The sequence below is a fragment of the Silurus meridionalis genome, chromosome 18, assembly GCF_014805685.1.
Source record: "Silurus meridionalis isolate SWU-2019-XX chromosome 18, ASM1480568v1, whole genome shotgun sequence".
Taxonomy (NCBI): Eukaryota; Metazoa; Chordata; class Actinopteri; order Siluriformes; family Siluridae; genus Silurus; species Silurus meridionalis.
The window spans coordinates 6,459,857-6,604,035 of record NC_060901.1 but is presented as its reverse complement, the minus strand read 5'-3'; the positions used below and the strand labels follow the sequence as shown (position 1 = coordinate 6,604,035).

General features: G+C 37.5%; 2 protein-coding genes and 1 long non-coding RNA gene across 23 annotated transcripts in view; 1 reads left to right on the top strand and 2 right to left on the bottom strand.

Moving 5' to 3' along the window:
- Positions 1-32,364: 32,364 nt before the first annotated feature.
- Positions 32,365-58,696, top strand: LOC124400845. 3 transcript variants are annotated; one of them, XR_006928452.1, is made up of 3 exons: positions 32,365-32,649; positions 45,983-46,106; positions 58,566-58,696. It is a non-coding gene; the product is annotated as an uncharacterized LOC124400845 (long non-coding RNA). The 3 variants fall into 3 exon arrangements; XR_006928451.1 differs by lacking the exon at positions 58,566-58,696 and adding an exon at positions 50,011-50,808; XR_006928453.1 differs by lacking the exon at positions 58,566-58,696 and adding an exon at positions 46,558-46,593.
- Positions 55,548-125,432, bottom strand: flncb (filamin C, gamma b (actin binding protein 280)). Of its 11 annotated transcripts, XM_046872638.1 has the most exons (50): positions 124,483-125,432; positions 98,404-98,652; positions 92,201-92,298; positions 87,336-87,486; positions 87,126-87,244; positions 86,914-86,991; positions 85,827-85,989; positions 85,534-85,734; positions 84,962-85,084; positions 82,684-82,821; positions 82,459-82,585; positions 82,158-82,294; positions 81,775-81,968; positions 81,504-81,617; positions 81,185-81,328; positions 80,275-80,398; positions 79,358-79,518; positions 79,188-79,278; positions 78,930-79,099; positions 77,308-77,425; positions 76,932-77,194; positions 74,731-75,328; positions 74,442-74,615; positions 73,320-73,482; positions 72,679-72,839; positions 72,276-72,443; positions 71,626-71,749; positions 71,324-71,480; positions 71,109-71,225; positions 68,818-69,007; positions 68,142-68,165; positions 67,760-68,007; positions 66,954-67,046; positions 66,477-66,576; positions 64,738-64,878; positions 64,482-64,610; positions 64,193-64,366; positions 63,862-64,023; positions 63,022-63,225; positions 62,138-62,290; positions 61,452-61,574; positions 60,881-61,111; positions 60,387-60,656; positions 60,124-60,261; positions 59,320-59,435; positions 58,840-58,972; positions 58,547-58,723; positions 57,901-58,119; positions 56,747-56,953; positions 55,548-56,519 (listed from the first exon to the last, which is right to left on the bottom strand). In XM_046872638.1, exons 1-50 carry the CDS (start codon positions 124,886-124,888, stop codon positions 56,332-56,334), a joined length of 8,451 nt encoding a protein of 2,816 aa, XP_046728594.1. In that variant the 5' UTR covers positions 124,889-125,432; the 3' UTR covers positions 55,548-56,331. The 11 variants fall into 11 exon arrangements, with proteins under 11 accessions (XP_046728594.1, XP_046728595.1, XP_046728600.1 ...); XM_046872639.1 differs by lacking the exon at positions 66,954-67,046; XM_046872644.1 differs by lacking the exon at positions 60,881-61,111 and having other exon boundaries at positions 124,483-125,431.
- Positions 125,433-136,170: 10,738 nt separating this feature from the next.
- LOC124401779 (coiled-coil domain-containing protein 136) overlaps positions 136,171-144,179 on the bottom strand; it is a 39,534-nt gene continuing 31,525 nt past the window's right edge. For 6 of the 9 annotated variants that reach the window (XM_046874238.1, XM_046874235.1, XM_046874236.1 and 3 more), the window contains 2 exons: positions 142,772-142,886; positions 137,612-138,227 (listed from right to left, as the gene is read on the bottom strand). In XM_046874238.1, the coding sequence (XP_046730194.1) occupies positions 142,782-142,886 (105 nt within the window). In that variant the 3' untranslated portion in view covers positions 137,612-138,227; positions 142,772-142,781. Of the gene's footprint in view, positions 136,822-137,611; positions 138,228-142,771; positions 142,887-144,179 lie in introns of those variants that run through there. The other 3 variants (XR_006928611.1, XM_046874239.1, XR_006928612.1) reach the window with 3 other exon arrangements.

The window sequence follows — 144,179 nt, the reverse complement described above, 5'->3', positions numbered from 1 at the left end:
AAAAGCCACACACTGCAGTGGAGCTGTTTTTATCTTTTATTATGCCCCAACTAAATTAGGAATACACCTGGATTATAGCAGTACTGCAACGGTTGAAGTTGCAATTGACAGAAATAAAACCCAATATGCCATTTAGTGTGTGTGTGTGTGTGTGTGTGTGTGTGTGTGTGTGTGTGTTTTCTCTGCAGTGATTAGAAGGTGGTTTTATTGGCATTACATGATATACCATTGCACCCAGGAGACTGCAGGATCCTCACACAAGCCTAATTAGCCCACGCTTACTGCAGCAAGCAGAAAAAAAAGAGAGAGAGAGAGAGAGAGAGAGAGAGAGAGAGAGAGAGAGAGAGATATTGATGATGATGATGATTTCTACATTTCTCTGAAGCAACACTAGTCTGACGAGTCTATGCTGTATTAAACTTGAGACATTGTGTGTATGCTATAAGTATGTTCATCTCTGCGGGGAAAAAAAAGTTATTTATAAAACAAACTATAATATATATTGGTTTTAAGAATTGTAATGGGAATTGTGTTAGTTTTTAATGGAAACTGTAATGTTCCCTTTGGCTTGATACCCCTGTGGGCGACATAGTGGTTTAAGGACCAACTGATCACATTTGACAACTTGTAGATCATACAGCACCTTTAGGTCCCATTACAACATCATTAAAGCATCCACATTCCAAAATGTTTTTCCAATACAATGCAACCTCGATTCTCGCGGGGGTTACGTTTTATGACCCCTCGCGAGTAAAAAAAAAAAAAATTGCAAGGTTTTGACTCTCCTTTTAATGGTTCCTTTCTCAAAGGGTTTTGTACATTTGCTGTAGTGTAAACTCAAGAAAAATGGTAAATTACTTGTCATAAATGTTTTATTTAATACTTTAAATGAATAATACAATAATAAAATAGTTTTTTTAAACATTCTTATGTAATTTATTAGTACAAACTTAGTAGTTTTAAAATGTTACTCAAAAATTTTGAGCCACTCACATTTTTTCACGAGTTACTCTTAGTCCGGTTCCAATTTAAAAGTCACGAGTGTCAACGTATCGAGTTTCCACAGGCCAGTGGACAATTGCAAAGTAAATGTAATTTGTTACTGTACTTAAGTAGCTTTTTGTGTATTTGTACTTTATCTAAGTATTTCCATTTGGGGAGACTTTTACTTTAAATTCACTACAAGTCAAATATTTTACTTTTTACTCAACTACATTTTGTGAAATCAGTCATTCCTTTTTATTTACAAGTTTTGAAATTGATTTGGTTGCCTCTTGGTGTTATCTACTTATCACTAACATACAGTTGAGCATCAGTTTAATAGCAAGCAGAACATTGTGAGACTAATAATAATGATGGAAGAGTCATATTTTACCTGCTGTATCTTTTACTAAACTACATGGCTTGTGTTATTTGTCCACTGACATGAACACACTACTTAAAACTGTAATGGTGTTAATGATTTATCAGCTGAAGGTATTTGTAGTGGAGTTTGTTTTTGTTTCGTTTTTTGGTCTTCGCATAGAAGAAACAATCTCTTGTATATAGGGTTCAGTGCAAACCTTTGGATGCCCACTTGCGAAAAAGGCTTTGTGAAACCAATCCAAGATTAAAAACTGCTTTGCTGAATCTTGTCTCAATTGCACACCGATTTGGACAAAAGTGTCACCTAAAAGAGCTAACGTAAATGCATTAATGGAATGGAAGCATTTAAAATGTCAACCCTTTATTGCGCTGTTTATCTGCAAAACCGCATTCTGCCAAAAACCCATTAAACTCAAACCGCCAAAATATTACAGCAATCGACTCCGCCGGCATTTATCTTTATTAGCTCGGCGGAACGCCTGCCCCGTGTTTGCACGCGATAGTTAATACAATGTTACGAGACTAATTAAACAAAAACGCGTTATAGTGAAATGTTTGTGATGTGTTTAATAGTTTGTGCTAATTTGTTGGTTGGGGTTGCGTTTGTGGTATTCTTGTGACATCACTAGAGGAAGTTGCTAAGGCAACAATCTCAAATTTAAGGGGTGACTGTCAGGGTTTGATGCTAACACCTGAAAAAACAAGAGCTTCTTTTCTATCTATACTATTTTCCAACGATTTTCATTATCACATCATTGAGAAATCCAATATTGAACTCATTTACATGTAATGGTATAATGCCTAAAATTAGATTGAAAGCTATAAGGCTTAACCATAATGGTTTCATTACAGTAACACCTATCCAGAAAAGCCATAGAATTAGTTTTATCACTCTACACACACACACACACACACACACACACACACACACACACACACACACACACACACACACAATCCTCACTAATGTCCTAAAATAGCACAGTACTGTATAATCAAAGTATACAGTAGGTTTACTGGTCGGCGCTATCTCGGGTTTTGTGTCTTGTCTTGTCTTGTGTTGTCTTGTTTTGTCTGTCTGCACTGTCTGTCTGTACTGTTTTTTGTCTGCACTGTTTGCACTAGGTTGCACTCAATGCACTTTATGTAGCTTGTGTTGTGTAGTAGCTCTGTGTTGTTGTTTAGTGTAGCACCAGGGTTACGGAGGAACATTGTCTCGTTTTTACTTAAATGATAATACAAGCCTCTTGACTTGACTTGACTTGAAAATACTCTATATGGACAAAAGTATTGGGACACCTGACTTTTCTATCCAAAAGCTGTTCCTATACTATTTCCACAAAGTTAAAGAGACACAATTGTCTTTTAAGCCTTTGGATGCTAGGAGTTTCCAGCATGACAAACCCCAAAGCAACTCCATGAAGATGTGGTTTCCATTATTTGGAGGGGAAGATTTTGAGTAGGCTGCTATAGAGATCTGACCTTAACCGTATTGAGCACCTTTGGGATGAATTAAAATGTTAACTGCATTTCTCACACTGAATCAGTAGCTGATTTAATAACATCCTAGTGGCTAAATGAGGACAAATCTGCACAAGCACACTCCAAGATCTAGTTAAACATCGTGGAAAAGTAGAGACAGCAGACAGGGACTGCATATGGAATGGGATGTTCAGAAATGACATATAAATCTTATGGACAGGAGCCTACAAACTTATATACATGTAGAGTACATTGTTTGCTACCTGCAATAATGAAGAAATGGCTATAAAACCTGTCTCTGATGTCAATTACATCATTTTAACCTAAAAGATTGCAAACATTTGCACCATACACATTGGAGCATATTTACAAAATGAGAACCATGATTTAACTTTGAGATTGACAGAGCAAGTCTAAGCTAGGCAAGCCTTTAACTAGATTTGTGCATTGTTTGTGTGTCCATACCCTGCCCACATGCTATACCATTAGTCCTGGGGAACATTAGTTGCTAGACGGACTGGCAGTCTAATGGACTCGATGGAGATTTCTGGTGTCAAAGCAAATCTACAGCGCACGGCCCCACATCATTAGAACCCAGCTGTGTTTCTTAAACAGCCTGTCATGCTGGAACATTCACTGATGAGAGTATAATGGGGAAAGCGTGTATTCATGAATTTCGCCCCGAACGCTGGTTCTCGTACACGTGACAAGATAAAAATGGATTTTTTTTTCTGCGGTGAGGTGCAGATCATTCCTCTGCCAGTCTTAAGGATTTAGCGACAATTCATAGAAATGTTGGTAGCTGGAATTGCAGAAAACTCGAATGAGACTGTTTTTTTTTTATGCAGACATGCTGGATTTTCCATCCTCAACCATCGATTTATTTAATGGTCCCTGATTACTTTTGTAAACAGGGAACAAAATAAACTGTTTCTACTTCCCTGTGCATTATTGTTTGCTTCATCATTTTATCCCAACAATGTACTAAAGTCTATAGACCATCATTTAGACATTTTGCAGCACAAACCCAACTTCCCCTGAGATTGGCAATGAAATGTGTACCGGAGAGTCTATAATTTTCATCATCATTGCGGAATGCAATATCTCAGCAAAACAAATGATCAGATATCTCAGTGTAGTATCATGCTGTTCATTTATTTACCTCATACTGTTATTTTCCCCTGACACAGCAATACTAGACCCTCAGATAAACCAGGCATCTTGGGGTGCCTATGACAGATTCACACATTGTGTTTTAATAGGATGAATAATCAATGCTGATTGGACAACACATGATGTTAAGCCCTTACGAGCTGTGAAGGATGAATGGTGAGTATATGTGAGTGGGTTTTGCATGGAAAAAACAAGTTTATTGGCCAGTGTGTTGGTTTGTCCCTCTGAGGTGTCTCCAAAGGGCAAAACCTTGTAGAAAAGTGCCTTTCACTGAAACAGAAATGAACATCTAAGAATCAATTTGTGCCTGCATTTTAAAGAATTGTAAGCATTGTAAATAAACTATAACTTTACCTTAATGCTCTGTTTGATTATTTGCAAAGATTTTTATATGTTGTTATAATACATTAAGCTAAATAGCTAACATTTCATGTCTTTCTTCTTCTGCCTTCTAATATCGAATGACAGAAAGTATTCATTTTGACTCATTCTTTTGATGCTCGTATTTAGGTTGAGATGTTTTTTTATTAGGTTTAGATTGTATAAAGTGTCGGCAATACAAATATTAAGAATGAGGTGATAATGTGTTAGAAACACACTATATAGCCAAACTAAAGATCCCTGACCATCACACTCATAATGCCACAAACTTTCCTTTTACTATAATAGGCCTAAACCTGACATTGACAATTCCCCTGAGCTCGATGAAAACATGGTGTGCCAAGTTTTGAGGAAAATAATTCGATTGTCCTTTACAGAGCCCTGACCTTAACCTCAATATACACCTTTGGGATAAACTGAAACACAGACTGCACCAACAGCAGACTGATCTTACTAAGGCTACGTCTACTCTTATCTGGATACACATAAAACAGAGTTTTCCGTGTCCAAACTTTCGTTTTCAATAGTTTCCCAAAAGTTGCTTATCCACACTGAAACGTGTTACTTCCCTGTACTGTGCACACAACACATTTCAATTTCGTCAATTCCGACTAGCATTTATTTGATTTCCAGCTCTTTAAAACATTGCAATGCTGAATCGGCATTTTTACAAGTATATCCACTTTGTAGAGCGTTTTTGATAATCTGTTGAATAAAAAAAAGACGTCAGTGTGTCTCAGCCATATCAAAAGGCCAAAAGGGAGTGAAAACTTGCATTTTCAAATGAAAACTCAGTGTGGAAAACTTTGCTTTATGGACACAAAGCCCCTCTAAATAGAAAAAATGAGCTCTTTATAACAGCAAAGGTGGGAGTAAATCTGGAACGGTACGGTTAAAAAGGGCAAGTACTGTATGTGTGATGGTCAGGTGTCTATATTGTACATATTCTTTAAAATGCACTGATAAACAGTGAAACAACACAGTAGTTCATGTGTTTTTTTGTTTGTTTGTTTTTTCTTGTGTGTGAAAATGTTTCGTACACCTCAATTTTTTTTTAGATGCCATTAATCTGTACATTTAATAGGACATAATTGAGATCTGGGAATCCTACAGAGCTGAGCAGACTCTGGTTAATTTCTTGTTAGGGAATGTATTGCTAAAGACATTTATCGATTATAGTCACTCATTTAAGCAGGGAGGTCAAATTAATTCGCACAAAGCTGTGCTGGTAATGAGGTTTCAATCTTCTTTCCGAGACTTAGACTATGGTGTAGTTATGTATATTCAATAAGTTTTTTGTTTTTTGCCTTGCCACACTGTGGCATTCAGTATTCAGGATTAAATCTGCAGCACATATATTATAGGCTGTTTTCAGTACTGTTGAAATGTTTTGCATTACACACATACTGTAGAATCTCTTAGAACAAATAATTGAGATTGTAATTTCGGATATTTATTGAGATGAGAGAGCCAGAGTATGAGAGAGTAATTGGACTTTCCCAGCACGTTCACGGCATGATGCATTTGTCAAGTCTCCTGTGCTAAATTGTTCTCCTGTCCTGTTTTAAACAAATCGCCAAAGCAAAGCAAGCCCATTTTGCCTGGCGGCCACACACACACACACACACACACACACACACACACACACACACATATACAGTATGTATCTGTATATGTATATATACTGTGTGTACTGAAGAATACACAACGTACAGAAGAGATCCTGAACTATGACTAAAATACAACAAAATCAAATGTTCATCTTCTCTAAAAATGAAATATATGAGAACTATAACAAAAGAGAAACCGCTATAGGGGACGAGTATTTTTTTTGCTGGCATGGCTGGTCTTTTTGTTTCCCCTTAGAGGGAAGCATCAGTGCAAATCAATACAAAGTTATTCTGACTGATAACCTTTATCATTTGATGAAACATTTCTATCCTGAAGGGAATGGACTCTCCAGAATCACTCCCCTTCCCATGCATGTTGTGCAAGGTCTTAGTGGACAGTCTGATAAAGATAAAAATAATGGATATCATATGCCGTGGCCCCCACAGTCATCTGAGCTGTTCAATTAATACCTTTTGGTGTTAGATGCTAGAATTAGCCCAGACTTTTCTGGGAAGGTGTTCCACTAGATTTTGTTGTGTTGAGGTCAAAGCTCTATAGCATCTCATTTGAGATCTTCTCCTCCAACTCCATTAAGCATATCTTAATGGAGTTTGCTTTCTGCACAGGGGCACTGTCATGCTGGAACACATTTGGGTCTCCTAGTTTAAGCGGTAGGAAATGTTCAAGCCACTGGAGACAACTGTGTGTCTCCACCTTTGTGGGGACCAGTTTGGGGAAGAACTACATATTTGAATATATTCAATATATTTACACAACCAAATATTTTTGTACTAAATGCATTTAGATGTAACCTGAACATTTTTATATTCTATATTTTATTTATTTTTATCCATTATATTTTTATTACCCTATATAAATGTTAATAGTTTCTTATTATCTCCTTTTTTCTCCCACATGATTAAGCACCCCTCAATTTAAATCCAATTTGTCAATTTTTTTTCCCTTGCTAGTCAACTCTCATCTATTCATCCATGGATTTTCTGTGATTGTTTATCCCCGAGACGGTGGCCTTAAAATAAAAAAACATGGCCTGCAGCTGTGTACTTCATTCCATCTGTAAACCTTTAATATACAAGCATGAGCCAGAAGAGGTCTTTCCTTGCCTGTGGCACTGTGCATAGTGTACATACACACACTTACACACAAGCATACACACTAGAAACAAAATCATGGGTTAAAAAAAACAAAATGGCTGGCTGGACAGCATTGAACTAGTGTATGCTGAACTATTACACTGCATATCCTATGGAAAATCCTTCATGGTGGTTTTTATAGTGGTATTTGTTTATCAATTGGTACGCAAACACTTTACAACTAAAATACGTTTTTATTTTAATTATAAACTCTGGTAAAGCAGAAAAACTCAGTTATGAACAATTGAATTCATCCTGAGCAAAATCTGATGTTTTTTCCAGACCAACTCACATTAGGGGTGTAACTTAATAGCACCTTCTTTATACACATATTTAAGGCGTTTCAGGGAATTTGCCAGTACATCCTACCGGCCTCACAACTGCAGACCACGTGTAACCACACCAGCCCAGGACCTCCACATCCAGCATCTTTACCCCCAAGATTGTCTGAGACCAGCCACCCGGACAGCTGCTGCAACAATCGGTTTGCATAACCAAAGACCAATTTCTGCTCACACTGTCAGAAAGTGTCTCAGGGAAGCTCATCTGCATGCTCGTTGTCCTCATCTGTGTATACGACTGCGTGATCCAGTACCTGCCAATTTCCAGCAACTTCCAGAGCCATTGAAGAGGAGTGGACCAACCTTCCACAGGCCACAATCAACAACCTGATCAACTCTTTCTGCACAAGCAGTGATGGTCCCAATTGTTATTCATTGCAATGACTTCTGGTCTTCCACTGTTAATAAGCTATGAGTCCAGAACGTGCTTGGTTTCATTGAAACACTTATATTTGCTTTCGGATTTGTGCTCATATCTGACGTTATATATAAATAACATTTTTGCATAATAATTCTGTATGGTTACCCACCCAATGGCCCAAAAGTGGAATCCACTGGTGTGGGTGAAGGTATGCTGTGTGTTATTCTTTAAGTCACTTGATCTGCTAAGTCAGTCATAGCCACTACACATGCTCACAGACACAAACTCGCCAGTTTGTATCATGCATAAAGAAAAATGTTTTTAGCCACTTAGTTATAACTTGCTAAGTCAGTGATAGTCAGAAATCAGAATGTCCCAGACGTTGTGCTCTTTGCTCCATCCGTTCATGAGCCTTCAGTTTGTACTATCCTGGTCATAGATTTGCGGTAACACCAGACTACATAATCAACACGATATAAATGATTTAAAAAAATTACAGAGATAATCAAGAATTTTACATGTATTTGCCAGGCAATAAAAAAGAAACAAATGTCAAATCTAAAACAAATTAAAGTTAAAGAAAGTTACACAACATGATTAGCATAAAACCAAATAGTTTAGCAATGCAGTTTACACAAAAATTGTTAAAGAGTCACTGTACCTGGAAATAGAGACACACTGAGACAGTGTGGGAAGTTCCTTTCTTGGGACAGGAGGTGACCTAAAAACCGAATGTCACCTGGCGCAAAACCAACACCTGGTAAGGATCTTCTCAGGGGCAACCCTTACGTCAGTGGGACATAATTCTCAAACCTGAGATCTTTATTTTTGGTTTGTTTTACTGATATGGGACTGAGATCATATTTCCAATTACACTGAGACCTTTAAAATTATACCAAACATGTCAAGGTAAAATGCATACATTCCTAAAATGTAATTGATACAGTAGGCAAGGGTAATAGCTTGAATTCTGGGAGCTTCTAAGTCACCCTTCCATGACCCGGCCATATCCCCAGAAAGGAAAGAGGGGGCTCAAGGATGGGTGAAAGGGCAGCTGAACAAATGGCTTTCTCTCCTTAGATTAAAGAGATCCTCTCCTCAGATTAGAAAGTTTATTGTTTTGTCTGGCCTCATAAATTTGCACGGCAGTTCTCAGGGTCTGACCTCATGAAGAGATCTGACTATCATTACAATTCCAAGTTTCTCTCTAAGGGTAGTTCACCTACTCTGGAATTATGTTTTGCATCTAGTCGGAACACAGCCAGGGAAACAGCATAAATGTGTATAAGCAGCTTATTTTCTTACCAAGTCATATGCGTGCATAAAAAGTGGATTTGTCTGAGACTTTTGCGCTTCTTCTAGATCTCTATCAGGTCACCCATGTCATAGCTCCGTTGTCAGTGTAAAATATTTTTACCTGCTGAGCCTGTTTTGTGCTCAAGGTGAGATTTATAGTCCACCAGGGGTAAAACAAATCCCAGTGTCATTTAGTTATAAAGAGTAAAACCTGCTGCTTTCCATGGATTTTAATTCCAAAAGGTAACCAAGATTGGTTTCTTGCTCATTAGTCAAATGGAAATCTATAACATACTGTATTCCTTTAAGCAAAACAGCACAGAGCTTTCAAATTTAACCTATATGTTGTGATTGTTATTGAAGATGGTAGGTTATGGCACAACAGGACACAAACCCATAGGAATGCATTCACATTAAACTCCAGAAGTGAATTTAGTTTTGTAACACAGGCCTTAATATCATGATATGAAGAGGCTACGAAGGGCTGAGATTAACATTCCTACTTTTCTTGTGATGTGATTTCGTTAAAACAGCATCTTTTTCACTTGTTCATACTGTTCATACTGTATTATTACAAATTAATTATAAGATTATACTGGCTACTTAATTCTGTTCACATTTCTATCAAGGGGGAATACTTAATTCTTTTTTGATTGTCATTAAAACATTATCCAACAACTCAGTTACAACAGGCAATCACAAGCAAAAGGGTCAATCCAAAGATGACAAATATCATCGATACTAGAGATGTGCATCTCCATAACTGAGGCCGATGCGATTCGCATCTCGATGCATAGCCAACAATACGATACAATAAAAATGCATATATACGGCTGCCACCGATGAAAAACGATTCACCCCTATTACGATGAGATGCATTACGATTCACCGCATTAAGATGCAGTGCAATCCGATTTAAATCAACAGAATATGATACAGAAAAAATATGATGCTATGCAATTCATTATGGTACAGATAGTTCCATTTTATTTCTTTGGTTTAGACAGACAGCAAATCATAAATTTACCTAAGTGCTTCCTGACTTCTAATGCATGTTATTTTCACAAACAGGTCACTGTATTGCAAAACAAAAAACATTTTAATAGTTTAAATAACACCAGATGTTCTTTTTCTGTTCTGTGTCCAGAAACATGCAGCTCTACCTCTGCCATGTTAATCTATATTCTATGTGACTCTCAGAACACGCTTCTGTCTCTGTAGTGCTGTGATACGTCATATTCACGATGCAGCAGGGATGCTGAGAAAACACACTTGAGAAACTGTTTAGAGAGGAGAAATCAATCTACATATAAAATATTGGGCACAAATTATTGGTCACTTTCTAAATAATAAAAGTATAGTGCATATACTTATCATTATATATAAATAGTTTTTTACACATGCAAATATGTTTCAATGACGCATCACAATAGAAAATGGCAACTTCAATCCGATGCACACTTTTATAAACCGATGCAAATCTGTAAAATCTTACCATCCCTTATAGAGAAAATAAAGCCATGAGGATTAGTAACCCTGAGAACTTATTTAGTACAGAATGGATGTCAAGACATCGCACTTCGCAAAGAGAAGTCTATAGAGTGTGTATTTTTCTTGGAGTGGGAAGTTATGAATACTAATTAAAGTAAATCAGAAGTAAGAAACCAAAAATTGCTTTCCAAGGAGCAATGGTATAATATAAAATGAATAATTAACTCAAAATCCAGTAACTAAAGAAACAAAATAAAAAAACTGAGAAGAAAAAAAAACAAAGAAACTTACACTGTTGCATTAAGTTGAAAAGTTCTGTTCTTTTCATGACTCTGAATGAACGCACGTATGAGTGCACAGGGCATACTGCAGCAGAACTGGCTTCCAGTGTTCATTCAAAAAAAAAATAATAATAATAAATTGTAATGTCCAGCACCCATGACAACACTTTAGAAGTACAAACATGTCAATAAGCATTTCTTCAGTGTCTAATTTATCTGAGGTAATTTGCAGTTAATGTTGAACATAGCCTCCTTACCCGTAGGGAGGCGATGTTTTGCCAGCTTGTGTGCTCCAGTGGGACTATTAGAGAGTAAATATTATAATTCAGTTCATTGCAGGCTGTAATTACCATCATTATATCAGTAATGTGGAAAATGTGATTGAGGGGTAGCAGTGGAGCGCTCATTTGTGCAATGACGTGTTTGCATAATTAAAGGCAAACATTTTTATACAGAATGCGTGCTTATTGAAAGCTCTCCAGCAAATGCCATTTTTGACCTTATAAGTGACGCAAGGTGCTATTAGACGGACAGATTAATAATAGGACAAGTTCTACGCAGCCGAAAGCAGACGAATGCAATTTGCTTGGCGGAAATTAACTTAAATAGCTACAGCCTATGTTTGATTCGAGTCTATTCGGTGTGAGGTGCTTTTGACAAGTGTTTGAGGTATGTTTAATGTATAGAAGCCGTGAAGGCTGTTTCAGTGCATTTTGTCTACACGCTTAAAGGCTCTCCAAAGAGTTTGCATAAAAAACTATCTTTTTAAAAGACCATATAAACTGCCCTTCAACTCAACTAGCTCGTGCTAAATTAATTCCTAGCATTAATTACTGATAGGTATAGGAAATATTTTCCTAACGGCAAAGCATTTATTTTGTAGCTATATCATTAAATTTAATGTTTTCTAAAAAAAAGATGGTGCTTTGATGAACAGAACTGGAGCATGCTGGGGTTGTGTGGAATTACTGATTTGTTTGAAGTGTGTAGTATGATGGCAGTTAACTCCATATCCAGCTTAGTCAGCACTAAATCAGACCTTCTTTCACAGCATGATGTCTGTAGAAGAGCTTCATACCAGGCTACTTAGCCATGCTGGAACATTTATAGTGGTAAAATAATAACAATTATTTACTTTATAGTAAAAACTGTTAACTGTTAGGAAGCAGACGAAAAATAAATATGCCTAATGGTCAGATTTCATAGCGGCTAAATTTTGGCACACGGGGGGAAAAAATCAATTTTTGGCCTAAAGTGATCATTTTCTGCTTATAACATATTCATACAAAAAAAAAAAAACTAGAAACATCTTTCACCAAAACAATTTATTTGCATATTATTTTTGTTATTTTACATTTTTCTGCATAAATGCTTACATTGTGTAAGGATAAGTCACTTCGCCCGTAGATGCCTAAAGATAATTTATACCTTGTATTTGATTTCCTCACACAGTAAATGTCATGATTTGATTAAACTGTTGAATACCTGCCTATTCAAATATATCATTTTTTCTAAAGTAACAGTTCATTGTCATAAACCTGTATGACAGATTTTTTTTTAAATTAAAACTTAATAATAAATATATCAAAGTTAGAAATGTAAAGGGTTTTTATTTAAAGGAAAATGAATAATCGTTCATATTGTTTTTCTGTAAGCAAAGATTTATTTGACATTTATTTATTTTACATTTTTCGACATTTTCCACCATGACAGAGTCTTCAGGAAAGAGGATTGATTGATTGTTCACACATTAGCTGAATTCGCAATAAAGCTGCTATGATGCTTCTTTGGGACAATTTTGGGTCAAAGGGCTATATAAAATAGAATTTAAATTCTATTTCTGCTATTGTAGAATTGCAAAATTCTGTTTACATTTTCTGTTTACATTTTTTTACTACTGTGCACCTTATTCTGTCACGACAGGTTTTACTGGCGGAGCTATTGCTGTTTTTATTTTTATATTTTGTGTATTGTGTATTGTCCTGCACTGTCTTGTGTTGTCTTTTGCACTGTTTGCACCAGTTGCACACATGCACTTTATGTGGCGAGGATCTTAGTTCCTGGCCCTGTGTTCTTCTGTTCTGTGACTGTTGTTTTATGTTGTTTTATGTAGCACCTGGGTTCAGGAGGAACGTTGTTTCATTTCACTGTGTACTGCATCAGCTATATATGGTTGAAATGACAATAAAAGCTTCTTGACTTGACTTGACTCTTGACCTGACTCTTGACTTAAATAAGTGAAATTGGTTCATGTACATATCACAATATTGTAACCATGCACACTTAACTACAAACTGTTGAAAGCACAATGTTTTGTTCACTAATTTGTCAATCATTCAAATAATCAGTTCAATAATTCATAGTTTTATTATTAAAAAAATAACGCACGTGAGCATAAATTTTCACATAATCTCCTAAAATTCCCGTTTATTCAAATTTTATTTAAATATATCTGACTGATATATATCTGATTCTACACAGAAAAAGAAATGCTTCAGTAATTATAACAAAAACAAAATTGTAATTTCTTTTTCATAAACTAGGCAAATTATCCAGCGTAAAACATGTGCCAAATCAAAACGTGCGGGGGATCCGCTGTTGCGACCCCTAACGGGAGAAGCCGAAAGAAAGTTTATTAGTATTTCCTAAATGATTTAATTTCTGCTATAAGTGAATGCATGTAAAAATGTGGCTAAAACCAAACGTGTGTATTTTACTTGCAGCACTGCAAAAAATAACAAAAGTCATATTTGCCTGAACTGATGAATACATTTTTTTTGTTTGTTTTTTTTTACTTGATTTGCATCAGCATGTAGACTACTTTAATTTGATTTAATTTTGAGTGTTATGGATGGGTTGTTTTTCATATTTGTTTCGTATTGGACTTAAAGCTATTATGAAATGCTTTGAAAGATTAAATGTTTCTGTACAATTTCTCTACTGATTAGCAAGCTTATATATTCAGCGTTACTTGGATGAGGATGGGTTCCCTTTCAGGACCCAGACCGAGTATTTTCCTAATGTGCCCTCGGCTTCCCCATGACCCGTCATACTACAGGCATTCTATCCTTCTCTTTTTCAGGCCCCTGACCAGGAGAAGCTTAACTGGCTGTGTGCACTGGACTCCCTGGGCTCCCTGCAAACACTAGACACATACATGCTGTGGAGAATGTCGGCACCTTCCCGCACCTTTCGGGGGCAGAGCTCACTCCACTCGGGGTGTGGCAGCCTCTAAGGCCTGGTCCTCTGGAGCTCGAGTTCCTGAAAGGGAACATCTCTAGGTTATGTACAGTACATTATGTAACCCTGGTTCAATGAGGGAACCAGATGCTGCATCTCCAGGCCACACTCCCTGCATCCCTGCAGCGCTTCCTTCCAGTACAGAAGCTAGAGTTATAGAGGGTTACATACGTAAACTAGAAACGTTCCATTTTGAGTCTAGTTCCTTTCAAGGTTTTTTTCCTCATATCATCTCTGTGAGTTTTTCCTTGCCACTGTCACCACCATCCTTCCAGTCCAAAGTATCAATCACAGATCTACCACTGAGTACAAATCTTAGCAGCAGGAAGCTAACACTGTTAAGCTGTTGAGCAAGGCCTTTAACCTTCAACTGCTCAGAAAATGAGAGAATTGGCAACTGTTAAATGCCATAAATCTAAATATCAAAGCAAACATACACAGGTCATGTTGTATTTAGGCCAAAATAATATCTAAACACACATACAGTATGCACACAAAACAGATATACAGAACACAAATCAGCCAAAAGTAACAGCTATTTAGCATTTTCTTAGAACTAGTTGAGAGAGATTTCATTAGCAAAAATAAATCATTCTTGTGAAAGAATCAGTCTGCGCCATTCATTTAGTTTTGTTGTTTTTTGCATTCACGCAAACACTAAAGAAATAAAAAAGAGCTTATGTCTTCATTGTCAAAATGTTTTTGGTTTTAGGGGCTTCAACTACAAAAAACATGTAGCTACAAAATACAAAAAGATTCAATTTTACTAATTATATTTCATCCCTGAAAGATTCTCTCATGGGAGTGTAAGAGTTGGTGTGAGAATGCAGGCCGGTAGCCCTAAGTGTCCTCTGAGAGTTGAGTTAAATAAAAAAAGTTCCACTTCGTCTGCTTCTTGCTCTTCTACTCTAGTAATGCAGGGAATAGGACGAGGAGTAAACCTCATCCATAATTCATTCCTTTACACACAATTATGCCACTGTAGTAATGTAATGAAATATGAATTGCTGAGGCATTCATCGTAATGGTGGTTTAATAATTCAGGCATATAGAATCGAAAAGTGTTTTCCTTCTGTGCTGAAAGCTGCTTGTGGCACACGGGCCAACTTATTCAATTCAATAGGTTCCTTTACTGACTGTGAAGAGGTTTCATAGCTTAGTGCAATTATATCATCTAAAACTTCCTATATCATCTAAAACTTCCTAACTACCTCCTTTGTTATATCTGAAAATCTCCATCTTGGGCGAGGTGTGAGTTTGTGAAAAACCCTAGATCTGTTCAATTCAATTTTACAAAGCAGCTTTGCAGAAATCCAGATGTTGACTCAGATCCCTGATGAGCCAGAGGAAAGTGTGGCAAGGAAAATCCTTGTAATAAGAAATAAAGAAACCACAATCCTAAATACTACACTACACTATACTATACTATACTATACTGTACTATACTATACTGTACTGTACTATACTATACTATACTATACTATACTATTATGTCAAAATGTGCTATGTTTGTTGAAAGTACGTTCTGATCCTTATGAGTTCTTGGGTTGGGTGCAAATCTGGCAGGGATTGAAAGCAAGGCTCATGGCAGTGGCTGATGCTTGCTGATCGTGCCTGAGTTTCTAGCTGGAAACTTGGCAAGGCTGTCAGCAGCTTGGCTACACTTGAGCGGATGGCTTAGATTCAAAGGCACGTAAGCTCCGTGCAAAGTAGTGTGTTGAAATGGCAGATAAAAGGTCCACCACTAGAGCAAGTGGTTTGCGTTTATAAGCTCGGAAGTTTCGTGCACACAAATAGAGATTTGAAAAACACAGCAATACCATTTGGGGTTTTTATAAACGAGCTAGGATTCCGTGTTTCACAGATGCTGGTGCATCTTTGTACGAACTTTGTGTTCTTTCATTTTTTATTTGATTAATATTGTGGTTGTAATTGAAATTCTCTCTGTTTTATTATTTCCTCCTGGTATCAAGGACACACACCGTGCTTATCCTGAGTCTCTTTTCCAAATTCACACTGTACTGTGAAACTTATTTTCAAGCGTAAACTTAAGCAGTAATTCCATCTCATTGTTGATGCACACAAACACTATTTGGACAAAATTTTTTTGTGGACACCTGACCAGAAGATTTGTATGTGCTTTTGGAACCTTAAATCCCACATATAGTTGCGACCTGCTACTACAATAACCTTCACTCTTCTGGGAAGATGTTCCCCTAGATTTATGCTCGTTCAACCACAAAGCTATTAGTAAAATCAGGTATTAATATAGCCTTAGGAGGCCTGAGGTGCAGGTACAGGTACCATTCCAGATCATTCCAAAGGTTCATTAGGTTTAAGGCCAGGGCTGTCATTGCTAAAACAGATTTGGGTCTTCTGGTTAATTTGAAGGGAACATAATTCTATTGCATGCAAAGGCATCCTATACAATTGTGCGATTCAGTTTGAGGAGGAATTGCGGCACTTAAACAAAGTAAAAATATTCCCTCACTGTTCACCATCTCCAAACAAAAACATAAAAGCTTATAACATGTCTCACTACTGACCTGCCATGCTCATGTACAATTTTATTTTTTATTTTTTTTGTGGACTGATCAACACTTTGTTTGAACTGGAATTTTTAGATAAATTCATTTAGAAAAACTGTAGGCATGTGTTTAAGAATAGAAGAATAAGTAGACTAACATAAAGAGGCACAGAGGAAATTAATGCAAAGGCAATGAAAAGCAAAGATGTCAGAATTTTGAATGTCAAGGCAAGCAAAAGAATAGACCAAAGAGTGGCAATATAAGTCAAGGAAACTGGAAACAACATCCACACTTGTCCCAGATAAACAATCTGTGCTGTCATCTCTGATGCACATAACAGAGGACAGTGAGCATAAGCGCATGAGTCAGTAGAAAATGTCAGGCCCATCTAATCACGCGTTGAAGACGGAGTAGGTGCTGTATTGGGGAGAGAGGTGAGGGCAATGATGTTAGCAGAGGCTGAGTTGTTCTGTCAATTTAAGTTAGCTCCATGGTGCTATCCTTCCAGTGCATTGGGTGGAAGAGGATAATTGGATTGCAATGGCAACTGGCATTACTGTTTTGCCAGGAAAAGCAAAAACATTCCCTAATAGTGGATTAATTTGCACAATAGATTGTGCAAATGAGTCTTTATCTTTGACTCTTTACATATATTTAAATGAAGTTACAATTATTTGTTTACTTCTGTATTTAAAAACTTTAAAATTATATAATGTGACATCTATCTGTTTTTATACCTTAAACATTCTTCACTGTAGTTGTTCTCCAAAAATCCTTAGAGAGTTGGAGTGTCATGTAAGTTGGTAGTAAGCCCAGCCTTTTATGGAAATGGTAGCTGTGTATTTAAAAGGGTGAATTTCTGATAAGATGTTGTAAGTCGAGTGGACGTATGTCGGGGTCTGGCTGTATATCAGTGGCGGGCGGTCAGGGCCAGCAAAGCCTTCTCTGCTGGCCTAAACACTATCAGAAGCATTGACCTACATTTTCACCCTCCATATGTGAAATGCCTCTCTGTCTGTAATGCCACACGTTGATATATTGCATTTTTGTATTGTAATGATGGTTTCTATAATTGTGATGTGATAGTGGTGGTATTAAGAGGTGGATTAAGTTGGGTAAATCCCCACTAAAGGCCCAGGAACCAAATGCATGGCCCGCTACTGCTGTATATACAAAATATACTATTCAACATAAAATTGTCAACAGTAGTATTAAAATTGTCAATAGTAGTAATACAGACGTATATTTGGAAATTTGGACAAAATAATTATTTTGCAATCGATGATAATGTCCAGCATGAATTTCATAATTTCCTATATAATAACGCTAACCCTTTAAAAAACTATGAAGGTTAGGTTCTAATTTTAAGTTTTAAGGCTGAATTTATTATAAATCAAGCTTTTTACAGTACCCTTGGTCTGAATATGTTTGAATGTGGATACCTAGTGAGTTTAATGGCAACTTCTAGCAACACAACTTCATCAGATCAAATCAACAGTAATGTAATGAAATGTAATGAAATATGAACTGCTGAGGCATTAGTTGTAAAGGTGGTTTAATAATTCAGTCATATAGAATAAAAAATGTTCTCCTTCTGTGCTGAAAGCCTCTAATGGCACATGAAATATTAAATTGAATAGATTCCTTTACCAACTGTGGACAGGTTTTATAAGGCTTAGAAAGAGGACATTTGTTCAAGCCTAAAGTCCTGCAGGTAATCTTCTCAATGGACATTTTTGGCAGAAATATACAGTACAGACCAAAAGTTTGGACACACATTGTGTGTCCAAACTTTTGGTCTGTACTGTATATATATTATATATACAGTACAGACCAAAAGTTTATATATATTATATATACAGTACAGACCAAAAGTTTGGACACACCTTCTCATTCAAAGAGTTTTCTTTATTTTCATAACACATGTGGAATTATATACATAACAAAAAAGTGAACTGAAAATATGTCATATTGTAGGTTCTTCAAAGTAGGCATCAAGAGAATGCCAAGAGTGTGCAAAGCAATAATCTAAGCAAAAGGTGGCTACTTTGAAGAACCTACAATATGACATATTTTCAGTTGTTTCACACTTTTTTGTTATGTATATAATTCCACACGTGTTAATTCATAGTTTTGATGCCTTCAGTGTGACTCTACAATTTTCATAGTCATGAAAATAAAGAGAACTCTTTGAATGAAAAGGTGTGTCCAAACTTTTGGTCTGTACTGTATGTACGAATTAAGATCACTTTTAGTTACACTTGATAGTAAAATGTTGCAGCTCTTGCAATAGTATAATCAAATTGTCAAATTTAGTAAAACAAAATACAAAATTGTTTCAGTCTTTCATATACTGTATACTTGCTCTTTTTCACAATTTATTTTGAGGTTCTCCGCTGGTTAAATGTAATTTAGTACAAAATTACAAAAAGAGAACATAATCAATTAAAGCATATATTGTACATGATAGAAATTCACATAATACAATCTACAAATTAGCTTAATTCTAGTGATAAGCAGCAGCCAAAACCTCCCTGGTCTGCTTGCCTGTCTCATGCTGTTCAAGACCTTGTTTAATCAACCTGCAGTCAGATGCACCATCTAAACTAGCCTTCACAAACTATTGAAGTCATCTGCATCTTTAACTCAATGCATTGGTGGAATGTTCAATTTTACAGTACAGATTAGGACTTAAAAGTTAAGGGTTTTCAACTTTCAAAAAGAAAATGGTTAAAACTTCAAAATGCATTGTGGTGCTTGTAGTTCATACATTTTGTTCTTGTCTGTGTGGCAAAATTCAGCTACATTTAGCCAGAGCTGGAGTCCAATGAGCACTTGATGAGAGGTAGGAATACACCATTAATACCATGCACACACCTATTCACACACTCATTTTAACCTTAAGGCAGTATAAGGTTATAAAAAAGTCACAAATCTGCTACCTGCGTGTTTTTGTGCTGTAGGAGGAAACTGAAAAGCCCTGAAAGAACACGAATAAAGAATGCTAAACTTATTCATCTGTTTAATGAGTATATAAATAATTTAATAAGGTGATACTACAATGCTGGATGCAAATGCATTTTATGTTGAAATTAAGGTTCACATGAGCACTGTTGTTTTTAGTTTTTTTACCAGTTGCTAAAAATTTTCAGTCTAGCTTCAATTTAAATCCCTGAACGTTGATCGGCTTAAGTTTAGCTAGTGAAACTGGACGGTTGTATAAGCTGGGTGGAGAAAAATAAAAATATTTCTTCAACGTTAAAACCCTTGAGCAAGCTAAAGAGAGTGTAATTGCTGCTTGATGCTGGGAGTAAACCAATAGGACATTTTGATATAAAAAGTCATAAATTTTAAAAAGCAATAAAACAAAAGCGATATGGGAAAAACTATGAGTTCAGGTGTTGGGCTAGTGATCAGAAGATTGGGGTTCAAGCCAAAACTGTATATTAATTTGATGATTAAGGTTTAAAAGGAAGCCATGTTGGTTCATTAGGTACAGTGACTGCTTATTCTGGGGTGGACTGGTAGCTCAGTGGTTAAGGTGTTGGGCTTTTTTTTTAGAAGATCTGGGTTCAAGCCCTGGTCTTGCCAGCCTGAGCCTCTTAATTGCTTTATTTTTATTTGTCTATTGAATACTAATAGTTTGTCTACTTTGTGACATTAAACTGTACATTCATTTAATAATTAAGTTTTGAAAGGAGGCCATATTGGTTCATTAGGTCTGTTGGACTGCTTACTCAGGGGTGGAGTGGTAGCTAAGTGGTTAAGGTGTTGCGCTAGTGATCAGATGATCAGTGTTCCAGACCCTTTCTTGCCAGCCTGAGCCCATTAGTTGCTACATTTTTATTTGTCTATTGAATAATAATAGTTTTTCTACTTTGTGACATTAAACTGTAAATTTAATTCGATAATTATTTTGAAATGAAGCCATGTTGGTTCATTAGGTCAAGTGACTGCTTATTCAGGGGTGGAATGGTAGCTCAGTGGTTAAGGTGTTGGGCTACTGTTCCAAAAATTGTGGGTAAGCACCAGTATCGCAAGCCTGAGCCCATTAGTTAATTTGTTTTTATTTGTCTATTGAATACTAATAGTTTGTCTACTTTGTGACATTAAACTGTACATTCATTTGATAATTGAGTTTTGGAAGGATCCATGTTGGGTCATTAGGTCCATTGACTGCTTATGCCAGAGTGAGCTGGTAACTCAGTAGTTAAGGTGTTGGGCTAGTGATTGGACAATCGGGGTTCAAGTACCAGTTTTGTCAGCTTGAGCCCATTAGTTGCTTTATTTGTATTTGTTTATTGAATACTAATAGTTTGTCTACTTTGTGACATTAAACTGTACATTCATTTCATAATTAAGTTTTGAAAGGAAACCATGTTGGTTCATTAGGTCCAGTGACTGCTTATGCAAGAGTGGAGTGGAGCTCAGTGGTTAAGGTAGTTCGGTTAGTGATTAGAAGATCAGGGTTCATGCACTGGTATTGTCAGCTTGAGCCCATTAAATGCTTTATTTTTATTTGTCTATTGAATACTAATATTTTGTCTACTTTGTGACATTAAACTGTACATTCATTTATTAATTAAATATACCGTACCTGTTTGAAAGATTGCTTTATCACTTTGTCTTTTTTGAAAGACTTGTTTGGCCTATACAGGGATACGGAGTACTATTATATGACTTATACTGAAGAAAGCAGAGAAGCAAGAATAAAAGCAGGGCCTAGCAGAGGGTTTATTAACATACCAAAAATGAAACAACTTCCTCTCACACTATCATTCAAAGTTACAAGGTGAGAGGAGGTGCACTATCTAAGGAGCACAATCAGCGAGGACATACCAAAATGTCACTTTCCAGTCCAGTACCGAACAAAGAGAAAGTAAAGCGGGAAATAAATAACGGGAAAGAACAATAAATAGCCAGTTGAAGAGATGAGGAAAAAGCAGGGGAAAGAAAAAAGTGAAAGGCTGCAAGATAAAAGAAGTGTAAGAAAGGAAAGGTCAAAGATGGGCTGAGACTGAGGGGAATATGCAGAGAAAAATGGGAAGGGAGGTAGTGAGACTCTGAGAAGCATCCCTTGATCATCAATCACTCTCTGGCAATTTTCTTGCGGGTATTATGGAATTGTTATTTCTGACGCTTTTACTTATGTTTTGAAAAGGGCATGCTGCTTCATAATGAATATGAAACCCTCCTGTCATAGTCTGATCTGCTTATGTGCTATTTGGGCTGTGACATGCAATTCAGAAATATTTATTCTTTCACATCAGGAGAAAGACAACTTGTGACACAGCTATTTTTGGTGAGAGATGTAATATAGTCTTCGATGGCCTATCTTTCAGGGTGTCTAACAACAGACGTTGTTAGTACGTTCCTGCAGATACTTTAATGGGCCATAGAGGTGCCACCATTGATAATAAGAAAAGTGTAGCAGGTGAAGACAAGCAGCCTGTTCCACACAAATACTGTGTCCCATCATATCATGGGAAGTGGTTGCTTAGTGGTTCCTAACCCCTCAACTGCTAAGTTAGATAAAATGCAATGAAAATCAAAGTTGAGATGTTTATAGTTTTCTATTGATGTCTATGGACAGTTTCTATTGGCCCAAAAGTTAAAAGTAACTGCTACCAGATGTGATTCTCAGCACTTTTCTTCGTCACAGCATGCATGTTGTAAAAGACTCCATAAGAGCATCGACTACATGCCAAAAAACTAATGCACACACAAGCGTACAAGGCTCCAATCTCCTGGTATTTTCCCACTTTACTGGTATCATCATTGCACGGTCCTGTATGTGATGAAACATCTAGCGAGTTTAGCAAAACCTATTAAAACCTGTCAACTTGCATCATCACAGCAGAGAAAAGCACTGTAGTTTACAGTGAAAAGTTTAAGATTTAGATCAACCTTTTTTTCCCTGCTATTAAAAATTCATAGTGCAGAGGCCGGAGGGACACTAAGGGATGGTTCGCCTGCATTACACTCATATGTTAGAGTTAGAAGTGTCATTCCTCTTAAATCACTTCTCTCTCATTTGGGCACCCAAAGGACACTTGGGGAAGAGGCCAGATGTGTTTGAAGCTTAACTGTTCTGAAGTGTGGGATCTTTGTGGCTACTACTGAGCTGATAAATGATTTAACATCTGACTGGCTCTCTCAGCAAGCCTACATGTCCATGAGAGCAGAATGGGTTTTAGATGATAATGAGTGGACAGAACACAATGAATGCATGCTGCTAGTCCTCATGGAAATCTTCTCATGTATATAATGAATTATATAACTGGTAAATGTTCAGATTGACACCAGTACTAATATACCGTATTTTTCGGACTATAAGCCGCTACTTTTTTCCCACATTTTGAACCCCGTGGCTTAAACAACGAAGCGGCTAATTTATGAATTTTTACTGGGTTTCTCCCGGTTTCACAAACTTTAAGCCAAAAAACTGAACCACATAATATTAGACCAATGAAATTTCCGAACGGAAACGAAAAAACGCACCTTACATGTGTTCTGAGCTGCACGTCTTTGGGATGCAGTGGCATTCTATTCCCAAAATACCACTATGCTCCTAAAGTAAGCGCAACATATTTCACCCGTTACACCGTGTGTAAAGTGTCTTTCGTTAAAGCCTGTGTAAAGTTCATTATAGACAGGTGCGGCTTATTTATGTTAAAAATAAAAATATTTGTAAAATTCAGTGGGTGCAGCTTATATATGGGTGCGCTTTATAGTCCGGGAATTACGGTACTACTAAATACTAATTGATTCATGAAGAATGTATATGAATTAATCTTAACTAATACAAAAACAGGACGGATATGGAAAAAAAACTAAATACAAAAAAATTCATCATTTTACATGTCCAAACCGTGTCTAAAGAATATCCTGCAACAGATGGTATGGCCCTCCACAGAGCCTGATTTTACCATCATTAAGAGTGTGTGGGCTTTTACCTGCCGTGAGATCTCCACTAAACTTGAAACAACCTACCAGCTAATTTCTTTCTAAAACAGAACTGGTATAATATTGAAGGCAAAGGATACATTAGACCAAATATTAATTTATTGCACTTTATACTTAATCTTCTTAAACTTTCTGTCACAAGAAACCCATTGTTTGTTTTTTTTATGAATGTCAGAATTTTACAGTACAGAATTACATATATTTCATAAAAGCTAAACATTAAATTTTATCATTCACTCAATAAAGTCTTCTTTAGCACATCCCAAAGGCTTTTAATGGGGTTAAGGTCAGGACTCTGTGGTGGTCAATTCATGCGTAAAAATGCGATTCAGAGATCCACTCTTTCCCAATTTGAGCGTGATGAATATTGGCATTGTCATCATTCAATATCTGTATGCCATCAGGGAGGAAAAACTTCATCAATTCAATAACATGGCCCTTCTCTAACTACATTTTATTGTAGTATAATGTTGCTAAGCCTAGAGTTGACAATTTGAGGTAAACGCAGTACACACTATGCATGATGGGTTATTGCTTCATGTGCTTCCCTTTTTACTTCGACACATTCCATTGTTTTGAAATAGGCTAAATGTGCACTCATCTGAACACATGACCTTTTTCCTTTGCTTCACAGACCAATTTTTTTTATGTTCACTAGCAAATTGAAGTAATTATTTTTTCTCAAAAACAAGTGGCTTTCTTGTAGCCCAATCTAATTAGGGCTTGCTCAAATTATCTGGCTAGTTCACTTTCTGTGTTAGTCTGTCTGGCTGTGTTTTTGGCTGTCTGGCTGCCGGCTGTAAGTGTATCACAGAGCCAGTTGTGTTTGGTGCGTGCATTCTGTTTTCCGCTTCATTTTATTCATACTACTGACTCTGTGTATACGTCTTTCATTGAGCAGCAGGTTCCACTGTGCCCTGTTTCTTCAGTGCACTTTAGATGTTTTGTCCATTGGCCTCCCAGCTCCTTGTGTCACACTTTACTTGTGATTGATTAATGCTGTTCCATGTTGCTTAAAAATATGCCTGATATCGCATGCCAATATGAATACATTTTATGTTTATTTTCTAGGATGTACGTTCAAAATTTTTCAAAAAAGAGTTTTTTTTTGTAATATATATATATTTAATCTTTCAATGCTTATGATTATATTGCTATATTGTACTGCATGTATATATATATATATATATATATATATATATATATATATATATATATATATATATATATATATATATATATATATATATATATATATATATATATATATATATATATATATATATATATATATATATATGACATAAAGTGTCTGGTAAATGTAATGCTTTCATCCTGACACACACACACACACACACACACACACACACACACACACACACACACACATCGATCAGAATGAATGAAGCATGAATGATAAATGAAGTAGAAAAGTCATTCAAAGCCGTCAAAAAGATAGAGCAGGTAAAAGCTGCAGTGGGAGAGGGAGAGACAGACAGGGCCAAAAGGCGACAGATTAAAGTGAGTATGATGCAAATGCATTACAGCAATTTGGAAACTGTTTTAATTTATGATATGTAGTGTGATATTTGCTCAGCAATTCTGATTTAATTGAATCAGACTTGACTACCAAATCATCAGCCACGAATCATCAGGCAGCTGAAAATGGAATATTAATGCAGTACCTGACTTCAGAGATCAAGAAGAAGAAGGGAAGCGGAAGAGATTGATGTGGCTGGAGCTTGTGGTGTTGAAGATCAGTTAGTTACTGAACTGGACGATATTCTATCTGTCTGTCTGTCTGTCAGTGTGTGTGTGTGTGTGTGTGTGTGTGTGTGTGTGTGTGTGTGTGTGTGTGTGTGTATATTGGAGCTGTCAATCAAGTAAAATATTTAATGGCATGATTGTCACAAGTTGTAACTTGTAATTAATCGCAACTTAATTACACATTTTAATCTGTTCTAAATGTACCTTAAATCAATACTTTTTAAGTTTTTAATACTCTAATCAACAGGAAAAATATATTGATGCTTTATGCAAATGTATGTTTATTATTAGTGAAACCAAACAAAACATAGAGCATGAAGATAAAATATTCTTGTAAATGTTTTAAAGTATTTATGGTGTTTTAAATTATGTAAATCTTCAGGACACCAAACTGCCGTTTCCACAGGGATGGTTTTAATTTCCAGATGCGTGCTTATTTTGAGATTTCAATAAAACGAATCAATAAAAGAAATGTTTAGTGATTAAAAATTATGTTTCGGTGTAGTTTTTATTTTATATATATATATATATATATATATATATATATATATATATATATATATATATATATATATATATATATACATCGCAAATAAATGTGTGTTGCATTAAAGGTTTTAATCTCGCCTTTTCTATATTTATTTATATATATATATATATATATATATATATATATATATATATATATATATATATATATATATATATATATATATTTTTTTTTTTTTTTTTTTATAAAACATAACAAAAATCCCCAAACAGAAATTTGTTCAGGAACTAGTATTTTCTCACTGAACATCAATGAATCCTTTGTGGAGTTCGTCAAGAGCACCAAACTCCTTGGTATTTACCTGGTGGAGAACTTCACCTGGTCACTCAACACCAGCTCTATTAGTAAAAAAAGCCCAGTAGCATCTCTACTTCCTGAGAAGGCTGAGGAAAGCTCCCTCCCCCCATCCTAACCATGTTCAACAGAGGAACCATCGAGAGCATACTGAGCAGTTGCATCACTGCCTGGTTTGGGAACTGCACCGTCTCGGATCGCAGGACCCTGCAGAGGATAGTGAGGACGGCTGAGAAGATCATTCGACATTTACATCACATCCAGACTGTGCAACAGATTTTTTTCCTTTAAGCCATCATGCTCCTCAACACACAGGGGAAACTCACACTCACTCAACTGTGTGTTACTGAACTGTTACAACCTGAACTCAAACACACACTCAATACTCATTTCAGTTTATACACATCCATGTCTTCAGCACCACCTATATTATATTAGAATCATATTATAACTGTTTACATGCTGATTTGCACCTTTCGATTGCTGCTCTTGCTGTATTGCACAACATTGTGTGTATGTGTACAAAAACACTCGTGTATACAGTTCTCTTTTGCACAATATTACATTATACAGCAGGTTTACTGGTCGGTGCTATTATGTGTTTTGTGTCTCTGCTCCACACTTTATTGTGTTGTTTGTTGCACTTGTCTTTTGTCTGCACTGTTTGCACTCGGGTGCACATGATGCACTTTATGTAGCGAGGAGACTTTCTTTAGTCCTTAGTTGTGTGTTCTGTTATGTAGCTCTATGGTGTTTAATGTAGCACCAGGGTTCTTGGGAAACATTGTCTCATTTCACTGAGTTCACCTTCAGCTTGAAATGGTTAAAATGACAATAAAAACATCCTGACTTGACTCAAATTATTAGAAAAATAGCATATAAGTACCTAATGGTGCAACTGTAGTCACCCATATCATGTGAACCTCAAATAATCCAAAACAATTTGAAAAAGATTAAATTCTGCCAGTTACATTACATATTATACAAAAAAAAAGGTTTTACTTATGCTCATGCAGGTTAAAAGCACAGGGCAGACCCTTACAGACAGAACCTTAAATGACGTCTTCATTGTTGGGATTCAATCTACTGATGATATGACAAATGCCTTTCTGTTGTAGGACCAGTAAGCATGGTGCATTAAATGTTGATGCTAATTTATTCAAGATTTGTAATCACATGGCAATGGTCAAGCTTGCTATATTTTCAGGTTTCTAGTGCAATATACAATACAACAGTACTGTTCACACAACTTCATAAAAAACAATTGCACAGCATTGTTAGATGAATGGAAAAAATGTATAATAGGCTAACTAGATTTAATTAGTTTTATGTTAAATTGGCCTGCATTTAATCTAATCTATTATCTTGGCTTTTTTTTATATTTTTTATTCAACTTAAAAACAGCTGAAAAATATGTCAAAGACAAAAATCTGTAGTTTCTTTCAAAGACGGTCATTTGAACAACCTTTTGAAGAACATGCTTTTTATCACTACAATTTCACAAGCCCATTATGTCTCTTGATTTAAGCCCATGTTTTGGTTTTGTTATTTTTCTCTTTCCTTTATTCTGTTCTACATTAGAGGTAGAAAAAAATGCCGTTCTCAATATTCAGGTATCTAGAGCAAGCAACTAAACTGTAGCAATGGCCATCTTTACTTTTTACCAGCAGTGTGTAAATGCACTCACGGCTCAGCGCATCGGCTCCGCTTCGTCAGCTGTGACCTTCCAGTGAGGATGATAAACACCCTTGCATATTGCGTCAGAGCACCAGCTGGTCATCGTAATGCTCATCTTAATATTTTCAGTATCCTCAAATTTGATTGTGTCATAGGACCAGCTGGTCGTAGTAATGCCCTTCTCACTACCAAATGCTTTACAGCAGGGCTTGGAGGAATAAATTATTTCAGCTGGCAAAGCCGAAGAAGTCTAAACAAGAATTCATTTTCAGGTGTCAAAGCAACCTTTATATTTCAATGTGCTGTCAAGGTAGATTTTATAAGGAACATGTATATCATGAAACTATGGATTATTCCTGAAACAATCAGCTGTGGCCACTGAACTGCCTCTTTCCATGATAATAACGATAATGATGATGATTAAGATGGTTTTCTGTTTCCACCAAACTGTTTTGAAGGATGTGTATAGTCATGACCCCCGCCCCACCCCACCCCACCCCCGATTATATTAGATTCCCATGAGACCTTTGTGAAACATTTTGATGGTTGCTATAGAGTTGGTAGCTTGGTGTAAAGGTGTGGTGGTTGCCTTGAGCAAAATTTGAGAATGTAGATATTATTAGGTGTGCAGACTGTTAGGACTTGCTGCCATGCAGTTTTGCTGTGTTTTGGATTTCCCACCATGTTTTTTGTTTGGCTGCCATGTTTTATGTTTGCTGCCATTTTTGTTTTGTTGTACTTTTTGTTTTGTTGCATTTTTGTTTTTGCTTCATCATATTTATTTTGTTTTTGTGAGGGTTTTTTGTTTTGTTTTTGCTATTCGTTATAGTTATGTATAGTCTCTACTTAACGTCAACAGTCTGCTACAATGACTCAGGACTACAGGTTGCATTTGATTACACGTTTAACTGTAAAAAATTGACATAAATCTGGTTCCTCTCATGGTTGTTTCCTTATTCCATTTTAGGGAGTTTTTCCTTGCCACAGTCGCCACCAGCTTGCTTACTGGGGACAAACTTAAAGCTATAAAGAACAATCTTATACATTCTTCATTACCCCCTTATCTATGTTGCAGTTGCAGTACGTTTCGTTTAGTTGTATTTTTGTATAATTGTTGTGTTTTTAGTTTTGCTATGATGATTTTTTTCTAATTATGCTGCCATGTTGTAGGTGAGCTGCTTTTTAATTTTGTTTTACTACTTTTACTACTGTTTGTTTGTGTTTTTTGTTTTGTTGCCTCGTATTTCTTTTGTTTTGTGTTTTTTGTTTTTGCTGTAGTCTTTTTTGTTTTACTGCCATGCCTTTGTTTTGTTTTAGTGCTTTTACTTTAGCTGTCATATGTTTGTTTCATTGTTATTTGTTTTATTTTGTCTGTTTACCTGTTTATTTGCAGTCATTTTTTGTTTTGCTTATTTGGTCCGATGTGTTTTTGTTTTGCTGTTGATTACAATCTTTGCTGTTTTTGTGATGTTTTTGAATAACTGGTGCAATTTGTTTTGAAGTGTATTTTATTTACAATTGTATTTTCACTGTGTTTTATTTATGGCTTTTTTTTGTTTTGCATTAACAGGTCACCGTACATATCAACCCCTCTTCTGTTTAGTAAATACAAAATTTCTTGTGAAAGAAAGGGGTGATAGTGATTAAAATATAAAACATTTAGCAAAAACAGAAACATCTTAAAACAACATATGCACATATTATTGGGAAGCAGCTATTTTCAGATAGATCTTCTGAATCTGTTCCAGATCATGATCACGCTTCCCTGCAACTAGTCATGTCTTAAATCTTTTTATATGTTGGCACAAACCTTTTTTCTCTTTCTCTCTCTTTTAAGTTGATGCCATTCCCTTATACCTGTGTTGGATAGGTTGTCAGCCTACATCTTCCAAACAGATGGTGTGACTTGCAAAAACACACTCCAAAACTACTTGCATTTCCAAATAGTAAGTTATGCATTCTGGTCGTGTGTAACTCCAGTTATGCTGCCACTGCTCCCACATTTGATAAACCATATGGACCATTAGTATATCAACAAGCTTTCCTTATTCATTTAGAAAGATTTGTCTGTAAGAACACTTGACTTAGTGGTAGCACTCCAGATTGCCTTTTGATGAGGTACCTTGTCTGCGGTGTGTTCTAGATCACATTTGGTTTAAAATGAAATAATACAGAACGTGAGATGGATACTGCTCTTAAACTGTGTAACTTATGAAATTTTGAGTCATCTGATGTCATCTATGGGTTTTTTTCCCCCTCATCTTTCATTCCCTTACTCTTGCTGTTCTGGGTTATAATTCATCCCTTCCTCTGGTAATGAAAAACATTATTCAGCTGACCATAGGCACCGTAGTGTGATAGTATAGCTGATGTGTGCTTCAGCAGGAATAGTATACATAACCGTCTGCCACCCACCTAAAAACACCTGACCTAGGGTCTCTGAAACACAACGGGTGGCAGAGTCTAAAAAATTGAGTCCAACAAGCTTTGACTCATTTTGGCCCAACACAGAAGGCACAGATATGCTCTGGGGGTTTTCAATTCATCTCTCAAAAATAGGTTTTTGCTCTGGTCCAACTAGAAAAGTCTGTCTACTAATAAAGTAGAGATCTTTGAAAAGACATAAATGACATTTAATGTTGCATCTAAACATAAACATGGCCAATAAGTACCCTACTGCGCTGTTTGGACGAATAAAGAAACAGGCTTTTTATCTAGTCTTAAGTTTTCTCAGATTGTATGGAATTTTTTCTCAAGTTAAAGTAAAACCTTTGGGCTCTGACATGTACCTAAGTAAAAAGTAGCCATTCCTACTACCTGTTTTAGTGTCCTGCTAGTAACTGGACGCCACGTCATATTAATATTAGGCCTGTCAATCGTTTAAAATATTTGTATTCCATGTGAATTAATTTTTTTTTATATCTGAGCAAAGAAAAGACATCAGGAATAAATGTGTGTTGAAGCTAACAACACACGTAGGTGAAGGTTTTAATTTCGCCTTTTATATGTATTTATTTATTTATTTATTTATTTATATTTTCATTAAAAATGGTCCAACAGCGCTGCATTAATCGCGCGTTAATAAAACCAGTGCCGTTTAAATTAATTTGCATTTTGACAGCCTTAATTGATATATTAAAACAAAACAAATTTTAAAAAGTGTTTACCTACTAAATGTATCCAGGCTGAATATCCACCACATAGAACACAAGCAGAGAAAATATGATGATCAGGTGATCAGGAATGTCTCTGTTCTCAGTCATGTTTATCCACATTAACCCCAGACTTCTTGTTGCCTGTTAATTGTGACCTTCATAAACTAGTGTACATCTGTGGTGTGAGAGAGCCAGGAAATGATACACCACCCAGTCAGCAAACAAATCTGGCCCAGATTTGGCATTCATCTGGCACAGCTGGCATTCATCCGGCACTGGCATACAGCATGTGGGCCAAACATGGCCCGGTAGTATTCGGCCCAGATGTCAAGTATACATATGTGGGCCACATACGTATGGCCGAACCTAACCCATATTTAAAATCCATTTCAAATACCTTTGAGTAAAATCCCAATGTTTTAATTCACAAAGATATTTCCATCTTTCTGTGTCTAATGCCTTCAAGTTAATCCAGGCAACAATAAGGTACATTGAAAAAGCCGTGCAATGACAGCAAATAAGTTGACGGACTGAAAACGCCGCAATGAGAAGAAAAAAAAATGTACATTTCACGAAATTGGTTAAACTACAGTGACAAGCTTGTTTCGAAAATGTAAGAAGTAAAAATTACAGATATGTGTGTAATAATGTATTGAGTAAAAGTAAAAAATAAATAGTGAAGTAAAGTACTGACACAAGAGAAATCTGCTTCATTACATTACTTGGCAACACTGTACAGCTGTTATCACTTAGAGTAGATGATAGATAGATAGATAGATAGATAGATAGATAGATAGATAGATAGATAGATAGATAGATAGATAGATAGATAGATAGATAGATAGATAGATAGATAGATAGATCTAATAGCAAGTTGAAGTCTTCAATGTTACCAAAGTAGAGAAAGTAAAAGAATTATAGATAAAAAGTTTATAATAAGAGATTCACAAATAGAAAGTGGCCTGTATCAAGCCCAGGGGAAGGTCCATGGTTTAATGCGCTCTTACACAATTGGTAGACTTCTTAGCTGTAATCTGGAGGAAAAGGCTGAAATATATATATATATATATATATATATATATATATATATATATATATATATATATATATATATATATATAGTATATAATTTTGCACTTATATATGACGTTACAATCACCTATTTTGCTCAATTCCCCTCCGGACCACCAGGGGACACTATTATGCACTTTTAAAATTTCTTCCATTGTTGTCTGCTTCATTTCCTTTTTTGATTTTGCACAACACATTTGAAATTACCAATTAGTCTTGTTATTTAAGATTTGTGTTTTGCCTTTGTTGGAACTTGGTCTGTGGATGCATGTATGGTCTCTCTTTGCTTCTTAGTTGTTGTTTTTTTAGTTAAGAATTCCTGCAATTGACATCCTTGATTCTTAGATCTACCTTGTAACAGAATAAAGCAGAACCTTCCCCACTGAGAACATCGCTCCACCTCCAAACTCTCCTGAGGACATTGCTTCACCTAGGATGCTTGGCTATGGACATCAATAACTAACGGTAATAAAAGCTAATGATTCAGATAATTGTTTAAAAAACTTTGAATATTTTGCAGACAATTTGAAGTATTTAAAATTGTACTTAATAGCATTTGGCAGATGCCCTTATACCGAGCAAATTACCACATCTATGGGAGCTTGGTGGTGCTAGGATTTGAACTCATGATCTTCTGGTCAGAAGTACAACATCTTAATCGCTGAGCTACACCTTAAAATTCAATGTCAATGTTGGTTTGACTTTGATTTGTGCCATGATTTGATGTTGACGTATATAATGCTGCTTGAATAGTTTGTAGTAGGTTTTTGTAGGATGGGGTAAATTCTTGCCAAAATCCAAGATGATGGGCAGAACATTTTAATTGTAGATATTGATGTGTGGTTAGCATGCTCTAAAGAATTCCATGAAAAAAAAAATGTTTTGTTTTCCCAACAAAACTTTTTGGGAATATCGGGAAAACAAAACTTCTTGGGAACATTAACAAATGTTTTAATGGCACGATAGATTGCTGAGATATCCTTTACATCCTACATTACGTGGATTTTACTTGCCGATAATCGATTAATCAATCGATATTTTATAAAGTAAAATACTGAAAATAAAAATAATAAAACCAAATGAAAACGGTACTTAATCATAAAAATGTGCTAAATATGAATATAACAATTATATGAATAAATATTAAGAAAATTAAGACATTAATTCAAACTGAAACAAAATGTAACATTCATAATAAAAATTACAAAATGCATTTGAAGTGTCATCACTTTCATCGCATTTTCGTCATCGTGTCTCACATAGTCTCACGTGTCAAAAACAGCACATGGTGTCAGTAATTCGCTTCTAGAGGCCGCTCTCATACTATATAATGACAGTGGATTTTCTGAGCCACACCACCAACAGACGCAACCCGGAAAAACTATCATTATGGATGTTGGCAGATAGCCGATAGTTTCAGCAATCATTAATTAATCCACAAAACTGATAAATCAGTCAACCTCTAGTTGTGACTACACCAGAGTGCAAATTGGTCCCCTTTTTAACTTCCACACACAGTCTCACCCTTACTCTGAAATAGACAATATGTGTATCATTTAATCTTTTTAGCCACAAATGTTTGTTAGAAATACAAACAAATGTTTAGCATTATCAAGACCACTGCTTAACTGTATCTTACTGTATCTACTGATTAATAAGAATACGCACATGGCATACAAGGGTTGTGCCAACAAATTATCAAAACGATCACTCTCTCTGACTCAGACACTCATTGAGGTTTTACACAGGCGACAGGGGGTTATTGCACACCAGCTATATTCCCTTGTGAGTAGGCAAGATTAATTGCATAGTTAGGAGTCAGATCTGTTAGCGGGGTATAATTAACCTTTAATATATTCATGCGTGAAAAAAAAATAGTCCAAGCTTTTTTTAAATTTTTTATATGAGTATTTAAGATATGAGCTTGAACTACATTTCTATGGATGATATTTATGTTCCCTATTTGATGAAGTCATTAAGTGTTGTGCAATTTTTTTTTTGGAAGCTAGCAAAGTATATTTAGCACCAAACTTGTCCCTGATGACACTATCTGTAGTCTGCTATGAAAGGCGCTAACAAAGTCAAAGAGAATAATTTACATGAATTTACATTTATAGTATTAACAACTTATCAGAGTGACTGTGCCAATCGGAAATGGAATAATACACATAAGAAACGAACTATATGACCATGATACGCTTGAGTGCGGTGACATAAAGCGTCAGTAGCTAATGCAGTCCAAGTGAAGTTGACCATAATGCATTTCTCCCGCGCTGTTCTATCCATCTCATAAATGCGTTCTCGGCAGGAAGCGTGTGGGCGAGCATCAATTGAGCACGCTGGTATTGTGACGAATGGAGTTATATCTGCGCATACTGCAGCCAAACGAATGGTTTATAAGTTGCATCTGAACCATCATGAATTCATCAGCTGTCGAGCGTGCTCATTGCTCTGCCCTTAGGGTGAACCCGGAATCTTGTAAAGACTCGTCATGGATACTGAGTGACAGAAAGCAAGATGGAGATGGAATCAAAGCTGGACAAATGCTTGCGTTTATCTAGTTAGATTTTTTTTATTATCATTTTTTTATTTAATTAATATAATTTCTGTACTTTCTGAAATTCTTTATTAATCTGACAAATCTTGTAAGATCTAGGATACGATACAGTTAGCAAGATAGTACACACTAGGACTTTAATTTCATCAATCATCCTGCTTTTATAAGTATTAAAGACACACACATTCGGGTAACTTTGTTTATATCTGCAGGCAATTTGCACTCGTTTATTTATGACTGCAGCTAAATAATTCAAAATGCCCAAACCAAATCTACGCATAAACTCAACCTGGTAAAACTTAAGCTCAGTGTTTAAGGCTCTGGGTTACTGATCAGAAGGTCAGGGGTGGGCACCAACCTGCCTCTCTTTGGGCCCCTGAGCATATGCAAAGAAAGAATTTCACTGTGCTGTAAAGTACATGACAAGTATAAAGCACCTTTCCTTATTTATTTCTTTTTCTTTCTTTACCATGTTTACAATTAAAATACATTGCTAGGTTTTTTTAGAAAAAGGTGTCATTTACCCTGATGAATAGATCCATGTATAGCATCAAGATTATATTTGAAATATGGAATATTTGCATTAAGTACAATGTCTAGTGATCAGAAACACTAATGCACTAATGCGTGTAAATACATCCATAACCTCAAGCCACCTGGTGGAAAAGTAAAATCAAATTGTATTGTATAATTTGTATGTCACACACAGTCCAAATTACTAAAGACACCCAGAGTGTTGTTCTTGGTTAAAGTAAGATAAAAAAAAAAAAAAAAAGACATTTTAGCCAAATCTGGACTATATGAAGAATGAACAAATTCTAAGCAAGGTCTTCTATAATTACTCTATAGTTAGAGATTATCCACTTTGTCTGATGGAGTACAATATATATAGCCACATTGCTCCGATACATGACGGAGCATATAGATGGAATTCAAATGATAAATACATTTCAGATCTACAACCCCATGTGAAAGTAGCCAGTATCAGATGTGGAAAAGAATTGGGTGTGTTTACATGCATGCACCAATATCCAGTCTGTGCCAGATGGCAATGAAAATGTAGTCTCTGCTTTCCAGCCCTCTGATTCCTGTTAGATGAAAGTAGTAGGGGTTTGGATTTTCTGCTGCCTTTCCGTTGTGCCATTTTCAAAGCAGTCCAATCTATCTTTCCATAGCCAGTTCTCACATGCCCTCTGGCTGCCTGTGCCAAACTCAGCACTGATTTATCACTGACCCTGGGGGCCAAGGCTCTGGACCAAGTGTGGATTTGGCTTGGTGAGGTAGCACATTCTTAATCTCTCTAATGAGGTGAAAAGGCCATGGGATTGCAGGCAGTCTGCTGCCTCCCCAGGCCAAGGAGAAGCTAACTGAAGACGATCTGTAGAAGGCTGTTATCACAATCAGTCTTCCAGACACTGTGTTGCAAACTCCACAATACCTGTTTTTCTAACTTCCACAAGTGCACATACTCACAAGCTTAAACATGTGACCGAAGGACAAAGCGTAAAAATGAGTAACTGGTGTGGAAACATCAGGGGGACAAATGTATTATATTTATTATGTAGCTTTAATAATTAATTGAGTCCAGTTATAAGATTGATGTCAGTGGTCTATAGTTATTGAATACCTTCATAGCCTTTGTTTCTTGTAATTTGCAGTACCATGTTACTTGTCTTTCAAATCATTCTAAGCAGATATTTTTACCTCATCTCACTGCACAATGTGTCTCTACATTTGAACATGTGTCATTTCCACTTAGCTGGCATCCACTTACTACCTTATACATGCCCTTTTCATTGAACACAATATTCTATGTATACATGTACGTACAGTATATATTATATATAGAGATATTGCTATTTGCATTTCTGGTTACTTGTACTCTGCACAATGACAAAGTTTAATTTAATCTAATCAGATTTATATAGTATATTATTTTAACAGGACCAAATTCACATGCTGATGCTCCTACAATAATGGAAAACTAAACAGCTCCCAGCAGAAAGCGTTTACAGATTATGCTTTTGTTTGTTATTTAATGCCAATTTTAAACCTGTTTAATATTTGACTTGGATTATTATTATATGGAGCAATTAAATAAAGTGAAGCCATATTTCTATGAGACAGTAAATATAAACCATTAACAATAAATACAATGTATTTATAAATGTAAATATTAATAAGTGTTGATTCAAGAATTCAGAATGGCTGTGGTATAAATCTCATAGTCAACACATAATCTCTGTTAAAAGCAAAATGATTAACAATACAATGCTTAAAATTTCAGCACTCTAAATGTTAAATGGCTTCACATATACCTGTTTGAAAAACAGATTGTCTAAAAGAAGATTGTCTTAAGATTGTCTCAAAGAAGATTTTTCTTCATGCTTTCTAAACCTAGAGACAGCAGCAAGACTGGGGTGGAGAGCAGTTGGTTGTGAAAATAAAGAGAGAGCCGGGTTTGGGGTGGATTGAGAGAGGAAGCTGCAGATGTAATGGAGCATGATGTCATTTCCTCCAGCATACAGATCAGCCACAGATGGACTGGCAAATTAGTGCTGAAATGAGTTCCCCTTTTTATTCAAAGCGGCTCAGTGTCTCCAATTTGTCAGCAAAGATCCGGTCCTAGCTGTACAGGGACATGTAGGATAGGACATTGAAATGTAAAAGCTGCAGAGACTCAAGCTGATGCAGTAGTTACAGCGTACCCTACTCTGATATGGAAAAAGGCAACTTCAACAACTAAGGAAGTGGTAAAGCAATGCATGTCAGCTCAGAGGAAAAACAACAGTTATTATTATAATATATATTCTTCACTAGGCTAACTATTGACCTATTGACACCTACACTGTCTCAATTAGTTTTTTGTTTTTAATTACCTTTAATGCTAAAAGTCAGCAGAACAGGTTAGTTTCTCTCTTTCTTGAACTTAATGAGACAGAAAATCTAGCTTGCCATGTTAAACCAGAAAGCACAAAGACTTTTTTGACATGATATAAAAGTGGACAGTCACTTTCTTGTATTGATTTTGGAAGAGAATTCCGGAGATATGGGGCAGCCCAGTTAAATGCCCTAAAATCCAAAGTAACTAAATAAACAGAAGGTACAGAGAGGGAAACAGATGAGGAAGATCTGAGAGAGTGTGCTTTGGGGTGTAGGTATGAAGCAAGTCAGAGAGGTATGAGGGTGCAAGATTATGATAAGCTTTGAAAGTGAGAAGCAGACTCTTGTACTCTATTTGACATTTGATAGGAAGCCAGAGTAGATGATAAAAAAACTGGAGAGAGAATATGCTCGATGGAGGAGGTTCTAGTAATTAAAAATGCAGCTGAGTTCTGGACCGGTTAAAGTTTATGAAGGAGTTTGTGAGGTAACCCAAAAGAATAGCTGTGGAATTGGATGTGAGGAATGGATGAAGATCCATTCACGTCCCACCTCATGAAGATTGTGGACCTTTAAAGAAGTAGATGCCTGCAAACATCCCGAACCATCTAGAGACGTACCAGCACCATTTGGATCCTACTTCATGTGGAGTTTGGACATTGGAACTCTTTGAAGGTTTAAAAGCTCTGACATGGAGAAGCTGGTGTTGGATTTATGATGATCTCAAATGTTGAGCCATTGTATGAGTTGCTCAGTAGCTCCTGGTTCTATAATCTCAAATGACTGTAAAAGACTGTAGAAAGGACATTACTTATAATCTTACACTCCAGTGCTCATTTTAGTTTTTACTGTCCAGTGTTCTGTATTGTTTAAAGACTATAATCACTCTTGATGTCACCCAAATGAGGATGGGTTCCCCTTTTGAGTCTGGTTCCTCTCAATGTTTCTTCCTCATAACATCTAAGAGAGCTTTTCCTTGCCACATTCGCCACGGCTGCTCATTAGGGATAAATACACATCATTCACTTTAACTCTTAAATTCTGTAAAGCTGCTTTGAGACAATGTCTGTTTTGAAAAGCGCTATAGAAATAAACTTGACTTGACTAGAAGATAATAGTGTTCTCAATAGAAAGTGAGAGATTTTGACAAATTGGACCTGGTGCCAAACAGAACCTGTTATTTAAAAGTTAAATCAGATAATTGTGAATTGTTTTAGATATGGTTGTCCGCCAAATGCTATAAATGTAAATGCCTATTCCACATACATGGACATATGGTTGGTTGTGTTTTTATTAAATGATAGGAGAGGGAATATGCCATCTCTCAAACCCATCTCTCAAACCCAGAAAGGATAGTCAGTTTTGCACCCTTAGACCTTAGTGTTGCTGGGATTTAAACTCTTAATCTCCAAATGATAAAGCAATAGGGCAAATATATAGTACCAAAAGCTTGTTATATTCCAAAACTCATCTCACACAACAAAGTGATGGTCATCTTAACATTTGTGACATGGCTGTGTTCTATTCCCAATTCACGTCACCAAGTCTCCCAATGGGTGCCTGCTTTCCCATTCAGGACTTAGTGCTCCAAACGTTCCCAGCACCATGGAAGTCTTTTGCTTCTGATGCTTGCAAAAAGAGTGCAGCATGCACCCATCTGTTTTCCGCAGCTTCTCCTTAGCAGTATGTTGTGTGGTGGTTTGATATTAGTCTAATTCTTTCAAAAACTCCTTTCAAATGGTGATCTAAATGCTGTGTAATTTGCAGAGGTAAAAAAAAGCTGTGTTTTTTTTCCCCCTATGTGTCAGGTCTCTGTAAGCAGAACACGCTAATTACAGGCACAGAGTGGGCTGCCAGGACCGGCTGTCTCCTGCTTCGACTTGTTACTTATTTTGGTGAAGTGATGCCATCGAGATAATAGTAGCTATAGCACGCACTGACTGGAGCCTTGCAGCTGTGGTCTTTCTTACCAAAAGTATACACAAGGGGAAGTATACACCATATAAAAGTATACACCATGGTTATATGTGTACATAAATATGGACATATTTACTATAGTGAAGTACATAGTCTCACCAATAAATGAGCCAGTATACGCACACACACACAAGCAAATTTACTTCAATTCATAATCCATACCATTTCACCTTCACACACAAACAGACACACCAAGTTCCTGGTGCTTCAGATTTTCATCAGACCGTTTTTATCACTGTGCCCTGTATGTTAATTGCAAACAAACAATACCAGCTGCACATGGCCTGCTTGCAAAGCACTGATTAATACAGCATTGCACACACACACACACACACACACACTCATACACACCTTGACCACAAGCCATTGCACAGCAAAATGACTATTTCTCTTGTGTCACACAGTGACAAGCAGGTTCTGACATTGACAGTGTGTGGCAGGAAGGAAATAAATTGTACTTTCTTTTGTTGGTTGCTTGCTTATGTAAGCTCAGCTCTAACACTAAATCACCAGTGGATAAACGATGTCAAAGTGCGGGGAAGCTTGAATTTAAAAATACACACACACACACACACACACACACACACACACACACACAAGAAGGACCCTGTCAAAAAAATTACTCCTCAGGTGGGGTCACAGTATTCCCTCAATTGTCAAGGTTCTGACTTTTCGTACACTTCAGAACCAGGGCACCTCGATCTGTCCTCTACATTACATTCGAAGGCTGTGTTTAATGATCGAGCAGACTCACACACTGGGCGATGGTCCCTGCTAGTGAATTAGGCAACCCAGTAAAATGAGCCAAGCCGAAATGGATTATGCCTTCGAGAGTTTAATCAACGCTTTCCCATTGAATTAAAGCATCCTTAATGGTTTATGTAATTAAGGTGTTAGCCTGGATGAGACTACCAACTAAGATAGCGTTGTTTAAAAATTACACTGTGAGGAAAATGAACACAGCCGGGCACTTTGGATGTCCTCTGATTAAAATCTCAGCTTATTAGAGGAGTATTTAAAACATCTGTGAACAGGCATGGCAATAGAACTGTCATGGACTCGACAGCTGCAGATTTATCCGGCGACCAAGAGCCGCGAAAGAAGCAACACGACTTGTGAAAAAACGAATGACGTGAAAATATGCGAATGGTAAGCGAGGTGATGAGCACCATCGACTCAGGAGCATCTGCTCATTCGAAACCCCTCGCACATGAAACGCGTACAGAAGCCCTTTTAACCTTGCGCATGAAAAGCATACGGTCTCGTCGACGAACAACTGGAGCCGATTTGATTTTCTTCAACTCTAATTGGCTTTTTTTTTCCATGAGCAATTAAAAAAAAAATTCCTGTAAGGCCTGTACGATCGATCGACTCGAAGCTAATTTGGTGGACTGATTCAAATCGTAATGTGATTGACCTCGGCTTCATCATTCCTGAAGGTTTTTTACTGGCTCTCAAAAGGGAGGAGGCTGATCAAAAAACAAGCACGTCTCATTACTGCTCTCATTATCATTCTGTACAATCGACAGAGCACAAAAAAAAGCTTGGGGGAAGTTTGTGAGTTCAGTTTTGGAAAGATACAACTTTTGGAAGGCAAGGAGGCAAGATAATTATTTAGTTTTTGATGTTATTGGTGGTGGTGGTGTTATTGATAGTGTTGGTGGAGTGTCATTGATGTTATTGGTGGTGGTGTCAGTGTCATTGATGTTAGTAGTGGTGGTGGAGTGTCATTGATGTTAGTGATGATGGTGGTGGTGTCACTGATGTTATTGGTGGTGTTGATGGAGTGTCATTGATGTTAGTGGTGGTGGCATTGCTGATGGGGGTGGTGTCACTGATGTTGGTGGTGGTGTCACTGATGTTAGTGGTGGTGGTTGTAGTGAAGTTGCTATTGGTGTTGTATTTGATTTTTTTTTTTATTACTCATGTTTTGTCTGATGTGTCTAAGTCAGGAGAGTAATCGCTTTAATCGAAACCTGTTTTTCAGTTCCTGTATGTGTTTAAGAGGACAAAGACAGCAAGGTCACTCCGCCACTGGTTTCAGACATAAAACTCTCTACATTTAAATCAAGTCAAAATACCAAATAAAATAAAAAAAATGCTGAGCAGATTAACTACTCTTTTCTACCAACAATACTATGTGCCAACTTTACAACACAAGCTTCCAGGTTAATTCAAGTTATTTACTCAGCCTTGAGAAAGAAAAAAAATGGCACTTCCTTCTCACACCTGGTTGTTGCTAAAAAGAAACACACCCTCCACAAAGACATGATTTTCGCAGCTCTAGAAATAGTACACTGTGCAATCTGGAGGCCAATAGCTTTCTTTGGATGACTCTATAAGTAAAAGACGAGATGAGGAACCTAGTATCAAGATGGGTCGATAATATAATAGAAGACTGTAAGAGAAGGACAGGGGAAGGTTGAGAGGAGTTGAGGGAAAGCAGAAACAGATGCGCATGACTGGAAAAAAACATTTCCACATGAGAAACAGCTACTCAAAGGCCACCTGATGGGTCATTAATGCACCCAATCGCATGTAACAAAGTACAACTAGGCCAAAAGGTTGTTTACAAGTCATGGAGATGGGTGAAAACAGTGCTTTCCTACTCAGCCATTTAAATGGATTCAGATGGAATCTACTTTTTTCAATGACTTTATAAATGTATGCATTCTATATATTTTCACTTTAGCTGACTTCACTGCTCCAGTAAAGCCAGCAAGCATTATACAAACCTGGTGCTCTGTTGCCATGACAACCAGGCATATATATTGATGCAGGTAAAGCTCAAAGCCTCATCTTCGTTTCATTCCTCGAATCGTTGGTCAGATCAGAGAGACGCACATTTGGATGTTAGAGTTTGAACAGGTGTGTAGTATTTAATTAGCTGACACTTGAATTCATCTTAAGACTGAAATATAAATGCTTTATGGAATCACTGAGTGAGTAAGTGGCACACCTAAACAATTTAATTAGGAAGTTTTCGTTGGGGACGATGTGCTCTGTGAATCTTCTGTTTATGCATGCATTGCATTTTAAATGCTAGTGTGTGTTAATAGTGATTTGGATGCTGATGCAAGAATGCCACATTGTATGTGTCCTAGCATTGTGAGTCACATGGCTAATATTTTCATGCTAGTCGAACTTTTCAGGTCAGCTGGATTAACATGCATATTGATTTTAAATAACTCAAATATGTTAAGTATTTTTGTACATATGTAAATTCTGAAATGGGTTTGTGTAAAATGATGCACAGAGATTGGGCAACCAGTGTCAAGTCAAGTGGCAAGTGGCTTTTATTGTCATTTCAACATATATTTCAACGTATACAGTGGGAGTAAATTGAAAAAACCTTCCTCCAGGACCAAGGTGCTACAAAGGACAACATAAATTTACACTAGACAACAAAAACACATGCCTACCACAGTGTGTGTATACTGATGTTCATCCCAGGTGATTTATTTTAACGTCGAGATCTCTGATCTCACTTTAAGTCATTGTCATTGGTTACCTCAAGGTTGTGTGCAAAGATAACACATCCATGTTGATTTCTCCTTTACAACATCAGGAGAATGTTTTCATTTCTGTCCACACAGGCCATTTAGGTGCATATTCAGTCTCAGACTAATGCAACTTCCTCCTGGCAAGTCTGCCTCTGAAAGGCATTTGACCTGAGCGGCATGTTTTTAACCTTCTTAGGTTTTCCCACACCACCCTACGGCTATGTTCCCTCAAATGGCTTCTTGTAGCTACTGTAGAACCCTTCTATAAAGTTAGAAATGGACCAGCTCCTCTCTACTTTTCAGCGCTTATCTCACTGCACCAGCTCCATCTGAACCTCAACCGCTGCCCGTTGTGTCCCACCATCTCTCAGGGTATAAGGAAGATATGCTTCTAGACTCTTCTCTGTTCTAGCATTGAGGTGGTGGAATTAACTTTTACTTGGTGTCCAAACATCTGAGTCTCTACCAGTTCTCAAATGACTTTTAAAGACATACTTGCTTTTTGGAGGTTCTTAAATTGGCTTTAATTAGCATTTCAAGATAAAAGCAGTAGACCAATAAACACAATTTACAACAAACATGGTGTTCTTTTTGTTTTTGACTTGTTCAACGTTCTTGCCTAATACAGTTGCCCTTTTTTGCACAGATTGCAAGGTGACAGTGAGACAAGGTGATAACAAACTGCCCATTTATTTTCTCTATTTTTGTACTTGATGCTATTTCACGTTATTGATTCAAAACTAGATATTTCATTAAATATGGCATTTTTAGACTTGAAGTATTTCATTTTTTGGGGTGATGCAGCGAAGGTGGGACTTGAAAATCAACCACAGTAAAATGTGCAGAATGTAAAATATTGGAGATTTACTGGTCTGGATAAGGGCATCTACCGAGTTTGACACAGTCTACAGACGCATGTTAACTATACATTATGACATTCAAAGCATATTATTTAAGGGGTTTCAAGTCTTATTGTTAGCAACATTATACAATATGTCATGTATTTGTCTTTAAGAATTTCTATTGTCGTATTAAAGATCATTCTGTTCGATTTTTTTTCTTACTTTGGAAACCGGAGGACATTGTGCCTTTATATTTTGTTTATATTTTACTGATCTTCCTTTCACCTATAGGGTTAAAAATGACCCCAAATTTTTTGTCATGTGTGTATTTATCCCAGTGCCACAAACCGAAGTGTGTGTACATACCGGCACTTGTACATTGACCATAAAAGTAAGCATGTTCAAATGTCTTGCATTCCATTAACCTCACTAAAAATAATTTGTCATTTTTTTTCTTACTCACCTCTTTTTTTACCGACCCTTTTACATATGTTACACAGCAGCACTGTGAGTAACCTCTCAATAAATATCCATGCAATACTCCTAAAAATCCATGCAACACCTTATTTAACAGATCCATGACAGAACAGCCTCCACAAGAACAACTGCGGTTTTAAAACCCAAAATGTCTGGTTGAAACTTTTTCCATCTGTTATGCTTCTCAGTGGGTTTTTTTTTTTTCACACTATACACACTAAAAGTTTTTCTGCATTGCATGGCTCAAGAATGGTGACATCAGGAGCATGGAGGTGATGCCACATTCATGTTTCAAACAGCCAGTGATTTTCATAACTATCATAAAAATACAACATGAAATTGAACTTTTTTTGAGTTGCATATTAGTCATGTATTATTAGTGAGTAAGTGGTGGCTCAGTGGATGTAGATGTGGATAGAGGTACCTTGTTTGAAGGTCATAAGTTAAAATCCTAGAGTTGGCAAAGTGCAACAAGCTTAATGAGAACCACTTTGCTAAAGTTTCTGCTAAAGTATAACATAACATTATATAACATTATATAATATTATATAGTATATTATATTGACAAATGTTTGTGGACACCTGACCAAATGATTCATATGCGCTTTTTGAACACCTTATTCTACATTTAGTCCTCATTTAATATTTTAAGAAACTTCACTCTTCTGGGAAGATGTTCCACCAGAGTTTGGAGTGTGGATGCGAATGTTTGTGCTGCTTCAGCCACATTAGCGTTAGTAAAGTCAGGAACTGATGTAGGTTGAGATAGCCTGTGGTGCAGTCAGTGATCCAATTCAGCCAAAAGATGGTTCATAGGGTTGCGGTAAAAGCTCTATAGCAGAACACAATTTTGAGTCTCCTAAGTGAAGTGAAATTTCGATGCTAACACATCTGAAGATATTGTATGCAATTGTGTGACTCTGAGGTAACTATGACGTAACAGTTTAGAGAAGAAGCAAATACTGATGGAAAAGTCAGTTATCCTAATATTATTTTCCATTTATTGTAGTTTATTTTGACTGCCTACAAACACACACACACACACACACACACACACACACACACACACGCAGGTTAAAAAAAAAAAGGACAGATTAAGACATGGACAGATTGAGAGTTCTATATTAGCTCAGACATGCTGGGAGCATCGGTCACCTCCCAAAAAGTGCTCCTTCTTGCCCTACTTTTAGCTTTCTTCATACTGAGCTTAGCCTCACAAGCACCTGTTCAATATGGATATCGGCTGGCCTACACACCCACACACACACCACACACACACACACACAACACAACCAGTCCCACAGAGTCATATAAACACTTACAGGGCTAATGGAACAGTATTTACCTGAGGAAAAAGTAGAAGTGAGGTAATAATGATATAACAGATATTACCTGTTAATTGAATGTCAAATGATTTTGAGGAGTGAAAAAATAATGGCACCCATACAGACCCATTAACCCTAAGAAGAGCATCATGTCACTGTGTTAAACATGAAAATACTGTATACTAATGAGTAATTTTATTGTGTGTGTGTGTGTGTGTGTGTCTGTGTGTGTAGTGGGTGTGCATGAGTCAGAGACCAAGGTGATAAAGTAGGGTGACAAAGACAGATAGTTCGATGTCCTGCCCCCTTCCCTTCTGCCCCATCTTCTTTCGCCTGATTCAGTCTGCCTCCAATTATGGTAGGTGTGCATGCACATTTGTCAGTGTGTGTGTGTGTGTGTGTGTGTGTGTGTGTGTGTTACATGAGAGGTTAGCCCCCATTTCTGCTATACTTGTCCTGGCATTGGGAAACTGTCAGACAAAATAACAATTTCAAAAAACATTTGGAGTAATGAAGCAAATGTCCATCACCCAGGCAATTATATCCCATGCTGGTACAGTCAAACACACACACACACACACACACACACACACACACACGTCAACTTCATACCTTTTGCCTCCAATAAAGACTAAAGGATTCACATGGTCATAATGAGAAACGTAATAGCTTTCTATTCCATAGAGTAAAAAAGAAAGTAAAGAACAAAAAAAAGTCAGAAAAGAATTAAGCGCCCTTTCAGCAAACTGTCAATCCCATCAGCTACAACTAAACCCATAGAATCTACAACTACTGTATGATGTCTTCAGTTCCTAGGGACCGAGAATTTCCTCAAGGACACTTTCAGGAAAAAGACTGTACCATTCAACAGGATACAAACACTCTTTAAAGATGTATATGCAATGTGTATGTGTATGTAGTTAATGACCACAAATATCGGCTGTTTATTTCTTCCCTAATGCATTCTTGACATGAGACAATGAGGTTAGAAATTGCACAGAACCAGCATTCCCATACTTGAAAAGAATAAAAAAAGGTAAAAAAAAACACTTTCTACAAAGTTATAGCTTTACCTCTAGTTAGAGAAAATTCCACTATATTAATGTTTATACAGATGTTTTTTTTTTTTAATAGCACCAATGTTTTATTTGCTTCAATATTATGTACAGTGTATACTTTACAATCGTGGTAAACATTGTTACAACCGAAACAAATGCATCCTGCATTCAAACAAGTGCATGAAATAAACATATTAATAACCTGTGCTATTTATAATTCTAACCCTTTGACCAATCAGAATTGAGTCTGTAACAGCACTGTGAAGGACTAAACCCTTGCAAGCCTTTCTCTTCACCCCAAATATCCTATCATATACATATGATCAAATAACATTTCATCATGAAGCTGGCTTTGTGCGCAGGGACATTGACATGCCGGAACAGTTTTGTGTCTCTTAGATTGAGTGACGAACCAATGTGATGCTAGCACATCCAAGGACATTTTATACAATTCCAATTTTCTAGTAACAGTTTGCGGAAGAAACACACATGGTTGGAAAACATGGGTGTCCCAATACTTTTGAGCGTATAGTGCAATAACTGGAGGATTTTACATACTGCATCCTGTGTGTAAAAATACTAGCTGTTTATTTTTAAAACACAAAATGCATCCATGTATTTTCTCTCTCTCTCTCTCTCTCTCTCTCTCTCTCTCTCTCTCTCTCTCTCTCTCTCTCTTTCTCTTTCTTTCTTTCTCTATCTCTTGTGTATGAGTGTTATGCATGCATGAGTAAATAGGTCTGGAATGAAGTCAGTGATTCAGGTGGAAAGCTGCAGGTCCCAAAGCGGGTCGCTTCTATTTTCCTCAACACAAATGCTACAACTGCTGTGGAAAGAGTAAAGGAGGGGATGGAGGGAGAGGAATAGAGAGAGGGATGGGAGAAAAACTCTAGTGTATAAAGATACAAAAGACAGAGCAGAATGTGAGGGAGAATGAAACATTGAAAGCAAAGAGTAAGAGAAGTGAAGGGGGTTATTTACTGTTTGGCTCATTGTTTACTGTAAAAGTTTTTTCAGCTCTTGCATATCTAGCTCTCTGGGGCAAAAACACATCATATCTATAAACATACCCTAGAGAGCTCTTTCTTGTACATAGTAAGAATGCCCAGAGGGCACGTCATCTCATTTCCTTGCACTGAGGGCAGCCTATAGGGCACTGCATCTCATTTCCTTCACCAAGAGCATGCCAACATGTAGCAGCACCCAAGTGGGCTTTTCATCACATTCCTTCCATTTGAAGAGAAGCCATTAGAACACTTCATCACGTTTTCACCACTGTGAGGGAACCCTCGAGGGCTTTACATCACATTTTATTTGCTGAACAGGAGCCTAGAGGGCAATTCCAAACAGTATTTCCTTCCATCAGGGCTGCCCCGGGCCGCCCTGAGTTCACCATTTTTCAGGCTGACAATTGTTTTCCTAAGAAAATTTCCAGGGAAATTTTTGTGGAAAAATGTGCGATTATTTTCCAGCTGTGACCAGATTGTACTCTTCTAAATGTTAGAATATGGTGGTTTTTTTTGTCTTTACCTGCCAGAAACTCATTTGACATTGAATGAAAGTAGTTCAGCATCCATACTTGAGTCTAACTGACATCATATATGTGCACATCACAGGCATCTGGCCGCCCAAAATGCCCTTAATAGCCACACCTGCAGGACTTTCCCCATTGTGACTGCCAAATTGACAGCCCCCACGACCACAGCAGCAGTGTCAGTGTGTGTGAAAAGGCCTGTCGTATCACACAGAGCTGATAACCAGTAAGAGTAACAAAGACAGGTAAGAGAAAGAGAAGAAAGTCAGTGGAATCTGGCATCGCTCCAGATGAAACAGGCTCTCCATTACACCAATTAGACCCGGAGAACTCTAAGGGTTTTGGAGGAGCTGCTTCACTGATTAAGCCAGTGAATGACTGACGAATTAAGGCAAATTAACCATCAGATGTTTCATCTACCTAAGACGGAGAGGTAATTAAGGGTAACGGCGTTTTTCATCTGTGTGGTGAGGTATAGCAGGCTGAACAAGCAGCAACACACAAAAAAGATTAGACAAAGTGGCTAATTGGAGAAGCCTGTTATCTGCTTCAGTCACATGTCTTTTAAACTGTTCATTGGGGTGAAAGTAAACTTTTATAATGTGTATTGAAGAATTCAAACAGTAAACACTGTAACCAAGCAGGCAGGTGGTAGTTTACTGGTTAAGGCATTGGATTTTGGCTCCTAATGTCATAAGTTCAAATCCCAGCTACACCAAGCCGTCACTTTGGGACACTGTACAAGGCTCTTAACCCCAAAGCAGCTCAGTTGTATGAATAAGATATATGTAAGTCAATCAGGATAAAGGTGTCAGTCAAAATAAATGAAAAATGTGTAAAAACAAATTGTAAATGCATCACATACTGTTTGAAAGCAAAACTCCAAGCACAAAAATATGTTTATTTATGAATATTTGAAGTGTTGAATGCTAATTTGTTGAGTCTTGAGACTTGGTGCATGATTAAAACAAATGTATTAATAATGATTTTATTTTCACAGATATATATATATAATATTGTAAATGGTTCGTGTTCTGTACACAGCCTTGTCTGTAGCTGCCATTCCTGCATTGAAGTTTATATATATATATATATATATATATATATATATATATATATATATATATATATATATATATATATATAATTATTCAATGCAGGAATAGCAGCTACAGACAGGGCTGTGTACAGAACACGAACCATTTACAATAGAAACTGTAAAAACTGTTAGCCTTGTTGGAAACTACAAGATGAACATTCATCTGCAAAATCATTCCAACACAATGCATGCATCTACACAAATTAGTGCAAGAGTGTCAGATTGAGCACAGGTTCTGTGAGCAGAGAAGGACAAACTACAATGTTTTGAATTTGAAGTCTATGGTAACTCAAAGGACTGAAAAGCTTATGAAGACACACAACATATCGAACAAATCGGACACATTTCCAACAATTTGCATGGACCAGAATCTCAAGTGTTTCCAAAACCCTGTAAAACTGGCGGTACAGAAGATGAAGGTGTTCTGAGATCATATAATGTGTGTGTGTGTGTGTGTGTGTGTGTGTGTGTGTGTGTATATAGGCTAAAAAAGACCTATGGAGGACGTGATGAGAGAGGAGGTTGAAGTCAGCACACTTTCTAAAATTAAAATCACTATCATTTCTGGCAGGTTCCACACGAGATCCTGATGGAGTCATGAACAGGTGAAAAGACGAAAGAAGAAACACGAGGGATGAGAGGAGGAGGGAAGCAACGCTTTGGATCTTGCGCTCTGTAATGGAGCCGTCCTGTGCGTCATCCCGCCTGGATTAGAATTCCGGCTCGTATAAATAGGAGGGATATTTTTAGTCCTTTGGAGTCTGTCCTCTTCTTCCCAGCCCTGCCTCCCTTCCCTGAAGAGTATTAATTACCAACCATCCATTCAGACTAATAATATGCTTATTAATGCTCGAACCCAAGCGAAAAGGAAGCATTGTATGTGAATCCACAGCATCTTAATGAGTCAGGCCATTAAAAGGACAGCAGAAGGACACAAACAATTATAGCGGCATCAACCGGGAGATTCCCAGAGGCTTTTCATTTTATTTTTGGACAGCATGTAAAACGATTAAGCTATTAGCATGTTTTACAATAATGATCAACTAGACCAAAGAGCGAGAGAACATGGAAGAATATGAGAGGGAGAGAGCGAGAGAGTATTCATTCACTGTCATCCAGATGGTCTGAGCGCAAGCAAAAATCTGACCACTTTCTTATCATCCAAAAGAGCAACCAGAAACCAAAACTTCTGAAAGGAAGAATATAGTAATTTATTCACTCTTACACTTCCTGTATCTCTCTGTATTTCTCTTTCACATACAAAGCAGTATCACACATTAGCTATCCTGACAGCAGCCCAATGCGCAGAAACTGGTGTTTAATAATGCACTCAATATGTTTTATTGAAACTAAAAGTAGAAAATGACTACTAACTGACTCGATCTGAACATTTCTTTTGTATCACATTTTGTGCAAACGAGCAAATGGGAATAGACATTTGTATAGTCCCTGCTGCCATCAAGTGGAGGAAAATCGAAACTGCACAAATCAAAGGTCACTAGACATCAAGTGTAGCATTGAAACTACATGCTACTGTATTTACCTGGCTACCTGTCTGTCCTTCTCTCTTTCTCTCTCTCTCTCTCTCTCTCTCTCTCTCTCTATCTATCTATCTATCTTCTCTCACTGGTTGTAATTCCATTTCCTGACTCAAAGTCATAGCAAAATTTATGTTTTGTCCATTGCCTACTTGGTGAAATGCTGCACATAATTTTGACCTTAGGAAAAAGAAAGAATGATTTGTGTGTAGAAATCACAAAACTCGCACTGATAAACATGAAATCAGTATCTGCACTAACAAAATTATTAGGAAAAAAAATATATATATATATATATATTTATTTATTTATTTATTTATTATACATGGTACATTTAGTTTACATCCTGCTCTCAGGTCAGTTCAGACGATCCCTTTAAGATCATTAGAGTTCAAATTGAGTCACAGAGAGTCCACCTTTATCATTTTTTTTAAATCTGTTCCTGGCCAAAGAACAAAAAACACCAGAATTCAATTAAAATAGACTAAACACTGCATATGTGAAAGCTCTTATTTGCTACTATTTCATTCATTTAAGCCTCTTTTTTTAATAGACAATTTGTATTGGTTCAGTTATGACCACCACATGCTGTTTTACTTCACCTGCTCCACACAGTATACCTCTGGGCCTCTTTACCACACACACACACACACACTCACACACACACACTGAGATAGAGACTCTTAAATATACTGTGGTTATTGTCATACCTGATGTGGTAAAACGTATTCATACCAACCAACAATTCTTTGCTAATTGGGTTCTTCTCTCACAGCAGAATTTACGCCATAGTCTTTGTTCAATAAAGCATTTATTAAAGCAATGTCACTTTTGATGATTTGTTGCCTGGCTGCACTTCTGCTGATTTCATGATGATCCTATTTGAACCATAGTTGTAATCACAGAATATTAGGTGTTATTAGCGAGTAAACACAAAGTCCTCAGAAACCTTTTGTTTTCTTTAGAATTTTTTTTCTTCTTTTCCTTGTTTGAACAATTCTGGGTCTTTTTTTTCCTTCAGTTTGCTGCTGGGTCAAGTGATAGCAGTCCAATCATGCTGAACAATTATTCAATTGAAGACAAGTCTTTCGTCTCTGATTTACATTTTAGTCTTTACTTTGAATTTTGGTGTTCCGGATCATTTGCTAATGTAGATTTCTATTGATGACTTTAACAACATGGCTGCTCTTAGTTTTCTGTATGAATTTCAGAGGATAGACAATACATTCATCTGTGGCTAGTGGTAACTCCATGCTGAAGACGTTGGATTTCTGATCAGAAGGTCATGAGTTTAAACCCGAGCACCACCATGCAGTCACTGCTGGTAGTTGTATAAAACACTCTGGATAAAGGTGTCTCTCAACTGACATAAAAATGCAAATACATCTACAATCTGTGCTTTCTATAACCTGGAAAGAACAAGCAACAGAGGACTCTACTTGCTTGAACAAGCTTGTGACTATACAGCTAGTCCCTGAGTTACGAAGGTTCGACTTACGTTTTTTCAGTGACGATAGTGACATGAAAAAACGTTTTGCTTGACATTTTATTTTTATACTATATGTTGGGAAACTACTAGAACGTGCACATCTCCCACCCTGTAAGATGCATTACTCTCGACAGCGGTCGACAGAGTTCAGTTGTCTCAGTGTAAGAGTGCGTTTTTTTGTGTGTTTTTGCTGGGTCAGTACACAATTTTAGCTCCCGTCTCTCTTCCTTTTTATCGAAGTTGTGGGGTCCTAAAACAGAGCGTGTCTGGCTCCATCCTTCAAATGCCCACTGCCACATACATATTTAGACATTATGGTAATGTAAATGGCTCTGTTTTGCAAAATGATGTACTGTTATTTGTTAAATTATCAGATTATAAACTGCCCAATACTGATTACCATTATTTAAGACTTCTGGGTAGGCTAGGCCATGCCTCAACTTACGTTATTTTCAAAATGGGGTCATTCTCTATTTAATTTTGTATTGGTATTGTATATTACTTTCTATTTATTTTGTTGTACATTTTCTATCTTATTGTTAGCGTTACATTATCCCTACTATAATAAAAAATACTAGATGTTTCCTTCCCAGTCTTTTAACTGAATATATACCACTTATATATTCTTCAAAATGTCACGTTTGTTTGCACCATCAAAGATCGTGGACTTTTCTAGACTTCAGTGGCTGAAAGGATCTTCATGGTGATCCAGGAGGCATTAACTAGAGTAGGGAAAAGCCCTTGTAGTATAGCTATTAACCTGTTGTGTATTATATATAAAATGTGACCTGATTTATAATATAAAACCATCTTAGAAATGTTCAAGCAGCAGAGAGGATCTGATGCCATACAGCAGGCCGCTCTACAGGCTTTGGATCCCAACCACCAGAAACAGGCTGCTAGGTGTATTAGCTAAACTAAGATGTAAATTATATGTGTATGTGAGTGCATGTTGTTCTGAGATTGACTGCCAGCTCATTCACATGTACTCCTAGTGTGCTCTCTCCTGGTGATCTCATGATGGATGCCTAGATGCACCTTAAATTGAATGTATGTGTATTGTAGTAAATAGTAGTGAATATACTGTAATGACAGGTCATATATCGCATTCTACAGTGAATATGGTGTTGCTTTGGACATACAGATATATGATTTTCGTGTGTGTGTGTGTTATAATTATGTACCATCACCTAGCTGTTGAACCGAGCTTGTATTTATAAACAGTATGAATTAGCGACACATGCTGAACACATGATCACTCATTAGCATCTGTTATGCTGCTCATGCTCATTGCTGCTGTTTCTACATAAACATTGTGTGTCTATTGTGTATTTTTGCAGTATGCCGTAACTGCCAGAATAGAGTTATTTGTCATCGATATCGCAGCCACAATCTGTCCTCAGATTGTCTTGTTCCCAGATGTAGCCGATTGCATTTTCTGATAAGACGACCAGTCACCTCCATTAACCCCAGACCCCCCAGATGGAGGGTGTGAAGCTTAAAATACAGACAATTCTGACAGACTAAACAGCAAACAATCTCCATTGTAGTTAAGAACCTTACATAGAAAGATATGAGTTGGAAAATAGACACATTCTCTTTTCTGTTTTTTTTTTTTGCCCAGGTCAGTGTCTAATTTAGCTCCTGAAGAATTCAGACATGCCTCAGGTTGTGAGGCCATTTTGTGTTACAGGATGTGCTTCTCAAATCTCACATCTAATTATCTCTTCCCTCGCTGGCTTTAAAATGACAAGGAAACAATTCACGGCAGGAATGTGTGAGTTTAATTTACCAGGATGCAATGCCTTTGCAATTTACACCCTCATCACAAAGCACCACTTTATCCATGAGGCATTTATCACTGGCTCTTTTTTTATTAAACCTCCATATAAGCAGAGCAGGGCAATATGTTATAAAGTATCACAGTGTAAATTAATATCACCTCGTTATCATATTGAAATCCCAGTGACTAGAGAACGTTTGTAGAATGTTTAATAAGTATTCAACAGGTCCAAAGATGGGAAGGTTATAAGTTGTGAGAAATTAAACATTGTGGAATGTGCTGTTATTGGAAATGACTACAGCACAGAGTCGTGTAATGAGGACAGACTTAGACTTACCACTACAAAATGGATTACTTGCCAATAACAACACATTATTAAGTATTTTGCTTCCTTTATACCTCAGATTGAAACAAAAAAAAAGATTGAAACAAAATACTTTATTTCTTAATATAGTTATATCTAATATAGCAAAGCGTGTTTTTATAATAATCATATTTTAAGTCGTCATTCCCTTATTAGGCTTGATTTTTTTTATATACTGTAGGTAAAAATACCAAGACAAGAAACATAAACCTCCCTCTGTCCTGTACATTTTACATACCCAGTGTTGTATCCTTCAGTTACGGCTTTGAATGTTTAAAAAATCTTACCCATCAAATAGCTTCCTTCAGAAATGCCTAATAAATCTTTACCCAACCAGCAATTTTTCCTGATATTTTGCAACCTAATATTCATATAAAGATTAATTTCACCCTCATATTGAAACTTAATAAAAGCATAGTGTTGAACAGTATCTTTGAAGCTTTTCAGACTGATATAGGTTCCCTGGTAGTCTAGTGGTTAGGATGCGGTGCTCTCACCGCTGTGGCCTGGGTTTGATCCCCAGTCAGGGAACCAACCCCAGCCACTCTTAGTGCCGGTCCCAAGCCCGGATAAATGGGATGGTTGCTTTAGGAAGGGCATCCATTGTAAAAACGTGTGCCAAATCAAACATGCGGATGAGCCACTGTGGCGCCCCCTAACGGAAGAAGCCGAAAGAAAGTTTTATACTTTATAACCTTTCACTGACCTTTCCTTTGGACAGAAAGGAACTGCTAGGCCCTTGAGCAAAGGACCAAAGTGCGTTAAATGTATAAATGACATCATTCTATGTTGGTTCTGGATAATTGTGTGGAAATTCTTGACGGTGAACACTTATGCAAGGCTTTATATTAATCTATTATTTACACTTGCAATGCAGATGCCCTTGAGAAGATCAGCAGGAGTCGTCTTATTTCAAAACAAAAGCTTTCAACGATCCAGTGCACATTTTTTTTTTAATGGCAAAATAGCAAATAAAACTTTAATATGCCTGCACAGAATCAACAAACATTAGATTACGTTGTTTTCATACACAATTGTTTCATTCATATAAAATCACTATAAAATGGCACTCTGTAATACTGCTCTGCTTACACGTCTATGGGTTTTCAAACATTCTCAATGAAAAGTGATACAAAAGTCTTTCTCCCCAGATCATGCAATGCTGTCAGGAGGCACAGCGGGAAAAATCAGGAAGAGTAAACATGCTTCTCATTAGCCTTTCTCCACTTACGGTTTATCAACAAGAAAAAAAGCCTTAAAACTGTGGCGGCCATAGTTCTTTCTCTGGAAAATAAGACAAGTATTGTCAAGGAAAAAAGAGAATATTGACTAAATAAATAAAAGCTGAAGTTGCTTCAGATGTTTTAGGGCTGTATAAGAATATATTTATATTTTTTAAAGATCATAATCAATTTGGCTGTTTTGACATTCTCTTTCATACATTCTCTACAATAACAAAAAGTACAAAAAATACTATTAGCAGAAATAAAAGAGCCACGAAAATAACACTAGTGAATCAATTATTTTATAAAAAAAAAAAAAGAAAAGAAAAAGGCAGGTGAATAGTATTCAAACATAGTGCACAGTTGGCACAGAAACTAAGCAATACTGTGATGTGATGTGAAACCATTTGGCACTTTTAGTGAGTGCTGTCTTTCCTCCAGAACAGACAGCCAAGTCTCTTAGTTTAGAAAAAGGAGTATGGTGTAAGGTCCATATTAAGGCACTGTGACGTGGAAGGGGCTGCCGGGCACCATCTCATCACCCCATTTGACAATAAGGATGTAGTCGCCTTTTTCCTTGACCGTGTATGTGACATTGTACATCCTGTTACCCATGTGCTTGACATAGACCTCTTCACATGGAGTCTTTGGACCGTGCACACCCACCATCAGCATGTTCGTCCCTTCGGAAATAAAATGCGCATATTAATACAATTTTATAGTTAGTCAGTCATGTTTTTTGCTCAATATTTGACCACTCCTTGAGGTGTGCAAACCTTTGCACTCAACTGTAAGAGCATAGCTGGGGAAAGCTGTATAAATGGTACAAAACAATTCTATAAAAAAATAGCTGTTCACTATTGGTTTCTGTAGGTTAGGAATACAGTAAGGAATGAGTTGGTTTTCTCACCAGCTTTACTGCAGTCTACTGTGAAGGTGTTCTTCTGGCTGATGAAGGCTTTCGAGAGACCTGACCCCCGTGACACCACTTTGCTGGCATCAGATGAAAATTTGGGCAAAGAGGCAAAAGAGCCGGCCACGGTGGAAGACTTGGTCACTGTTTCCACAAGTACTGATGAGGTCTCGTGAAGACTGTGTCCTCCAGACAGACGTGGACCTACAAAAAAAAAACAATATTAACACTTTGCTACTTTAAATATGGGCGTGAGCTATATATAATTTAATTTAATTATAGTACTCTTTATACTAACTAGCTAGCTATCTTACAGACCTGCATAAATGTTATCCAGAGAAGCTTTATAAGATTTAGTAATAAACAGCTTTGTTTTATTTACCTACAAGTCTACAGCTACAAGCCAGCTCCTGTCGAGTTTAACTAGCTAGTACTGAACTAAAAATTAGCCAGTCTTACTCGCATCTATTTATAATTAGCCTGTTATTTCAATAGCAAGCAAGTTGCTTTTATGTAAACTAGTAAACTGTGGGAACTAGTATTTTGTACGATGCAAAACCATTAGCTAGCTACACTACCAACATTAGGTTAATAAACCAGTGTGTAAACCAGTAATCAAGTTTGCTAGCAAGCCTGATACACTTCAGCTAACTACGGTGTTCTTAAAACCATTACAAGTTTTGCTAACTTAACTTAAGATAATTTTGGAAGCTGTACTGTGTACAGTACATAATTTCTGTTTCACTCCCACAAATAGGTGACTACTGAGGTATTGAAGAACAAGCTACAAGTGATTGTAACAAAATTAGCTGTAAAATCCAAATCATACATTGCTGTTGTCTGTCTACTTTCATTTTCACTCCGTTTCTGAGGTAACTTTTTCAAAAGGCATAAATAACAGTATCATTTAATCATTCACAGTGTTTCTGATGATGATTTCTATCATTGAAGTGTTATTAGTAATATAAAGCTATAATTTTATAATGATAATAATATCCTTCAGCAACCCGTGTATCATCTGTCTGCCACATCCGACACAGACTACACATCCTCCACAGCCATCCAAAAAAAACTCCCTGTTGTCTTCCTTATACTGAACATACACCAGATTGATCTGAAAATATCACTGTGTAGTCTAACAATAGTCTTACCGGAGACTTTAGCTTTGAACGGGCTGCCGACGATATGCTGCGGTCCTCCGTATTTGATGGAGATGAGGTAGCTGCCAGGGGCCATGGGTGTGTACGTCACCTTGTAACCCTCGGGACATTCTTGGCAGTCCATCTTCACTTTGGAGGGTCCGTCGATGGTGACGGAGAGCGCTCCGGTTCCAGCGTTGACTGTGTTTACGATGAATTCAGAGGGCACACCTTTGAGACATAGACAGGGAAACTTTTTAGTTTTAAACAACAGAGAAAATGTTGTATTTCTCAGTATTCCACTGACCCATGCTGTCTCTTTTGTTTATTTTACTGTATAGCAAAATAGGTTGACTTTTAAAAATAGCTAATATGCCATAACATGCTTCGTTGAGCGGCAGAAAGAATTACAGAGGGAGAGATGAGAGCCTCCAGAGAGAGTGTGTGCTTACTTTGAGCAATTCTCTAGTACCTCTATCCTAAACCGTCGATGACATTAAACACATGCATTCAATGTTTAATGTCTACCATGAGATTATTGTCTTATTAGGGGGATGTAAACTTATGCACTCGACTGTATTTCGACGCACTGCTCCAGATACACTTGATTTCAAGTTGAGTTTGTTTTGCATGTGTTTGTTAAGTGAGTCAAACTTACCTGTGGTTCCTCCCTCCAGGCCAGGCCCAAAAGCAGACACCATGCCAGGGTCTCCAACTTGACCCGGTTCTCCCACACGGATCTTAAAGGGGCTGCCAGGAATATGGCTTCCGTTGAAGCGTACGTCGATGGAGTGGACTCCGTTTTCACGCGGGATGAAGCGAATGGCATGCTTGTCTGTGAAGAGGAAACACAAAAATATAGACGGATGCTCTCAGAAACCGTAAAATAAACAGCTATTTTAATGGGACTTGTAAATGGATATGTGTGTGGGTTTGTGAATGTGCACTCACCGTTGTCTAGTTCTGTAATGTAGCACTCCTCCACTGCACCGGAGGGTGTGTGAACCTTGGCGTCGATCATACCCCTTGCGCCATTCAGCTGCACTGCAAAAGAAGCTTCCTGGTTCACTTTCAGACCCGTTTCCTGTGAAAAAACACTACTGTAAATATATTTTATTGCTGTATTTATGTTTAACACAACTTTCATTTGTATGGTACTGATATATAAGTTACATTCACACACATGTTAGTACCACGATTTGGTTGCATGGGGAAGAGCAAGTTTTTTTTCCTTGTAAATGTCACATTTAAATGAGAAGTGGCTACATGGATAGCACAGTTTGTCAGCTACCGGCCTTGAAATTTGTCATGTCAACCTCTAACCTCAGTTATTCTCTGAGTGGTTTATTACTCTTGTGAAGTCATGAGTCATGTGTATGTGTGTGAGAGAAAGATAAAGCGAACGAACAAAAGAGGAAGAGAGAAACAAACCTGCAGGCTAGTAACAGTAAGTCTTCGAGCGTCGTCAGACAGTGTCGCTATGGGAACGATGAACGGACTGTCTGGGATGTGTTCATCGTTGAATTTGATTGACACCTCATAGTCACCTGGCAATCATTGACATACAGCCTCTTTAACAACCTTATTAACATATTTATCACTCTTATCAAGACATATGTATATGCATATGAATAGATTAGCAAAAAAAATTCAAAGGTTATTTCTCTACACTGGTTAAGAGCCTGCATTGTATTACCAAAAGTTTGCAGACACCTGGCCATAAGTATAGTATGTGTATTTTGAGCATCGCATTCCACATTTAGTCCCAATTGGCTCTTATAAGTCCTTTCGCTGTCCTGGAAAGATGTTTCGACTAGATTTTGGAGTGTCTTTGTGGAGATTTGTGCTCAAGGGTGTTAGTAAATCAGGTACTGATGCAGATGGGGCAAAGAGGCCTGGGGTGCAGTCAGTGTTCCAATTCATCCCAAAGGTGTTCTGTACGGTTGAGGTCAGAGCTCTATAGCAGTAGATCTTCCACTCCTACCAATGCAAAGCATATCTTCATAGAGTTTGTTTTGTGCACAAGGGCACTATCATGCTGGAACAGGTTTGGGTCTCCTAGTTCACTTGAAGAGAGAATGTCATGCAACTGCATCCAAAGATTATGCTACTGCATCCTATACAAGTGGGTGCTTCAGCTTCACGATAACAAAAGAACCACATGTGGTTTGGGATAGTCAGGTGTCCCAATACTTTTAGTCCATATTATGAACACGTGTACCTAAAACATCTTACCAGGTTCTTGGACCACATAGGCCACTCCACAGGAGCCGTCCTTCCTGTCTTCAAAGGAGATTTCAGCTTTACTGGGTCCCTCAACTGCGATGGACAATCCACCAGCACCTGCCTCACGCGTCCAGATACTGAACTCGGCTACAACACGCAAAGCCAACACACTCTTACTCATACTATTTTCAAAATCTTGAATAGAGGTTTCATGTTTCATGTGTTTCATACACTGTATTTGACACTGTACACTGAAAATCACTACAGCTTACCTGGCACTCCTGCAACCCCTCTGTCGAGACCGGTACCACCTGCACGTACTTTATGAGCTCCTCCTTCTCCGAGCGGCCCCACGGTAAACTGAAAGGGGCTTCCGGGAACATGCTGGCCCCGGTATTTCACATTAACTGTGTGAGGGCCCATCTCATGGGGCACAAAGCGCACACTGTAGGTGCTGTTTTCGCCCTCGATGATCTCAGCATCATCCATTTTGCCACTAGGACTCGTCACCTGAGCCGTCATTTCTTGAGTACCAGTCTCACCTAAAAGAATGCGAGAAAAGGGGAAAAAATGGAGCAACTGGAAGCTGCATAACGGGATACAGAGGTGCAGGAAAGTTTTTAATTCGCAGGAAAATAATATAAATACTAAAATGCAACTAAAACACTACTTTGATAGGTTTACTTTTACATATACTCATTTCATTTCCGGTTAAATAAACTGAAACACAAATGTCAGACAACCTGAGCACCCAACACACACACACCCTCAGATTGACGGGACTGGATGCCACTGAAGGGCCCCATAAATCCTCCGAACACATCTCTGAAGGGGTCTCCCCCAAGCTGCGTGCTCTCCTCGACACGCACTTCGCGCTTGGTTTCCCCTGCCCGCGTCTTGCTGATCTCGGTGCGCTCGGTGCGTGTATATGTGTGGCTGCTGCGAGTGAAGGTGCGCGTTAGCCTTTCTTGCGCCGACACCATCTGAAACCAGTTCCCTGCAGGACGCATGGGTCCAGAAAGGGGGAGGAAAGCCATAGCGAAAGAAAAGGAGGAAAGACAAAGCAGTAAGATCTGGGAAATCAGCGAGACGGCGAGAAAAAAAACTTGCACGCTTCATCTATTTTTGTTCATAATGCGATAATGATTTTTTTTTTAAATCATGCTAGCTCTCTTTAAAACAATAAGCAGGTGAAAAGGTTGGAACAAAGCACAGGTGGTGTGACAGATGGAATAAGGTGCGGAAAGGAAAAAAGTGCCTATACTTCTTTTTTTTCTCCGTCCATTAACCTCTTTATGATACCGAAACGGATAGGTTAAGCTGTAAATTCTCCTCACCTGGGATTTTGAGGTTGAGGTCGCAGGTGCTGCCTACAGTAGCTATTGAGGGAGCCTGCCTTCGTCTGGTGATGCTTTCCTTCATCCTGCCCTCCCCAAGCACCTTTACTGTGAAGGGACTTCCTGCAAAGAGGCACACAATACAGAAATATCACAAATGTCCCTGAGCTCAGAAAAAGGCACAACTTCTAGTCATGTTCCAAGCATGAGGTTGAAAAAGCCTCAGAGTAACAATATGCCTTATTTCTGGCAGTGTTTTAAATGAATTGCAGTTAGCGAAGAGCTAATGTTATAGAACAGGACAGTTTAAAGTTGCATTTTAGTGTGGCCTGACTGCAAAGCACTGATAGCAGTGAAATGAAATACAACAACAACAATCCCCTGTTGAGTTCAAGCAGCAAAAATGCAGTGCACTGAATGTTTTGCTTTTCAGTGTGGTATGTTTTCTCTGTCTCTGATGAAAAGCAATACTCCTTGTGCATTGTACTCTATTTTAATGATCTGGTTAATTTTTTTAAGGCAACATGGATTGCATTCACCTTCTGCTTTTCAGTGTGTTGTGTTTTCCGTATTTCCGTATAAAGCAAACATGTGTGTTTATTTCTTTTTACTTATGATCTACAGCATTTGAAAAACAATATACTGAAATTGCCCTAAAGGCTAATATGTATTTTTAAGCCCTGTACCTGGCACATGCTGGTCTGCAAACTTGATGTTGATTATATAGGTGCCCGGCTCCGTGGGGCAGTAGGTTACTTTGCATGTGCCATCCTCGATGTCTTCACAGTTAATGTCCACTTTGCTGGGACCTTCGATGGACAGACCCAGACCACCATAACCTAACAAGGAGATATTTGCTATTATCATGAGATAATACATAGATAATGTAATATATGTGTGTTAGGATTGATTAAATTGCATCAGCTAATAAAATGAATTATGGTGTCCCACAAGGGTCTGTTTTAGGACCCTTAGTATTTTCTTAAGATATGCAATATAATGTGGGCTTTACACGATATCCTGATGGAACTTTACTTTGGCCATGTTTAGCATGATATACAGTTTAAGACTGTGTTGGGATACATGAATATCAATTAATGTTAAATCTAATGCTACACGTTTAATGCAGTGCCAGTGATGGTTTGATCATAAAAGGGGTTTCTGAGTTCATCCTGAAAATAAACAAAAAGTTCAAAGCGTATTTATTCAGACTTATCCAAGTGAAACCGTCTCATTAACTGAAAGATTTAGCCCTGACTTATAGTTCTGATTTCCTGAAGCAGTATAGCTCAACCCAAACACTTCTTTCAGTTGAAGCACAGTTGCTAAGAATGCTAAATATATATTTTCTTGTTATTTCATCATACATAATGTCCAGGGAATAATTTAACCTGGCATATTTAAAATTCTTGAATGTTTTATTCTATTACTGGTATACCAAATCCCTTTGTGATTTGGATTAAAATGAAAAAATATAAATCCTGATTATTCTTAATTGTACTCAAACATTGTTTTTGAGAATATAAATAGTTCCCTTAGATTCAATTTGTTTAAACTCCTCAACTCTTACCTGCATTTCTCGTGTCCACGATGAACTCTGCCACCTCAAAGGTGTGTCCCTCCACCAGGCCTTTGCCAAACACTTTCACTTTGCTGGCGTCTCCGATTTCTGACTGACCAACGATGATTTTGAATGGGCTGTTGGTCACATGTTTGCCGTTCTTCTTCACACTCACCACATGCTCACCCACTTCCTTAGGAGTAAAGGAGATCCCTAAGGAGAAAACAGAGAAAAGATGAGTTCTCCATAAGCTGGTCACCAGTAAAGCATCAAATTTTAATAACTAGTGGAGTAAAGTACTATGAAATGTGTGCTGAGGCTTCCAAGTTGTTTTCTTTCTACAGTGTTGTTCATGAACACTGTTAAAAAAAAATCTCATCTTATAGTTTCCAGGAAATTCTCATCTAATAATTACTCAGCATAGTCCAATGTGATAAGTGGACACCACAAAAACAGCTTCTTTCCATCCAAAACTGACTCATCTCTGGCTCTGGTTTATCTTTATTTATGATTTTATGATTTAAATTTCCTAGTTGTTATAGTTTTTCATATTTTTATAGCACCAGGACACCATGACGAATTCCTTGTATATGCAACCCATGATACTTGGCAATAAAGATGATTCTGATTCTGATATTTTGAGCATCATTAAAGTCTGTCTAAGACCTTTAAGACCTTTAAATAAAGACATTTGCCTTTATTTACAAAGGCTGAGTCCTATAAATGAAGTAACACTCGAAATGTCCCTCAGAAGGTACATTAAAAGACACTAAAAGATCCCTATAAATTCAACTGTCTAGGTGAGATATGAAGTAAAGCATGAAATACCACTGTTGGTATTCTGCTCACCGATATGGCGGTTAGGCAGTCTTTTGAGCAGACACGGCTCCTCGTTACCAGATGGAGCTCGGATGCTTGCTGTGAGGGAACTTAGGTCTGTCTCTGTTATCTTCAGAGACACATCAGACGCTGTGCCTACGTTTAACTGGGAAGTTCTCATGGAGTCATCTCCTTCACAAGAGAAAGAGCAGGATAGTGAATATTTGGAGGGTTGACAGTACTATTATGGCATTCATGCAATAAATAAAGAGTAAAAACACAACAGTTTTTGATTGTTTCATTCTTTCTTATATTTAACACTGACAAACCCTCACACACACACTGACCTATACACACTCACCTGTAATCTTGGCTGTAAATGGGCTGCCAGAGATGTGCTTGTCATCAAATTTGACAATGATATTATAATCTCCTGGTGCAGTAGGTAGGTAGGAGACGGTGCAGGTGCCATCTTTGTTGTCTTTACAGCTGATCTCCGCTTTAGACGGACCTTCGACGGCTAGAGAAAGGCCACCTAAGAAAAGAAAGAGCAAAACAGCACCTGAATAATAATGCACAGGACAAGTCTTAATTCTATTATGCAACAAAAGTTTAATAAATAAGGCTTTTATAATATTATTATTAAATACCTTCTCCTGCATCTTTTGTGACAATCGTGAAGATCGAGGGTTTGTTGACCATGCCGTGACTCAGGCCAGGACCGTAAGCAGTTACATGACCACTGTTTATGGCATCGACGTAGAACTGCAGTGGACTCCCTGTCCAAGAAAGCAAACCGAACAAACACGAGGGGCTTCAATTCTGGTACACAGTTTTGACAAAACAAAATCCTAATAAAAGTTCTTAGATACATAATTAGTCATGGATAAAGAAGTGGTTTATTACCTGGTATGTGGTTGCCATCGTACTTGATGTCCATCTCATGCAGACCTTTCTCAGTAGGGGCATATTTCACTGTTACCGTGCCGTCTTTATTGTCAGTGATGTGAGGCCGAGCTGTCTTGCCAGAAGGCATTCGTACCTCACCTAAAAAAAATACACAATTATGCCATCATTCCTCTGCTGCTACATGAACTGAGATGATCATCATTTTTGTACATTACTAAATTTGACTCCAGAATTATTGGCACCCATCAAGAGAACATGGAAAATGATTGTATAAAATTGTTTACTCATGAATAAACATTTTTACTTACAATTGTTTCCTTTAATTAAAATATATTCTAATAACCTATATATTTATTTGAGAATGTATTTTTTCTGAAGTGGGTAGCTTTTCTGGTTGCTGGTTTGCTCCTGGGCTAAGGCTACAGTCTTTTTTCCATTTGTACATGGATTTCCTCCAAGTTCTCTGGTTTCCTCCTACCTCCTGAAACTATGAATGCGACTCCTCTAAATTACCCTAAGTCAGGCATGTGCACATATAGACAACAAAGTCTTCGTTTCCTTTGTTGTTGCCTGTTCTTGTGATAAAATGAGTGAATGATAAAGAAGACCATGGTCTCTATAGAAAACTGATTATATAGTTGAAATGAAAAATTAAACCACATGAAACAATTGGGTGAGTGTGAGGGAATTAAAATAAATTGGTAAGTAAGTCAGAGTTGTGTTAATATATTTAACATTGTCTTTAGAAGAAAAATGTATATAAATATGAGAAGTCAGGAATATGAGTTATCCACTGCCCCTTAAAATGTCTATGCATGTCCCTGCCCCTAAGGGTACATAATTGGTAAAATAAGATAAAGTAATGGTGCTCCATACTTCAGAGAGCAAAGTCAGCAATGATACAGGGCCCCTGGAGCACAGAGGATTAAAGGTCTTGCTTAAAGGCCCAAGAGTGACAGCTTGATAATAATAGGGCTTGAACCCCCAAACATGTAACCCAGAGATTTAAGCACTGAGCTACCACATATTTAATGATAAGTGTTAATGAGTAAATGTGTGTATGTGTGTGCACTGCAATGGACCTGGCGTCCTGTACCAAGTGTACTGGCACGCAGTGTTCCCGAGATAAGCTCCATCGTGTTCCTGACCTGGATAAAGTGCTTCCTGAAAACGAGTAAGTATTTCCTCTCTATAACATATTTATCTAAATTATCTACAGTAAGTTGAAACTTTAGAAAAAAAATCTGTTTTTTCTGCCATCATTTTAATGCACATTATTCCTAAATTTGCATCCAAATCAAAATGGCTTTCAGAAATACAAAATCAGTGTTTAAAACTGGTTTCCTTAGACTCTGGATTTGAATTCTTATGGAGCCTGATGCACAAATATGTGGAATACAAATATTGATAATTTAAACAAAATGTAAATGAGAACATTATGAAAAAAAGAATGCAAATATCCCATTTGAGAATTATTAGAAAGAATGAGGTTCTGTGGGTTATTACTAAATATTACATAAAAATATAAATTATTGGTTTTATGAATTTTTATGTCTTTATGCTGAAGTTAAAAAAATATTACTTATTGCATGTGTTGTTCAGTTAACACTACAGGATATTCCTCATTTTAATGAAGGATGCCTGAAATTCTAAAGCTAATAACAGCATGATATCTACTAGCAGTATGTCAAGTTTAGTGTTTTTATACAATTTATACAAATGTGCTTGAATCAAACCTGTGATCTCTCCTTTCTGCACTGTAAACGGAATGACCAAACTGAATGGACGAAGCATGGGCTCCATGCCATTGATGGCTGTAACAGGTTCCTCAGTAGCCTGGAACAGAAACAGATTCATGTAAGCGCTATTTGCTAGTGAGAACTTTGTGTTCAGAACCATCTAAGAGGATCCTAGCCAAGAGAAGTGAGCAAGCCATGCACAAAAAGAAGACAAGTCAAAGAAGGTTTCAGTTGAAGTGCTGACTTGGGTAGTCGAAACTGTAGTTAAAATGTTATGGATGAAATAATTGTGTAGAGAAGATGGATGGATGGATGGATGGATGGATAGATGGATGGATGAATGGATGGATGGATGGATGGATGGATGGATGGATGGATGGATGGAGAGAATGGCTGAGGGGTTGAAAAAAATGCATGAATGGGATGGAGATTGTATAAGGGAAGCTGTGGAGAGGCAAGGGCTTAAATGAGTACCCAGTGAGGGGAGTAACCCTGGTAAGGCGAGTAGGGCTGCTGTAACTGCACTTTATCACACGGCTCCTCTATTATAGGAACGGTATCACACGCCTGGGGATGGAGGAAGTCACATGGTTAGTTTGGCTGAAAACCACACTCATGCATTTGAACATTTGGTCATTGTTGCCGGTACTCAGCCTAATCCTAGAACAGATATAAAGCTTCTGAAGATACAGTTATCTCCTAAAATTACAAAATGCATACTGTAATTTTAGCGTTATGCCACAGAAATGTTTAATTCTGATTGATCAAAATGTGTTGATTAATACAGCTGCTCTGACAGACGCTCAACAACTCTCAAATAAGGTAACAATGCCTTTATGTTTTCTCATTAAATAAAATAAATTTACAAAATATTTGCATGCATTTAAAGTGTTTGTGTGCTGCAAATTTCAATGTGCTGTATAACAAAATATAAATGCTATATTCAAAAAAATATTGAGGACTATTTCCAGAGCTCTGGAAATGTACATTTACAGCATTTGGGGCCCAGGAATTGCAGGTTGGTGTAGCTTGGATTTAAACTCACAACCTTTGGATCCAAAGTCCAATGCCTTACCCACAAAGCAATGACCATGTCCCACTGCTAATCCATCTTTTTCTATTCCTGACCCCAGCACATTAAAATTTTTATGTCATTTCAGCAATACCGATCACATCCTGTTTTCAGATGATCTGAAAACGGTTTGTTCTCATGAACTTGCTGATCTACTATTTTACCTTCTGACACATTATGGACTCTTCATAATGCAGAAAGCACTTACCACCACATGGAAGGGGCTGTTAGGGATGTGCTCTCCACCGAAGCGGATGGTGATGATGTATTTCCCTGGCTCTGGAGCTGTGTAGTAGATATCGAATGTTCCATCCGAGTTCTCAACAACATCCACGTCCAGTTCCGCTCCGTCAGGGGTGGAAACTTTGCATGTGACTTTTCCTTTACCGGCAGCCTTTGCATCCACAGTGATGACGGTTTCCTCGCCAATCTGAATAGTGGGTCCGAGTCCAGAGCCTAGTCAGGGAATTTGGTATATATGGTTAATAACACAAGGCTGGCTTTGTGGCCAGAAACTGGCTAACTGGCTATGTGCAATATAAAGTCTATAGTTAGTCTATAGTTAGGGGGTTTAGTATTAGACTACTTACCCAGGCCGTGTCCACCAATGGAAACTGCAGGTAAATATTATGATAGACACAGTTAATACACAAAACATATGTGAACAGTAGCATTTGTATTATAATTATCTATTTACACCTACCAGGCATAACTTTATAGCCGTAACATTGTATTTTCAGACATAACATTATGACCACCTGCCTAATATTGTGTTGGTCTGCCAAAAGTCAAGTCAAGTCAAGTCAAGTTTATTTCTATAGCGCTTTTCACAACAGACATTGTTTTTCACAACAGACATTGTCTCAAAGCAGCTTTACAGAAATTAACAGTCAAGGTGAATGGTGTGCTTTTAAAAACAGTCCTGACCAAATGAACATTAACGGCATTAAATTCTTTAGCAATTTTAACTACAGGAGCTCGTCTTTTGGATCTGACTACATGTACCAGCCTTTACTCCCCACCTGCATCATTGAGCCTTGGCCACCCATGTCCCTGTTGCCGGTTAGAGGACAAAATGTTCACTTGCTGCCTAATAAATCCCACGCTATAACAGGTGCCATGATAATGAGATTATCAGTGTTATTCACTTTATCGGTCATAATGTTATAATGTCATAATGTTATGCCAGATCGGTGTATATTGACTGGGTGAAGGTAATGCCATAATTAAAAGAAGTCGAGATTTTCCATTTAATCATTTGCGTACCTGTGACCAAACACTTGCTGGCATCTCCAGTGGGCAGCGCATGGATGCGGTATGGAGAGAACGGAATCTCGTCTCCGCCGTATTTGATAGTGATTGTGTAGCGCCCTGTCATATCTGGCACATAGGACACTGTGTATGTTCCATCTCTGTTGTCCCTGATGTTTGCTTTCTTTGGCTTTCCTTCTGGATCCTATTTAAAACACGTCTCGGTTTAACAAGCAAATACGTCATACACGTCCCTATGTGAATCATCCAACTCAAACATGATTTTTTTCATAAATACATAAATCTATAGCTGATATAACAACTCGCTTCAATAAGCAAAATATTTTGTATAAAAAAGTGTTAACTGTTTTAGGCAACAATTAGTAAGTTATGTAATGGAACCACATTGAATAATTAGATCAAACTCAATGGAGTGTCAGTGCACAGAGACCAGATTTTTACCTATGATATATGTAAATAAATGTAAACACAAAGAATCTGCAGTTAAGATGTAAATAATTAGCACCATGTCAGTCAGTGGAGAAAAAAACCCTAAAGCATAGGGTCTTTGAGCTGCTGCAAGTAAAGATTTTCACAAACCAATACTAGCACTGCATAGTGGTCCCCTGGAACTCGCGGGGGTTACGTTCTAAGAGTAAGATTCCAAATTTTGGACGCACTCCTGCACCTTCTATGGTACCTTAGTGAATTCATCTAGACATTATGTCACTTTATAAACATAATAGTGAACAGTATTTGACCAAATACATAATTTAAAATGTTATTCCTAACGTTCCTGAACATTCCGTCCCCCTGCGGAATTGTAAAGATAATCCGCAACTTGATGTTTTTTAGGTTCCAAATGAGAACCCGTAAATTTTCCGAGCTGCGAGTTCTGAACCGCCAATTATCGGGGGTTGACTGTATTTCAAACATATATCACATTGTAATAAGCAAAAAATATATATTAACTTTCTTTCAGCTTCTCCCATTAGGGGTTGCCACAGCGGATCATCCGTATTCGTGATCCGCATGTTCGATTTGGCACATGTTTTTACGCTGGATGCCCTTCCTAACACAACCCTCCCCATTTATCATTTAGAGAAAAAAATTATCAGAAACCATGGCTCTATTGAATACTCGCCTGTAAATGGGTTTTAAATCCACAAATAATGAATGATATTGTACGATTTTTTTAAAGAACTCTCTAATGACAACACTTCGGAAACATTCAAGTCACAGTGTAACCAAGTTTCTGATACAGGAAAGTCTTTACAACAGACAGCTTTTGTCTTTTTTTTTAAAAAAAGAGGGTTTGATTGAGGGAACGATAATAGCAAGAGCATATTGTTCTGTGGACATTAAACATAAAATAACAGCATGAATGAATATAGCATCATTAATTATTAGATAAAAAGTTGGGCCCCTGAATTGTGCAACAGAAAAGGTGATTGCCTCATTGTTAAATAGCAATGATGGGAGGGAGGAATGTTTCTTCTTATAAATCACAACAATACTAAAATATCATCAGCATTTTAGAGTTTCGGGCAGATAGACCTTTTCTCCAAAGAGCTGCTGCCCTGTAATGCAGCATTAGCATTGGTTCAAAAAGATGAGGATCGCTGGCTTAATGCATCACAGAGCAAGCACATGTTAGCCCTCATTCTCCTCTGTCTGAAGTTGTTGGTGATGTCAGAGAAATCGTGGCTGATGGGTGGGAAATGGCCAGTGGTCAACTTTGTGTTTTATTCTTAAATTAATTCATCCCTTTAAGATTCTATCAATCAGAATTTTGTCAGACACACTTATCCAGAGCATTTTACAACTGAACAGTTGAGGGTTAAGGGCCTTGCTCAAAGACCCAGCATTGGCAGCGCTGGGATTTGAACTAATGACCGTCCGATTCAGAGTCAACAACATAACCACTGAGCTACCACATTGTACATATTTACAGAAGAGCATCCGAGCCCTTTAGCCCTTTTACATGAACTCTAACATTAAATATCCATCTAACTTTCTGCACCACCTGTTGAGCTAAAGACTAAATGTTCTATTTAGAGATTTGAGGTATGCAGACAAAAATAAAAGATCACAGACCTAATAGTGGCAACAGAGCACCGGATACACCTAGTATCTTCTACTATTTAAAAAGGCTGCTATACCCTATAAATGGGTAAATATATATATAGATCTGGGTGCAAGAGGGTATGGAGGCTCAAAAAGCAGGGAGATGAGGGAAGGGAAGGAGGAGGGGAGACGTCAGACACGGTGAATGGGACAGAAAAAAGGCCAAAAGGACGCCTTACACAGCCTTTCTTAAGAATATAGAAGGGGATGGTGCCCTTTACAATATGGCTGTCCCACACCCTCCTTCCCCAGTCCTCCACATACACAGAGACCTCACGCCTGCACCCATCCGGATCCTGTATTTGGAGGTCAAAGATCAAGATGTGCACCAGGTGTAATAATATCTGGTCTACAAATAAAGATTTGTCCAAAAAGAACAAATCATCTGACTCACCAGGATCTGGACAGTAAGAAGTCCTTCACCAGCATCACGGGCATCAATGGTGAATTCCACTGGAAGGCTAGCAGGGACTCCAGCGGCATTAAGACCAGGGCCGCTGGCACGAACCTTACTGGCATCATGAGCAGGCAAGGCTTTTACTTTAAAGGGACTGGTAAAAAAAACAAAGAATAAAAAAGAAATGGTTTTAAAACTATTTTCGATTCTCTATGTGATGTCAGAGTAAATGTTTCTGAAGAAATCAATAATTTTGGTTAATCCTGATTAATGAATAAAGTAGAGTGACTCAATTTTACCTTCGTGGAACTTCCTGGTCGGCATATTTGACATAAACTGTGTAAGGTCCGTCTTTTGAGGGGGTGTAAATCACAGTGTGAGTACCATCACCATTATCTGTAATGCTAACTGGCTCTGTTGCTCCTACAGAGGTGGGGAATTGAAATGATTAGATCAATTAATTCTAAAATTAACTCAGTGTATATTCTTGAATTTTATTTCACAAATAATGGCACCTGCCATGAAAATGAATTAAAAAACATCTTTTCAATATAATGTATTCTTGGGTAGAATCTCAGGTGCATTATATACATAATTAAATTGGTTAACACAAGGTTAGCACACTTGGTAAATGCATCTCAAACAGTTCTCCATGCAGAAGATTAAAAGGAAACCCTACGATTCTGTATCGCGGTCAGTGCATTTGGCTGTTCTTTTTCATTACATCATTACAACAGCTTTCTGATACTTAACAATTTCCAAGTCTGTTACAGCAAAACACAGATTTTGTATTGTATTCCTCTTGTTTTTATTTTTCATAGTTCTGGAAGGCCTTATTTGGAAGCTTCTGATAGATGGTAATACTTCTAGGGTTATCATACTCTATTCAACATATGACCTAATGCCATACTGTGATTTAATGACGGTAAACGCGTGTATGAGTGTTTACCAGTTGGGCTGTAGAGTAGCACCTCCAGTGGGGCCAAGCCGGCATTACTGCAGTCCACAGTGAAAGTTTGTGGGACATGAGCTCGAACTCCGTTGCCCAGACCTGGACCAGAGCACCTCACCTTACTGGGATCCACTAGCTCTCGAACTGGGACTCTGAATGGACTGCCTGCATGGTAGAAACATTTCACATGCTCTTTGAACACAATCTAAAAACACTGGTTATAACTCAAACCCACTGTATCTCATTAAACAACAAACAAACTTATAAAACTATTGACAGTTTTTTGGAAATGTATTACCAATCTCTTTCATGTTTAACTAGAAAAATATTGTAGTTTGACAAAATAATTAAGCTTTGGGACTGATTCCTATAACATATCGTGTTAAGTGAAATATCTCACCTGGAATTGGAAGGCCTCCGAATGTGATGTTCACATCATACTCTCCAGGAGTGAAGGGAATGTACTCCACACTACAACTTCCATCTTTATTATCCTTACAGGACATCTTAGCCTCAGATGGACCCTCAATGGCCAAGCCGAGGCCACCTGTACCAGCACCTCTGAAAACAGAAATAGACAGATGAATTTAAAGGTTTTTCCACATAGGAAAATCAAGGTACAGGACTGTACCTAAAAGAGTTCTTTTGTCACTCTAGCTGTGCCCTAGCAGGAAACAGCAATGCATCTTTGAACACTGGTACATTTTTGTGCCTTCTTGTTTGTACCTCTAAAAGAATTCAGTTCAGTGGAACATCAGTGAAATGCTATGGAAAAATATCAGGATGTAATTTTAAAACATACCAGGACACAAAGGTACATTTCAATCAGTAGGGGTGCATTAATGTTCTTTTATGGGTACAAACAAGAAGGTACAAAAATCTACCAATGTTCAGAGGTACATTTCTGGAGTGACAAAGCAATTGATTTTTCTGTGTGTATTGCACCATTTTCAGGATCCCCTGGCAGATCCAGAATTGACAGCTGGTAGTTCTTGTATAATATGCTTCAGGCTTAGTAATAAGTGCAAATAAAATATCTACCTGGTCTCCACAGTGAAGCGGTTGGATTTGTTGACTAGTCCCTCTTCTAGACCTGGTCCATAAGCCCGAACACGGCTCGGATCACAGCCTTCTGTTACTGACACTCTGAATGGGCTCTTAGGAACCATCATGTCATCAAACAACACCTCAATCAGGTGCACGCCTATATATAAACACACAAACACAAGGCCCATGTGCACAGTTGGTTAGTATGAGTAAGAAATTCTGATTATAATGCCTGCAGTAGGGAAACTGATCCTACCACTGCAGCTCTAAATGCAATATACATTATTACTCTCTCAGTGCAATCACTTTCCACACAAAATACTTTTATTAACCGTGAAAAGCTTTTTGAAAACTTGGTCTAGTAGTGTTTCAAAAACAATCAGGTTGTTTTATTACTAATGCTATATAAAATTAGATTTGGCCAGTATTGATGAATATGCCCAACTTCAGCATCACATTACTGGTACATTCATAAAAATATTCTTATAAAACTGAAATGCAGCTGATTATCATATAATTTGTGCATAGACCTCATATACTTTACAAAGCTTTGTTTATATATACAGTTTCTCACGAAGGTGAGTACACCCCTCCCATTTCAGCAACCATTTTATTATATGTTCTCAAGGGACAATACTATAGAAATAAAATGTGGATATATGTCTCCAGACCTGAACCTTATCGAGCACCTGTGGGGCATCCTCAAGCGGAAGGTAGAAAAACACCATGTATCTAACATCCATGACAACAGCGCAGCTCTGGTAAATTCCATATTGTACCCAGGAGGATTAAGGCAGTGCTAAATAACAATAGTACTCACACAAAATAATGACACTTTGGACACAGTTTTGACATTTTCACTTAGGTGTACTCACTTTTGTTGCCAGTTATTTAGACAATAATGGCTGTATGTTGAGTTATTTTCAGAGGACAGTAAATCTATACTGCTATATAAGCTGCACATTGACTACTCTAAAATATATCCAAGTTTCATTTCTATATTATTGTCTCTTGAAAACACATAATAAAATGGTTGTTGAAATGTGAGGAGTGTACTCACTTTTGTGAGACACAGTATATATGGGTCTATATATAGGGCTCTGTTGAACATCTCACCATCCTCATAAGCAGTGTACTCCACTCTGTAGGTCCCGTCCCCTCTATCAGTGATGTATGCCTCTGTGTTGGTGCCTGAAGGGTTAACAATGCAGGCTTTGATGTGGTTTCCTCCGGTCACATTGTGAGTGCGGGTGTCCACAATAAAGTGTGTAGTGACTTCTCTAAGGACTCCTGCAAACATGCAAACAGCAAATAAAAATATATATAATCATCAGGATTTGAAGAGCTCATGTGCTCAGGAGAGTTGGATGGATTAAAGGGTTAAAGCGCTACTAAGGAGGCTTACCTCTAGGTTCAATTCCAGGTCCATAGACTTTGATTCCACTGGTGTCGACAGCAGGATCCACCTCGACACGGGCAGGAAATTTTGGCACAGCATGTCCACCATATTTAATAGTGATGGTGTACATGCCGTGGAATTGGGGCACGTAGGTGATGGAGTATGTGCCATCACTGTTGTTCTGGATATGCACTTGAGCCTGTGCACCTGAGTCTGAGATAATCTCAATAGTGAGATCTGCATCCCCTGCTTTGGAACAGTCCACTGTAAAGGATGCAGCCTCGTCCACTTTGCCCCTTTCTAAGCCTGGCCCGCTGACCGTCACTTTGTTCGGGTCGAATACCGATTGCACCATGGCTTTGAAGGGTGATCCGGGGACGTGCTGATCGGCAAACAGGATGTTGATGGCGTATTCACCTGGTTCAGTGGGCAAGTATGATACAGAACAGGAGCCGTCTCCATTGTCCTGGCACTCAATTTTCGCCTCACAGGGACCCTCCACTGTCAGGCCTAGACCACCAGTGCCGGCACCTTTGGTGTCAATGGCAAATGGAGCTGGTTTACCCACAATTCCTCCCCTCAAGCCTGGGCCATAGGCTCGTACCTTAAGTTAAATCAAATGAATTATTTAAAAATATTTAATATTCAAAACTGTATATGACAAGCATATATTATCATGTAAGGTACTACTTATTTTTACTACTTATACAATTGACGTGAATATGAATACACTATTTGGATTGAAGAGATCATTTCCTTTATATTGATATTCTGTAAATACAGATACAAATAAGCAAAATTAGTTTAAAGAACATTAGTTAAAAAAGCCCTGGCTTTGGGCATAAACATAAATAAAGATATTTGCAAAACGGACACAGGAAAATGGTATTGTATTACAACCCTATTCTACACTTTACTGTAATATGTAATATATCTACTTTAGCTGTTTTCCCCAAAGGAAGTGAAAAAATTTAAGCTTTCCAGATGCACTTTAACTAACCCCTGTGGCCATGCACACTCTGGCTCACCTCTTCCGTGACAAATTAATTACACCCTGAACATCTGAACCTGAAACAACATTTCCTCTAGCGGTTAAATATTCTGCCATGTCATATTCAATCTTCAAGTCTGACCATATGAGTATTATAAAATGGAACATGTGGCTCACAGATACTGCGATGACCTTACTTGCCAGGTAATCTCATTCTCTCGTAATTAAAGAAACAGCAACAACACTCATATACAGGCACACACATGCACACCCACTTCAAGAGAAGGTTAATGAAAAGGGGCAAGCAGAGGAATGTTCTGAAAGGAATGCTGATGGACACGTGGCATTAATTACTAATGATTAGTATGTAATTACCAAGCCTCAAAAGCTCATGGGAAGTTGAACTCAATTAGTTCAATTTTATGCGATTGGTTAATGCTGCTGTACGATACTCAAAACATTCCTCATCTCTAAAACCAGAAGTGACCAGTGTGCATTAATGTAATAGCATTCCTGAACAAAACTAACATAAAGCATTCGTACCCAAAACTTCATTTTAAACATAAAGAAATATCTGCACGTTGTCTGCTCGACATTTTTGCGATCGAGAGTAAAATTATTTGCACTGGTCACTGATTCTTGGTTGCTCAGTCAGCGTGTGCTGCACAGTTTCATGTATCGAATCACTCATTCTTTCTTACAAAGAAAAGGTTGTCCAACTTCAGCCAACTTTTAATTTGTTTCAATGCTTGGACCCGTGCAAAATGTAGTCCAACGTTTAGTGACTGGTTCAAAAGGTAACAGCACACACTCTAAGTCCCCATGCAGCAATGGATTATTTGCAGATTACTATATAATCAAATCGCCTTAGGTCATATAAGGAAAACCCAGTAAATCGCTGGATAGAATTATGTATGGCTAGATGAATAAATTGTTTATGAGTAAAAAGATAAGTATGGGGATGGATGGATGGATGGATGGATGGATGGATGGATGGATGGATGGATGGATGGGTCAAAAGTCAAAATAATCTTTAAGATGCATTATTGTACATGGATAAGTGGATAATGTACTAGAAGGTATGCAAATGTGTAAAAGGCTTAGTAAAAGGATGGATAGATGGATGGATGGACGGATGGATGGATGGATGGACAGATAATGGTAATGAATATATAAATAGATGATCTTCATCTAGACTATCTACTATTCCACTTACTTTAGAGGGGTCAGGAGGCATGACCCCTTCCACAGAAAAGGGGCTTCCTGGCACAGGGTTCTCGTCGTAACTGATATCCACCTTGTAGGGTCCCTCTTCGGGGGGAATGTACTTCACAGTGTGCACTTCATTGGCAGTTCCGGACTCAACCTTGCATGGAATTGGTCGGCGAGAAGGTGAGAGGATTTTCACGTCCACTTTGCCCTGGCCACCAGCACCACGTGTGTTAATGGTGAACTCCTGATCTTTACCAACATCCACTTCTACCCAACACACACAGAAGAATTACCAAAAAATGGCAATAATTTATTTATTTTTTATAAAACAAAATATATAAAAGAGACATAATATGCATATGATGGATCTGCTGACTCACTGGTGTTGAGTCCCTGCACTTTGACCTTGCTGAGGTCCAGTGGAGGAGCGACGGTGATAATGAAGGGGCTTTTGGGGATGGGGTCACCTCCATGGCATACAGAAATGCTCATGTTACCCTATAAAACAATGAGGGGAAGAATAAGAATAAGTTTTACTGGGATGCTTCATATTATCAGTTCAGGATGTAAAATGAGTTACAATTGTAACACCATATTAATTACTTTGATTTTTTTTAAAGTAAAGTGATGTAATGGACAGGCAAAATGCTCTTTTCTACAGGTAAAAAACTTCTTGTTGTGTTATTTACCTGAAATACTCACATAGAAAGAACCACTTGTAATTCAGACTGTTTAACCTCCATCAAACATCTATTAAACTGGGTAGCAACTGAGTACCACATGTCATTGTGGGATTTAATGTGTCACAACAAATCTGCCCACATCTGACTCTCAGTCATCAAGTAGTAATTAACACTGTCAAATCAATTACCACGCAGGACTTTTATAGCCACAAGACCTTGAATTCATTACTGACATTTTTTTCACTACTGAAAAAAAGAAGGTTGTGTGGGATTTGATGTTCTTCAGCAAACATCCTTCCTCGATCTTGTTCTGACACATTAATACATTTGTGTTGAAAGTTCAAGGCATTTAGAGTATAAATGTTAGAATAAAAATATAGAGGGGAAAAAAAACATAAACACTTACACTGTCTAGATCAGCGATCTGCGGCCCAGGTGTTGGGGATCACTGATCTCGACAGTGTAAGTATTTATGGGGTTTTTTTCTCAATACTTTTTTTCTGTATTTTCTTCTTTTGAACAGGCACCAATCCGTGGGTCAATTGGTACCGGGCCACACAGTAATAATACATAACTTACATTATTTTCGTTTGATTTATTTTCTGATTCTGAACGATGTTTTTATTTGGAAAATTACCGGATTCTCTTACCGCTAAATTGAAACCCCCAAGCTAGCAAAAGGAACAAAGAACAACACAGTGGATTAACGTTTATTATTATATTTAGAAAATACCAGTTTTTATGCCGGTCGCATCATTTTATTTTGTTGTATTTATCCCCTACAACTTAAAGGCCGGTCCATGAAAATATTGTCTGACATTAATCTGGTCCGTGGCGCAAAAAAGGTTGGGGACCGCTGTCCTAGATATTATATGGAAAGCGTACAAATAGAGATGTCATCCAAGACAAAAAAGCTTTATATGTGATGGATAAAAGGATGAGTAGAAGGATAAATGGATGGATGGATGGATGGATGGATGGATAGATGGATGGATGGATGAATGGATGGATGGAGAAGTAGGTTTGTATGATGGGTGAAAAGATAACTGGATGGGCATACATGTATGTAGGCAGTTGGGTGATGGATGGATGGATGGATGGATGGATGGATGGATGGATGGATGGATGGATGGATGGATAAATGGATGGATGGATGGATGGATGGAACACCCTTGTACTCAGAACACCCTACATGGCTGGTCATTTTGGAGATGCTTTTATCCATCAAAATTTGTAAATAAGTTTAGTGCATTACTGTATAAGGAATATAATCACCTTAAAACGATATATTTGTTACAAAGACAGATTTATCCTCTTACCTGTTGTATTGCAGTGTAGCGGACAGTAAAGGAGTAGTCGTGGTTATCGATAATCTCAAAGTCGCTCACAGCCTCTCCTTTAAGCGCTCCTGTGAAGTGAACCTCCGGCGTGGCCTTTCCTGCTCCTTTAGTGTAGATCGTGAAGTGTGTCGGCTTGCCCACTTCCACACCTGGATTATCGCATTAACACAACATTATACAACATTACATCATCGCATGTTCTAACATATTTCCTTACACACAGACAAAGAACCATACCAGTCTTGCAGAGTCCTGGACCCTCTGCTCTCACTTTATTAGCATCATGAGAAGGATCCACTTTAATACGGAAGGGGCTGATGGGTATTTCCTAGATTCGACAGAAGAAGAAAAACTGTTATTATTATTATTATTATTAAAAGTGATAAATATAGTACAGATACTCATACCTGATCAGCAAACAGAACCATGATAGTGTACCGGCCAGCACCTGGTGGTGTGTATTTGACAGTAAATGTGTCGTTGTCATTTTTAATAATGTCAAAATCGATATCGGCCTCGGCAGGGCCCACCACTCCAGGAGCACATTTGATCCCAATGCTCACATCTCCTGTGGAGTGGAAGATGAAGAGGACAATTGTATGCAGATTTGGTGGAGATTGCATAAAGGTTTTATCAGTAAACATCAGCATTATTGGAGAACTGTATATCGAGAGCTTAAATGTATTATCAAGTGGAATTTGGCTATTCATATAAAATAAAATGTATTTATGGCATCCTCAAAGATTGACGTTTCAGGATTATGTGTGTTCGCTCATAAAATTACCCGAGCTTCATCATTCTTTTAAACTAAGACAAAAAAGCTAACGCAAAATATGATGATAAAGAATATATATTTCAGATTTTACCACTAAACTTATGAATGCCTGAAAGTAGAATCACATTGCACAACTCACTTTAATGCCCTGTGTGCAGCTTAAAGAAAATTATTTTCATATACACATTCAATTTAAATTTTTTTTATTTTAAGCTGCTTGATTTCTGCCTGCACTGACGATCACTAAGACACCAACGTATACAATGTGCCTTACATGCTCCTATACCTTTTGTGCATTTTATACCTTGTGTATGCCTGTGCTATAATAATGATCCCTATTGACTAAATTAAATCTAGAACCAAACAACAAAATCTGAAGTCCAGAAAGACCAGGTAATATTGCTAAAAATGTTGTTGAATGTAACTTAAATGAGTCATGTAATAAGCCCAAATGATACAGCTGTAATATTAATCAGTTGAAAGCAGGTATTATGACCGTATGAGAAAAAAACATGAGCGCAGGAACAGAAGGTAGATGTGCAGACTGACCCTGGCCGGCCTCACTGCAATCCACAGTGAAGTAGGTGGGTTCGTTGGCTTTCAGGCCGCTTTTCTCTACACCTGGTCCATACACCTTCACATTCTCAGGGTGGCTTCCCTCTCCAATGTTCACCTGAAGTTCAGTCAAAAAAAAGGAGCACTCAATTCATTTTCTTGTAGTCAAGTCAAGTAGACGTTATTGTCATTCCAACCACACACAGTGAACATATATCACATACACAGTGAAATGAAACAAGGTTTCCCCAAGACCCACAGGTCCCACATCAGACAATATAAATTGCTAAAAGGAAAATAGAACTACAAAGGACTCTAAATTTACAGCACAAAGTGTACATGTGCAACATTTAGAGCAAAAAGAAACCCCAAAAGACAGCATAAGACAAAGAGACAGTAGACAAAGTAACTGTCAAAAACAATATATTTAAAAAATATTTGTATACTTTTACACATTATTTCTATTTATTTTATTTTATATTTCTAGCTTCATGTTTACATGTTGGACAGTCGTAAAAAGCATTTCACTACGTGCCGTAATCTATATGAATGTGTATGTGACAAATAAAATTAGAATTTAAACGCAGTGACACTGTAGCGCCGAACCGTACAGCACAGAAAGTTGTGCACCGCGAGTACCTAAAAAAAAGTAACTGTACATGTAAACAGACATGTTGAGAGAAAGTCTATTGTTAAAAGTGCTGTAAAAAACATTTGGTTTGATGTCTACACTCTGATTTCTGTGTAAAAACACTGCACGTCAGGCACATTTATTTGTAGTGGACAGCACTCAATAACTGAGCAGAAAATCACCTTAGGACATATTTACAGCCTGCCAAAACTTTTCACATAACATGGGCACTAAAGTATGGACTATTTTGTATACATTGTCTTTCACACCTACCCTGAACGGGCTGTTGGGTACATTGACCTCGCCCCAGGTGATGATGATAGTGTGTTTGATGGGTTTTGTAGGGATGTAGATGCAAAAGAAAGTGCCGTCACCATTGTCTGTAATTTGGATGTCAATTGGGTAACCTTCGGAGTCCTAAAGTTGAAAACAAAATTAATACAATAAAAAGATTACGAAATGAAGAAGCACGTGGAAAATGGATAATAAAATAATTTTTAAACACTGGATAAAAGTTAAAGCAACTTTTATACAGGAACTACACTAGAATGCTTGGGTTTATTAGTCAATGAAAAGACTAGAAGATAAATACCTGAGCATAGATCTTCAGCTGTCCCCTGCCTGCTGCTCGAGCATCAATAGTAAAGTCTGCTTGTTTGTTGACAATGCAGCCAGTGGGCTCCAAACCAGGACCATAACATTTCACCTGCATCAAAAGGACAAGAAAAAGCATCAGTATTATTATTATTATTATTATTATTATTATTATTATTATTATTATTACAAATTCTCATGTATCTATGTATTCTCATGTATCTATTGAATTATTGGTGCCTTTAGGATATAATGTGGTGATACCCAACCTTCTCAGGAAAAACATCATTGGCTGCAGGAAGGATGTGTGCCATGAAAGGGCTGTCCTTAATGTCCTCATCATCACAGATGACATGAACAGCATAGTCACCAGGCTCTGTAGGCCAGTAGAGAACATCACAGGAGCCATCACCCTTATCATCACACTCGATCTTAGCTTGGGATGGGCCTTCAATTGAGAATCCTATACATATAAACACACACACATACACAGTAATGTCATGGGAGCACAGCTTAAATGTATAGCCTGCCTTTTTTTCACTCACACACTATAAACACCATAGAAGCATTCAGAACACCAGACCGATCCAAAGTTTACTACTTGCATCCAAAGTATAAAGAAAAACAAGAACCATTAAAAAAAAAGCCTTACCCAGAGTTCCCACCTCGGTCCCGATAGCCTCCACTACAAAGTCAGCTGACTTGCCCACCATACCTGTCTCCAAGCCTGGACCCCAAGCTCTCACCTTCTGAGGTCCTGCATCCTCACTGATGAACACCTCAAATGGACTATATACACACACATACACACATAATGTGAAGATGTATCACAGTATTTGTTGTACACCCTTCCAGATAATCTCCAAGGTATACTTAACTAATTTTTTTATGAATATATATATATCTATATATGAATATAATGTAGAATTATGTATAATGTATAATGTTCTTACCTGCGTGGGATGGCGTGCCCTCCCCAGGTGATGATTACAGTGTATTTTCCAGGAAAAACGGGGTAGTAGTTACATTCATAAACCCCATCACCCAAGTCACACACCTTCACAGGTTCATCTCCACCCTCTTAATAGCAAAAAGACATTTTTTTGTAGAATAACAGACATATAGCTTATATATAAACAACTGTTTTGCAATAAACTATAACTGGATAATTCACTCACTTGGGTTTTTGATGAGGACGCGCAGGTCTCCACTGCCTGCCCCTCTGGTGTAAACTTTAAAATCAGCCACCTCCTTCACCCGCACACCCTTGGGCTGTAGACCTCGTCCAATAGCCCGACAAGCATTCGGATTACTCGCTGGTGAGTGAGGAAAGGGATTAGGCTTGTACACAAAATAATTGAAAAGACACATTTGGACACACTCAGGTACTGAACACACATTGACATAGCACAGGACTGCTAAGATTAAGTGTTAGTTTGAAAAAGCATGACGCTAGATGTGGAAGTAAAAATTTTTCATGGACAGTTACATGAAAAATGTATCGCTTAAGCACAAATTTGGCAATGTATCTTAATCTTTAATTGTTTAAACTTCATCAAATTCAAAAATGCTAAAGCATGCTAGCTTTATTATATCCTCATGCTAGTAAAAGCCACAAAAAGTGATTAGATGATTAATACAAAGAAAAATACATACTGTATATAAAGCACAGATGCTCATTACAGTTACTGCAACTAGCTACTAACTTTACAGACATTCTGAGAATTTTAAGTCATAAATCTATATATTAAAAAAGTTCATAATCTTTATTGCTCCTGCTAGTAAGGTAGCTAACATAAGCTAACATGTCTTGAGAAAATGTTTGTTATACATATCAATATAAAGATCTATAATCTTTCCTGCAAATGTTATAGTAGCTATTCTGATAGATTACTGGAAAGGTAGTTATGCCTATATCCAGTATTTTTTAATCCTGAATAGTGTCACAAGCATATCACAATAACATTGGGTGCAAAGTGGATATAAATGTACAAATTTTTATATAAATATTGATAATGTTTACTGTTAGCATTATCCTGAGCATGGAAGATTTATTTGTTATACTCTAATACCTAACCAAGTCAATATAAACAAACCTGACAGAATTTCACAAATGTTTTTAACATTCATTTTAAACCATGACTATTAAAATATAAGAGTTGAAGTATACCAAAGATACTGTATATTTTATGGGTTTTTTTATTTACCATGAGTGGATGAATACTACCCAAGGTAACTAATCATTACTCTTAAAGCTATCCAAGCTAAAAATGTGCTAACTTAATTAGGATTAGAAAGTTGTTTAGGTTATACATGCAATTATAAATTCTAGTCACTAAATGATCTAGTCGCAAATTGACAGGGGCTCTTAAAGAAAATGTGAGTTTTATGTTAATCAAAATTGATCATCATGACTACTAAGCCTAGCTAGATAGAAAGCACAAGCTTATCTTCAGTTTCACTTCCAATACATAATTTACAGACAACATCTCATAAGAATTTGTCTATTAGAAATGGCAGACCAGTTTTTAAAGTGGAAATTAATTGAACTGAATTAAAGATTCATTGAATTCTTTTTGATCTGGGCATCTTTTCCTGGGTTTCATCTTTTACTGACTTCACAGGAAAATACCAGTGCAATAACTGAACTAATAAACTCATTTAGCTAATTTGGCTTCAAATAAAAGACTTAAGACATAGTGAAGACAGATGATGAAGATGAAGATGAAGATGATGATAATATGGAAGTGATTAGGTTGATAATGACAATGACAACCACAAGGATGATGATGATGAAGATGATTTACTAGACGTTCACTTTGACAAGTGCCCCCTGATGCCAGATCAAAATTTTGGCAATAAGCAGATTGCATGCCTAATATTTTATCACTGGTCAGTTAGGGTTATTAGAAATTCAGTTGAAGAGTTTTGTGATCAGTAATTATTTAATCACATGTTATGGTAGGTTAATTTTGGGATTATTACATTAGTGAGTATTAAGGGTATTAAAATCAGATCCAGCTCAACTGCAAAGGTCATGCAGTTGAAAATGGAGCGTGTGTGAAGGTGATCGTCCAGCTCTCTTTTCTAAGAGATTAAGACCAGTAGCAAATCGCGCGTTTGTCTGTTTCTAATCTCTCACACACAGTCCTGCATACATTCCAATCTCTCCCTACAGCAAGCTGTATGTATGGCTTTGCAGTCGCAATTGGCCAAGCTCTGGAACATGCCAAAAAAGCCAGGGGAGAATGGGAAGGTGTGTCAAAATATAGACATACCAAATAGACTGTAGAGGAAAACAGGGTCAGGGAGAGATAGACAAGGTCAGGGAGGGACATGGAGAGACAGAAAGGGTCAGAGATGAAAAGGGTAAAACAAAAGGGAAGATAGGACTAAAGGATGCGAAGCAACCAAGCTTGCGCAGGCATGTGCCGCACCCCAGCGGGCCGTACTGACTTGCTCGCCTGGGTTTGGGCGGCGTTGGGGGGGGCACTTTCTTGGACTTTTCGGAGGGCGGCGTGCGAATAGACTGAGGGATTATCTGAACCGGGGACCCGGCCGGCACGCTGCTCAGAGGAGCTAGAATGACACACAAGCGAAAGAGAATACAGCAACACTTTCAGAATGTGTTTGTGTATGCCCCGGAACAGAGAACACTAGAAAACCTCTTCTGATACCAAAAAAAAAAACATGTTCCAGCCTGAACACCCACACAGCATCACACAGTCAGCATACAAGTTATCCAAAAACTTGTGCATTACTAGAACCCTCTCTGGAAAAACATCCATCTTCCAAACCACATTACACACTTTAAGTAATTATGCAAACAACAGGGATTGATAAGAACAGTGAGGACAGAGATTAATACAGAAAGCATTGCATATCTGTGGCTAAAAGGTCTGGGTTGAATGTAAATTGCTTGATTTTAAATGATAATAGTTGAGGAAAGGTAGGGTAAAAGTGATTACATTCATTAACTGATCAATATCAGATCAATCTTAAAGAAAGCATGGAGGCTGTTGTCTTACCCTCTGAGATGTGTACAGTAAAAGGACTTCTGGGTATTTGCTGGCCTGCAAAAGTAACGTAAATAACATGCGGTCCTTCCAGTACAGGGCCGTATGTGCAGCGGAAAATACTGTCTCCTCGGTTCTCCAGTATGATCTCCACCGTGTCTCTGCGACCCTGCGAGTCCACAATGATTACACCCACATCACCTGCACCAGCACCTGAGAGGACACACATATTCATGTAATGCAAAGTTATGATCTGAATACAACATTCCCAATATTGCATTTACATGTCTACTTTTGGACCCAACCTGCAGTATAGATGTCAAAGTAAGTGGGCTTGTTTGCCACATTTCCCATTTGTTCCAAGCCCGGACCGCGTGCCTGCACCTTATTAGGGTCTCCCAGAGCTTTGGACACGTTCACAAGGAAGGGGCTGTTGTTAATGTCCTGTCCAGCAAACAACACTTTCACCTGGGCACAGAAACAAGCAGACATTTCCTTTGACATAAAAGGCGATGTTTATTTTATGTTTCAAATGTGTGTGGCATTGGCATTTCGTTTCCTCTTGAGAAGCAAGAGCAAGTTTATTATACTTAAGGCAAGTTTATTATCCTCAATTAATAAAATAAGCCTGCCAAAGCAGTAAAAATGTCAGTAGGGTGCCAGTATTTAAGTTTTAAAAGAATGTGTTTGTGTAATGCTGAAAACTATCCAAATCGATTTTCAAATCTATTACACAAAGAGTCCCAATTTGCTTATATAATTTACTCCACTCTTGCGGGAAGATGTTTAACTACATTTTAGAGTGTGATTGTTGACATTTGTGCTTATGAAGGTGAGATGAGGAAGCCTGGGGTGAAGTCAGCATTCCAGTTCATCCCAAAGCTATATAATGGGGTTAAGGTCAGAGCTCTATAAAAGACCACTCAAGATATTATCCTCCAAACCATGTTATGCATATATTCATGGGGTTTGCTTTGTGCATAGGGGTATTATCCGGCTGTAACAGGTTTGGATCTCCAAGTTAAAGTGAAGGGAAATGTTCATGTTCCTGCGTCCAAAGACATCCTATAAACGTGTGTGTCTCCAGCAATAACAGTTTGGGAAAGAACCAGATATGGCTGGAAAAGTCAGTCCTGATTGTCCATATAGTATATACTGTTTGAAATTTCCAGGAATCACAAATTATCTAGCTCTAAATATCAACTAAAAACATAACTATGAGTAAATCAAAAGCTGAAACATTACATTTTGCAAAATTTTCTATTAGAAATTAATCACAAAAAAATTTAACTGCTGGATATAATTGGCAATATGGTAGGTAGTTTGATGGGTGGGTTGATGTTTGAGACACATTTATACCATGAAACAACAAATAGACGTAAAGTTAGGTACCTTATGAAGACCCTCCACTTTGGGCAAATAGACTACAGAGTAAGATCTGTTCTTGTCATTGTTGGCAATCACTCGAGCCTGGAAGAAGCAGAGAAGTGAATTTCTGGAAACTTTATACTGGTTTGTACACTTTTTTCTAATATGGACAGTTAATCATAAGCTAAAAGTCTGACAAATATTCCAAAATCTCAAAAAGATACATGGTGTCTGACCTCTTCAGTGTGACCCTCAGGATCCTCGACGTACACCAGCACCTCACCAAGACCTGCCTCCACTGTCTCAACGATAAACTCAGCTGCTTTTAAGACCACGTTGCCTCTGGGCTCGATGCCTGTACAAAGAGAAAGATAAAAACAATAAGACATAATAAATAAAGGCAAAAATCAGAATTGGATCTTGATTTGGAAAAAAGTGTCCCTCACCAGGACCATAGGCTTTAGCCCTTTTTGGATGCAGAGTTTTGGAACGTAGTGGAGCACCAGGCTTCAGCTTGGCTTTAGGGAACTGAGAAAGGTAGGTCATGACCGAGTGCTCATCCACATTCGGGTCCACAATCTCCTCAGGAGCTATAACCTGCATAAGACAAAGGTCAACACGGTTAAAAGCCATTAGGGCTAAAATGGAAGAGTATCTAGGTGTAATTGTTTGAAAAACGTTCTACAGAATTGAGGAATGTGTGTAAGATCACAAAAGCTGTAGTGCTCCTCCACAATTATGTGATGTAAAGCATTTCTATACACAAAACACATATTTTAGTGGTTATTCCATAAAACCTGACAATTAAGGATCAGTTATGCATCATCTTGCACTAGAGAAGATTTGATACTCCACTAAAGGCTGTCAAACTAAAGTCAAACTTTTTTTATTTATTTGGCAGCCTGTGCTGATAAACATAGAGCAAATGGATCAAAATTTTAAATTTGCTTTTTGATTTTGCTGTTGTCATTTATTTTCCCTATCTTTCTCTGCTTTTTATTCATTTTCAATATATCTTCTATAAATCTATAATCTATAAATCTATAAATCCGCAAATTTCGGACGCACCCCCCACAGCCCCTATGGTACCTTATTCAATTCATCTAAACTCTATGTCACTTTAATACAATAAAGTGTTTTAAAAGTTTTTTATGAAATTTGTTAGTGAAAACATACAGTAGTTTAAAATGTTATTCCTAACGTTCCTGAACGTTATTTATATATATATATATATATATATATATATATATATATATATATATATATATATATATATATATATGCATACTAATAAGCATTTCAATTGGCTGGGGCTTTTGACCCCTACAAAGCGAAAGGATCAGAACCACCATAACAGAAGTTGCTTCAATGTACAGGCTATGTCATCTAGGGACATGCAGATCAACAAGATAAAAAGAAAGATAGAAAAAGGAAGTAAAAATGTTCAATGTGTCCAGAGTCTAGAATCTGGGTCTGTGTTTACAAAGAACTTTATCTTCCCACTAACAGTTCTGCTGAGTGCCACTAAAAATACCTGAGATGTTCTCTTTAAAATGGAAAGAATGGAAGGAGGACAGTCGCTAAGATGTGTGGTCTGGAGACAGTATCTTCTCATCTAAACACTCCCCAAATGAGCACTGGTTCATTTGCATGGAATAAACACATTTTCATATTAAAGCTGGATGTCATTAAAAAATTTAAATATCTCTTTCATACTGTCAAAAAGTTACACATGATCTACACAAATGTTTTTGTATTTTTGATTATGATAATTTTTAGATCCTTCTGCCTGCCATTGTAAAACTAGCCTGTTTATGTTATTACACTTCTCATATGTTGTAGTATGGCCAAAAACTCTTTTATAGTTTAGTGCCATGGGAGCTGTTTTATATTAATTTACATTTGCAGTATAATTTGCTTTCCGAGCCACTGTGTCCCTTCTATCCCCTCACACCTCTCTTTCACACCATGCTGTTTGAGTGGTTGCTTTATTTAACCCCTGCCTGAAAGGATAAGAGCCGTCTGAAAATAGTGTCCCTAGGAATTTAGCACAGCTGCAAAGTGGCATGGAGAAAGAGAGAGAGAGAGAGAGAGAGAGAGAGAGAGAGAGAGAGAGAGAGAGAGAGAGACTGAATTCAAAATATATTATATTAAATGTAGCAAGTTGGCTACAGCATTTTCTTCATTTGCCAAAATGAAGTTCTTTCACACATAAAAATATGGTTTGGAGAATCTGAAGCATTTTTTTCATTTCATCATTTCAGCATAGCACTAAAAACCATTCCCACAAGGAATGATTCTACCAAGCTGCTGAATCATCATGTTAATGAACTGGCATGATGATGATGATGCTGTGTTTGATTTCTTTCCGATGTAATGGACCTTCAAAGAGACCTTCAAAGAGAAGATGCCGACCCCCACGAGGATCCTGAGCCATCTAGAGATGTACCTCTAGACAAAGCTTTTTGATTATTAAAAATAATCATTAAACTTTGAGGATAAACAACCTTGTAATCAATACTCAAAATAACATTGTACATATGCTGTTTCCACTCATTGAACCTTTAAGGGCTCTGGCATGGGGGAGTTGGGGTCAAATCTAAACTGATCTCAAATGTTGAGCTAATTTTTTAATTGCTCAGGAGCTCCTGGTTCTATGACTCCAACTGACTGTGTAGGACTGTAAAAAGGACATTACTCATAATCACATTTAAGTGCTCGTGCTTTCTCACTCTCTGGTGTTTGTAATGTTTCAATTATTTATAATCACACTTTTTTTTTTTTATTTATAGTCACCCAAATGAGGATAGGTTCCTCTTTTGAGTCTGGTTCTTCTCAAGGTTTCTTCCTCATAGCAACTAAGGGAGTTTTTCCTTCCCATAGTCACCTTAGGCTTGCTCAGCATTGCTTCTTTCGATAATTCTTACATTCTGAAAAGCTGCTTTGATACAATGTTCATTGTTAAAAGTGCTATTATAATAAAAATGAATTGAAAAAATTGAATCCATGTTTTGCCAGTCAAATGAGCCTCTATGTTATATTAACTGGCAGGCTGCAGAGCAATCCATGTTTCTGGCACATTCTCTTATCCTGACAGGAGTTTTGGAGTTCTGTCAGTGGGACCATCTTTCACCTCACTGTTCACCTCACTGGTTGAAGCGCTCCTTTCACACTCCTCGGGTAGGATTCAGCTCTCGGTCATTCTGATCTAAAAATTATTGGAGTCACTGCGCTTATCAGCATTTATAGCTTCCCCAGATCTGGGCCTCAACACATTCCTATTCTAGGATGATTTCAAATAGGCATTGTTTATTCACTTAAATCAAATCCTCATCTGTTTCTTAACTCAGGTAACATTAATTTATTTGCAGAGGTGAATGTACAGCATTCACAAATCCAGGTGAGGACAAAAATAACTGGTCTGTATAACATCTGAGCAAAGAACTCCCGCTTGGTTCAACTGCGGTCTGAAAGTCATACAATTCTGATTCAACAGAACTGCAAGAAATGAACAAGTGTGTCGGGTTGCAACATTGGACCCACAGAAAAGAGTTGGTGTGTATTTGGACAAATAAAAATAGATGTTCTTTATATCATTGTATAGAGAACTGGCTTATCATTTATGTGGCACTGGCTCTATACTTTTTGTGCTTGATTGATTGTTCTCTGAAGCCACATTTTTGATTAATGAATTAAAAAGCTTTACCAAATAAATAACAAATAAATCAAGACTCAGAATAATTCGGAGGCTCTTAGAGGACAGATTGTATGATGGTTGGATTTTTTGTACAATAAACTATGGGACACCTGACCATCACACCCATATGTGTTTTTTCCCCAAACCTCTTCTTCTTCTCTCGTCTGCTCCCATTAGGGGTCGAAACACTGTCTCCATACTACTCTGTCCTTTACATCTGCCTCTTTTGAACCAACTACCTGCATGTCTTTCCTCACCACATCATAAACATCATTTTTGGCCTTCTTTTTTTCGTCCTTCCTGGTGGCTCCATCCTCAGCATTCTCCTACTGGTATACCCCATGTCCCTCCTCTGCACATGTCAAAACCATCTCAATCGGGCCTCTCTCACTTTGTCCCCAAAACGTCCTAAATGTGTGGTCCATAATTTCTTCCTCAAACTGTGTAGACTAAATTAACTGGCCCAAAACTGTTTTAGCATAACAATGTGTACAAATAAATGTCAATTTTCCAAAGGTAAAGAAAAATGGAAGGACTCTGTACAGAGCCCTGACCTCAAACCCACTGAACACCTCTGCGTTTAACTGAAACACCAACTACACATTAGACCTCCTCACCTGACCTTATACCTGACTTCAGTTAATGCTCTTGTGGCTGAATGGTGCTTAAAAATCTAGTGTAAATCCTTCCCAGAAAAGTGGAGGTTATTATAACAACAAACTGGAAATTGATTTAGGAGATGTCCAATGGGCCATATAGGTGTGATGGCGAGGTGTCCATTAGGCAGAATCATGTCCGAACTACACCCTTGAACCAGGATGAAGGAAAGTAGGTAACGCTATTCTCCTGAGCTTAGTTCCAATCATAATACACTGTATAGTGTGATATTACATGCATTGCCTTTCTTTGCAATAAATGAACAAAAGCACTGTACACCTGCAACATGTTTAATTACAACGAGAGACACACTGAACAAACCGGGTTTTTTTTTTTTTGCCGTAGTACAGTCCAAAGTCTAACACAGCCTAACTGCAAAAAAAATAATAAAAAAAGCATATATTCTGGCTATGCTGCAAAAATAGCTCAAGCATAAATCAAATTCTAATTATAGTATAGTTATGGTCTGGTTTATAATATTTAAATGTGGAGGATATTAAATCTTGGATATTGGATTCCTTGGACATAGAATTCTTAATTAATCGCTTCCTTTTATTCCTTTTATAGTAAACCCTTCACAAAGTACATGATATCACTTTATGCAAACTTAAAATGAACGGTTGCATGTTTCACCGTGAGCCTTGTCTTTAAGAAATTTAGTTTTTAGTAAGACATTAGTACAGCCATCAGTTTACATTTAAAAATAATTTTAAAAAATCGCATTTAATGACATCCCAAAATTTATACTAGGCTCTAGGACAATAGATGGAGAAATTTGATCTAATTCAGACAAGCCTGAACAAGATCAGACAACACAGACTAAAAACACTATATATACAGTATATCTCTATCTAAGCACTGTAAGGTAATGTAAAGTTGCACAATTGTTTTCCTTTTCCAAGATCAAAATATATACATAGAAAGATTACATGAGGGAACATGAGACCTGTTGCCTACCTGAGGGACACCAAGCCAGTCATCAGCCTGCTGCATGGCCTCCCTGGCATTCTCCACTGGCTGATTGGGGTCCCACATCTCCCAGTCAGGACACAGACCTGGTCAATACAGGAAAGACACAGAAGGATGGACAGAGAAAGTTAATCATAGTAAACACCCACCATTCCTTTACATTCCAGCGTCTGTCATTGCAACGATCATAATCAATGTAAACACGGGTTTGTATATTGAGTGCCAGAGCTAAATACACTTTGTTGAAAACAACTTGCGATTTGCACTCTGCTGCTAATTTCCAATAGTGTATGGGACAAATAGGCATCAACTATTCCAACTAACATCAGACTTCAGAATAGCAGATCTGTTAAAGCAGCTGAAGGGGTATTTGGTGGCAAATTAAGAATAGGTTAATGTCTGTGTGCTAATTTCTCCCAGTCTGGGTTGCACAAAGAAAAATGAAGCTGTCACCTGGATAGAATTCATCAACTACGTGCACATGTACTTTTGTCCCAACACAATCTGAGAAAGTGTAAAATTAACAATGGATATTAAATATGCTTTAAATATACTACAATATAAGGTTATAACACACTTAAAGTTACAGTGCTACTGTATATATTTCTAAGAATCTGCTTATTTTAAAGACACAAACTAGTATTCATTCTGGAATTAACTAGGAGCTGTATTAGTGATAGTATTAATTAGTAAGAATGATAGTAATAGCAGTAGTGTTTCTGGTAGCAGCTTGTGGCATTTGTACTTGTGGCATTGTAGGGTAAGTAAGAGCAAGCAATAATAATTGCAATAATAGTAGTGGAAGTAGCAGCAGCAGAAGGAGTAGTAATAGTTACAATAACATCATACAGTAAGGGTTAGTATTAGCAGTGTAATGTCAGTAGTAATAATATTTGCAATAGTAATAGCAGTAATCATAGTAGATGCAGTAACAGTAGTAATAGTAGTAGTAGTAGTAGTAGTAGCAGTAGTAATAATAACATTATTGTTCTTACAAAATGTAGAAAATTAGAACACTAGATTTAGTTACAAGTACTGTTTTAATTATAAGACCAAAATAAAATCAACAGAAAAGACAATTTAGTTATTTGCATAATAAACAGTAGCCAAAATTTCCTAACAGTAACAAGACAATTCTGTATGCACTGTGAACACTATGCCTACTATGCCATGTTCTTGAAACAAAACCTCCAGTCTTTTTTAACAAAATAACTTTCTTAAGTAAATGGTATCTACTCTCCTGGGTGATGTGAATACGGCAGTGTGAGATTATTAAACTGTAGATAACGATCTGGCAGGGAGTGAGGGGTGTTCGGATCGAACATATCTAACGATTGTGAAACCGCGAAACTCCACCGGCACCGCCAAGCACGTATCTCAGAAGCAGATTCAGCTTGTTTACTAGTCAGGCGCAGAATGTAACAATCTCTAAACTCGCACAAACCCGTGATTAGCTCAAACAGTCCACCTCCTGCTGTCAGGAGTAATAAAGCAAAAATGTTTTCGTTGCCATTTTAAAAGCCCAAAGTGGCATTTAGACCCCAAATGGCCATGTAAGTGTCACTGTCCCTTTTTGAGAAAATACAGGGCCTCGAGCAGAAAGTAAAGCTAAATAAATAAACCTGATACACAATAAAGAACACACAAACATGACAAACGTTAAATGCAGTGTGTGTTTGCAGAAAAAGAAAAAGCCATTATTTGTCTCATATACATTACAGCGCAATAAATTTATTTTCTTCATATATTCCAGCTTGTTAGGAAGCAGGGGTCAAAATGCAAGGTCAGTCATAATAACAGGACTGGGGCTTTAACCCCCAACTTTCTAATCAGTATCTCTGAGCCTTAACCGCTAAGCTACCAGTGTTCCCAGAAAATTGTCAAAAAGCTGCACATTTTCATTTTATACACCACATGGTGATATAAATTTGCAAGTCACACACTCATACACAGTTGTACCTTCACCACTCACCTGAAAAAAGACTATACCACAATCGCTGGCCTCTTAATTAGGCCCAGACAAGGGTGAAAGGGCTAGTGCTAGTCAGAAATGCTAAAGTCCTATAGAATTATTAGCAAAACTTTGGACAAGTTTATAAATATTAAACTTGTCCAAATGAGCCAGCCTGTATTGGCCAGTAAGTAATCATAAAAATACAAAGAGACACAAGTTTAAGAACAGAAAAGAATTGTTGACACATGATTTAGCATATTTTTTTCCAATGCTAAAACATGCAATATCGAGACTTATTCCACATAGGAGTCAACCACTTAACAACCCCAGTGAAACATTAAATTCATAATCATACTGGACAGATTGTGTTGATTCTGTTTGCTATAACAGCAGCTCTGACAGTAAGGCAAATTACAGATATATACTAGTTTTAATACGTTAGCATGGCTATAACAATATAACCAGCAATCCACTGAGACCTAACAAACAGGCACCATTAACAGATTAATGACTAATAATAAACAATTGTTATTTATATAAAGGCTGTTTACTTTAAAAAGTATGTATATTAATTCTCCTGCTTTTGTATAGCAAAGCTTTCTGGATTTAGCGTTTATAAAAGGAGTCTCCAGTGTCAATGAAGTTTTATGCACAGGAATGTTTTGAGGGTGTTGTACTGTTTATAACAGTTGTTTATAGCTGTAACTATTAAGAGAAAGTGTTGGATATAAAGGACCTGTTAGCGAAAGCATTTTAACCTACTTTTTAAGTTTATTGCACTGTATCAGAGAGAAATTGGCATTTTTGTCTTCCTCATTTTAAATCCCTTCATCTTTTTCCACAAATGATTTCTCAGATTCTGCAGATCAAAGCTTGTATTCAGGCCAGATCTTTGCTGTTACGAATCTTAACCAAAAAAAATTGACTCATGGCAGTAAGATGCTTTTCCTGGATGAGGAAAGCAGATGTGTGGCAGCTGTGTAGCAAGACCCAGACTGGAGTCTAGTAAAATTTATTTCCTAAATGCTACAACATGATTGTCACAAAGCTGGAATTGTGTGTGTGATCATAATATTTAAGCAACAGATACGCAACTGAGTCATTTGCAATGTTGTGTCTCTGACGGTAAAAGTCAAATTATGAGGCATCTAATAAAGAAAACAGAAAAATCTTTGAAAAGAAAATTCATTCGTTTCACAAATAATAAATATACTATAATAAATAAAGTGCATAAAATATTATTATTTTTGCAGCAACATCTGCCCATGTATATTATTTTACACACATCCTTTGTGATTTATTGTACCTGAACTCATTCACCACACTAATAAACATTGTAGATAGAATATACTACAAATCACATGTTCAGCATGAAGTTACAACATCCAGACTTGCTGGTGATCATGAAGAAGGAAAATAACCTTTTTTATTCTTTTATCAATTAAATGTTCATAATTTCACTATTGAGCACTTTGGAAGTACAATATATAATATAAAATAAAATGTATATTAAAAAATTATTATTGAAACTAGATCTTAAAGCTGTTGTACATATTTACATATATCTACATATTTAATGTATCATATTAATGTATTACATATTGTATTTCAATGTATTACATATTGTATGTCAATGTATTATAATTACATATCTGATATTATCATTAAATATCTAATATACCTATATATCTAATGCCGTTGTACATGTACATATCATGTACATATCTTAATGCCGTTAACATGAATACTAGTTAGTAATTTGGAGTATTTTGCTAATTCTGCACCAAAAATATTGAAACATTTGTTTCAAGAACTACATGTCAGCACAGTGGTAAACCACATGACCCGGAATCAATGCAGCAATTGAACAAAGCTGTTTTTTCCAAGCAATGATTTTCCCAGAATTCTCCATGGCTTTCATTCAGAGATCACTGTGTAAAGACAAAGTATCTGGTGTATCGTTAAAAAAATAAATAATAATACAAAATAAATAAAACAGACTACTAACAATGGAACAAATGTCGCATAAACAAATTTTTCGAGAGCGATTAAAGATGTCTTTATACACAAGGATTATTTCCTGTTGTCAAACATGTTCGGTTTAAATCATGTGATCCAAGGACACAGTAAAAGAGCCGACAGCCATCTTGTATGAGTCATTAGCTAAGATTGATTTTAGTAGAGCATGCTGGAGCTTTCTATTTTTGCTGGATGAACCAATTCCCTCTGTAATGAGGAAAATAAACCTTTACAAGCCATACAAAAAGCCACATGCCTGAAACTGTGTGTTTTATATATCTGTTTTTGACAGTGACTACACCGACTTAACACTTTCTGTGAGCAGCAATTAGCCTGTTTCTGCCCAGGAGAGTAACCAAAACAGCACCGCATATATCACTGACTGACTTGTAATTTTATAGTGTTAAAGATGAGTCATGATATTTATTTAATATCTTTAAAAGCCATTCATCCTGTGAACTGTCCTTGTTCTTCTCTTTACTTATTTAAAAGCCAAGGCTTTCTTTTGTACATATGCACTATGAAAGCCTTTAACATAAACCTACTCAGTAAAACATATAAAGAGATAATAGCAGGCTCGAGCAATGACAAGAAAATGGTTTGTCTGACAATAGCACATTCATTTAGTTCATCCAGTTGAGTTTTTAGCTATACTGTTTATTCCTAGCATAAATTAAACATTTCTATTATGTTCAAAAAATAGTGCCACATTTGTTGTTCCGGTTCTCAAAGTCCAGTAAGTTAAACTGCTGTAAAAAATATATCAGATCAATATTTTTTCTACTTTTTTCACTTAAATCTGTTAATGAACCTCAGTTCTAATTAAACTTAAAAAAAAATTTAATCCAGGATTACAGATTTCTAATTGCCAATTTAATTAGTCACAGATATAGGGAACACAAAAAATGATTTAATTTTAATATAAAGGTGATAGTGGACTAAATTATTTTTGACTATTTATCACAGTCTTGGATGTGTCAAAGCTCAGTAACAAAACTGACTTTTATAAAATGTTAGGTTTTTGCAGCATTAGCTTGATTTATTCTCATCTTTATTTGTTGCTAGTGGCTGTTATTCCCATTGAATCATTATAACGAAATTTTTAATTGTGCCATCATGACATTATATATGCATGCATTTTTTAAAGTTAGTAGTGCCCCCTGATGGGAAAAGGTTGAATTTGTGGTTTTTACTGTTGACTACCAAATGGCACCAGGAGACCATAAAATAGAGCTGTGAATAGAAAGTTTCTGGTTTTCCTTAAGAGTTTTCTATGGAGTTTTTCCATAATAATAATAATTATACTAACTGTGTGTTTGCGTGCATGTGTGTGTGTGTAAATAAATTCTTGCATTTTTACTGTAAAAATCTCAAGTAAATTGACAAAAAGTTAAACTCTTTTCATATTTCTTTTACAAGAATGTGCGCGTCACCCCGGGCCTGCCCGCTTACTCATTGTAAACATTCAGGTTTAACCTGTTTAATCCAATTTAAACCAATTTACAAGGCCATTAGCATACAAATGACACATTGTACACTGAGGAAAAGCTTTTAGTTAGCATTTAGCCTATTGACAGTCATCACCCCTTCATTTACAGTAATGCATATGTTTGTTTAGCAATTTCCTAAGAAGCTAAATGATTTAACATGTGTGTCATCAAATGAAATGCTAATGTAATAAAGGGTTTATACAAATGTGTGGTACCTGAAATCTGATTAGTTATTTTTGAAGGCCTCATATATTTTGTCTATTTAACACCTTATTGTTCATGCTAGAAATGTTTTAAAAAATACTATATTTACATTTATGGAATTTGGCAGTTAAGGGTTTAGGGCCATGCGTGGGGGCCCAGCAGTGGCAGCTTACTGATGCTGTAAATTGGACCATGACCTTCCAATCAGAAGTCAAACATCTTATCTACTGAGCTAAAAAAAAAAACTGTTTAAATTGTATACTGTAATGTATACAATAATTAGTCTGTGTATGCTTAGCCTGTTTAGCTGTAGTTTCTCCTTCAAGATTGAACACAATCCACCTCAAGACATTTGTTAAGAGCAAATAAGACAATATCAATGCCAAAAATCAGCCAGCATATAGCCAACAATGAGCTAATGGTAACTCACAGCAAGCTAGTCCTATGAAAATCAGGTCCTACGCCAGCACTCTGCACCTGTACCTTAACCATTTCAAACACACAGACTGAAACTTTGGACTTACCAGGAGCACAGTTGTCCACCAGGGCTCCCAGTGCTTTGCCATCCCTCCAGTCACGGTGGAAGTTGTTGATGGGCAGCTGCGGGACTTTGTTCTGGATCCAGCCCAGAAGGCGCTGCTTGGGAGTGAGCTTTTTGGCATCCTCATCCTCCTCGTCCTCCCACATAGGCATGGAGATGGAGTAGTGCAGGATGAGGGTCCATATCAGTCCTAGAATCAGCTTCAGGTTGCCATCCACTATGGCTTTGCTATCTGCATACAGAAAACCCCAGAGATTCTAGTCAGTGCAAATCAAATCATCACCTTCCCTTCATATCTCTGATTACACATTTTAATTTTCAGGATTTTCATTTGTAACCTAGTACTGATACAGACGTTTTTGGTAAATACTAAAGTTTCTGTTGGCACATCTGTTGTTTGGAAATACTTCAAAATAAGATAACCATCTCAGTCCCAAGTTTTAACATGTACAGTTGGTGCTCCAATGTGTTATTTTACTGTAGTATTTTAAAACTGTATGTGTTGTATTAAATCGAAGTAAACATTTTACATGTTACTGTTTTCTTACTATATACTGTATCTTACTGTTTTACATTCAGATCTGTTCTTCTATTATCTGTTATATGTTCTTTATTTCTGGTGACTGAATCCCAAATGACATCTTAACACTGATCTAGTGTACTACAGTATATTTTCATTTACATTATGGCATTTATAATACTGAGCAGTTGAGGGATAAGAGTATTTTTTAAGGTCCAAACAATGGCAGCTTGGTGGTGCTGGGGTTTGAACCCACGGCCATCCTAATACGTTATTGTTTTTTTATAGTAACAACTTACATAGGTACTTATACTGTATGACTGTGAAAGATTACATTGGAAAGAGTCTCCAGATTAAACATGGAACATAAAGCTGATCCTGTGGAGATCAAAAACTTGCTTACTCAGTAACACTATAACCTGCTTCAGTCTTTTTGTTTTATGACATTTAAGAAAGAGGAAAAAACTAAGCAGGTGTGAAATGATTTAACGAAATTAGTAAAAGGAATTAACTTTGCAATATTGAATGTCAACTCAAAATCAAATCAAAATATCACGTCATATCATGTACATTATTTAATTCAAGTCAAGTCAAGTTTATTTATATAGTGCTTTTCACAACGGACATTAAAGCAGGTCATTAAAGATCTCAAAGCAGCTTAACAGTTAAGGTGAGCGATGTGTATTTATCCCTGATGAGTGAGAACTAAACACTGGAGAGTGAGAACTAATTTCATGAACACTGGAATGTGTGATTTAATGCATAAAAAAAACCACATTAGTTTGTTCCCCGCTGCGGGGTAAAAATACTAAAACAATTCGGGGTATGCTATTACGGGAAGCTAATAAACTTCAGGAAACTTCATTGGCTCTTCTATAAGTTATTTCGCTTTTAACACCACAACCTGTTGTGTTTAATTCCTTACTTAATTTATTGATTTGCTGTTTTTTCACTCACAGACTCAACAAACTTCGATGCTTTTGCTTTAATAAAATCGTCGACATAATACGGTACTTAAAACACAAACACAAATATATTTTAGAGTCTACCTTTTCATCTTGCATGTTCTATATCCCAGGATTTGATCCTAATCTCTTTCTCTTTTATTTCTATTTCTGTTTATTTCAATTCAGTTGCATTGGGAGTGCCTTTGTGCTATTATAAGAATGTGACTTTCCTACACAATAGATCAGGTCCAACATGCCTCACCTGGGTGGTTCACACACACACACACACACACACACACACACATACACACATACATACATACATACACAAACCACTCACACCCATAAACAGCTGAGGCGTTATTCCTCTGAGGGAAGCAAATGGCTCTTCGAATAACAGCAGTGTTCTAATGAGGTGCTTCCCCGGGGATAACTCCAGATTAGTTTCGCTGCGATTGCTCATTGACCCTGTTTACAGTACATAAGCGTACGATTGTGAGTATCTGGGCTGGCTTTCTACTCTGAGACATGCTTTCCACACGCTTTGCTTGTCGTTGTTGATACATTTCATAGGTTCTAAATGCTCCTAACATCTGGGTCCGTCAGTCAGGAAATAGGGCTGTGGGTTTATTACAGGCACATGTGTGACTTTTTCCACTGCGCAATGCTCCTCTCACCTTGCTCCTGCACTCGTTCCAGGGACTGACTTCACTTGCTTACACTCGTTACTACACTTGCACGTTAAGACTTTGCCTCAGACTTACAGGAACAAAAATGACACTCGCCCGGCATTGAGCTGCCAGCGAGCCGTTCTGTCCCAAGCCACAGAGAAACATGAATCAAGATGGACACTACTGAGCTCCAGAATAAAGCCCCGGGGCTGATGTCATTTAACCTTGGCTCCACGTAATGAGGTTGCTTTAAATAAAACATGCTTGTGCAGAAATCTAAACCAGACTTCGCTGAAGCCCCCAGCGGAGCCGACTGAACCGAACGTTTCGACATGTTCTCCAAGAGCAAATTCATCACGCTCTGATCAGTCCAATCTACTGTTACTGCCAAAATTTATCTCTCTCTCTCTCTCTCTCTCTCTTACCTTACTCATTTCATTGCTCACTTTCCAGCTAAATATTACATCTTAGTCAATATTTCCATGAGTACATTTTTCTAATATTATCCCTCAAACAAATATACTGTATATCTGCTACTTAGAATCTTGAGGATATCCCACACTGTCATAAGACTTAATTTAGGAAATACTCCAGGATTTTAATCTGGTTTTATCTTCTGTATCTGCATTACAGTGTGTGTGTGTGTGTGTGTGTGTGTGTGTGTGTGTGTGTGTGTGTGTGTTTGCATATGTGTGATTATGTGTGTACCTCAGGTAAAAAAAATTTTTCCACAAACGTAAAAAAAAAAAAAATATGATTTATTCGAAATGAGAATTATCACAATTTATTTTGCTTACACAAATAAAGTGTTAAAAGAGATGCTGAAAAATATATAATGCAGAAAAGAAACCATAAATAAATCGCCTTATACTGTACATTTCTGACCAAGTCTGATTATTACTATTTACTTTAACTTTATTGCTCTGGTGTTACAAAAGCTGTTACAACAAACAGCTCTAGTTTAATGTCTGTCTCATGTCTAGACTGGGATGCACTTGCTGTCGTTTGCATTATAAACACTATATAAACAAAAGATTGTGGACACCTAACTATAAGATTATATGCTTCTTTAAAATCTTATAATATTTGCTGCAATAATAACCTTCACTGTTCTGGGAAGATGTTCCACTAGAGTTTGGAGTGTGCTTGTGGAGATTTGTGCTTATTCAGCTATAAGGCCAGCATCAACAAAGGTGTTCACAAGGGTCGAGGTCAGAGCTCTAAAGCAGCCGACTCATTTACAATTATATTTACATTCACAGCATTTGGCAGATGCCCTTATCCACTGAGCAGTTGAAGGTTAAGGACTTTGCTCAAGAGCCCAGCAGTGGCAGCTTGGCAATGCTGGATTTAAACTTCTGAATATCCGATCTAAAGTCAAACACTAAGCCACTGATTTCCTAACAAAATTCAAGATCTTCAAATCCAACCAATATAAAGCAGATCTTCATGGAACTGTTTTTTCTTCACAGAAGCACAGTCATGCTGGAACAAGTTTGGGTTTCTTAGTTCAAGTGAAGTGAAAATTCAATGCTAGCAAATTCAAAGATCCAGTGTACAATTGTGTGCATCCAACTTTGTGGTAACAGTTTGGGAAAAACTATAAACATCTCGGGGAGTTTTTCCTTGCCACAGTTGCTCATCAGGGACAAACTTACTTACAAAGAACATATTTACGTTTAATCACCACATTATCTGTGTAAAGCTGCTTTGAGACAATGTTCATTGTTAAAAGCGCTATACAAATAAAAATGAATTGAAATTGAATTGAATTATAAATAGATGGAAAAGTCAGGTGTCCCAATACTTTTGTCCATATATACTGTATGGAAACAGATTTTCTTGTTTCTTTTCTCTTTTCTAGCAGCAGGAAACATTTTCAGATACTTGTCTGTGGTAATCAGACGTATGCTATGCATGGGCTAAAGCTGGATCATGCTGAAACACACTGTAGTATCTACTTCAATGAAGAAGACTTATTAGAACGGATAAAAGCGAGAGAATGAGTCGTCCATCTCATAAAGCAGGAAAAAGACGTGATGAAAAACACTGCTGCTCACAAAACACAGCTGTTTTACAGCTGTAGCAGAGCTGAACCTAACAAAACCTGTTGCGTAGGAACAATGTAGCTTGGTTTTTTAAAAGTGGCCAAACAAGTAAACACACACACAAACACACACAAACACACACACGCACACACAAAGCATGTGCACCCTGACTAAAAGACAGAAACCTTTCTTGTTGTACAGTTCTTTTTTGTTACCGAGCTTATATCTGGGCAACATTCATAGGCCTCAAAGTCTAGATAAAAGCAATGGAGAATCATATTTCAAACATGCACACACACACACACACACACACACACACACACACACACACACACACACACACACACACACACACACACACTATTTAACCTGTAGGAACAAGTCTGGTCCACTAACTTTTGTCAACACAACACATGACACCCAGTTTTCTTTCCTACTTTATTAAGAAGTGTGATAATGTGGAGCGTCGTTTTTGTATCCATGACTGATTGCAGAAAAATTCAGATTACAGTAAACTACATAAAAACTGCATTTTATCACAACCACATTGTTTTTTTCTTGTATTAACATGTCCACCTTGAATGACAGATTATTATGATGACTTTCTATTTGGTCCTATTTAGTTACGTTTCAGTTCTGGGTTCAGGTTTAAAAAATACAAAATATATCAAGATTGTTGTTTAACGGTTGATGACTGTGCTTCTGTGAAGAAAAACTGTACCATGAAGAAAAAATCCTGTGTAAAACAGTTCAAATTTGCACTTATTTATGAGCTATCGTTCAGTTAAATAAATTTAAATAACTTGGCCCTTGTTCGAATCCATTTTTTATCTATTTGAATCATCGAGTGCATCATTTTATTTAATCAATATAAATAATTTGGTGCTATTCATTTAGGTTTATGCAGTTTGGACCTATTTCAATCAGTTCTTCTTAGTTATATAATTCCATTCTGATGTATGTGACCCATTCACTGCTGTGGGAGTAGCGAAAAATCAAAATAATTTGAATGTATTTGTTTGAGTTCCTCGTCCGTTTTAGACGTAAGTCACATATTTGTATTTGTTTGAATGCCTTCGTTTTTATTTACTTTAATAATTTACTTGTTATTCATTAAATCATTCATTAAAATTCGTTCATTCTTACTGGACCTTCTGTGAGTTTTTTCATAATGGTTTTGAATTAGTTCTGATCTATTTGTTCCTATTAAATTTTTTTTTTAATTTAATTTAGAATAATTGGATGCATTTGTATCATTTAATTCTAATTGCGTATTTCCTTTGCTCTGATTTGAGTGAATCCTGTATTGATTCTGTTTATTTTTATTTTTTTTATAATCGTTTATGTCTCATGAAATAGTGATAAAAGAGTTTGAATCAAGCACATTTAATGAAGGGTATTGTCAGTTAAGTGTTTGCTGTGCATGCTGGGAACTGCATGCAAGATTGATGCCATGTTCCTGGAATTCCACCACACAGACACACACACACAATATTGAAATTTAAGAGTGCCTAGAGATGCATTAACATCTTGCTTTAAAACATCATGCGCTCACTATGTGCTATACTAGGAAGCCATTTGAGATTAAGTGATCTATTTCTGAAAAACAAATCACAATTTTTAAATGTAAGAGTCAAACTCGTCCCTCCACTAGGGCACATAGTTCATGCTCTCTTTTCTCCTCTCCCTCTTTTTCCTTTCACTCTATCCATATCTCTGTTGATCTCAGAAAGTACCAGGAAGAGAAATGGGTCTAACGCAGATGCAGACTTGTATTATAAAAGTGAGTTCCTCTACTGTCTCCTTCAGTGTGGTTGTTTCACACTCCACAGAGATGGTCAGTTGTTTCTCTAAATAACCAACCAACCAACCAAACAATGTGCTTTTTCAGGCCTGGAGGAGTCAGGACAGTCACCATGATCCTCCTGGAGGAGGCAAAGACAAAAGCCAACTTGTTCAATAACACTTTGACTCTAGAAGCATTCAGAACTCCTCCTCCTACATACACACACACACATACACACACAGAAAGAGTAATGTGCACATCATTTCTTTTTGCCAGTGGCAAAAGGAAAAAGGAGAAAATGTGTAATGCAAAAACTTGACATTCTGAACTTTGTATTTTGCGCTTGGTGGTTAGACACAAGAGGAAGAATTTACAGATGTAAAGACTGCATTGTTTCATCATTTTCTAAGTACAGAAATCAATCTTCAGTTAATTATATTTGGTTTCAAACCTAGCCCGAGAACACTGGCAGGAGTACACCCTGGATAAGATACCGACCCATTACCGGAACCCTGAACACACATTAAAAAACTATTACATTTTCCCATCAAAATGTGATTTCAAATCAAATCAAATTTTATTTGTCACATACACAAACATACAGAGTACGACATGCAGTGAAATGCTTTATAAGACACATAGTACACTCTCTCTTTTCTCCTCTCCCTCCTTTTCGGTGCTTACACTGACCTTAATTCAAATTTCCAGTTACTAGATCAAAATAAGTGGACTGAGCATGATTCATTTGCAGAGAATTAACGTAAAGTAACTTGTGTAACATTGCAACCAGGATGTTGGTGCTGACTGGAACTACAGTATAACTGTATAACTAAAATTTAAACATGTGGTAGTATAGCGCCGCAGTAAATCAGCTTTACACACGATGCCAATGAGCAGGGTTTGGGCCTAAGTTTAGGTGAGATCATGGATTTCATGCAGGGCTTTGGAAATATACAGCCAAACTGATTTAATGTACAAAAATAGTAGTGTTACTGCAACTGAATTAAGTGTATATTTAAATCACCACATAGTGAGATTTTGGGAAAAGGAAAAAACGAACTTACTGATACACCATGCATTTAATTAATTTCACCCAAGACCATCTGCATCAGTCCCATCCATGTTGTATTCCCACCCAGATCTGGATCAATTGCAGCTCTGATTAGGTTTTTTTAAGGTGAATTGGCTGATGGTTGGACGAATTGATAAATGGCTGGATAGATCGGTGCATGGATAGATGGATGGATAAATGGATGGGGTGGTGGATGAATGAATGGATGGATAAATGAATTGGTTGATTAATGAATTAATTTATTAACATCAACATAATGATTGATTCACCATTACTTCTACCATTACTGTATACTATTACTTTACCTATGACAACTCCCTGCTGGTCAGCCAACCAGCTTGCATTGCACATTTTAGTACTTTTCTTACATGAACACACTTGCTACAACTAATCGGCTAATGAACAGCCCTTACCTAGTTGAACAGGGTCTATTAGAGCAGAGTGTGCACTAAAATCATTTGAGTCCCATAGAATCTTGCTCATGGCATTCCAGGGAGTTTTAATGTCCGTCAATGTTCCCTCCAGTTTGAACATGATCTAATCTACATTTAGAATTTTGTGAAGACACTTTGTTACAAAGTCTACTGTGATCTATGTCTAAAATAAAAATCAAAATTTTAAATAAGACAAAGCAGTGCATTTATCTTTTATGATTTGCACATTATAGCAGCTTCTGGCAAAAGAATGAATACATTGGGGTTAATAAAGTTCAAACTTATCTTATCTAATCTAATCTAATCTTATTTTTATATTATATTATATTATATTATATTATATTATATTATATTATATTATATTATATTATATTATATTCAACAATTAAACATTCCAGGGGTTTACACTTAACATTTAACTAATAACTTTAACTAATATTTAATTAAGATTTGACCTGCACAAAATGTACACGCACACACACACACACACACACACACACAAGGTTTGGATTGTTAATCATTTAACTCATCGCTTATGGTTTTCACTATTTTTATTCTTTGTTCTTTTTTCACAGCCTTGCATGGACTTCTAGGACTTCTAACAAATCCATTGTAATGCTAATACATATTGCCTCAACCTGGATCCTGGATGTGTCCTCATTCTGTATGCTTGTATATCAGTTTTATATCGAATACAGAATATTGTATCATGAATTATATAGTGCATAGGTGCATGAAGTCTTCTTTGTATAAACAAGCATATAAATTATGTATAACCTCATTCAGAAGTGCAGGGCTGTTTTAAAGAAGGACATCGTGCAAACACTCACACACACACAAACACACACACACACACACACTCTCTCACACACAAACACCAAAAGGTCGCCATACCCTGGAGCTTAGAAATTAATTGAAGAAATGAAGCACATGATGTCCATATCAGAGAAAGATCTGAACTCAAAACAATAAACAAGAAATGAGCTGACAGACATTAAGCAGGACTCTTTCGTTCTCCCCCCTCTCTCTCTCTCTCTCACACACACACACACACACACACACACACACACACACACACACACACACACACACATATATACACAGGCCATGGGAGACAGCAGGTTTATACACGAGATAGCATAGGCATGAGTTAAACCTTATAACCCAGAACACCTCTCTCTCTCTCTCTCTCTCTCTCTCTCTCTCTCTCACACACACACACACACACACACACACACATTCACGCACACACACACTCCACAGATCTAAGCTTCACTTATTTCTTTTGGACTGTGACTCTATCTGCTCTCATAGCTGGCTCACAGTTTAGAGATCAGATGGCAAGTTCCAGAAAAGAACCTCTTTGATGTATCACACACAGCTCCAGGTTTCCTCCAAAGACCTAAACACTGCAAGCTTTTGAATAATGACCTTCATCGTCAATGTTTTTAAATAAGGGACATCTAAATTGTTGGAAAACTAGTAATGCATAGATAATTAAAAAGATCAGGAAAGTGTGCAGTCTATTGGAAGACTTTCGAATCATTGCACAGATTTTTCCCTAAAATACTTTTTTTTCCCCTTCTACTGGTCTCGCTTCTTCACACGTCTTATCCAACAAAAAAAAAAATCATGTAGAGCCTGGGTTTCCTACAGTGTGTGAATGTTGTTCCAAAAGTAATAAAATACCCTTCAGTGTTTACAGTGTTTCTATGGGGTAACAGTTTTATTCACTGTATTTATACCTATTCATGCTTTTCATTGGTTAAATATTTAAGGATTGTAAGTAAATGTTAACCACATTTACATGGAACATTGTGAAGCAAATCATGATTACACTGCAAAAAATTACCTGGCTAAATCTAAATATCTCCAGAGTGGTAACCTTCACTCTTCTGGGAAGATGTTCCACCAGATTTTGGAGTGTGCTTGTGGAGATTTGTCCTCATTCATCCTCAAGGGTGTTAGTAAAGTCAGGTACTGATGTAGATGAGGTGAGGAGGCCTGGGGTGCAGTCAATGTTCCATTTCATCTCCAAGATGTTTAAAAAGGTTGAGATCAGAGCTCTGTAGCGGCAAGTTTTTCCACTCTAACGCATGTAAAACATATCTTCATGGAGCTGGCTTTGTGAACATGGGCATTGTCATGCAGGAACAGGTTTGAGTTTCCAAGTTCAAATAAAGAGAAAAGGTAATGCTACAACATCCAAAGATATCCTATACAATTGTGGTTGCCTGGAAAAATCATGTGTTCCAATACTGTTGTCAATATCATAGTGTATATCTAAAATATTTCGATATATGATACAATAAACCAAATATATTATAATTAGACTTGGCACTTATCTGATGGCCTGTACAGTTATCTGTCTGTTAACATTAAAAAAATGGTGGGTTTTGGTGGATTACAAAAAATAAATCATGTCCGATAATAATAATGTCTGATAGTCTGTTTTCAGATAAAAGTTCTGTAACAAATCCTTAATGTTGGAATTGGATTTGGAATTTATTTTACAATACAAGGAAACTTTTTAAGGATTTCTTTTTTAATTTCTATTATTACTTTAAACGTTATAATTGTATACCTTATTATGCAGTGTTTATTATATTTACAATGCAAATGAAGTGGAAGTGTTTACCTGTTGTAGACAATAATTTAGCATTTTTAGGAGAATTAGGAAAATTAGATTTCTTTACTGTAATATAGCAAACTAAAATTTTTTCTTATTATTAGAGGAATAAGAGAAATACAGAATACGGTATAACTGTGTTACTGGAAATAAACTTGCTTTGTCCTTTGGGCTTTGTATAAGAAAGGAAAGAACGATCCTAGGAGTTCTGTTTTACATCAGAAGCTGGAGATATGATATCAAGTGGAGTAGCGAGGTGGTGTGGGGTGGAAGATGTTTGACAGGGAGTAAAGGGCAGAGATGTACAGTAGTTATAGGATTTATAGGAGAATATAGGAAAAGTTAGCATGGAGGGTGATGAAGTGATGTCGCAAGTGTGGTCTTCTCCTAAAGATTTTTTGAAGAGGAATTTCAAGAGTTATGGATGGACAGAGCGGTGAGAGAACACTTGTTTTACATTTATTTAGTTTTCACACAATTCAAAGGGAAATAAGTTTCCTGTTATGTAACTTTCTCCACAGAAACGCTAACAGGGTCACAGACAAAACATCCTGAACCCATAAACACTCAAATGAATGTCCATGGGTGTATGTATATGTGTGTGTGTGTGTGTGTGTGTGTGTGTGTGTGTGTGTGTGTGTGTGTGTGTGTGTGTGTGTGCGCATGCATATACATTCCTCCACCATTCCAAAGGCAAAGTTCACTGTGGTAGGAAAAAGTGATTCCATGACCATATCTCTCTGTCAGAAGAGAGTAAAAAAAAAGGGGAGAAGAAGAAAAAAGATGAGGAAAGGAAAAAGACGACAGCATGGCCAGCTGCCACCAAAACTAATTTTTTCCACAGGGTTTCCCAAAGACAATGGAAGTGTTTTGGGAACAAAACACACACACGGTCAATTCTACACAAAGTAACAAGAGAACCACACATTCGTCTGACATTTTATAGATTTTCAACCTTATATAACAGTCACAGTGATTCAAATCTCTTCTCCATTATATCATCTCATTACATGTCTGTTCAACAAAAACAAACAGCCACCAAAAAGAGAAAATACACCTGCAGAAACAATAAAATGAACAAATGAAGAGGTGCTTTAGCTCCAAATCATAATATGAAAAACTGAAGACATGTGAGCCAACAATCAAAAAATGTGACAAACTGATATAAAAGAGATTGTTTTCTTTAACTCCAGTCAGGATCTGAAGAAAATAATTTAGGACATCTGCTAAAACCAATACATCAAAAAAAGAACGCAAGTGGGTGTGAGCTATGGTGAAAACGCTCTTCGGAGGATATAAAAGAGCTTGTAGGAAATTATACCAGCAAAGGAAGTTATTAAATGATGCTCAGGTCACACACAAAAAAGAGAGGGGATATAAACATTTGCTTTAAATAAGCACTAATGACCTCCTTGATTATAAATATCTTCTATCCAGATTCCTTTCACTGCCTTATTTTGACCTAAGGGTGTGCAAACCTTTGCAGTTTGTAACTGTAATGTAACTTACAAAAGCAGTATTTTTCTGTATAAAGTTTCTTTGTTGCTTCCTGTAAAATATATGTTTTTTTCAAGCTGGATTTATGAGATGTCTCAAAGCCACAGGGACTGTGAGGGTAACATGGTCGACTTTTACTTCTGTAGGACTGCAACTCTTGCCAAAAGTAAATCGAGGCATGTGCAAGTTGAAGCTGTTTTGTCGCTGGGAACAGTTCTTTTGGAAAGAACCCAAGAGAAATTGAGGAAAAATGTCTAACATGGATCTCCTGATGTGTTCTCATAGTATTTGAGCATGTCCAATATTGATACCAATTCCTTCATCACATGTTGGACTAGTGCTTCCTGTTTAGGACATTTCATGTCTCACATTAATCTGGATTTAGAGTGCCATACACACATTGACATAACTTCAATCTTTTACTAGGTTTTAAAGAAAATGTGTTTTTCATTTAGATATCTTCAGTAACCACTTCAGCAATGTTTGTGTGGTGCCAATCCAACACCAATTAAATACCCAGGTAGAACCAATCTGCCTACCTAGGACGTAAAGAAATCAACATGGACATGGGGGAAAATGTGAAACGGCAGACAGACTCAAGATCAGGATAAAACCACTCCTCTGAACCCATTGTAGCACTAATATTTCTTAAATTATAAATAGTGGTGGGTTTAACCTTGGCATAAAGATCCAAAGAAAGAAAAAACAATCAAATTCTGTCACAAAAGCAATAATAATCATCAGCTGATTAATAAAGCTATCGAAGACAACACAATGCCATTGTTCGGGGTCACTAAAGGTTAAAAAAAAACTCTTTTCCAACAGCACAACGTCCCTCACTCAACCCGCCATCCAAAATGGCCGTCTTTCTGTGAGATGGAGGGGAAAAAGAGAGTCACAGGCCTGACCTCTCACAGTGCACTTCATTCATCATTGTCCATTCTATATAAACACTTGTAGATGTAAAGAGTATGATAGTGGAACGTGAGCATGACAACGCTGACCCAGCCTCAATCTACACAACACAGTGGGAAAGGTAAGAAAGACAAATATAGCCTAAAGCAAATGGAGAACATCGCTCCATTGCACTCGCACATGCAAACACACACTCAGTAACGGAAGTATACAAATGCACACACACGCCTATATCATTCAGTGTGACACATGTGTCTAAACAGGTGCAGTGTGTGATGTCCTAATAAGGCCACACATAGCCAGCAGTCTCTCAGGGTGCGACACATGCTCCTGTCCAATCTGTGATGACCAAAGACAAGAGAGTTAACACACACAAACACACCCACACGTGCACTTTACAGCTGACACACACACAAAGAACTAGCAAAGCAGCTGGATGTATTTCAGATGTGTTACTAAAGCTATCAGGGGCTATTAGCAACCCAGAGAATTCCTCAGCCTTCGAACTCCAGTCTTTTTCTATTAGTTTCACTCTCGTCACTACATAATTCATAGTTGCTACTCAATAACTTCTTAATAGTAAAAGTCTGAGGTGAAAAAGTCAGAACAAACTCTTAAAACCAGGAAGGGTTTTTTTTAACAATGCATATTTCATTTTCTTTAAAGAAAAAGGCAGAAATAATTAAATAAAGAAATAAAGGTGCTTTATACTTATATATACTATATATAAAGGTGTCACATGTACTTTACAACACAGTAAAATTCTTTCTTTAGATATCCCAGCAATGTTAGGAAGCTGGGGTCAGAGCACAGAGTCAGCCATGTCACAGCGCCCCTGGAGCACAGAGGGTTAAGGGTCTTGATCAAGGGCCCCAAGAGTTGAAGCTTGGTTATATATAAGGTGTAAGGCTTGAACCTTCTGATCAGTAATAGAAAAATAGAAAAATGTCTCTCTTCATGTAACAGCAGATATAAATGGTCATTCTTTCACCAGCTTTTTTTTCTCTCTTTTAATGCTTGCTTCACCAAAACATTCTGAAAAATCTACCCATGTCAAAACACACCTAACACACCTTTTACACACCTTTTACCCCTAAAAAATGCACTGGAGACTAAAAAAAAAAGCAAAACAAACGCCTCATCTCCTCTTCAAAAATGTCCGGAATACAAGTCATTGTGAATTAGCTCTTATTAAAATAAAAATAAAAAAATGTAGCTCAATCATGTAGTAGATCAAGCATGTTAGACACCCTTAACAGTTGAGGATTAAGGGCCTTGCTCAAGGGCCCAAGAGCAGCAGTTTGGCTGGGATTTAAACTCAAATCTTTTTAATCTGGAATCTGACATCAGAAACTCTGAGCAATTAGAACTAATGCTGAAGCTGCTATTGTACAATAGAAACCTAATGAATACCTTTTGACCAATCACAATGCAGAATTCAAAAAACATTATTAAACTTAGTAGTGTTATACTAGTTATAGTCAATCATGACAGACCTAAATATTATACAGCATTTATATACATACACGTACATACATACATACATACATACATACATACATACATACATACATACATACTAAAAGTTATATAACACAATACAACAGATTTGCTCGTGTTAATTTGCCAATTTCAGCTATATTCACTTCTCCAAATGGTTCTGTATTTTTGTAGTTCATTTCAAAAGTCAGAAGAAAATGACCAAGAGCAGCCAGTGCTGACTTGTTGCGGCTCTCTGGACCATTGTTTCAAATAGGAACAGATAAATTCTAATTCAGCCGTACAACACGTCTACACACAATTACCAGGAAATCTAACACTAGCCTCCCACTAATGTGTTGGCACTTACTCATTTTGCTGCAGTAAAAAAGGAATGATCTGTGCAGAAAAGGTTTTATAAGTCAAGGCCGGTGTGAATGCCGTCTCTCGTACCGAGATTTCGGGGTAATTAGTCTTCCTCTCAGTACAAACAGCGGGGGGGAAACCTGACTCCTAAGTAAACACTGAATAAACGGTTTGGAATAACTGCCTCAGGACACAGGGGGCCTGCAGTGTGAGCGGGCCCACAAGCATCAGTGCTTCATGTGTCACAAAAAAAGCAACCACATTAACCACAAAGGATACTATATCTCAAAAGCAGTTTGTTGTTTTCTTGCTATAGCCACTTATGTTTTACTGAAAAGTCCAGTCAGGAACTTGGAAGTCTGTGAAGTGCGCTAAGGGCTGAGTGAGCAGGAATGAGCAATAAGGGAGCAGAAATAAACTGGAAATTTGTCAAAAGGCTTCAGGGCACTCAGGGACAGACGCTCCCTTCTTCCAGTCAGCTGCTGTCACAGCTGTTACCAGGCCTGACCAAGCAACAACTGATGGGGTCAAAAACTTCAAGTCAACTCCCAATGTGCAATCACTCCACTATAATCCAAAAATGTCTCACAGTAGGAGCTTCAAAATCTGACATAAAGTGTGCCTTGTCTCGGTCGCACATGGAAAACATTTCAGCATTTCATTTTAAAACAGCAGCATTTGTTTTTTATCTCTACTACACTTAATCTGACCCATTTTTTGTTGTGGAAACAACAGCATTTGTCATGGTCATTGAACGCATTGGTTGAAGTTTTTCAGATTTTTTAAATATTTATCTCTCATGCTGAATGAACAGTTTTTTTTTTTTATCTGTCTTCTGTGACCACATAAATTGTTATTTCAGTAACCACTTTATCCTGGTCAGGGTCCTGGTGGAGTAAGAGTCTAACCACAGAGCACAAGGCAGGAATACACCCTGGATTTAACCTAGCTTATCAAACACACACACACACACACTCATTCAAAAATTCCTTCAGATGCTGAGGTAATTTAGCATAGCTAATCCACCTTATTAGTACAGTTTTCTGATTTAAAAAAAAATCCCATCGTTGTCCTTTAAGTTAGAATAAGGCATGTAAACAAATAACTAATAATGGTAATAATTTCGAGCTTTAACATTCAGTTAGATTAGAATTACTTGCACCTCAAGTGGTTTTAAACAAAATGAACTCTACTTTTGGAGATGAACATGGAAAAGTGAGTGGTAGCTCCAGCAGTTAAGGCGCTGGGCTACTGATCGGAAGGTCGGGGGTTCAAGCCCCGGTATCGCCAAGCTGCCACTCTTGGGCCCTTGAGCAAGGCCCTTAACCCTCTATGCTCCAGGGGCGCCATATCATGGCCGACCCTACGCTCTGACCCCAGCTTCTAAGCAAGCTGGGATATGCGAAAAACAAATTTCACTGTGCTATAATGTATATGTGACAAATAAAGGCTATTCTTCTTCTTCTAAATACAATCAAAACACTAAGATTAATTACGTTTTATTGTGTATTATAATACATTTCTATCAACAGTTAATAAATGGGTTTAAGGTTGAAGTGATGTGAATTTATTTTACAAGAAGAGATGAGCATTTCTGGCCTCTTTAAGCTAAATGACCAATATGTGCATTGGGTTTCCATTTTCAATCAAGTCAAGATTATTGTCATTTTCACTATATATAGCTGACGCAGTACATAGTGAAATGAGACGTTTCTCCAGGACCCTGGTGCTACAGTAAACAACACAGAGCCGCATCACACAACATGAAGCTACATAACAGAACACAGAGTTAAGGACTAAAGTAAGTGTCCTCACCACATACAGTGCATCGTGTGCAACCGAGTGCAAACAGTGAGACAAAAAACAGTGCAGACAGATAAAACAAGACAGTGTTGGACAGACACACAAAATATTATAAAACATAATAGCGCCGCCAGTAAACCTACTGTATATTGTGTTATACAGTACAATGTGCAAAAGAGAACTGTATACACGAGTGTACTTGCAAATAAACACAAAATGTACAACAAAAGGTTGTGCAAAACAGCAAGAGCAGCAGTCAAATCAGCATGTAAACAGTTATATAGTATTAATAAAGTATGAATATAAAATGGATTGTGCTGAAGACATGCATATGTGCAAATCAAAATGAGTATAAGTGTGTGAGTTCAGATTTGTAGCAGCTCAGTAACACACAGTTGAGTGAGTGTGTGTGTGTGAGTTTCAGTTCCAGTTGATTTTCAGTTTGTTGATAGAAACCTTCAACATGGAAAGAAAGAATGAAACCTCTTCTTCTGTTTGTGTGATCAATTCATACTCTTTACAGCATACAAAATACAGTACCAAGTCCTGAAATTGGAATTACAACTCATCCCTTAGAGCAAAAGAACTAGCATGTAGGGTTGCCAGGTCACAACAACACATCCGCTGATGAAGTACATCTTCAACACCACACAAAAAAGATCTGAACTATCCCAAACAGTTTTTTCTGCAAGAATTTGGAATGGACCCAAATTCAGTGGGGCACACACATTCCCCATGTTTGGTTTTAAAACTAGACTAATTAGAAATAAACCCTGGCAAACCTACTGGAGTGATTTAAGGAACAAGCACCTTGTATCACTAAATGTTTCAAGAATCCAAATGGCTTAAAATGTGGAAGCTGGAATGAGCAACAGGTGGAAGTAGCAGCAGTGAGGATGAGCAATAACAAGAACCAGAAGCAACTAACAAATCCAAAATGTGGAGGCTTAAGGAGCCAGAGTAAGTATACATGTCTAAAATATGAAGTATTTGCTCTATCCTGATTATCCTAGCTTCCAAGTAGAATCCTCACTTAATCATTATGGAAGCAGATACAGGGTGTAAAATTTTGAACACCCCCTCCTCTGAAATTATAGCATATATACCTTATCCAAAAGTTGACAAACATGTTACTGGACTTGCTAATAAAGATAAGAGTTTATTTAAGGTGGTTTGGTCTAGGCTGCAGTTTGTACTAGGATTTGTAAAAACACCCTTAAGTTAGTATGAAGCTATATTTTATATTGAGGGGCACAAACTTTTGCATCCAATTCTGCATTTGGATTTTTAAAGCAGCATGCAGTATGTTTTTCACAATGGCTTTTACTGGTCATTTAGCATAAACTCATGCTGGATACACACACATTGAGAAAGGAGGCGATGCACACACACATATACACACAGACAAAGGGAGGGAGGGAGGGAGGGAGGAAGGGGAAAAAGATAAACAGTATTTTAAGCTGAGGCTGCTGATTCTTCCCCCCCCTCTCCCCTCCCACACACACTGACATGTTTAGTTCAAGTCACAGATGGATACAAGCCGTCATGCTGACACTTTAGCAAGGATTCTCCTCTCAGTTTCATTCCTGTAATAGATTTCGACCACTGAGAAAGATATGAGGAGAACATGATGCAAGTCCAGGGTTAAGACTAATCAGTGTGATTTCCACATCCAACATCAGATTCAGTTACATCGACGAAACACAAATAAGAATCAAATACACAAAGCACTTCAGGACCACTCAAAATTGAGTGCTGTAAATCAAACATCTGTCTGTCCACAGCTGTTGCACAAACACATACAAACACTTACACACATGGATACACATCTCTAAAAAATAATAATAATAATAAAAAAAAAACTCTTTGTTCTTTGGGAAATATGCTTAACATGTTGTCTGGCATTCTGTATATTCTGCTTCAGATGCCTGTTTTGCTCTTTGGAGGTTTAGCAGATGACTCAGTCTGCTGCTTATGTCTGGAAGATGGAGGCATTCCTTTGGCAACCCAGGGTCAGCCAGTCGATGACATCATCAGACTGCTGCTGACAGCGGCCTGTGCCTGATACCGTCGACACCGGACACTGCCACGGCGTCCACTCAGGCTACTGGCATTCACAGCCACACTGCAGAGGTCACATAGTCACCAGTATGACTCTTACTCTGTGTATTTTCACAAATGTAGCACAGTCAAAAGCTATCTATAGCACAGATTGTTTAAATTCTCGATTCTGATTGGTCAGAGGGCATCAAATAATTTTCTCTAACTGCAGATCTGGCAATAATTTTTACAGTAATGAACTGTATGGCAAAACCTCCCACTGTTGACTCCACTGTTGATATGGTGAAATGTTCTATGGGAACAATTATAAAAGGCTGATATGGTGGAATGTTCTATGGGGTTCTACAGGAAAAGCTTATTTAGCATAAGGAAGGAGTATCCAGTGTCAGTGTTACTATCAAGGATAAAGCTGGCAGTTTTCAGGATGAAGGGCTTTGTAATAATATTTGTATAAACGAACAAAAGATATTAGTAAATTTCTGTGATTTAAAAGGAATACAGCACAGAATCACTTGTTATTGGAAAAATTATCAAGCACGGGGCAGTAATGATCTTTTCACATGATATCATACCACAATTTGCAGTGTTATTTTTGATAATTGTTGTCATTTTTACATTTACATTTTTAGCATTTGGCAGATGCTTTTATCCACAGCGGCTTACATTTATTGCATTTATACAAATGAGCAGCTATGGGGTTGAGATCCTTGCTTAGGGGCCCAGGAGTTGCAGCTTGGTGAGGGATTGGCTTAAATGGGATTTAAACTCATGATCTTTAGCTGCAAAGTCCATTGTCTTAAGCACTAAGCTACCACCTCCCCTTCGTAGTTGATCATGCTTCAGAATGACGGAATTTAACCTTTATATTAAACAATCATTTTATAATGCTTTATGGAAAACACAACCGCTTGACTATAGCATTTCAGACTACAGCATTTCAGAAACTTTGCTACACACCAATTTCCCAATGGTATACTTATCATAACACAAAAAAATATATGCAGATATGTTTTGAGGATTGTCACAGAGGTTTATACTTATATAGTTATATAATACATTTGATATGCTATAATCCCATATAATATATACTTTATACTGCACTACATAATGCAGGAAAGTGGGAGGTGTGGTAGGTCAGTGGTTAAGGCTATGAGTTACTGATTAGAAAGTCAAGGGTTCAAGCCCCAGGATCACCAAACTGCCACCTTTAAGCTTCTGAGAAAGGCCCTTAACCCTCTGTGCTCTGGGGGCCCTATGTCATGGCCCACCCTCACCCTAGCAACCCAACATTGCTGAGATATGTAAAGAAAGAACTTCACTATGCTGTTATGTACATGTGACAAGTAAAAAGCATCTTTACCTTTATATAGTTCTATTGTCCACTCTACATGTGCTTGCCTCAGGTTCAGGCCTCTTTCAACTACACTGGCGCATAAAATGCTGGTTTCTCCGCTTTGTACTAAAAAACTCAGAGCATGGATAATTCAGAGTGGGCAGGCAGTCAGCTGGCATGTAAAACTCCAGAACTCAGGGCAAAAATCTAACTTTTGGAACAAAAAGAACAAAAGATTGAAGTAAACTTTGCTGACAGTTTAATCACACCAAAAACAAAGCAGTTTGATCATGTGAAGGAATTTCAAAAAGTGCCTGTGCATATACATCAGCTGTAATGTACACCGTGAAGTAACTAGGTTTTGTTTTACGACACAGTATCCGATCAACAAAGTAAATATTCAGTATAATAATTATGTAATATTCCAGTAGGCTGAACGCTAAGTACTTCACAGAGCAGAAAGCAAAACATGGAAACATGTAATCAGTATTTGTGAAGGAAAGACGGAAGGGAAGATTAGACAGCACTAGGACAATCAAACTGTGTGTGTGTGTGTGTGTGTGTGTGTGTGTGTGTGTGTGTGTGTGTGTGTGTGTGTGTGTGAGAGAGTTTTCATTCCACTCTAACATTCCATTGAACTGACTAGCTGACACATGGTAACAATTAGAGACACTATTTTATCTGAAGAGGAGAGTGAACATGCACACAGGGCGAGTGGGTGTATATTATATATAAATTGGGGGTTGGGGCTTAATGCTAATTACAGTATATCAGTCTAGATCAGTCTAGATGCTAAGCTATATTCTTAAACTGTCTCTGAGCTAGTCAGAGAAACTTCAAGAATCAAGCTTTGAAATGACGCACTGAACTCTAACTAAATTATAGTTTTAAGAATTCGTTTTTAGAGTCAGAGTCAGTTTTTGCCATCATCAGGATGCTTTTCAAATTAAATCTACTTGTAATTCATATTTCACCTAACTCGAAATGAAACAGGATTTATTTTACACATGTATTAGACTCCAAATCGTCAACACCTTAAGTTAAACAGGGTTATAGTTTTAGATTTAGCTAGCAAAGTCTCAGTAATAGCGTCACCAGACTAAGCAAAGTAGCCTATTGCCCTTTACTATAGCTTAAATTAGCTTCAAATAGTATAATGGCTTAAAAAAATGTGTTTACTTAGCTGTTTGCTGTAACCATTTCTACCTCACTTAACGCTTCTCCGTCACTGACGTGAAAATAATTCATTAACATGTTTATTTCTACACAGTTATCTGGCTGAAAAAGTTTGTCTCTGGGAGACCTCGGAAAACATAACCATCATACATAAGTTTATAAAAATCTGTTCATAAGAAAAATGTAGCTAACAAACTCGACAGTGTCTGTTTTATTAAGCATTGTGAAACTTTAGGAGCATCATAGAAGGTTAAAAAGCACAGATGGTTAAGATCTAATTGAACTATAAATGTTTAATTGAATTATAGAATTTGAGCTAAACTCTGCCTGCTGATAATATAATTCAAAGGTATTAGGGCTCTGCTATCATAACCTGCAATATAAAGATAAATCATTAACATAATATAGCAAGACAGAGGAAGTGAGAGAAAAAAATCAGTGCCTAAGTAATATACTGTCATTAATTCACTAATTGTCTTTCTCAACTAATAGTCTTAATGGCAGCTTTGAAAGAAATCCAAAGAGATCTGGAGCTGATACAGTTGAAGAAGAGTAAAGTAACGGTTTTCGACAATGTCATTCAATGGTCCTTACTGAACATCCTAAAATCCCTGAGCTCTGTGTCTGGATTTTGCTACTACAATAACAAGTATAACACCAATAATAATAATAATCATTATTATCATTGTAATTATTATTGTTGTTATTTCTTATTAGCAGTTCTCTAAGCAGCCATGCTCGTTTCAAGGTACAAAGAATTGACAAGTATTTTTACATGTCGTATTTACACTTTGGACTGTAAAAAAGTTAAATGATATCTAAAATTCGAAAGAGAAGGAAACCTCAGTAACAGATATTCCATTTCAAAGGTCCGCACTTGCGCAAATATTTTCACATTCCAAAATGAGAGCCCTGATGTCTGCTTATTGGTTCAACATTTCCTAGAAATCATGGCTGCTACTTAAGTAACCTTTTAGCCATGCAATCCATTTCTCCCCCTTTCTTAGTCTTGTCCCCCTCTCCACCAAACTCAGTTAAGCCTGGGCTCTATTTCCAGCACCTGTCAGAGGATAGAGCCTAGAGTTCAGCTGTCTCAGCATCAATCACCCATTTTAGAAAAGATCTAATGCAGGTCATTTAAACCAATACCATCAGTATATCATTTGGCTAATGACAAAATGCTTAAATTGTTTCTATTTCCACAGCTGCAGAAGTCACATCATCAAGACTCGATGTGACCTTTTCTGACCTGTTGAATGTGTCCAAATATTTTCATAGGCAGCTACAAGCTAGATACTATATAGCGGCATATCTAACCCTTCTAACCCTCAATCTCTAAACGTACGGCTGTTTGCAGCCATCCAAATACCCTTGGCAAATGTATGTTCCATAATCTATTTGAGGTACATAATGCTATTAGATCTGTGTACCTAATAATCTGGCAACGTGGTGTATGAGAGGGATAAGATCATAAAACTGCACTGAAGTAAAGAACGCTTTACAGTATTCTATGCTGTAATCAAGGCTTTCAACCCTGATAGTCAAAGATAGTCAAATTTGAAAGATGGTAAAACCAGCATGTTTACAGGAATTGGAAGAAAATAAAAAGAAAAAAGAAATTTCATACAGACGTGAGGAAAGCATATACATTTACAGTAACCATAAGACACAACCCTATTATGCAACATCTACAAATATACTTGCTTAATTGAGCACCAAAGCCATCTGTGTCTAAATACAACACGCCTTTTAATGCAAAACGGTAAGGAACTTATAAAAGTTAGCTCACTGTTCGATTCTCACTACAGAGGGCAAATATAATTCCTGTTCAGGTAGTAAGCCGACTCATATATGAACTAGCCACTGTGTGTGTGTGTGTGTGTGTGTGTGTGTGTGTGTGTGTGTGTGGGTGTGTGTGAGGGAGCTGGGCTGGTTATAGGATACTTTTATCAGACGAACCCACATTGAGGGGTAGACGCTGGCCGATGACAGGTGCCCTTCTGGAAATGTCCACGTTATCACCAGGGACAGCTGAGTTGAACTCACTGCTTGTGTGTGTGTGTGTGTGTGTGTGTGTGTGTGTGTGTGTGTGTGTGTGTGTGTCTGCTGATTTATTTTCTAAGCACTCTGTGGTCACTTTGAACACAATTCTGTTCCAATCATACTATGTCCCTATGTATACTCCTTGCTAACCCTCCATGTCCTTGATAATCAGTTTACTAGTATTACCATTCTTTCAATCACCATTTAGTATCATTTCATATTTATGCCATTAACTAAAGCAACTTACATTAATGTCGTTTTGTATTACTGAGCAATTGAGGATTAAGGCCCTTGCACTAGGCGACAGCTTGGCGGTACTGGGATTTAAACCTTCCAATCAGAAGTCAAATGTTTAACTAAAAACTAATTTGGTAGAAAGGAATCAGCCTTCACTTTGCGAATCTTGCTTCTATTTGTCTTGTTTGCAAAAAAAATTAATTAATCATTTTATGCTAACTCGATAATATGCTGCAAATGGCATTTAAATAAGCATTTAAATAGCTATGGCTAGCACATTCATGCTAGCTTTTCCTGATCATCACTGTAACCATAAACTCTGGAGCCCAATATTCTCTCGTTGAAGATCAGGAGAAGTATGCTAAGGTACTTACTCAAGCAATCTAACTACAATTGATTTATTCTCTTGGCTTTAATTCTTTCTAAAACGTCTGCCGAATGTAAGTCCCTTTACAAAAAGTCAATTGATAACCTATTGTGTTTCTATCAAATTTTATGGAAATATTCTGTAGATGCACCATTTGGAAATTTAAACGATTGCAGAGAGAGAAAATGCATAGGAAAGTAAAATCGGAGAATGTGGGAGTGAGTACAAGGGTCCTGATAAGACAAGGAGCCCAAAGGGAGCCTCCAGGAATGAAAACTGCCAATACATTAACTTGTCACATGGAGCAAAACTTTTACTGGCAACTTTTCAGGAGAATAAAAACCTAACTTCTCTCATCATTTTTCAGCTATCACCCCATGTTCCTGTCATCAGACTTCCATGCCTGCTAAAACCATTCACATCTTGACTAGCTGCTTCTTATCTTATCTACACCACTTCCTTAGAGGTGTGCGCACAGTTTTGTGGGAACGTGGGGAATAACTTGCCTCGTGTCTATTCTAACTCATGATACACCATATGGAAAAATGTTTTTGGACACCTGGCCATAAAATTCTTATGCGCTTTTGGACTATTCCACATTTACTCCTCATTTGTTGTTATAATAAACTCCACTCTTCTGGGTAGATATTCCACTACATTTTGGGGTTTGCTTGTAGAGATTTGGGCTCATTCAGATACAGGGGTTTTAGTAAAGTCAGGTACAAATTTAATGTGAGCAGCCTTGAGTGCAGATAGGATTCCAATTAATCCCAAAGGTATTTAATAGGGGTGAGATCAGCGCTCTGTAGCAGGCCAGTTAAGATCTTCCACTCCATCCCATGTAAAGCATATCTTCATGGAGATGGATTTGTTCACATGCGCATTGTCATGCTGGAACAGTTTGGGTCTCCTAGCTCAAATAAAGGGAAACTGTGTGAATCCAACTTTGTGGTAAAAGTTTGAAGAAGAACCACATATGGCTGGAGGGAGGTCCCAATACGTTTGTCCATATAGTGTATATTCCACAGCTAAAATGCAGCCTTTAAACTGCATTATTTGAAAGCATTGTTTAATATTCATATATCATAGAGAGAATATTTCAACAAACTTCTAAAGATTCGCTTAGACTTACTCTACACTTCTGGACCGCATTAGAAAAGAAAACACAATTGATTTTCCAGGATAACCCCCATGGTACCACTGTGCTGAAAATCTATTCTAGTGAAATGTCATTTCCAGGCCAACAGCAGATTTCCACATGAAGTATCGCAATGAAATCCTTTGAGCATGGATTCGTGAGCTGGATTTAAAGCACACACACCCTCCAGCACTGGACACGCTCACTTTTCTGAGCTATCTGACCGAGCACAGCTGTGATAAATCTGTAATGCTGTGTGTGTGTGTGTGTGTGTGTGTGTGTGTGTGTGTGTGTGTGTGTGTGTGTGTGTCATGTAAACGTGCATCTGCAAAACAATCCACTACATAGTGTCAGTCATGCACAAGAATAAACTGTTGCTTATGTTGCTTAGTGTTGTTTGTCTTATAAATCAGAACTAACACAACACGCAGAATTCGACATAATGATACCATCGAGATACAACTCTTGCACCGATGTTAATACGACGGATCTGTCTATGTCACTCCGCAAAATTACAAACATGCAAACTAAATGTGTCGGAAGCGATTCGTTATTGCATGATAAATTTGCTAACTATACTTTCTCGCAGATGTCTTGTTTAATAACTTGCACGATAAATAGGCAGCCGAGTGAAGATTCAACAAATCTGGCAACAATTAAATGCTTAAACAATTCGTATGCACTAAAATACTGTCGAATAAACTTTTTTTTTACATATCACAGTAATAAATTATATACACATATATATCAATTATTACTGTGATATGTTAAAAAAAATGCCCTTTAAAAAACTCTTGATGGGACAGTATTCCTCGATGTAAGACACTACAACTTTAATTCATTGAAACTCACAAAGTCACATCTGCCACATCTGGATACAGCCAAACCCCACGTTCAACACACGTGATTTGTTAAAAGCCTACTAGCATGCTGAATCCCATACTCCCTCAAAATCCCCTATTAATTTAAAAAACAATATAAAAGCACACTGTGGAGAGGACTGATCACCACAAACAGCTTTACACATGTGCTTTTAGACATGCATGGCTGTTACATGAATGGCTTTCTTCCTTCTAGTTCCAGCAGTGATGATTGTTATGAGTCATATTCAGGAGTCGACTCTTTTTAAATTATTTTAAATGAGTCAAACTGAATGAAGGCAGTGTTGTATTTGGTTGATTTTCTCCCTTAGAAATATTTTCGAGGTAAGAATTTGGAAAAAGTATTTTTTTAAATGAAACAAAATTACCAAATTGTATGTGATAATACCAGGAATAAATGTATAATTTTGTAGTATGAGTGGTGCAACTCAATGTAAACAAGATTATTCATACTTTAAATGTATGACATGCCAAAGTATTATCACAAAGGAAATGTAGAACTAATTTATTTTTGTGTACAAAAACTATTTTTATGGCTTATGGCTTGGGAATCAATTCGCGCTCGACTCACTCGAAAGAGTTGGCAGCACGAACCGATTCACACTCATACTCCATGTGCAGAAGTTCTACCCAGACCCAGTGAAGGAAAGTGGCTTTACCTATTGAAACCAGCTTGATGTGCTCCCTTTCCAGGAACTCCAGCGCTACGGACACGTTCTCCAGTTTCATTTGTCTGAAGTTGGGCCTGGCGTGGTACTTCCTGTACATCTTCTTCTGGCTGAGCACCTCGAGGAGACCGATAAGCTTGAGGCCATCGCTCAGGTCTTTCTGCAGGTCCACGATCTTCTTGTTCACGCATTTCAGGTGCTCGTTGCACCATCGGGTGAACGTGTTTTGCTGGATCTTCTTCCACGGCGCGTCCTCGGCCAGGTCCTTCTCGGTGGCGGGCATCTCCTCGTCTCCGCCTCCGTCCTCGCCGTCCTGGTAGTAGTACTGCGGCGGCGGCGGCTGAAACTGCTGCTGCTGCTGCTGATGGTGATCGTAGTACGCGTTGTTACTCATCATGATTTTTTCCTCCTTCTGGTTTTTATAGTTGCAGGCAGTCCGTGCGTCCGGGGCGCGCGCGGGTGTGTGTGTGTGTGTGTGTGTGTGTGAAACTTCACCGCAGGCGGAGAAACAGCAAGGCAGTGCCAGGCAGTGCCAAAAAGGAAAAGGAACAGAAACAAAATGATATAAGTCGGGAAAAAAGTTGCAAGCAATAAAAGGGAATCAGGAAGACGGCAATGTGCGGTAGCGCTCCCGACTTCTTGCTTCGTCCCTGCGCCGTAACTTGGTTCTCAATTATATATATTTTTTTTACCAACCTTAAACCTTTAAACTAAGAATCACGTCCCCAAATTTCCCAGCAAAAAATCTAATAAAAAAAGTGTTCAACAGAAAACGAGGAACGGGAGGAGAGCTGCGCGCGCGGCGACGTGGAGAGACGCACTAATGGCCCCCGGGATCCACTCGAGTGGTTAAATAAAGCTAGGGCCGAAAGAGGTGCTTGTTAAAAAAAACACACACTCACTCACACACACTCACACACGCGAGAGAGAGAGAGAGAGAGAGAGAGAGAGCGCTCGCGTCACTCGGCTGGACTTCTCGGCATGCCCCTGTCATCATGACCATATAGAAGCGGTGGGATGGAGAGAATCGGGGGGAGTGGGGGGGTTAAAGGAGATCTCTCCAAAGTGAGTACAGATACACACCCAGGGTTGGATTGGCCCACGCACACCCCGGCGGTGGTGATTGGACCCCCTGTGGACCCCCGCTGCAGTTGGGACGCTTCATATTTTTAGGCGGCCCTAAATTGGGCGCAGGGGAGGCTGGAGTTTCTCGTTGTTGTAAATTCCCCACCACTCCACCTCACTCATTCTTTAAACAATCGAGGCCAGAAAAAGCAAATGACCGCACAATCTTATAGCAAAGGTGGTCCAGTTTAATTACTGCATGCACTAGAGCATAATAAAAAAAGAAGAAAAATTCAATGGCAAATGACATAAACTGGGAAATTTAAGATCAAGTGAACAATGTGGAAACAATACCAATGTTATTGTCTTCAAGTTACAATGGTTCGACTTTTCGATCAAACGATGAAGATAATGCAAAAATTTTACAGATATTTAAAGTTTTGCACAGCAGGCAAATTGAGCAGTCACTGGTTTATAACTGTAAGTCTCATTATTTGAGATGATCCTGATACAATCTCCACACCAGATTGTGACATTAGACAATAAATGTCAGATTATACTGTTTGATGACGGTCCTCTAAGTATAGGCCTGCGTATGTAAATATTCTGCTTATGTCAGCAATTGGCGAGATGCAGGCTTGTACAGAAAATAAGCTCTCATTAAGAGAACACGCTTTAGTTGGATTTTTAGGTAATAAAGATCATTTTTCCTAGTGATTCGTTTTGTTTAGGTTTCGATGCAACCGGATTTGAAGCTGTTCCTTGAGTTTGGTCTAATCCTATTCCACCGTCTTATTTTCTAGATGATGGTTATAACATCACTCATCGCTCTGAGATTTGAATCAATATTTTTACGAAGCTGCCAGAATTTTGTTAATGGTCATCTTTAGTCACGTGTGTTTACATGCAAAAGAAATTTGGTAGAAAGTCCTGCAGAAGGGCAGCACGGCATAAAACAGAGGAAAATATTCAGAACACTGCTTGGCAGGTGCACAAGGTATCGGCAGACCAATCGAGGTATTTACATAAAGGTTTTTCAAATGATTTAAGCCACCAATCCAATTACTAATTGCTTAGAGATGGAACGCTACAAGTTGTTTACCTGTTACCTGTTTCTGTGCATCTAAGACCAACGATCTCTGCTCAAACAAAGAATTTGTTTAATCACATGAGTTTTATCTGCAACAGTGAAATCTGGCCTAAAATCATAGTGTTACATCCCTGGGCATAATATTTGTATATTAATAGTGGGAACCCATTTAACAATCCTATTCTGGACCATGAGATCTCATCTTTGCCACCTTATCCACTTTTGTATTAGTATGTCAGTCAGTTCCTTTATTTTAGCTTATGATCTATATATTCTATATATAATTCTGTATTTATGGCGATGTAGATCCGCTTTCCAAACAGCACTGTTGTATACTGTGTATTTTAGGCATACTGTGACTCTGGGAGTGAATTTGTATGACGTGGTTAAATGATAAGGATGTCTAAGAAAAGCTGCTGAGGTGCTCAGCTTTTCATAGAACTTATGTAGTTTATGGTATCAAATATAGCTTTATGGCCATAGGGGTAAAACATTAGGAGCTCTACTAGATGTAGCAGAAGGGTTTGTATTAAACAAATGAATCTTATACCACAGAATTCTGCATTCAGGTTGTTCAGATGTAATTATTATTGCAACAAAAAAGTCAAAAATGGAAGCAAGCAGATCCAGCACAGGCCTATTGGGGCAGGACTGACTCTGCCCCCTGTGCTCACTCTATGGAAGTTTTAATATAAATTTTTTTGTCTTACACATTATAACAGTGGTGACAGAAGATGTCTTTTTGTTCATTTTGTTCTCTCGTCGAAAACTGGCGTACATTTTCAAATAATAATCTCCGTATGAGGTTATTCTAAATATTCATTAAATAGTATGTATGTCAAATATGGTAGCCTTTTAACTACATTTTATTTAATTCTTTGTTATTAATGTTGTTTGCCCCCAGATTGTTACAAGACACTCCTGGCATTTTTTGAAAGAAGTTTCCGGTTTCATCATTTGGACTCCTCTCTGGAAAAAAAACAACATTTAATTAGGGTCTTTGTTAAACATTTAAAGATTTCTCTAGTGATGAAAAGCAAAGCCACTAAACATACTTAGATTTAGCCTGTTTTTCTAAGAATTAACATTTTGAAAGATAAAACCATTAACAATTATATATATTTATCAGGTTTTTAGCCCAAAATAAACCCATTTTTTGGGAAAAAATAGATAATTTTGATGTCTATTGATTCCAAAAATCTTACAGGGATCTTCATAGAACCTTAAAGGAGTCACCAAACCCAATAAAGATGCAAACCAAAGAACTGTTTTATGGCTTAGTCATGGAATATTTTGTTTTTGTTAGTAAAATAATTGCTTCAGATTGTTAGTAATGCAAAACACAGGCAAGATTAACTTCATTAATACCATCCCTTGGAAACCTGTTTTTAGTCATCCAGGTCACATAAACTCCTGTATAAAACATTGAATCCTACATTCCAGGTTCGCTGATGTTGTTTAAAGTCTGTAAAAGGGAAAATCAGACAGAATTGTAAATGTCCAATGACTTAACAATAAAAAGTTGAGATTCAGAGTTATGAAAAAAAGGAACCCCTGTAGTGTGTGTATACATATAGTGTTTGACCACATATACAAGCACACACATTCTTATATTTATAAGAGGTGAAGCACAAGCTAATTGTCTCCACTCCATGACACACAGTCTAAAAATAACCCTTAGGCACTCCCAAGTATTGTAGTATAAAGTCATCCTTCTGACTTATTATCTCGGCATGTTAATGGAGTCTCTAGCCGAGGTCTGGAAGTAAATCCTCAGCAGTGAGGAAAATTAAATGATATCACCAGATCAGGTCATTGAGAGTACAGAGCGATGGTGGCAATAAACATGGAGCTAAAATAAGGAGAGATGATTTAGCTAGAACATTCCCAAAAACGCTGTAATGAACGTATTCATTGAGATGTTCGATGTTCTCATCGCTTTTTTTATACAAGCCTTATCACTTAATTCGTTTGGCTCAGCTCCGTCTCAGTTTTTGGCCTTATGAGCCATTATTAGATGGGAGGGCTATCTTCAAATAGCTCCAGGATGACTATTAGTGTTGAGCAATGCATTACATATACACATACAAGTGCTCATTAATAGCATATTATAAGTGATCCGGTGCAGACTATTACAATTACTCACAAATACGCAGACAGGCAGCTGTATTCTTGAATTTAAACTGTTTTATAAAGTTTTTCAAGGCTGTAATGCTCTTCTGGCTTTATGTCGTGTTTCCTCCAAACACCATACATGGTAATCATAAACGTTTACCACTTTTACTTAAACCAATTACCAAACTTATTCTCATTTATTGTGATTTTATGCTATTTGTACTTTGATTGAACAATGTTTGTTTAGTCTGTAAGGATGCTATTTTCTTCTCGAAAGGCATTTTGAAGAAAAATGGAGCCACATCTACTTAATCATTGATAATAAGTTCTATTTAGTGGTGGGCAGTCAGGGCCAGCAAAGCCTTCTCTGCTGGCCTAAACACTATTAGATGCACTGACCTACATTTACAAACTAAATTTTGATATTTGTTCCAAGAAATTGTATTAATTTATTTCCAACAGTTTATTCTCTTCATTTCGTAGCGTTTCTCTTGGCTGCACTTTTGTCCAATCAGATTTCAGCCTCCATGTGCTGAAATGTCAATCTAATCTGCCCAGGGCCTTCAGAATCAGTAGTGCTGGCCAATGTACCTTAAACTATATTAGAAATGGTCAAGTCAAGTCAAGTTTATTTCTATAGTGCTTTTCACAACTAACATTGTCTCAAAGCAGCTTTACAGAATTAGCAATGGGTCTGTTTCTTTAACCAATCAGATTTTAAATTCGCCTCACAGAGCCAGCTCGCTGGCAGAGAATAGCGTCAGCATGTCACTTATCACGATCCTATAAGACTGTGATGATGATGGCCCACTTGTTTAGCGACAGTCCCTCACGGGAAGAAAACGCAAATGACGTTGTAAGGGGCGACCTGACTGATAAAGGTGGGGCATAGCCTAGTCACAAGTCGACATGTCTGTCACAAACATGGTGTCATAGGAGCTTCTGTAGTTGGTCACGCCCAGAGTGATTCCCATTGTGAAACACAGATTTAAGTTAGAAAAATAATCAGAATTAATAACATTTTAGGTTGCCCAAAACCAGTGTTGTGCTAGTTACTAAAAAATAGTAACTAGTTACAGTTACTCGTTACTTGATTCAAAAAGTAACTTAGTTACTTTGTTGATTATTTACACCAAAATGCGTTACTTTTAAAAGTAACTTTTTAGTTTCTTTTTTAAAGAACGTTCTTTAATGTTCCCATTAATGCCCTTTTATACGTTATGGTCTACAAACACAAAACTGACTTAAACACAAAGTAATTTATAAACACTATTTTATTTAAGTCAGACCAGCACAAACTGAATATATCACAAGGATTTCTGAAATAAATAACAAAACAAGCTAAATAATATATTCAGAAACAAAAACTAAAGTGGCTTCTGCTGTTGTGTTGAGCTCTTAAAAATGTTCCTTTCACAGCTGAAGTATGAAAACTATCAACAATGTAGAACAGAACACCAGGTTAGCTTCTAGCTTCTAGCTTCTAGCATGGAGTTCCTGGAGGAGCTTCAACAGATTGGAGTTGCTGTTTATTACAGTAGATACGAGCTTCGAACCAGAAAGACACGGCTTACATTTGACTTAAAAGTTTGTCTTCTTCCTGTTTACAGAGGGTAATCCGGTAATCCACCAATCCTACAATGCGTCGCTGCTGTAAACAGGTTAGACTGTAGTCTACACTTCAGCCGAAATTCATTCATTCAAAAAAGTAACGGGTAACACATCATATGGTAACGGTAACGAAGTTACTTTATTTTTAAAAGTAATGCGTTACAGTATTAGTTACTGTCAAAAGTAACGTGTTACCAGGTATTTTATATCTAAACCAAGTAGATTCGAGAGACACAATCTGGCAACTCTAGAAACCTTACCGCTGATACGGCAAAATCCAACCTTTAAAAGGCAAACAAACAAAAAACAAATAAATAAATTCAGCCTGTAACTGCTCAGTGTCCTCACATACGTGTAGTGTACATAATAATAATATAGGTCATTAGCATAGGAAAATAAGACTACATGGATAAACTACTTTATTTCTTTTAAATCATTTACAAAATGTACAGTTAGAATACCAAAATACATAATTTTTTAACATTTCTTACACAAATAGACACTGTACAGTACAGTTTAATGAAGCTGGGTGACACACAGACATTCAACAGCATCTCCACAGAGTCACATGTACACATTAAAAAACACCATAAACGTTCACATTTCAATCGATTACTGACTGAAATAATTGACAATTTTTTTGTCCTACTGAACCAAACCCATTTTAATACAACACTTTTATTTACGTTACAAGATGGAAGAAAGTATATTTCAATGTACTGGAAGAAATTGGTCCTAAAAGGTGAGAGAACAGACATTCATATAAATATCCAGGAACTTGTAAAAACCAATGATACGAAACTGGTTAAGAAGTTCTAAGGTGTGATTGGTAGTAATACGATTGTATTGCTGTAACTCAAATGAATTACTCGAGAGTCAAATTTTTCAGCAGATAATATTTCTCTTATATTTTAAACTCATCAGTAAAGTTGTCAAGTTGTAAAGAAATTTCAAAATAGAAAGCTTTTCTTTACAATGTCCCATGTTCTAGGTATTAACCAGGTATGTGTGGCGTACAAAATCGAAAGTACAGGGTAGTTATTTTGGCAAAATACTTTTGGAAAAATTTTAGATTTTATTGCAAAGATTTCACATGTGGTTTTCCAAACTGTTACCAGAAAGTTGGAGGCAGACAAATGTAGAGATGGGAAGTAACGATGTACAAATACTAGATTTTTAGTACTAGATAGTAGATTTTTCTCGTATCAGTACTTTACTTCAATATTTTTTTTTTTTTGACAACTTTTTACTTTCACTCATGACATTTTTTTTACACAAATATCAATCATTTCTACTTCTTACATTTTCAAACCAGCCTCATTATATTAGTTTACATCTATTTGGTGACATGATCAATATTTCTTTTTCTCGTTGTGCGCCGTTTTCAGCCCATATTTTCTTTGTCATTGTGCGGCTTTTTTTTAAACCTACCAATGGTGTATAATTGTCTGGCTATCATGCACCACAGACGTAGCCTAGTCTATGCAGCTAACTATGAACAAAGCAGAAGGCAACAAGAAGTATGTGTTTAACGTGCATGAGACACGACGTAAACATGACTGAGAACAGAGAGTTTCCTGATCACCTGATCATCTATTCTCTGCTTGTGGTTGTGGTGGTTGTCAAGCGTATTCATGATTCGTGATTCATTCATTAGGTAACACAAATTTTAATTTGTTTTGTATTAATATATTAATATGAAGTGAGGTCCAGTTACCAGCGTGACACTAAAACGTAGTAGTAATAGCTACTTTTTACTTAAGTACATGTCAGAGCCCAAACATTTAAAGTCTTTTAAAACATGAGTATCTGTACGTATAATTGAGTAAAGGATGTGTGTACTTTTTCTATCTCGGACAATTGTACAGAATGCCTTTGGCGTTTTAGACCCAAACTTGCTCCCGCATGGCAATGATTGGATTTGAGTGAAAAATCTTCAGTGGCCTGCTATAGAGCTCTGACCTCAAACCTGTTAAACATGATGAATTGGAACGCTATGTGACGAATGAAATTTAGATTTAAAATTCAACATACATATAGGTCTGAATGTAGAGTGATCAAAAGCAAATACTATTGTATACGGTACTATAACTTAATTAAGAAAAAATAATTGCTACTTTTTTGATTCTTTAAACAAGTCACTTGTTGAACTTCCTGCGGTTTTTACAAGATAGTAGATTTAGTCAAACGCAGTAAAAATGACTGAAAAAATAAATACCCAGTGCTTCTGGAATTGTACCACACACACATACCTGGAACCTAGCAGACTGTTAAAAGAAATGTTTAACGCTAACAGTTAACAATACAGAACAGAACAAACCAATTACTGCTTTTTAACAAAAACAAATTAGTCAAACAATAGTAAACGATTGTTGCAGAAAATGCAAAATTGTCAGAAAATGCAAATAAACTCATGCTGCGCTTCACGTTTTTCGGGGGGGGTTGTCAAATCTACGGTGAGAAACGTGCAAACATTCGCAAAGCATTCACTGCAGACCCTCATCCGTGTTCGTTTTATTCCGACCAAAAAATTCTACAAAAATTCCAAATATCTCTGCTGATGTGAGGAAGATTTGAAGGCTTCATGTTCACAGTATATCCCACTAAAGCTGCATACCTATGGATATTTATTAGAATACGGTACACACAACTACCACATTTTTGATAGAAAAAAGAAGTGTTTACTGTGAAGCATGCATTATTAAATCGGAATATTAGCGGATCGGTACACGTTCAGCTGCATTAGAGGTCTAAAGACAGGATTCTGGAAGACAGCACTGTATAGCAACTTAGGCACACTGTAGATAAACCATGTACAGAAGAAACACACCTAAACTGATTTCATTTTCTGTTTTTTTCTTCAGCTGCACATCAGCATTGAGGCCATTTCGTTTGTAATCAATAGTCAGTTATGTAAGAGTTTTTGGTACAAAATGAAATGGTTTATTGATCAATTTCTTAAGAAGTTTAGAAAGTTTAGATAAAGAATCCGTTGAATTAATATCACCACCATGAATTCGATTTTCTTCTAATAACAGCATGTCTATGTTTTATATACCACAACAATTCAACGACATTAATTGCCTCGTTAATATGCAGTTTACACTAAATCAAGTTAGATCCTGTTATCGCTTATTTTAAAGCAGCTATAAAGAATCTCTTTTTCTCCTTCTTGAAGTGAAACAGCTTTTTAAATCACTGAGAAACAACACTGGGTATGAAATTTTAAACTACAGCTTGAACACTGATACTGGAGTCTCCTTTTTAAAATTAAAAACTAAATAAACATATTGTTACAGAAATCTTGACCATATTAACACATCTGTTAGTTGCTACTATTAGAGTGAGTCATTTCGATTGATTTACATGCACATGCATGTACAGTAATTATTATTCTATTGACATCTACTGTACTGATGGGTGCTGCAATGTTTATCTCTCACTGTCTTGGATTGATTTTATTTCATTTTTTACATATTTTATATAGTGTTCTAGCTGAGTTCTGTGTTTTGTGTCATGACAATTAATGTTGTATTATGTAGCAGCTTGGTCCTGGGATAACGTTGCTGTGTTTCACTGTGTACTGTATTTGATATGATTGGAATAACAGTAAAAACCGTCTTGACTTTTTGTCTGTGACCAGTCAAAACCGATCTGTGTACAGTGCTGTAGTATAAAAGACATTATTATAACGCTGGCAGCAGTTATCGAATAGATACTATACTGTGATTTAAAACATCAATAACATTATAGCACTTTAAAATACAGCCACTGTTTTTCAATTAGCACGAGTTTGATTCGATAGGCAGTTAGTGTTTTAAAGATAAAATTTCCAAGCCAGAGTTTGCGAAAAGTACTGTAAAGTAAAGGCTTTTTCAATCGGGATAGAGATAGTGTACAATACAATGCTATTTCTGTCCAAAACAAAAAAATTGTGGGAAGATGGTAGCTCAATGTTTAAGACTCTGAGTTACTAAACAGAAGGCCTGGATTTAAAGCCCCCGCACCACCGAGCTGCCACTGTTGGGCCCTTGAGCAAGGCTCTTAATCCTCTCTGCTTCTTCTCTTAACCCCAGTTTCCTAACAGCGCTGGGGTAGGCAAATAAATAATATAAATGTGCTGTAATGTATATAATGTTTATAAGACTCTTACAATTATTGATGATGCAATGCTTTTGGGAAACTCAACCCCATTTACTAACCATGTACTGCTGAATTGTTCAAGATAATATTATGTATTTATGCCTTCAGCTTCTTAAAAGCTTGCTTCTTTTGGATAAAAAGGGACATTTTAGTTGTAGGAACCAAGAAAGGAAATTTATGGGGTGAGTGAGTGAGTGAGTGAGTGAGTGAGTGAGTGAGTGAGTGAGTGAGTGGGTGGCTGGGTTTGAGTAAATGAGTGAGTGAGTAAGTGAGTGAGTGAGTGAGTGGGTGGGTGGGTGAGTGAGTGAGTGAGTGAGTGAGTGAGTGAGTGAGTGAGTGAGTGAGTGAGTGGTGGTGGGTGGGTGTGTGAGTAGGGTTGAGTGGGTGGGTGAGTGAGTGAGTGAGTGGGTGGGTGGGTGTGTGAGTGAGTGGGTGGGTGAGTGAGTGAGTGAGTGGGTGGGTGAGTGAGTGAGGAGTGAGTGAGTGGTGGTGGGTGGTGAGTGGTGAGTGAGTGAGGAGTGAGTGAGTGAGTGAGTGAGTGGGTGGGTGGGTGTGTGAGTGAGTGGGTGGGTGAGTGAGTGAGTGAGTGGGTGGGTGAGTGAGTGAGTGAGTGAGTGAGTGGGTGGGTGGGTGGGTGGGTGGGTGAGTGGTGAGTGGTGAGTGAGTGAGGAGTGAGTGAGTGAGTGAGTGAGTGAGTGGGTGGGTGTGTGGTGAGTGAGTGAGTGGGTGGGTGAGTGAGTGAGGAGTGAGTGAGTGAGGAGTGAGTGAGTGAGTGAGTGAGTGGGTGGATGAGTGGGTGAGTGAGTGAGTGAGTGAGTGAGTGAGTGAGTGAGTGAGTGAGTGAGTGAGTGAGTGAGTGAGTGGTTGGTTGGGTGGGTGGGTGGGTGAGTGAGTGAGTGAGTGGCTGATTGGGTGATTGAGGGAGTGAGTGAGTGGGTGGATGAGTGGGTGGGTGGTGAGTGAGTGAGTGAGTGAGTGAGTGAGTGAGTGAGTGAGTGAGTGAGTGGTGGGTGAGTGAGTCAGTGATTGAGTGAGTGAGTGAGTGAGTCAGTGATTGAGTGAGTGAGTAAGTGGTTGGTTGGGTGGGTGGGTCGGTGGGTGAGTGAGTGAGTGAGTGGCTGATTGGGTGATTGAGTGAGTGAGTGAGTGGGTGGATGAGTGGGTGAGTGGTGGTGAGTGAGTGAGTGAGTGAGTGAGTGAGGAGTGAGTGAGTGGTGGGTGGGTGAGTGAGTCAGTGATTGAGTGAGTGAGTGAGTGAGTCAGTGATTGAGTGAGTGAGTAAGTGGTTGGTTGGGTGGGTGGGTCGGTGGGTGAGTGAGTGAGTGAGTGGCTGATTGGGTGATTGAGTGAGTGAGTGAGTGGGTGGATGAGTGGGTGGGTGAGTGAGTGAGTGAGTGGTGAGTGAGTGAGTGAGTGAGTGAGTGAGTGGGTGGGTGGGTGGGTGGGTATTTGCCTATTTGACTAATGTGAAGCCACCACTGAGCTTTGTGGCAGTACTCATCAAATGCAGTCTTAGAGGTTCTCTACATTTGTAAATTTTTTTGGAAACCCTACAAAGGGTTTTGAAAAATCTAAAAAAAAAAAAAAAATGTTTATTAAAAAATGTTACTTAATGAAGCAGCATACCTAAGATAAAAAAACATTGGTGCTACGTATCTCTTTTACATCCAAATATATTTATTTTAAATATTTCAAAATGTAATGTTATTTTTATGTTTTGGCTGTGAATAGGTGAATAAAATTCCCGATATCATGTGAAGGTAAAGTTGTAAATCCGGGTTTTATCCTGGGAACACTGTGCTACACAATGGACAAAAAAACACTCTTGCCAATGAAGCACATTCCATTTTGCGGTCTGGAAAAAGGCAAAATAACCAAAGTTTTCATAACAGCTGGTTTTCTCGAATTAAGTGAGATTCGATTTGTTTTTATCATTATTTCAGAACGCAAGTACAAAGCTAAAGAAATGCGGTCAGAATCTAAACAGTAGTGCAAATGCTGGTAGCATGCACAACTGTAACAGTAGCATGCTGGTGCCTCTGCAGGGTCACACTTCAATCCAGAATTATGCTTCCTGCCTGTGTGGGTTTCCTTCAGGTTCCCAGGTTTCTCCCAACCTTCAAAACATGCCGTTAGGTAGATTAGCCATGCTAAAAAAAATAATAACCACTTAGTATGAATGAGTGTTTGTATAGTGCCCTGGGATGGACTAGAGTACCATTCAGGGTGTATTCCCACTTTATTCCCAGTATTCCTGAGTTGGCTTTGGATCCACCTAATCAGGATGAAGCAGCAACAAAAGATATCTACATAAAAAAATATGAAGATATATTACAATTATTAGGTATAATTCACTGAGCCAAGTCTACATGATTTCTGAACAGAAAAACACTATGTATTTACCAAACTCTTGAGGAACCTTTTGAAGCTGCCTATTTGAGAAAAAGCTACTGTTTTAATGCTACACGTCTCTTTATAGTGCTATCTCTGAAATAATGCCGCCAAGTATCTGGTTCTGAGACGCTTCATATCCTTCTCGTTCACTTGTTCTGCAGGTTCTTACCTATAAGTATTCAAATTTAATGACATTTCTTTGGTTCTCATGTTGGTACACAACAGGCCCCAGATAAATGAATGTAAAATATCATATGTAGAGCTGTTGTAATCCTTGAAATTTTGTTAGCTCTTTTGGGCAGTCAACGACTCCAAGAAAAGATTTAACTTCTGGAAATGCTTTGTAGTGGCAAGAGTTTTGCTGCTGTTGGCCGCCATTTCGGGGTGAATGAGAGCACAGTACCGTCAAGTTATCGCAGATTTTCAAATATAGCGGGGTTTTCTGGAACGTAAATATATCCAACATAAAATATTTATGACCATCAGTTTTAGAATAGTGTATCATACAGTGTACTGTCAGTGTTAAAATTTTATAGTGATTTCAATTGTTCAATTGTTATCTCTTGCTACGGTCTGAATGATTTTGCTTTCATAACGAACAACCTTTTGAGCTGTAAGTTTAGAGAAGAAAATATATATATATATATATATATATATATATATATATATATATATATATATATATATATATATACTTCAAGCCTTATAAACTTGAGCGATCCCACAGTTAGGTATAGAACATTTACATTTAACATCGGTGCTGGTTAAACTGTCTAATGCATGCTTTAGAAGAAAAACTTGCTCTAGTGTTAAAACTAGCTAAACATAAAAATATCTCAAAAATAAAACATCAAGCTAATATTCGAAAGGATTGGAAGAATTTGAGTATCATATATCACATGCTGTCACAGCACATCTTAAAAGCAGCACGGCTTAAGCCAGAGACTGTGTTCAAAGCGAGAGATACGAGAGCAGAAAGGGTTTGAGGGTGAAAGCAGACACAACCAGAAGCAAGAAACTGAAGCAGCACGTGATTGTGATGCGTTTTTTCCTCCACTGGGACTGTACAGTCTGTTTCAGATGAAGTCCAGAAAAAGGCATGATTATGAAAGTTGATCTGTGTGTGTTTGGGTGGGTGTACATCCATGAATATGTACCACAGAGAGGGTAAGCAGGCAAGTGGATATGGGAAATTGACCTGATGGAGGTCACTTCCTGGCCAGACTCAAGCAAACGCTCGGGTCAAACTCGGTACGAGCAAAACGGCTGCCGCTGCCACAGCAACAAGCATAACAAGGTTCCAGTCTCCCTCTCGTTCCTAGGATCAACAGAAAGAAGAGATTCATTTAGAGGTTTAATGTCACATGATTATTTTTCAATTCTTTTGTGGATGAAGGTGCTTCACATCGCTTCACTTTTTTCACATTTTGTTATGGTGCAGCCTCATTCCAAAATAGATTCATTATTTTCTTTAAAATTCTACGAACAATAGCCCATAATGATAATGTGAAATAAGTGTCTGAATTATTAGCAAATTTATTCAAAATAAATTTTTTTTTTTTGAAAATCTGTACATAAGTATTCACAGCATTTGTTCAATACTTTGATGAAGCGACTTTGGCACCAATGACAGCCTCAAGTTTTTTTTAGTTTGATGCCACAAGCTTGAAACACCTATTTTTGGGCAAATTCTCCCATTCCTAGAACCTCTCAAGCTCTATCAGGTTGGATGGGGAGGTTCTGTGCACAGCCAATTTTAGATTTCTCCTGAGATGTTCAATTGGGTTCAAGTCTGGGCTCTGGCTGAGCCACTCAAGGACATTCACAGAGTCGTCCCATAGCCACTCCTTTGTTACCTTGGCTGTGTGCTTAGGATCGTTGATGAACCATCATTCCAGTCTAAGATCCAGAGTGCTCTGCAGCAGGTTTTCATCGAGGACGTCTCTGTACATTGCTGCATTCATCTTTCCCTCGATCCTGACTAGTCTCCCAGGTCCTGCCACTGAAAAGCATCCCCACACCATGATGCTGCCACCACCATGCTTCACTGTAGGGATGGTATTGGCCAGGTGATGAGCGGTGCCTGGTTTCCTTCAGACATGACGCTTGCCATTTAGGCCAGAGTTTCACCTTGGTTTCTCATGGTTTGAGAGTCCATGAATGGCTTCCATCTGGCCACTCTACCATACAGGCCTGATTGCTGGAGTGCTGCAGAGATGGTTCTCTTCTGGAAGGTTCTCCTCTCTCCACAGAAAAATGCTGGAGCTCTTTCAGAGTGACCATCGCGTTCTTACTCACATCCCTGAATAAGGCCCTTTTCGCTCAGTTTGGCCGGGCAGCCTGCTCTAGGAAGGTTCCAATCTTTTTCCATTTATGGACAATGGAGTCCACTGTGCTCATTGGGACCTTTAATACTGCAGAAATGTTTCTGTACCCTTTCTCAAATCTGTGCCTTGATACAATACTCAGGGGTCTACAGACAATTCCTTGGACTTCTATAGACAGGTCTGTGCCTTTACAAATCTGAGCTCAATTGTGTGTGTCATGGCAAAGGCTTTGAAAACTTATGGACATGTGATTTTATTCATTTTTTATTTGTAATAAATTTGCAAAGATTTCAAACAAACTTCTTTTATGTAGTCATTAGGAAGGTTGGTGGTTCAATCCCCAGCATCACCAAGCTGTCACTCTCAGGCCCTTGAGCAAGGTCCTTAACCTTCTGTGCTTCAGGGGTATCTGGTATCAGGGGTATTGCTGTATCTTTGCCTAACCCTGTCCTCTAAGCCCAGCTTCCTAACAAGTGGGGATATGTGAAGAAAGAATTTTACACAGCTACTTATAGTATAAAAGGGAAATATTCTGTGGTTGTTAGTGGGTATATGATAATATGAGCTGGCTAGAAAGATCTGGTGTATTTTTGACTTCATATCAAGACATTGTTTTATGTTCTAATCAGAACTCTAAGATCTACCACTCTGAAAGTTTTTTTCATCTTGGGGAAGCTTGAACACTTTTGTGTTAACTTCTCTGATTAAGATTTTCCATTAAGGATGATAAAACCATTATTTATCCAAAGAACCCAGTATAACGAGTAATGTTTCTGCCTCACAACCACACGGTCTCTGGTTCAATCTGGGATTAGGTTACTGTTTGTGTAAATTGTCTACATGGGTTTCCTCCAGGTTGTCTGGCTTTCGTCACCCACTTCACAAAAATGCATGTAGGCAGATTAGCAATGCTAAATTGCCCCTTGGTGTGTATGTGTGTGTGAGTAGTCTCCAGTCCAGTGTGTATTCCCACCTCAAAGTCACAAGAAAGTTTAAGATGTAATGGGATCTTCCAAAACCTTCATGGATTATTTCGAACTTGTTCTTGATTGCAAGAGGACCAATTGTGGTTAAAAAAAATTACTGCGTACTATTTAGCAAAATCTCAATGTGAAATGCTTTTTTATGTAATTGTTAAAAGGTCATGTTCTAAAAATAGCAATCCACATTCAACATATTAACTCATGGGCTCAATATTTGCACAATAATTGGCCACAATATAATAAAATGATTATATACTTTAATTTGTGGTTGTAAATATTAACTTCTTGCCATATTTTCATAAAAATAATAATAATAATCTCCAGCTCACCTCAGAACCTCTAAAGTTTTAAATAGTTACATTTCCTCTACATTCACATTGAAGCTCAGCAAAGGGTCTTCCAAACCCTTGCAAAAATGACGACTCTTCAAAATGCGTGGACATAAAAGAGCTAAATATATTCTCCCCTGTGTCACCTGCGGAGATATAGACAGCTGAGAGCAATGACCTAGAAATGACTGTAAACAAACAGTGTTTATTTTTTCTCTCTATATATGTGAGTCATGCCCTCAGGTTGGCCCTGACTGCTCAGTAATGTTGAAATAATTGTTGTATCACATATTTGACAATACCCCTAATCTCTACGGTCTCCGGGTGAACACGCCACATGCGCCATTAATTCTCCTCTCACCCAGGCTGACAACTGCATTGCAAGAGATCTACACCTATAATACTTGCATAAATCTTTATTCTTGAATGTTTCAGGCCCAGAGTTCGAGCTGTACCGCATTCATCACAATCAGCATTCACCAATGGTTCAGGCTCGGGTCATCGCTTCAAAAGTTTTCACGGTGGTTTATATCTTCAGTCCAGGTTTTAGACGCAGTATGGAGCCAGATTGGCTAGAGGCAAGACATTTCTGTCCGCTGCGATTTTATCACACCAAAGCCAGCTCAACGGGGGATCAAGAAAAAAGGCAGCAGGATGGCTTCCATTTCCATATTGAATATATAAGTGGCTAACAGTCCTAAAACATAAACAGAATACATATAAGTGGTTATTGCTGGAAATTCTTTAGGGTTTGATCTTTTAGTGTTTCTATTTTCCAACTTTGATTTAACTCTTCTATTGTCTGCTAACATCTTTAATTTTGAGGGGGAAGGCCTTTTATTTTATGCTCTAAGACCACAACTTTTTGGGTCTTGAAAAAAGCATTCGTAGGAGTCTTTGGCCTTCCTAGTCATTAGCTGGGGCATGATCTAAGAGAGCTGGCTGGTGGGTGGGAATGGATAGATGACCAAATTGGAAAGAACATGCAGAAGAAGAAAATAGAGGAACATCTCCAAAAAAAAAAAAGGAAAAAAAAGAAAGAAAGGAAAAGGTTACTATAGAAATCTGGACCACATAACCAATAAATTGTTTCTTCTCAGTAAAAAAAACTAAGGTCCTCTAAACGTTCTTTTTTTTTTTTTACTTTTAACTTCACACACTAATACAACTGTTTATGAGCTGCTTGGAGGGAACCTGAAGACAGTGCATTATGTAATACACTGCCTTCTTAATTAACAAACAAACATCTTACAAACTTTTTCATTTGCTGTTGCAGAAGTAACTTTTGGAAATCTAACATCTACGGTGCATTCAGAAAGTATTCAGACTCCCTTCCCTTTTAAATTTTGTTGATTGTCTGATACTACAATCGTTCATTTTTTTCCATTGATCTACTCTCCATACCCCATAATGCCAACGTGCCAAAGTGAAAGCAGAATTCTAGAAATGTCTGTAAATTCTATACCATAAAAAATCCTGAAATATCATATGTACATAATTATTCAGACCCTTTGCAACAACACTTGAAAATGAGCTCAGGTGCCTCCCAACTACTATCATCATTGCTGAGATGTTTCTACACCTTGAGGCACACACTACAATCCAGGTGGGATATATATATATATATATATATATATATATATATATATATATATATATATATATATATATATATATATATAAAAGTGTTTTTTTTTTGTTTTGTTTTTTTAATAAAACATTTTTACAGCAAAGTCAAATCATTCCCTGTGTGAGAAAATTACACTCATCAACTCAACACACTCATTTAATTAATTTGCCAAACAGGTTATATGTTTATTAAACTGGCTCCTTACCCAACAGGAGGAGTGTTTCTTCGGAAGAAAGTCAAAACAATATTAAAAGGTACATTACATTTCAATTTTTTTTTTTGTAGGTGAAATGTGTTTATGGCTTCGTAAATTTGAGGTGTAAAGTATGAAATAAAACAATTTAATACTTTTGATTATTTTTGACTGTTACCCAAAATGCAAAGACGTTTTTCCCAGACAGCTCATCATGGTTGTGAAACAATGTGCACATCCAAAATAATCCAACAACACAGTGCAGCATTCAACATTTACGCTGCAATCAATCTGAATGTCCATTCATTATTAACTAAACATCATTCATTTCCTGAGTTCGGATGTCCAGAAGTCAAATTACGATTGAGATCATAAAGAAAGAAAAGGCAAAGTGCCGTACCTTTCCCTCTTTAGGACATGCGCTCCGTCCAGCAGCACCATATCAGCGCCATTATTACAACCATTCCTATGAAGGGTATGGAGAGAACAGGGGACTCAGATGGAGGACAGGAGTTCTGAGAGGGGGAAAACACAAAGACCGCAGGGACAGATGAGGGGAAGAAGGAAGGAGGGATGGATGAGGTAGTGAGAGAAAAACAAAATGAGATGAGAGATGGCATGCAAGATACAAAACATGAAGAAAAAAAAATCCATCATGAACATCAGGTTTACAACACATACAAAATATATATAATGTGTGCAGAGAAAGAGGGAATGAGGTGATGGACAAATAGAGAGATTGACAGAGAAAGAGAGAGAGAGACAGACAGACAGACAGACAGACAGATAGACAGAGAGATAGATAGATAGATAGATAGATAGATAGATAGATAGATAGATAGATAGATAGATAGATGGATAGATGGATAGATAGATAGATAGATAGATAGATAGATAGATAGATAGATAGATAGATAGATAAGTTTATAAGGTAACATTAAATCAATTTAAGATTTGATATTAGAGAGGTGTGTGTGTGTGTGTGTGTGTGTGTGTGTGTGTGTGTGTGTGTGTGTGGTGAGTGCAGGGTGTGGGGGTCACACAATGATTAAAAAGCAACAAAAGGAAGCGATGGCAGACCACAGGAAAGGGAGAACAGAAAAAAAACACTGCTATTAGAACATGCCAATGATGGTTAATTCACAAGACGAAAACCTCACACTCATTCCAGCAATCATCTAAAGTCAAAGGCCATCTAAAGGTCTTTGTGCACACTGTATTATTAGTACATGCCAGCAGAGAAACCCTGAGAGCATCACAGTGTAAGCAGGTTAGAAATGATCACACTAGCACAATGTAAGGCGAGCGGGTGATGTGAGACAGAGTACTAAGACTGGACAGACAAAATGTCTTTCATGGGATTAGATACTGAATTTGAAAATCAGGAATCCGATCGGAGTTAAGGAATCCAATGAGTGGCCATTATTTTAGTGCACATTGGTACACAAGCATTAGTATAGTATATTTCGTTATAAGGGGGGATATCGGTATATTAGACAAAGCCCAGGTACAACATGTGCAAGAAGAAAGCTCTGGGCTTCCACTTGTGTATTTAAAAGCAAAAGTTAATACACCCTAATGACAAAACGTAAACGACAAGGAAATTTAGTTTCAAAGTCAAACAGGTCAGGTTGAAACTTCTTAAAATTGAGGACATCGTTAGACTATTAAAACACACACAAGGGGACAAGCTGAGACAGAACACATAAAGCTCACGATCAATGTGTGTAAAAAGGTGGCCAGCTGATCGAGCTGAGACACACACACTTTCAACGATGAAGTGGTTTAAACAGAAGTTTTGAGAGAGA

Excerpts from the sequence above, each read along its gene's own strand:
- flncb (XM_046872638.1), bottom strand. The coding sequence starts at position 124,888 with ATGATGAGTAACAACGCGTACTACGATCACCATCAGCAGCAGCAGCAG. Across the intron at positions 98,653-124,482 it reads CATCAAGCTGGTTTCAATAG|ATAGCAAAGCCATAGTGGAT; the intron begins GTAAAGCCACTT and ends TTCTGTATGCAG. Across the intron at positions 82,586-82,683 it reads CGTCCTCATCAAAAACCCAA|AGGGTGGAGATGAACCTGTG; the intron begins GTGAGTGAATTA and ends TTTGCTATTAAG.